Source organism: Oncorhynchus clarkii, chromosome 14 (assembly GCF_045791955.1).
Source record: "Oncorhynchus clarkii lewisi isolate Uvic-CL-2024 chromosome 14, UVic_Ocla_1.0, whole genome shotgun sequence".
NCBI lineage: Eukaryota > Metazoa > Chordata > Actinopteri > Salmoniformes > Salmonidae > Oncorhynchus > Oncorhynchus clarkii.
Window position 1 is genome coordinate 33,169,719 of NC_092160.1, and position 110,000 is coordinate 33,279,718.

Here is a 110,000-nt window from a genome sequence, read left to right on the forward strand (position 1 = left end):
GGTAATAGTTCACCAACTATTTGACCGCAAACTTGCGAAGGGACGCTGACAGTGTTCCCAATGTTTTGTGACAAGGTAATGCTGCCCCCCTGTGGTTCTGCCACAGCGTAGCATATCCAAACAGAGGATGAAGGGTTCCTCATACTCATACTGTAATACTGTGAAAGGTTAAACCAAGGCCAAATTCCCAATATAGTGCACAATATATCTACACTACCGGTCCAAAGTTTTAGAACACCTTCTCATTCAAGGGTTTTTTGTTATTTTTACTATTTTCTACATCGTAGAATAATAGTGAAGACATCAAAACTATGAAATAACATCATGTAGTAACTAAAAAACCAGCTTCACCTGGAATGATTTTCCAACAGTCTTGAAGGAGTTCCCACATATGCTGAGCACTTGTGGCTGCTTTTCCTTCACTCTGCGGTCCGACTCATCCCAAACCATCTCAATTTGGTTGAGGTTGGGGGATTGTGGAGGCCAGGTCATCTGATGCAGCACTCCATCACTCTCCTTCTTGGTCAAATAGCCCTTACACAGCCTGGAGGTGTGTTGGGTCATTGTCCTGTTGAAAAACACATGATAGTCCCACTAAGTGTAAACCAGATGGGATGGTGTATCGCTGCAGAATACTGTGGTAGCCATGCTGGTTAAGTGTGCCTTGAATTCTCAATAAATCACAGACAATGTCACCAGCAAAGCACCCCCACACCATCACACCTCCTACTCCATTCTTCACGGTGGGAACAACACATGCAGAGATCATCCGTTCACCTACTCTGCATCTCATAAAGACACTGCGGTTGGAACCAAAAATCTCAAATTTGGACTCATCAGACCAAAGGACAGATTTCCACCGGTCTAATGTCCTTTGCTCATGTTTCTTGGCCCACGCAAGTCTCTTCTTATTATTGGTGTCCATTAGTAGTGGTTTCTTTCCTGAAATTCGACCATGAAGGCCTGATTCACGCAGTCTCGTCTGAACAGTTGACATGAGTCTGTTACTTCAACTCTGTGAAGCATTTATTTGGGCTGCCAAGAGTGTGCAAAGCTGTCATCAAGGCAAAGTGTGGCTATCCAAACCCAGACATTTGGATCTATCTATAGGAAGCTATCCAAACCCAGACATTTGGATCTATCTATAGGAAGCTATCCAAACCCAGACATTTGGATCTATCTATAGGAAGCTATCCAAACCCAGACATTTGGATCTATCTATAGGAAGCTATCCAAACCCAGACATTTGGATCTATCTATAGGAAGCTATCCAAACCCAGACATTTGGATCTATCTATAGGAAGCTATCCAAACCCAGACATTTGGATCTATCTATAGGAAGCTATCCACATCCAGACACTTAGATCTATCTATAGGAAGCTATCCACATCCAGACACTTGGATCTATCTATAGGAAACTATCCACATCCAGACACTTGGATCTATCTATAGGAAACTATCCACATCCAGACACTTGGATCTATCTATAGGAAACTATCCACATCCAGACACTTGGATTTATCTATAGGAAACTATCCACATCCAGACACTTGGATCTATCTATAGGAAACTATCCACATCCAGACACTTGGATTTATCTATAGGAAACTATCCACATCCAGACACTTGGATCTATCTATAGGAAACTATCCACATCCAGACACTTGGATCTATCTATAGGAAACTATCCACATCCAGACACTTGGATTTATCTATAGGAAACTATCCACATCCAGACACTTGGATCTATCTATAGGAAACTATCCACATCCAGACACTTGGATCTATCTATAGGAAACTATCCACATCCAGACACTTGGATTTATCTATAGGAAACTATCCACATCCAGACACTTGGATCTATCTATAGGAAACTATCCACATCCAGACACTTGGATCTATATGTACAGTTCCTTCAGGAACTATTCAGATCCCTTGATTTTTTTCAAATTTTGTTACGTGCAATGGAGATGCTGAGAGTCGAGAAGCAGGTGAAACGTTTAATTAAACAACCAACATGGAATGAGACAACATAACAGTAGTGTCTACGCATAAACACAGGAACAACACTGACTGGAGAAAGACCTAAGGGAGTGCCAGATTAAGGGGAAGTAATAAGTGAGGTAATGGAGTCCAGGTGTGTCTGATGATGACGTGCAGGTGTGAGTAATGATTGATGCCAGGTGTGAGTAATGATTGATGCCAGGTGTGAGTAATGATTGATGCCAGGTGTGAGTAATGATGGATCCTAGAACCGGTGGTTAGTATATCCCGGCAACGTTGAACTCCGGAGGGGAGATGTGGGAGTAGACATGACAGTATTCCCCTCGCCCCCGACTCACGACCCCAGCCGCAGGACGATGACAACCAGAGGGATGGCCCCGATGACAAGGAGCAGGCTGGTCAGGGACACGAAGATGGACATCACAGATGATGTTGGGATCCAGAATGTCCTCCACCAGAACCCAACACCACTCCTCTGGGCCACTCCTCTGGGCCAAATCTGCAGCAATCTACACACAACAATGACAAAGTAAAAACAGTTTTTTAGACATTTTACCACACTTATTTAAAATAGAAAACAGAAATACCTTATTTACATAAGTATTCAGACCCTTTAATTTGAGACACATATTGAGCTTAGGTGCATCATGTTTCCATTGATCATCCTTGAAATGTTTCTACAACTTGATTGGAGTCCACCTGTGGTAATTTCAGTTGATTGGACATGATTTACACCTGTCTCATTTTCACCTGTCTCAGTGGACTAATGCATTGAGGACTCCGGGGTGACGCCACAGTCCAAGAATATGGGGATTGTGGCTCAGATGCACAAGGAACATATCTCTCCAGAATGCGCTCTCTCCCACCATTTCATGGGTTCACAGTTTCATAAAAGGCACACAATTGTCAATAAAAGGTCCCACAGTTGACAGTGCATGTCACAGCAAAATCCAAGCCTTGAGGTCAAAGGAATTGTCCATAGAGCTCTGAGACAGGATTGTTTCGAGGCACAGATCTGGGGAAGGGTACCCCAAGAAATCTGCAGCATTCACCCAAGAACACAGTGGCCTCCATCATTCTTAAATGGAAGAAGTTTGGAACCACCAACACTCTTCCTAGAGCTGGCCGGCGGAAAAACTTCACACTCCACCAATCAACTTCAGTTAAAATAGCTACCATCCCAACTTCATTCAAGGCTTCAATAGCCACTCCGTGCGATATGGCTGACCCGATAACACTGGAGATCCTTGTCAGAGAGCTGGCGAAATCATGTAAAAGTTTTGCAGAAGAACTCCCCGAATTTCTGAATAACTCACTGGCGGCTGCTCTGGCTCCAATTCAGGCAGCCGTGGAAACTATAAGGGGTTCTGTGGCATCGCACACTACCACACTGGTAGAAGTTGAGTCCGGGCTGTCGGGCCACAGCGACCAACTCACTACGCTGGAAAGCAGGCTTGACGATGTGGCTGCCACCAACAGGTCTCCGCAGCTACAAGTGGAAGATTTGATTTCACGTTCAAAACGCCAGAATATCCGCGTGATTGGACTGCCAGTTCATGGCAGAGCTGTTCAAGGAGGTTTTGGGCGATAAGGCTTTTCCCAATCTTCCTGAACTCAATAGAGCCCACCGCAGCCTTGCACCGAAACCTCACCCAGGCGGCCGACCGTGTCCCATCATAGTGTGGTTCCATCGATACAAAGAAAAGGAGCTCGTCCTTCGGTGGGCAAGGAAACATGGCGACATCACTTTCCAAGGATTTATGTTCTAGCCTGGCGAAGAAACTGGCCCCATTCAATGACATCAAGTCCACTCTGTACAAGAAGGGATTCCGCTTTGGTCTAATCCCAGAACACTTACTCCTTCCGGGATAGCAAAAGCTACAGTGCCTTGCGAAAGTATTCGGCCCCCTTGAACTTTGCGACCTTTTGCCACATTTCAGGCTTCAAACATAAAGATATAAAACTGTATTTTTTTGTGAAGAATCAACAACAAGTGGGACACAATCATGAAGTGGAACGGCATTTATTGGATATTTCAAACTTTTTTAACAAATCAAAAACGGAAAAATTTGGCGTGCAAAATTATTCAGCCCCTTTACTTTCAGTGCAGCAAACTCTCTCCAGAAGTTCAGTGAGGATCTCTGAATGATCCAATGTTGACCTAAATGACTAATGATGATAAATACAATCCACCTGTGTGTAATCAAGTCTCCGTATAAATGCACCTGCACTGTGATAGTCTCAGAGGTCCGTTAAAAGCGCAGAGAGCATCATGAAGAACAAGGAACACACCAGGCAGGTCCGAGATACTGTTGTGAAGAAGTTTAAAGCCGGATTTGGATACAAAAAGATTTCCCAAGCTTTAAACATCCCAAGGAGCACTGTGCAAGCGATAATATTGAAATGGAAGGAGTATCAGACCACTGCAAATCTACCAAGACCTGGCCGTCCCTCTAAACTTTCAGCTCATACAAGGAGAAGAGCAGAGATGCAGCCAAGAGGCCCATGATCACTCTGGATGAACTGCAGAGATCTACAGCTGAGGTGGGAGACTCTGTCCATAGGACAACAATCAGTCGTATATTGCACAAATCTGGCCTTTATGGAAGAGTGGCAAGAAGAAAGCCATTTCTTAAAGATATCCATAAAAAGTGTTGTTTAAAGTGGAAGAAGGTGCTCTGGTCAGATGAAACCAAAATTGAACTTTTTGGCAACAATGCAAAACGTTATGTTTGGCGTAAAAGCAACACAGCTCATCACACTGAACACACCATCCCCACTGTCAAACATGGTGGTGGCAGCATCATGGTTTGGGCCTGCTTTTCTTCAGCAGGGACAGGGAAGATGGTTAAAATTGATGGGAAGATGGATGGAGCCAAATACAGGACCATTCTGGAAGAAAACCTGATGGAGTCTGCAAAAGACCTGAGACTGGGACGGAGATTTGTCTTCCAACAAGACAATGATCCAAAACATAAAGCAAAATCTACAATGGAATGGTTCAAAAATAAACATATCCAGGTGTTAGAATGGCCAAGTCCAGACCTGAATCCAATCGAGAATCTGTGGAAAGAACTGAAAACTACTGTTCACAAATGCTCTCCATCCAACCTCACTGAGCTCGAGCTGTTTTGCAAGGAGGAATGGGAAAAAATTTCAGTCTCTCGATGTGCAAAACTGATAGAGACATACCCCAAGCGACTTACAGCTGTAATCGCAGCAAAAGGTGGCGCTACAAAGTATTAACTTAAGGGGGCTGAATAATTTTGCACGCCCAATTTTTCAGTTTTTGATTTGTTAAAAAAGTTTGAAATATCCAATAAATGTCGTTCCACTTCATGATTGTGTCCCACTTGTTGTTGATTCTTCACAAAAAAATACAGTTTTATATCTTTATGTTTGAAGCCTGAAATGTGGCAAAAGGTCGCAAAGTTCAAGGGGGCCGAATACTTTCGCAAGGCACTGTAGATGTATTCATTCAAACAAATAAAATCTCTTTGGGAGACTTTCAAAGCTGCATTACGGGGAATGAATTATATGCAGATTGGCTGAAACTTCAAACTCCATTTAATCTGCTGGTAGAGCAGAATTTCTGTTGCAACGAACAAAGGGGACGTCCTAGGAATATGGTGACAAGGCCAGATATGGTGACAAGGCCAGATATGGTGACAAGGCCAGATATGGTGACAAGGCCAGCCGCCTTTTGGCACACCAACCTAAAGACCAGTCGGCATCTCATCTCATCTCTCAGGTATATGACTCCTCACGTAATCTTACAAGTGATCCCTCTAATATTAATTCAACTTTCGTGTCATTTTATTCTAGCCTCTACAAATCCTAACCCCGTCACATAATACGGCTATGGACAACTTGTGCCCCTACTGTCCTTGTGTCCTTCAAAGTCTACTGGAAACCCCATTGTGTGACCCATTGTGTGCTTTGAAGATCTGGAGACAATTTCGTCAACATTTTAGACTTTCTGCCCCTTCTCTTCTAAGCCCAATCTGTAACAATCACCTATTTTTACACTCCAAACACTACCAGGCTTTCGTTTTGTGGCGAGAGAGAGGTTTGGTATGTTTCAAATATTTATTTTTAGATGGGAAGTTTGGCAGTTTTAATGATCTCATAGCTAAATGTAGTTTGTCTCATTCTAATCTTTTCCGTAATTTTCAAGTCCGAATTCATTTTCCCACCTTTCCACAACTACCTCCAAAGACGTTGCAGGAAGAGACCCCCCCCACACACACACCCCGTGGAGTTGGCAAGGTCTGATTTCTGGATTATATGATATTATGCTGTTCTCTGAACTTGAACTTGACCTTGCAGATGACTGGTGGGGTGAGGCTTTACAGATGACTGGTGGGATGGGGCTTTACAGATGGCTGGTGGGATGGGGCTTTACAGATGACTGGTGGGAAGAGGCTTTACAGATGACTGGTGGGATGGGGCTTTACAGATGGCTGGTGGGATGGGGCTTTACAGATGACTGGTGGGAGGAGGCCCTAGTGTTAACTCCACATCCTCATGTGCTCGGTTAAGTTTCATTCAGTTCAAGGTCTTGCACAGAATTCACTACACCAAAGAAAAACATAGTAATGTGATAGATGTTCATTCACACCGAACCACCTGACCACAGCCATATGTTTTATTCGTGTTCTAAGCTGTCTGAGTGGTGTAAGAGGTGAGTAACTGTCTGCAGGGAAGTCAGGCGCAGGAGAGCAGAACTGGGTAACAACCGGAGCAGTTTAATGAGGCAAAACCGACGGCACTCAGAACAACAAAATATGGGTTGAAATAACCTGTAGCAAACCAGTCTATAATGCACATACACTTTACAACAAACAATTCCACACACAGACATGGGGGGAACAGAGGGTTATATACATGTCACGTAATGAGGGAATGAAACCAGGTGTGGGAAAACAAGACAAAACAAATGGAAAATTAAAGGTGGATCGGCGATGGCTAGAAGACCGGTGACGTCGACCGCCGAACGCCGCCCGAACAAGGAGAGGAACCGACTTCGGCGGAAGTCGTGACAATTGGTCATCCTTTTTAATACTCTCTCTAAAATTCCAGATCTTCTTCCATCTTTGTTGCCTAGTCTCACTAAAAGTAAAGTGGAAGTTGTAGCGTTTGCCTCCCTTAGAGCCCGCCAGCAGATCTTGCTTAGCTGGAAATCCTTCAAACCTCCCAGTTTATCATCCTGGTTGAAAGATCTAATGTCTTTTCTACACTTAGAAAAAATGTAATATAGTACTTTGAGAGACTGTACTTGTAACTTTTTCTTGAGATGGCAGCCTTTAATTTCCTTTTTTGAACAGTTGCCTTCTATTGATCAAGAGTATGAATTTCGGCCAACAGGGGATACGGGAGGGCGTGGGAGGGAAGGGATAGTATGTTGTGATATTTTATATCTATTTTTGTGCATGTGTATTTGTGTGCAAAAGTTAAATACTAAAAAGTATTTAGTCAGCCACCAATTGTGCAAGTTCTCCCACTTAAAAAGATGAGAGAGGCCTGTAATTTTCATCATAGGTACACTTCAACTATGACAGACAAAATGAGAAAAAAAATTCCAGAAAATCCAGAGGATTTTTAATTAATATATTTGCAAATTATGGTGGAAAATAAGTATTTGGTCAATAACAAAAGTTTATCTCAATACTCAAGACTGGCTAGGCCACTCCAGGACCTTGAAATGCTTCTTACGAAGCCACTCCTTCGTTGCCCGGGCGGTGTGTTTGGGATCATTGTCATGCTGAAAGACCAAGCCACGTTTCATCTTCAATGCCCTTGCTGATGGAAGGAGGTTTTCACTCAAAATCTCACGATACATGGCCCCATTCATTCTTTCCTTTACACGGATCAGTCGTCCTGGTCCCTTTGCAGAAAAACAGCCCCAAAGCATGATGTTTCCACCCCCATGCTTCACAGTAGGTATGGTGTTATTTGGATGCAACGCATCATTCTTTGTCCTCCAAACACGACGAGTTGAGTTTTTACCAAAAAGTTATATTTTGGTTTCATCTGACCATATGACATTCTCCCAATCTTCTTCTGGATCATCCAAACGCTCTCTAGCAAACATCAGACGGGCCTGGACATGTACTTGCTTAAGCAGGGGGACACGTCTGGCACTGCAGGATTTGAGTCCCTGGCGACGTAGTGTGTTACTGATGGTAGGCTTTGTTACTTTGGTCCCAGCTCTCTGCAGGTCATTCACTAGGTCCCCCCGTGTGGTTCTGGGATTTTTGCTCACCGTTCTTGTGATCATTTTGACCCGATGGGGTGAGATCTTGCGTGGAGCCCCAGATCGAGGGAGATTATCAGTGGTCTTGTATGTCTTCCATTTCCTAATAATTGCTCCCACAGTTGATTTCTTCAAACCAAGCTGCTTACCTATTGCAGATTCAGTCTTCCCAGCCTGGTGCAGGTCTACACTTTTGTTTCTGGTGTCCTTTGACAGCTCTTTGGTCTTGGCCATAGTGGAGTTTGGAGTGTGACTGTTTGAGGTTGTGGACAGGTGTCCTTTATACTGATAACAAGTTCAAACAGGTGCCATTAATACAGGTAACGAGTAGAGGACAGAGGAGCCTCTTAAAGAAGAAGTTACAGGTCTGTGAGAGCCAGAAATCTTGCTTGTTTGTAGGTGACCAAATACTTATTTTCCACCTTAATTTGCAAATAATTTAATTAAAAATCCTACAATGTGATTTTCTGGAATTGTTTTTCTCATTTTGTCTGTCATAGTTGATGTGTACCTATGATGAAAAGTACAGGCCTCTCTTATCTTTATAAGTTGGAGAACTTGCACAATTGGTGGCTGACTAAATACTTTTTTTGCCCCAATGTATATAAGTTGCAAAGAAAATGCCATATCTCAGACTGGCCAATAAAAAGAAAAGATTAAGATGAGCAAAAGAACACAGACACTGGACAGATGAACTCTGCCTAGAAGACCAGAATCCCATAGTCCCCTCTTCACTGTTGACGTTGAGACTGGTGTTTTGTGCTGCTTTTGTGCTGCTTTTGATACCATCGATCACCACATTCTTTAGGAGAGATTGGAAACCCAAATTGGTCTACATGGACAACTTCTGGCCTGGTTTAGATCTTATCTGTCGGAAAGATAACCGTTTGTTTCTGTGAATGGTTTGTCCTCTGACAAATCAACTGTAAATTTCGGTGTTCCTCAAGATTCCGTTTTAGGACCACTATTGTTTTCACTATATATTTTACCTCTTGGGGATGTCATTCGAAAACATAATGTTAACTTTCACTGCTATGCGGATGACACACAGCTGTACATTTCAATGAAACATGGTGAAGCCCCAAAATTGCCCTCGCTAGAAGCCTGTGTTTCAAACATAAGGAAGTGCGTGACTTAAGTGGGTTGAGTCACTGACGTGATCTTCCTGTCTGGGTTGGCGCCTCCCCCCTTTGGGTTGTGCCGTGGCGGAGATCTTTATGGGCTATACTCGGCCTTGTCTCAGGATAGTAAGTTGGTGGTTGAAGATATCCCTCTAGTGGTGTGGGGGCTGTGCTTTGGCAAAGTGGGTGGGGTTATATCCTGCCTGTTTGGCCATGTTCTCAGGTATCATCGGATGGGGCCACAGTGTCTCCTGACCCCTCCTGTCTCAGCCTCCAGTATTTATGCTGCAGTAGTTTATGTGTCGGGGGCCTAGGGTCAGTTTGTTATATCTGGAGTACTTCTCCTGTCTTATCCGGTGTCCTGTGTGAATTTAAGTATGCTCTCTCTAATTCTCTCTTTCTCTCTCTTGGAGGACCTGAGCCCTAGGACCATGCCTCAGGACTACCTGGCATGATGACTCCTTGCTGTCCCCAGTCCACCTGGCCGTGCTGCTGCTTCAGTTTCAACTGTTCTGCCTGTGATTATTATTATTTGACCATGCTGGTCATTTATGAACATTTGAACATCCTGGCCATGTTCTGTTATAATCTCCACCCGGCACAGCCAGAAGAGGACTGGCCACCCCACATAGCCTGGTTCCTCTCTAGGTTTCTTCCTAGGTTTCTTCCTAGGTTTTTGTACATTTATTTGATTTTTGTATGTATGCGGCTTTTGTTGTTAATGGGAGGAAGGTATTTCAATAAGTATAGGGGATAAAAGGACGTATCTGTTCAATTTGTAATTTGTATTTCTTTATATATCCAATATTTTTATATATGTATATATATATTTGGGACACAAACAACAGTGTGTAGATTGATGAGGGAAAAATACATTTTAATCCACAATTTGAGGTAGACCTGCCTGCGTAACGCTAGTGGGATGTTCAAAGAGAAGAGTGGAGATAACATCTTGCTGTCTAAACCTTCGGCAGGATACTGACAAGGCAAGGGGATATTCTTCAACAGAATACGACTAAATACCACAAGATAATTTCAAATAAAATCAAATGTATTTATATAGCCCTTCTATATCAGCTGATATCTCAAAGTGCTGTACAGAAACCCAGCCTAAAACCCCAAACAACATGCAATGCAGGTGAAGAAGCACAGTGGCTAGGAAAAACTCCCTAGAAAGGCCAAAACCTAGGAAGAAACCTAGCGAGGAACCAGGCTATGAGGGGTGGCCAGTCCTCTTCTGGCTGTGCCGGGTGGAGATTAGTACAGAACATGGCCAAGATGTTCAAATGTTCATAAATGACCAGCATGGTCAAATAATAATAATCACAGTAGTTGTTGAGGGTGCAGCAAGTCAGCACCTCAGGAGTAAATGTCAGTTGGCTTTTCAAAGCCGATCATTAAGAGTATCTCTACCAATCCTGCTGTCTCTAGAGAGTTGAAAACAGCAGGTCTGGGACAGGTAGCACGTCCGGTGAACAGGTCAGGATTCTATAGCCGCGGGCAGAACAGTTGAAACTGGAGCAGCAGCACGGCCAGGTGGACTGGGGACAGCAAGGAGTCATCATGCAATTGGCTCATTCATCCCCCTCCTCTCCCCTGTAACTATTCCCCAGGTCGTTGCTGCAAATCAGAACGTGTTCTCAGTGAACTTACCTGGTAAAATAACGGATAAATAAATCAATAAAATGCCAGGTAGTCCTGAGGCATGGTCCTAGGGCTCAGGTCCTCCGAGAGAGAGAAAGAAAGAGAGAAAGAGAGAAGCATACTTAAATTCACACAGGACACCGGATAAGACAGGAGAAGTACTCCAGATTTAACAAACTGACATGAGCCCCCCGACACATAAACTACGGCAGCATAAATACTGGAGGCTGAGGAAGGAGGGGTCCCGAGACACTGAGGCACCATCCGACGATACCCCCGGACAGGGCCAAACAGGCAGGATATGACCCCACCCACTTTGGATATCAACAGACCACCAACTTACCATCCTGAGACAAGGCCGAGTATAGCCCACAAAGATCTCCGCCACGGCACAACCCACAAGGGGGGGGGGGGGCGCCAACCCAGACAGGAAGATCACGTCAGTGACTCAACCAACTCAAGTGACATACCCCTCCTAGGGACGGCATGAAAGAGCACCAGTAAGAGAATGACTCAGCCCCTGTAATAGGGTTAGAGGCAGGGAATCCCAGTGGAAAGAAGGGAACTGGCCAGGCAGAGACAGCAAGGGTGGTTTGTTACTCCAGAGCCTTTCCGTTCACCTTCACACTCCTGGGCCAGACTACACTCAATCATATGACCCACTGAAGAGATGAGTCTTCAGTAAAGACTTAAAGGTTGAGGCCGAGTCTGCGTCTCTCACATGGGTAGGCAGACCGTTCCATAAAAATGGAGCTCTATAGGAGAAAGCCCTGCCTCCAGCTGTTTGCTTATAAATTCTAGGGACAATTAGGAGGCCTGCGTCTTGTGACCATAGCGTACGTGTAGGTATGTACGGCAGGACCAAATCAGAGAGATAGGTAGGAGCAAGCCCATGTAATGCTTTGTAGGTTAGCAGTAAAACCTTGAAATCAGCCCTTGCCTTGACAGGAAGCCAGTGTAGGGAGGCTAGCACTGGAGTAATATGATTAAAAAAATTGGGTTCTAGTCAGGATTCTAGCAGCCGTATTTAGCACTAACTGAAGTTTATTTAGTGCTTTATCCGGGTAGCCGGAAAGTAGAGCATTGCAGTAGTCTAACCTAGAAGTGACAAAAGCATGGATAAATTTGTCTGCATCATTTTTAGGCAGAAAGTTTCTGATTTTTGCAATGTTAACGTAGATGGAAAAAAGCTGTCCTTGAAACAGTCTTGATATGTTCGTCAAAAGAGAGATCAGGGTCCAATCAGCTGATTTCATCATGGAATCAAAGAGTAAATAATATATAATATATATAGAGTATGTGAAGAAGGAACCTGCTGATGTCATAAAAACAATCTTCTGATGTCATAAAATCTGATAATTCAGTCAACCATTCTTTACCATTTAGAATACTTTCCTAAGGCACTGTAGGAAGCTATCCACACCCAGACAGGGGGCAGGTGTGGTTGCCAGGAAGTGCTTTGAAATGCTAGTCATGGCTCACATCAACACCATCATCCCGGAATCCCTAGACCCACTCCAATTCGCATACCGCCCCAACAGATCCAAAGATGATGTAATCTCTATTGCACTCCACACTGCCCTTTCCCACCTGCACAAAAGGAACACCTTTGTGAGAATGCTATTCAGATAACAGCTCAGTGTTCAACACCATAGTGCCCTCAAAGCTCATCACTAAGCCAAGGACCCTGGGACTAAACACCTCCCTCTGCAACTGGATCCTGGACTTCCTGACGGGCTGCCCTCAGGTGGTATATATCCATGTGCTCATATCCCCGAGCTGACAAGGTACAAATCTGTCGTTCTGCCCCTGAACAGGCAGTTAACACACTGTTCCTAGGCCGTCATTGTAAATAAGAATTTGTTCTTAACTGACTTGCCTAGATAAATAAAGGTAAAATAAATAAAATAAATAAACATATTGGTTACTGTTAAAGTGGCAATCAGCAGTTCAAGCGTCCCCCGTCCCCCAGCCCCCGTCCCCCGTACCCCACCCCCCGCCCCCCGTCCCCCGTGCCCCACCTCCCGTCCCCCGCCCATGTTTCGGTAAAAAGCTGAGGGACGGGTCTGGAGAAATGTAACCACTCTCAAATTCATAGACAGAGATATGGATGCAAAGACTGACCATCCATGGTATCAACATTATCCTTTGAACCATGTTTTTAGGCTGTAAAGTGTTTGTTTACATTTACTTTGTTTACAAACATTGGAGTAAAACAAGCTTATACTTTGGGTTCTGATGGGGTACGACAGTTGAACTAAGCTTATGAGGCTTTTATAAGGTATAATCTTCAAGAATCAATGGGCACATATCATTAATTCACAAGTCCAAAATTGTATGTAGCAATTGAAGATTGCCCTTTTAAAGCTACAGCAGGGTTGAGTCCTGACTCTAATCTTTGACAGGATGCAATAGAGATAACAATCTCATACACACTCACTCTGAAACAGCAGCATCGACAACAGAGCGGTGATAGAGAACAACATTTATTTAATTAACAGTCATCAACATGGTCTAGTTGGTGCCGTTTCGACCAATACTGAAGGATCAGTAGTCTTGATAAATCCCTAAAGCGTATTGCCTGATATTTCAGTTAGTAATGGTTGACTGAATTATCACCCTAATTCCAACAGATTTTATGACATCAGCAGGTTCCTTCTTCACACACTCATCAATTTACTCTTTGATTCCGTGATGAAATCTGCTGAAATTATCTAGTGGTATTTAGTCATATTCTGTAGAAGAATATCCCCTTGCCTTGTCAGTATCCTGCCGAAGGTTTAGACAGCAAGATGTTATCTCCGCTCTTTTCTTTGAACATCCCACTAGCGTTACGCAGGCAGGTCTACCTCAAATTGTGGACTAAAATGTATTTTTCCCTCATCAATCTACACACAATACCCCAAAATGATGAAGCAAAAACAGTTTTTTTATGTTTAGAAAAATTAACTGAAATATTACTTTACATTAACTACCGGTCAAAAGTTTTAGAACACCTACTCATTCAAGGGTTTTATATTATTTTTGGTATTTTCTACTTTGTAAAATAATAGTGAAGACATCAAAACTATGAAATAACACACATGGAATCATGTAGTAGCCAAAAAATTATTAGGCAAATTAAAATATTATTTTAGATTTGAGAATATTCAAATAGCCACCCTTTGCCTTGATGACAGCTTTGCACACTCTTGGCATTCTTTCAACCAGCTTCATGAGGTTGTCACCTCGAATGCATTTCAATTAACAGGTGTGCCTTCTTAAAAGTGAATTTGTGGAATTTCTTTCCTTAATGCGTTTGAGCCAATCAGTTGTGTTGTGACAAGGTAGGGGTGGTATACAGAAGACAGCCCTATTTGTTAAAAGTCCATGTCCATATTATGGCAAGAACAGCTCAAATAAGCAAAGAGAAATGACAGTCCATCATTACATTAAGACATGAAGGTCAGTCAATACGCAACATTTCAAGTGCAGTCTCAAAAAACATCATTCGCTATGATGAAACTGGCTCTAATGAGGACCGCCACAGGAATGGAAGACCCAGAGTTGCCTCTGCTCATTAGAGTTACCTGCCTCAGAAATTGCAGCCCAAATAAATGCTTCACAGAGTTCACATAACAGACACATCTCTACATCAACTGCTCAGAGGAGACTGTGTGAATCAGGCCTTCATGGTCGAATTGCTGCAAAGAAACCACTACTAAAGGACGCCAATAAGAAGAAGAGACTTGCTTGGCACAAGAAACACAAGCAATGGACAATAGGCTGGTGGATATTTGGTATTTGGGTGAACGGGTATTTGGGTGAACGGACAATCTCTGCATGTGTATTTCCTACCGTGAAGCATGGAGGAGGAGGTGTTATGGTGTTATGCTGTGGGAGTGCTTTGCTGGTGACACTGTCTGTGATTTATTTAGAATTCAAGGCACACTTAACCAGCATGGTTACCACAGCCTTCCATAGCGATACGCAATCCCATCTGGTTTGCGCTTAGTGGGATTATCATTTGTTTTCAACAGGACAATAATCCAACACACCTACAGGCTGTGTAAGGGCTATTTGACCAAGAAGGAGAGTGATGGAGTGATGCATCAGATGACCTGGCCTCCACAATTCCCCACCTCAACCAAATTGAGATGGTTTGAGATGAGTCAGACCGCAGAGTGAAGGAAAAGCAGCCAAAAAGTGCTCAGCATATGTGGGAACTCCTTCAAGACTGTTGGAAAAACATTCCAGGTGAAGCTGGTTGAGAGAATACCAAGAGTGTGCAAAGCTGTCATCAAGGCAGAAGGTGGCTACTTTGTGTAATCTCAAATCTAAAATACACTTGGATTTCTTTAACACTTGATGATTCCATATGTGTTGTTTCATAGTTTTGATGTCTTCATTATTATTCTACAATGTAGAACATAGTAAAAATAAAGTAACACGCTTGAATGAGTGGGTGTTCTAAACTTTTGACCGCGCCTAGGCTCTGTCGCAGCCGGCCGCGACCGGGAGAACCAGGGGGCGGCGCACAATGTGGCCCAGCATTGTCTGGATTTGGCCGCCAGGGATATCCTTGTCTCTTAGCGACTCCCGTGGCGGGCCGGGCGCAGTGCACCCTGACCAGGTCGCCAGGTGTACGGTGTTTCCTCCGACGCAGCATGGCTTCCGGGTTGGATGCGCATTGTGTCAAGAAGAAGTGTGGCTTGGTTGGGTTGTGTTTCGGAGGACGCATAGCTCTTGACCTTCGCCTCTCCCGAGTCCATACGGGAGTTGCAGCGATGAGACAAGACTGTAACTACTACCAATCAGATATCACGAAATTGGGGAGAAAAAGGGGTAAAAAAACACCAATGTGCAAATATACAGTGCCTTGCGAAAGTATTCGGCCCCCTTGAACTTTGCGACCTTTTGCCACATTTCAGGCTTCAAACATAAAGATATAAAACTGTATTTTTTTGTGAAAAATCAACAACAAGTGGTACACAATCATGAAGTGGAACGACATTTATTGGATATTTCAAACTTTTTTAACAAATCAAAAACTGAAAAAATGGGCGTGCAAAATTATTCAGCCCCTTTACTTTCAGTGCAGCAAACTCTCTCCAGAAGTTCAGTGAGGATCTCTGAATGATCCAATGTTGACCTAAATGACTAATGATGATAAATACAATCCACCTGTGTGTAATCAAGTCTCCGTATAAATGCACCTGCACTGTGATAGTCTCAGAGGTCCGTTAAAAGCGCAGAGAGCATCATGAAGAACAAGGAACATACAGGGCAGGTCCGAGATACTGTTGTGAAGAAGTTAAAAGCCGGATTTGGATACAAAAAGATTTCCCAAGCTTTAAACATCCCAAGGAGCACTGTGCAAGCGATAATATTGAAATGGAAGGAGTATCAGACCACTGCAAATCTACCAAGACCTGGCCGTCCCTCTAAACTTTCAGCTCATACAAGGAGAAGACTGATCAGAGATGCAGCCAAGATGCCCATGATCACTCTGGATGAACTGCAGAGATCTACAGCTGAGGTGGGAGACTCTGTCCATAGGACAACAATCAGTCGTATATTGCACAAATCTGGCCTTTATGGAAGAGTGGCAAGAAAGCCATTTCTTAAAGATATCCATAAAAAGTGTTGTTTAAAGTTTGCCACAAGCCACCTTGGAGACACACCAAACATGTGGAAGAAGGTGCTCTGGTCAGATGAAACCAAAACTTTTTGGCAACAATGCAAAACGTTATGTTTGGCGTAAAAGCAACACAGCTGAACACACCATCCCCACTGTCAAACATGGTGGTGGCAGCATCATGGTTTGGGCCTGCTTTTCTTCAGCAGGGACAGGGAAGATGGTTAAAATTGATGGGAAGATGGATGGAGCCAAATACAGAACCATTCTGGAAGAAAACCTGATGGAGTCTGCAAAAGACCTGAGACTGGGACGGAGATTTGTCTTCCAACAAGACAATTATCCAAAACATAAAGCAAAATCTACAATGGAATGGTTCAAAAATAAACATATCCAGGTGTTAGAATGGCCAAGTCAAAGTCCAGACCTGAATCCAATCGAGAATCTGTGGAAAGAACTGAAAACTGCTGTTCACAAATGCTCTCCATCCAACCTCACTGAGCTCGAGCTGTTTTGCAAGGTGGAATGGGAAAAAATGTCAGTCTCTCGATGTGCAAAACTAATAGAGACATACCCCAAGCGACTTACAGCTGTAATCGCAGCAAAAGGTGGCGCTACAAAGTATTAACTTAAGGGGGCTGAATAATTTTGCACGCCCAATTTGTCAGTTTTTAATTTGTTAAAAAAGTTTGAAATATCCAAAAAATGTCGTTCCACTTCATGATTGTGTCCCACTTGTTGTTGATTCTTCACAAAAAAAATACAGTTTTATATCTTTATGTTTGAAGCCTGAAATGTGGCAAAAGGTCGCAAAGTTCAAGGGGGCCGAATACTTTCGCAAGGCACTGTACTTTGTAGTATCGTCGTTGTGTGTTAGACTGGATTCGTCGTCCATCCTTTCCTAGCTCAGGTTTACAGCAGCCGCTGCTAACTCAACGGCTAGGAGGTATCACTTCTGCAGTGAATAAGAGTTCAAAGTTCATACCATTCGCAACCAACGCTCACGCTGAGGTTAGCTTCGTTCTGTAGTTATCTGAATCCTTCTGACATCGAACCGTCGCCCTAATGTACCCGGAACAGCAAGTTATTTGCCCTTTTAACGCAGAGGCTGCAGGCCTCGCGTACTCGGAACAGAAGGTTACATTTTCGTCAAGGGCTTATATAGTGGAGGGAGAGAAGGGTGTGTTTCATAGTTTATAACTCATGTCTCTTCACAGGGGCGGGCCACTGATTGAGCAGAGCTCTAACCTTATGAAAACACAATTCTCTAATTTGAAAGCAAAAATTACATTTAATCTTTTCACAAATAGTTTCAAATTCAAACATTTAAATTGCACAACAATTCCATGTGAATCTGATAACTAGAATGTGTAGACTTTCCCAGGTACAGTTTATGTCGTCCTGTCATCAGTCATAATGTCTCAGATGACAACCGAACTGACATCATATTCATTAAGTACCAACGCATATTTTCAACTGGTTCTATTACCCAAATAATAGTTCCTTTCCCCCCACTTGTTTGATGTTCACAGACTCTCTATGTTTAACAAAGGCTATTCAAGAGTCCTTCAGTAGAGTCAGAGAGAGAGCGGGGAGAAAGGTATTAATGGAGAGGGTCATAAACCTCACCCACAGGCCAATGTCATGACTGTATCATTGACTTGTTTATTGTGTTATTGGCTTGTTTATCGTTTACTCCATGTGTAACTCTGTGTTGTTGTCTGTATCTCACTGCTTTGTTTTATCTTGGCCAGGTCGCAGTTGCAAATGAGAACTTGTTCTCAACTAGCCTACCTGGTTAAATAAAGGTGAAATAAAAAAATAAAAAATGACACTGGAGAGACTTGAAAATAGCTGTGCAGCAACGCTCCACATCCAACCTGACAGAGCTTGAGAGGATCTGTAGAGAAGAATAGGAGAAACTCCCCAAATACAGAAGTACCAAGCTTGTGGAGTCATACCCAAGAAGACTCGAGGCTGTAATCACTGTCAAATATGTTTCAACAACAAAACAAGTACTGAGTAAAGGGTCTAAATACTTAGGTAAATGTAATATTTCAGTTTTTTTTATACATTTGCAAAAATATTAGAAACCTGTTTTTTCTTTGTCATTATAGGTGTTGTGTGTAGATTGATGAGGGGGAAAAACAAAGAACTGTACAAATAATACATGTGACATATATATAAATGGCTTATTTTATATTAATCAGTACAGTAATGTGAGATCTGTGTGTGAAATATTTATATTTGAGTCATTTAGCAGATAGTCATATCTAGAGCAACTTACAGCAAGTATATTAATCTTAAGATTGCTAGGTGAGACAACCACATATCAGTCAAATATACAGGATACCAACTTTCCATTACAGCTAAACAATGGATATATAGCGTTTTGTAACAAAACACATTTTAATACATCTTAAATATATGGACTAAAAAGTCTGAGAACAGTAATATTTTACAAATACGTGAAGGTACCCTTAAGCAATAATTTCTGATTTAATAAAAAAACACTGATGTGAAAGATACATAGCCTTTTGGAATGCAATTTTTCACATGTTTTCCCTCTGTCAGTCAAATTTCAGTTTGAAAAGATTTGATTGCTAATTGATTATATGCTATATGTCCATATAAGGACATCCTGGATGCTGATCATCAGAATTGTAGCTGTGACGTAGTGATCTCTATCTAGTGGGCTCTGTGAGGGTAGATCTAGTGACAATATAAGGGGCCTGTGTTTGATGATGCAAGTCAGTCACATTTGAACCTTCTTCACCCCGAGACAGTATCAAGTCACAGCCTGCTACTACTTCTACTACTGTAAAGCCATGAAGACTCTTGCTCTCCTCTTCTCCTTTGCATTTGTGCTGGTCTTCACTGCGCCCACTAAGACACCTGATGAGATTCATCTACTGCAGAGGATCATGAAAGAGGCTAACAAGACGCTCAAGGAAGGCCCGGAGGTAAGAAGATTGAAATATGAAAAGTACAATAATACATTGTATCTACAGTGTTATCAAATGTTGCACTGCTCTATCGGATTAGAAAGTCTCTTGTTAAAAATGAAAAGGGGTCATGAAAAAATGCTACTATTGTGACGTTTCGTCATCCTTTCAGGCCCTTTTGAACCATCTAGTGCCAGCGGAATTCAAGCAAGATCGCTGCAAGTCACACGGGGTAAGTTGCATCCATATTCTTGATGAAAACATGATAGACAGTGTGCAGGTTTCCACAGACACAGATTAAGCCTAGTCCTAGAGAATTAAAACTATGTTCAATGGAGATTCCCCATTGAAAGTGCTCTTTAGTCCAAGAATAGGCTTTAATCTGTGTCCGTGAAATTGTCCCCTCTTGTCCATCAGTGATAACTGTTAATTGATCGGTTAACTTACTCATGTCAACACTTGTTGACGCAATCAGACACTTGTTAATGCTGACCACAAAGTTGACAAATGTATTTTAGAATTTTCTACAGGCTATTTCAACCATTACAGCAACAGATTCATCATACAACAATCAATAATTATAATAATCTTAAATTCCAGCCTAAAGATTTCTGCATAGCGGAGACGATTCTGTCTAACATAAACAAAACGCAGTACTGGACTTCAGACAACAACATAGAGACAATCAGCAGAGTGCTGGAGCAGTACAATAAGGTAAGGACTCATTCAGACAAATCAACTTGGTTGAGGGTGTACTGTAGCTTGGGTCGCAGATCTAAAGTGGTGTGATGACACAAACAGACTGGTACCCAGGCTAGGCTAGGTGTATTCAGTGAAACATCCAAATTGTCGCAGATAGAAATGAACGAATAGAGATGTCTGTTCAACAGAACGTATTTATATCTTGTAACGTTGCTCCCACTTGAACAGAGCCCTGCTCTTGTCAATCAAACAGTAACAACTACTCTGACTGTTGGACATAAGAATTATGTGTAAAGAAATAAAAAATAAAATAAAAAGTAACTCAAAATGTATTTGGCGGTGTTCCAGACATGGATGAAGCCTAGTCCTGGACTAAAAAGCACTTTCTTTAATGGAAATCTGCGTATATGAAACTGTCTTTATCCTAGTCCAGAAAAACACCCCCATAATGCATTACTATTTGATTTATTCACAAAATAAAGTGTTTCTTAACACAGGATGTATTGAACAACATGCACCATGAGCCTTGTGGAAGTAGTTAGGGTTCTAAGGTAGTTTTCTGGGTTCTTTAGTCTATGGTTCTAAGTGGAATGTTCTGTTTTCTCCCCAGCTTCACCCTTCCAACTGCACTATGAAGAAGAATGGAGACGAGGAACAGCTCCGCGCTCTCCTGATGAACCTCTACAACTGTGCCCAAGCCATCTATTCCCGTCCCCACCCTGTCACTCATCACAAAACGACCCCAACACTTTGAGGGGACTGAGGGGACCTCTGTCGACCGTGCATAGTCCAATAACACAAATTATTATTTATTGAATTGTATTTAAATGTACTATGACATTTATTTTTGTACTATTTATGAATAAATTAACTAATTGGTAAAAACTATATATTTTTTTATAAATGTGGTTTATTGTTTAAGTGTTGATACTACTACAACAAAGATTTTCTTGATTTGACCTATTCCTGACTCTAGCCTCAAACTACATTTTATAATGTGGTATCACTCAACTGTCTGGCAGTCTCCACACTAAAGCACTGGTAAAACACAATCATTAACGTTATACTGTATCGTGTGTGGACCACTGGGCAAATCGTGGAACAAGTCAACTTCGTGGCAGTGCCATAGCGTTCTAGCATCAACCAATCATTCACATTTATTTTATAAAGCCCTTTTTACATCAGCAGTTTTAAAGCGCTCTACAGATACCCAACCTAAAACACCAAAGAACAAGCAATGCAGAAGCACAGTGACTAGGAAAAACTCCCTAGAAGACAGGAAGAAACTTAGCATGATTCCAATCTTAAAACATGCTACACACGGCAACCAGACAAATCACACGGCAACCAGACAAATCAAAACAAGAGACTGAAATAAACAAAAAGAGGGATGTTGAAAAAGGAACAAGAAAGAGCAAGATTAAACATGTCCAATAATTTAATAAATTATTAAGAGATACGGGGGGGCTCAGTAGATGTAAACATTTGACATACAGTATAATACAAAATAAAGACACTTTGCTTCCACTATAATGCACCATAAACGATGACATGAGAAGGAAGAAATAAAAGCATAATAAGTGAGTTAGTGTTTAATGGGTGAATGGTACTACTATATAGACGGGTTAGCTGACAACGTCATGAAAATGACACGCACGTAGATAAGGCAGAAGTTCGTGTGGCGTTATGATTCTGAACGGTCAGACAGCTAGCAACAATGACAAGAAGCTGCCATGTGGGGAATCGTATGAGGCTGGTTTCAGCTTGTTGCATCTTCTTATTAATAACATGAGGTGTTTCAACTGATGCCACGTCTTTGCTAAAATGGCTGACATTCGCTATTTAACCAACAACAAGCGCTCATTGTGCAAATCTATTTATGTTTTCAAAGAACATTTGGAGACTAAATATATTTTGCCCTATAGTTGCTGACACGTCGGTATTGTTGCTAAACAACCAGCCCGTCTATAGAAGCGGTATGTCATGCACGTCCTACCATTCAGACATAAAGGAGGAAACTAAGTTTAAAGTACATTTTAGACTTCCATAAGTTTGATCCTTGAAATAAGGGGAATTATGACCTGCGGTATAGATATGAATTATTTCTAGAACAGTTTTTGATTTTGACTATGTTGAAGGGTATCAGATGTATGCTAATGATGTCCTGCCATTAGAAGTGGTGGCATCTTCATCTCATATAACAGAAGACTGTTGTTGTCATCGTTGTCTTGGCAGATGATGACGTGGTCACAAACCACGGCTTGTGCTCATCATCGACTCACCTCTTTATGTCCCGAATGGCACCCTATTCCCTTTTAAGTGCACTACTTTTGACCAGAGCCCCAGAGCCGTAGTCAAAAGTAGTGCCCTAAAAAAATGGAAATAGGGTGCCAGTTGGGATGAAATCAAGTGTGTTGCCACCTGAACTGTGCTCGATGGCTACATTAAGACTCAACGTTAAGCTGATTATCCCTCAACACGTCTCCGTTTATTACAACACAAGGTACCTTCGACTTGGCCATTAACCCCCAGTTTAAAGGGAAAGGCCCAAATCCTACAGTACAGTGGCGGCTCCCTCCTTCCCTCACCGAGACCAATGAACCAACGTCTGATCTCCATTCACATGTAGAACCTTACTATACAGTGTATTAAGATAACATATTTTGAAATGACAACATTCAACAATAAAGATCTTCAGGCTGGACTCTTGACTGACTGCTGTTGTTGTTGACTCTAAGGTATAGTAGTGTAGATGAATTGCAGTACATGGGGCTCCAGCCCTGATTGGCTCTCTCCCTGTCTCGCTCACTGCAGCAGGGATTCCATCACAGCCTCGGGCTTCGATGATCTTTTCCTGTCAGGAGATAAGAGGGCAGCATTAACAAATTGCACCCTTTTCCCTATATAGTGCACTACTTTTGACCTGGGCCCATAGAGAATAGGGTGACACTGGGGACACAGATGAGATGATCATGGGGATAATATTCACTGAGTATACAAAACATTAAGAACACCTGCTCTTTACATGACAGGCTGACCAGGTGAATTCAGCTGAAAGCTATGATCCTTATTGATGTCACTTGTTAAATCCACTTCAATCAGTGTAGATGAAGGGGAGGAGAGGTTAAAGAAACTCAAAATGAGGAACGTGTGTCTAAATGCTGTTTTATACGCTCAGTGTATATATTTCTATAGTTCTAGGGAAGTGACATTAAGGTTGACCAGAAAGCAGCAAATATCTGATAATAACAACGTGTAGTATTTCTCAGAAGTGCAGAACGCTGTGATAACAGCTTTTAAAGTAACATTTTACCATGGGACATAACACCTGACAAAGTGATACATTATAGTAAACCATTACTTCAGATAGACTTTATAGTATTCTCTATAATCTGACATTTATTCAGAAATGAAATATTACTATTGTTGTTATTTTAATTTTGTATTATTCTGGATAATCATGTACCGACAGCAGCTGGGAGACAGGCGGTGGTTTACCTTCGTCCAGTCTTGGACCTACTACTCTTGGAGGTCCTGGGCCTCTCCAGCTTCATCAGTGACTGTCTCATACTCTCCTCTGTGTAGGCCAAGTACACATGAGACAGGTCCACCTCAAACGGCTGGGGGGGAGAGGGAGAGGTGGAGGAGAGGGATAGAGGAAGGAGAGGGACAGAGGAAGGAGAGGGACAGGTGGAGGAGAGGGACAGGTGGAGGAGAGGGATAGAGGAAGGAGAGGGATAGAGGAGGGGGAGAGAGGAAGGAGAGGGAGAGAGGAAGGAGAGGGACAGGTGGAGGAGAGGGACAGAGGAAGGAGAGGGATAGGTGGAGGAGAGGGACAGAGGAAGGAGAGGGCAGGTGGAGGAGAGGGACAGAGGAAGGAGTGGGCAGGTGGAGGAGAGGGACAGAGGAAGGAGAGGGATAGGTGGAGGAGAGGGATAGAGGAAGGAGAGGGACAGGTGGAGGAGAGGGATAGAGGAAGGAGAGGGACAGGTGGAGGAGAGGGATAGAGGAGGGGGAGAGAGGAAGGAGAGGGATAGAGGAAGGAGAGGGATAGGTGGTGGAGAGGGATAGAGGAAGGAGAGGGACAGGTGGAGGAGAGGGATAGAGGAAGGAGAGGGATAGGTGGTGGAGAGGGATAGAGGAAGGAGAGGGACAGGTGGTGGAGAGGGATAGAGGAAGGAGAGGGACAGGTGGAGGAGAGGGATAGAGGAAGGAGAGGGACAGGTGGAGGAGAGGGATAGAGGAAGGAGAGGGCAGGTGGAGGAGAGGGATAGAGGAAGGAGAGGGACAGGTGGAGGAGAGGGATAGAGGAAGGAGAGGGATAGAAGAAGGAGAGGGACAGAGGAAGGAGAGGGACAGGTGGAGGAGAGGGATAGAGGAAGGAGAGGGACAGGTGGAGGAGAGGGATAGAGGAAGGAGAGGGATAGAGGAGGGGGAGAGAGGAAGGAGAGGGAGAGAGGAAGGAGAGGGACAGGTGGAGGAGAGGGACAGAGGAAGGAGAGGGATAGGTGGAGGAGAGGGACAGAGGAAGGAGAGGGCAGGTGGAGGAGAGGGACAGAGGAAGGAGTGGGCAGGTGGAGGAGAGGGACAGAGGAAGGAGAGGGATAGGTGGAGGAGAGGGATAGAGGAAGGAGAGGGACAGGTGGAGGAGAGGGATAGAGGAGGGGGAGAGAGGAAGGAGAGGGAGAGAGGAAGGAGAGGGATAGAGGAAGGAGAGGGATAGGTGGTGGAGAGGGATAGAGGAAGGAGAGGGACAGGTGGAGGAGAGGGATAGAGGAAGGAGAGGGACAGGTGGTGGAGAGGGATAGAGGAAGGAGAGGGACAGGTGGTGGAGAGGGATAGAGGAAGGAGAGGGACAGGTGGTGGAGAGGGATAGAGGAAGGAGAGGGACAGGTGGAGGAGAGGGATAGAGGAAGGAGAGGGACAGGTGGAGGAGAGGGATAGAGGAAGGAGAGGGCAGGTGGAGGAGAGGGATAGAGGAAGGAGAGGGACAGGTGGAGGAGAGGGATAGAGGAAGGAGAGGGATAGAGGAAGGAGAGGGATAGGGGAAGGAGAGGGATAGGTGGAGGAGAGGGATAGAGGAAGGAGAGGGATAGGGGAAGGAGAGGGATAGAGGAAGGAGAGGGATAGGTGGAGGAGAAAGAGAATGTGAGGGTAGAATAATATTATCATGATCCACCATGCTGTGTTTGTCTTCTTATGTCGGTGTGAACTAAGAACTCACATCTTTGTCTTTCTTGTCCGGCACGGGGGTCTGTTTTCTCATGTTGTTACCAGTGTAGGCTACACATTTCTGAGGACCAACAAGTAACCATGGAAACAATGTCATAAGCATGAAGCAATCACACCAACGTTGCTCTGTACTGGCTATGTTAATGAAGAAACTCCCTCTCCTTAGCCTAACTATTCTCAGGTTAAATATTTCACTGTGGCTGATTGCAGAACTCACCAGCTGCCATTCCCCAATGTCCTCATTCCAGTGTACGTAATTCTCAATCATCTCCTGCACCAGACAGGAAGAAGCAGGAACCATATTAGCATCAGTGCTAACTAAATACTCGCTCACACAAGTATAAATGGACGGATGGACACGCGCGTTCTCAAACACACACCTACACACACACACACCCACCTGGTATTCCTGTGGGATGAAGTTGTCTATGATGAGCATCTGCAGTCGTAGCTCTCTGCTGAGGTGACGGATATTCTCCAGCAGGCCCTCGATCTCCCGGTGATGCTCCTGCTGTAGGTCGGCCATCTGACAACAAATCAACAACCTCTCAACAACCAACACAACAACCACTGAACCAATGTTATGTTAACGTTCTGCTGCAGGTCGGCCATCTGACAACACAACAACAATATCTGAATGAACACAGAACCAATGCTGTGTGTTGACGTGTGTTAATGAAGTCATGAATCAATGATGTGTGTTGATGTGTGTTAATGAAGTCATGAACCAATGATGTGTGTTGATGTGTGTTAATGAAGTCATGAACCAATGATGTGTGTTGATGTGTGTTAATGAAGTCATGAATCAATGCTGTGTGTTAATGAAGTCATGAACCAATGCTGTGTGTTAATGAAGTCATGAACCAATGCTGTGTGTTAATGAAGTCATGAACCAATGCTGTGTGTTAATGAAGTCATGAACCAATGCTGTGTGTTAATGAAGTCATGAACCAATGCTGTGTGTTAATGAAGTCATGAACCAATGATGTGTGTTAATGAAGTCATGAACCAATGCTGTGTGTTAATGAAGTCATGAACCAATGCTGTGTGTTAATGAAGTCATGAACCAATGCTGTGTGTTAATGAAGTCATGAACCAATGCTGTGTGTTAATGAAGTCATGAACCAATGCTGTGTGTTAATGAAGTCATGAACCAATGCTGTGTGTTAATGAAGTCATGAATCAATGCTGTGTGTTAATGAAGTCATGAATCAATGCTGGGTGTTAATGAAGTCATGAACCAATGCTGTGTGTTAATGAAGTCATGAACCAATGCTGTGTGTTAATGAAGTCATGAACCAATGCTGTGTGTTAATGAACACAGAATCAATGATGTGTGTTAATGAACACAGAACCAATGCTGTGTTAATGAAGTCATGAACCAATGATGTGTGTTAATGTTCTGCTCTTGCTGCAGGTCATCAACAACACAACAAGGACCCAGTCCTGTGTTTGAACCCACTTGGGATGCATCCTTTTCACTATATAGTGCACTAGTTTTCACCAGAGCCCTTGTGGGACTTCTATTCTTACCTCTGACTTGGCAGCCATCAGCATGGTCCAGACTTTCTTCAGCTTCTTGGTCTTCCCCTGAGCCTCTTCCTGCAGACTGGTGTACTTCTCTTCGATGTCCAGACGCTCCGCCTGCAAAAAAGACCGGGAGTTTGGCATTTCATTTATTTCATCATTAACACAAAATCTTAACACTTTTGAACCTCATTAATTATATCCATGTAGATCCTGGAATGGTGCTGGAGATAATGAATCTGACGTTAAAAAGAGCGGTCCACTACTGTGTTAAAGTGCCCCTTTAACACAGTAGTGGACCGCTCCAGACGGGGTCAACAGTAGTGGACCGCTCCAGACGGGGTCAACAGTAGTGGACCGCTCCAGACGGGGTCAACAGTAGTGGACCGCTCCAGACGGGGTCAACAGTAGTGGACCGCTCCAGACGGGGTCAACAGTAGTGGACCGCTCCAGACGGGGTCAACAGTAGTGGACCGCTCCAGACGGGGTCAACAGTAGTGGACCGCTCCAGACGGGGTCAACAGTAGTGGACCGCTCCAGACGGGGTCAACAGTAGTGGACCGCTCCAGACGGGGTCAACAGTAGTGGACCGCTCCAGACGGGGTCAACAGTAGTGGACCGCTCCAGACGGGGTCAACAGTAGTGGACCGCTCCAGACGGGGTCAACAGTAGTGGACCGCTCCAGACGGGGTCAACAGTAGTGGACCGCTCCAGACGGGGTCAACAGTAGTGGACCGCTCCAGACGGGGTCAACAGTAGTGGACCGCTCCAGACGGGGTCAACAGTAGTGGACCGCTCCAGACGGGGTCAACAGTAGTAGACCGCTCCAGACGGGGTCAACAGTAGTAGACCGCTCCAGACGGGGTCAACAGTAGTAGACCGCTCCAGACGGGGTCAACAGTAGTAGACCGCTCCAGACGGGGTCAACAGTAGTAGACCGCTCCAGACGGGGTCAACAGTAGTAGACCGCTCCAGACGGGGTCAACAGTAGTAGACCGCTCCAGACGGGGTCAACAGTAGTAGACCGCTCCAGACGGGGTCAACAGTAGTAGACCGCTCCAGACGGGGTCAACAGTAGTAGACCGCTCCAGACGGGGTCAACAGTAGTAGACCGCTCCAGACGGGGTCAACAGTAGACCGCTCCAGACGGGGTCAACAGTAGTAGACCGCTCCAGACGGGGTCAACAGTAGTAGACCGCTCCAGACGGGGTCAACAGTAGTAGACCGCTCCAGACGGGGTCAACAGTAGTAGACCGCTCCAGACGGGGTCAACAGTAGTAGACCGCTCCAGACGGGGTCAACAGTAGTAGACCGCTCCAGACGGGGTCAACAGTAGTAGACCGCTCCAGACGGGGTCAACAGTAGTAGACCGCTCCAGACGGGGTCAACAGTAGTAGACCGCTCCAGACGGGGTCAACAGTAGACCGCTCCAGACGGGGTCAACAGTAGACCGCTCCAGACGGGGTCAACAGTAGACCGCTCCAGACGGGGACAACAGTAGTAGACCGCTCCAGACGGGGTCAACAGTAGTAGACCGCTCCAGACGGGGTCAACAGTAGTAGACCGCTCCAGACGGGGTCAACAGTAGTAGACCGCTCCAGACGGGGTCAACAGTAGTGGACCGCTCCAGACGGGGTCAACAGTAGTGGACCGCTCCAGACGGGGTCAACAGTAGACCGCTCCAGACGGGGACAACAGTAGTAGACCGCTCCAGACGGGGTCAACAGTAGTGGACCGCTCCAGACGGGGTCAACAACAGTAGACCGCCCCAGACGGGGACAACAGTAGACCGCTCCAGACGGGGTCAACAGTAGTGGACCGCTCCAGACGGGGTCAACAGTAGTGGACCGCTCCAGACGGGGTCAACAGTAGTGGACCGCTCCAGACGGGGTCAACAGTAGTGGACCGCTCCAGACGGGGTCAACAGTAGTGGACCGCTCCAGACGGGGTCAACAGTAGTGGACCGCTCCAGACGGGGTCAACAGTAGTGGACCGCTCCAGACGGGGTCAACAGTAGTGGACCGCTCCAGACGGGGTCAACAGTAGTGGACCGCTCCAGACGGGGTCAACAGTAGTGGACCGCTCCAGACGGGGTCAACAGTAGTGGACCGCTCCAGACGGGGTCAACAGTAGTGGACCGCTCCAGACGGGGTCAACAGTAGTGGACCGCTCCAGACGGGGTCAACAGTAGTGGACCGCTCCAGACGGGGTCAACAGTAGTGGACCGCTCCAGACGGGGTCAACAGTAGTGGACCGCTCCAGACGGGGTCAACAGTAGTGGACCGCTCCAGACGGGGTCAACAGTAGTGGACCGCTCCAGACGGGGTCAACAGTAGTGGACCGCTCCAGACGGGGTCAACAGTAGTGGACCGCTCCAGACGGGGTCAACAGTAGTGGACCGCTCCAGACGGGGTCAACAGTAGTGGACCGCTCCAGACGGGGTCAACAGTAGTGGACCGCTCCAGACGGGGTCAACAGTAGTGGACCGCTCCAGACGGGGTCAACAGTAGTGGACCGCTCCAGACGGGGTCAACAGTAGTGGACCGCTCCAGACGGGGTCAACAGTAGTGGACCGCTCCAGACGGGGTCAACAGTAGTGGACCGCTCCAGACGGGGTCAACAGTAGTGGACCGCTCCAGACGGGGTCAACAGTAGTGGACCGCTCCAGACGGGGTCAACAGTAGTGGACCGCTCCAGACGGGGTCAACAGTAGTGGACCGCTCCAGACGGGGTCAACAGTAGTGGACCGCTCCAGACGGGGTCAACAGTAGTGGACCGCTCCAGACGGGGTCAACAGTAGTAGACCGCTCCAGACGGGGTCAACAGTAGTGGACCGCTCCAGACGGGGTCAACAGTAGTGGACCGCTCCAGACGGGGTCAACAGTAGTAGACCGCTCCAGACGGGGTCAACAGTAGTAGACCGCTCCAGACGGGGTCAACAGTAGTAGACCGCTCCAGACGGGGTCAACAGTAGTAGACCGCTCCAGACGGGGTCAACAGTAGTAGACCGCTCCAGACGGGGTCAACAGTAGTAGACCGCTCCAGACGGGGTCAACAGTAGTCGACCGCTCCAGACGGGGTCAACAGTAGTAGACCGCTCCAGACGGGGTCAACAGTAGTAGACCGCTCCAAACGGGGTCAACAGTAGTAGACCGCTCCAAACGGGGTCAACAGTAGACCGCTCCAAACGGGGTCAACAGTAGACCGCTCCAAACGGGGTCAACAGTAGACCGCTCCAGATGGGGACAACAGTAGTAGACCGCTCCAGACGGGGTCAACAGTAGTAGACCGCTCCAGACGGGGTCAACAGTAGTAGACCGCTCCAAACGGGGTCAACAGTAGACCGCTCCAAACGGGGTCAACAGTAGACCGCTCCAGACGGGGTCAACAGTAGTAGACCGCTCCAGACGGGGTCAACAGTAGTGGACCGCTCCAGACGGGGTCAACAACAGTAGACTGCCCCAGACGGGGACAACAGTAGACCGCTCCAGACGGGGTCAACAGTAGTGGACCGCTCCAGACGGGGTCAACAGTAGTGGACCGCTCCAGACGGGGTCAACAGTAGGGACCGCTCCAGACGGGGTCAACAACAGTAGACTGCCCCAGACGGGGACAATAGTAGACTGCTCCAGATGGGGACAACAGTAGTAGACCGCTCCAAACGGGGTCAACAGTAGTAGACCGCTCCAGACGGGGTCTACAGTAGTGGACCGCTCCAGACGGGGTCAACAGTAGGGACCGCTCCAAACGGGGTCAACAGTAGACCGCTCCAGATGGGGACAACAGTAGTAGACCGCTCCAGACGGGGTCAACAGTAGTAGACCGCTCCAGACGGGGTCAACAGTAGTAGACCGCTCCAGACGGGGTCAACAGTAGTAGACCGCTCCAGACGGGGTCAACAGTAGTAGACCGCTCCAGACGGGGTCAACAGTAGTAGACCGCTCCAAACGGGGTCAACAGTAGACCGCTCCAGACGGGGTCAACAGTAGTAGACCGCTCCAGACGGGGTCAACAGTAGTGGACCGCTCCAGACGGGGTCAACAACAGTAGACTGCCCCAGACGGGGACAACAGTAGACCGCTCCAGACGGGGTCAACAGTAGTGGACCGCTCCAGACGGGGTCAACAGTAGTGGACCGCTCCAGACGGGGTCAACAGTAGGGACCGCTCCAGACGGGGTCAACAGTAGGGACCGCTCCAGACGGGGTCAACAACAGTAGACTGCTCCAGATGGGGACAACAGTAGTAGACCGCTCCAAACGGGGTCAACAGTAGTAGACCGCTCCAGACGGGGTCAACAGTAGTGGACCGCTCCAGACGGGGTCAACAGTAGTGGACCGCTCCAGACGGGGTCAACAGTAGGGACCGCTCCAGACGGGGTCAACAACAGTAGACTGCCCCAGACGGGGACAATAGTAGACTGCTCCAGATGGGGACAACAGTACATGCAGGAAAACAATAATGCCTGAAGGCTTTCCCGCCCATTGGGGTTTTCTCTGGCAACAAGATTGAGTCAACAATGGCTGTCTCAAATGATACCCTATATAGGGCAATACTTCTGACAACTCACTCATTTCAGCAGAACATTCAACAGATTTCCTCATGGAATCAAAAGAGTAAATTGGCGAGTGTTCGTGAAGAAGGAAACTGATGATGTCATAAAATAAACGTCTGATGTCATAAACTCTATATCAGGGAATACGCTTTAGGGATCAAATCAAGACTACTGATCCTTCAGTATTGGTCTGTTATTGTCAGTTTGCAGCATGCATTATGTTGACAGATTACATTGTCATTTTGAGACTGAGAAAAGCAAAGCAGGCAGCTCATCTGAACTAGCAAGGTGCTGACTGGTGTGACTTTAAAGCAGAGGTATTCAAACTTCTTCAACATGGGCCCCATTTTTTTCCCACCAGAAATTCTGGTGACCCCCACCTCACCCAAAAATCTGAGGACAACGTTCAAATAGGTAAATGGTTTTCACATCAACAAATAATGTTAAAATCATTCAATTGAGATAACCAATGTATACATTTACAATATTTCTAATTATCTTGCACAAAAACATTTGTATATTGTCCCATAGAAGAATCTGTACTGTAAATGTTTGGCCCTCAGTCCAGCCTCTCTCAGCCTATTGTGGACAGTCTGAGCACTGATGGAGGGAATGTGCATTCCTGGTGTAACTCGGGTAGTTGTTGTTACCATCCGGTACTTGTACCGCAGGTGTGATGCTCGGATGTACCGATCCTGTGCAGGTGTTGTTATACATGGTCTGCCACTGCGAGGACAATCAGCTGTCCGTCCTGTCTCCCTGTAGCGCTGTCGTAAGCGTCTCACAGTAAGGACATTGCAATTTATTGCCCTGCAGTCCTCATGCCTCCTTGCAGCATGTAAAGGCACATTCACGAAGATGAGCAGAGACCCTGGGCATCTTTCTTTTGGTGTTTTTTAGAGTCAGTAGAAAGGCCTCTTTTAGTGTCCTAAGTTTTCATAACTGTGACCTTAATTGAATACCGTCTGTAAGCTGTTAGTGTCTTAACGACCGTTCCACAGGTGCATGTTCATTAATCTTTTTTCTCTCTGAGTTTACGTTAAATGACTCATTTCGGTACCCAATATGCTGGGAATGACGATGATGCCATATCCTGTCAGTGCCCTCATACCAAAATATAACATCTCCACTTATCACTGATCAACATCCCCTCTCCACTCAGACAGAGGAAGTTTGGTGGTAAGCATTTTGATGCAGAAATGACTGGCATGCTGTCAGAGTTAACCACTGAGGCATATATGCATTACAGCTCTTCAGTTGGCTGAACTAAGACTCAGCCTGGTTACCCCCCCTCCCCCCTTTCAATGTAGATGCTCTATTTCACTGTGTGCTATAACTCCTCTTCCTCCAGTTCTCTGCAGCGCTACTTTGAGTTGATAGTCCTACATCCATATTGAGATGTACAGTGTTTTCAGAAAGTATTCACACCCCTTGACTTGTTGTTGTTGTTGTTGTTGTTGTTGTGTTACAGTCTGAATTTAAAAAAACATCATTCAACTTTGACATTATTGGGTATTGTGTGTAGACCAGTGTCATCCATTTGTAAATTCAGGCGGTAACACAACAACATGTGGAATAAGCCAAGCGGCTGGGAACACTTTCTGAAAGTAATATATTGTGATACAGTGTGTAAGATGGTATACCTCCTTCTCCTCTAGCTCTCTGCGGAGCTGCTCAGCCCTCCTGCGTCTCTCCTCTAACTCATTGTTAGACTCCTGCAGTAGTTTCTCCTGCTCCTCAGCCTTGGCCAGGAGGTCCACTCCTCCTACGATCACCTTCTTCTCCAGGGCTGACAGCTTCTCCAGCAGCAGGTGATGCTCCTGCCTGGGGGAAGGAGGTTAGAGGTCAGTAGATCAGAAAATACCTTCAGTAGGCTAGGTGGAGTTTCTGGCATATTTCTTCAACCCTTCTAGGATGTCTCAAATCTACAAGAGGGCATCCGAAAGTATCTAGGAGTATGAGGACAAGCCTATTTTAAAGCAGTAGATTATTCTTCAACCATGATTTCTGGAAAACTTGGGAATTTAGGGAATGTTTGTAACCCCAGACTCACTGCGCTTTGAGGAGATCCTTCTCTCTCTTCTCCAGTTCTGCCCTGACCTTGTTCCTCTCCTCCTCCTCCATGTCCAGCTTGGCTTCTAGCTCCTTCCTCTCCTCCTCGATCTTCGCCTGCATCTCCACCATCTTGTCAGGAGAAACCTTCTTCTTCTTCCCTTTAATAATAATAATAATAATAATAATAATAATAATGATCATTTATTTGACTTATAGAGCCATTCCTGAAGTCCACAGTCATCATGGACGTTTCTGAATGACATGTTATTGTTCAGATCCTCCCTACCACCTCAACCCACCCACTAAGGGGAGGGGGAAGTTTCCCCTAGGTACAGAATGCAGACGTAGAATCAGCTTCCCATCGACCAATCCCTAACCTTCACCGTTAGAACATGCAAAACTGATCTAAGATCTGCATCTAGGGGAACATCACCCTATACCCAACCCAGTCTGATTCGTAGGTTTGCTTAAACAGCACCAGTCTGGTCCCAGATCTGTTTGTGTCGTCTTGCCAACTCCTATGGTCATTGTCACACCGTGCACAAACAGATCTGGGACCAGGCTAAGACAGCACATCATATTACAATGGTCAATTAGTCAAATATTAGATGTAACACACTTATAGTCTCTCTCTCTCCCTCCAAGGTGTTAGATAGTAGCTACTGTCTTCTACAGAGCAGTAAAAACTACATCGGCTGTATGATTCAGCTCCTTGATGTACAGACTGCTGTCTCTTCTTTCTGCAGATACTATCCATTAGATTACCAGCAGGAAGTTAAAAGGGGCTTTTAAAGATATCCGTGTGTGTCTCAAATGGGACCCTAAATCCCTAAATAGTGCACTATGCCCTATGGGCCAGGGTAAAAAAGTAGTGCTCTACATAGGGAATAAGGTGCCATTTGAGAACAACTTCTAGACAGAGTGCAGGCCTCAGGCCTATTCACAAGGCACTCTCTCTCAGAGATATAGACATGGAGACAGTAAGTGATTGGAGAAGACCATGACAAAGTGGCAGTACAGTAATATAGAGAGAGAACCTTCAATCATACTGACTGACTGAACCAGATTTAATTCTGTTGCCGTTTTTTTGTTAGCGTTAAAGCTAGTTAGTCAAGTCAATTAAATTCTATCAGTTCGATAATTAAATTAAATTCTATAGTTCACTGAAATAAATTACAAATATAACCTGGTCCCAGATCTGTCTGACAACCAGGGTAAAGAAGTTGCCTGTGCACATACAGATCTAGAACCAGACTAGAGACATTGGATGTGTCCTAAATGGCACCCTATTACCTATTTTGTGTCCTACTTTTGACCAGAGTCCTCTATGTAGGGAATAAGGTGCAGTGTGGAACAGTCTTCTAGACTCCTCAGAGAGGAGGCACAGACAAACCAAGAGAGAAATAGGAAACAGAGAAACAGAAAGACAGACAGACCAAGAGAGAAATAGGACACAGAGAAAGACAGATAAAAAGAGAGTATGAGAGACAGTTGAAGTCGGAAGTTTACATACACTTAGGATGGAGTCATTAAAACTAGTTTTTCAACCACTCCACACATTTCTTGTTAACCTGTTAGAGCTCTAGGGGCGCTATTTCATTTTTGGATAAAAAACGTTCCCGTTTTAAGCGCGATATTTTGTCACGAAAAGATGCTCGACTATGCATATTCTTGACAGTTTTGGAAAGAAAACACTCTGAAGTTTCAGAATCTGCAAAGATTTTGTCTGTAAGTGCCCCAGAACTCATTCTACAGGCGAAACCAAGATGATGCATCACCCAGGAATTAGCAGAATTTCTGAAGCTCTGTTTTCCATTCTCTCCTTATATGGCTGTGATTGCGCAACGAATGAGCCTACACTTTCTGTCGTTCGCCCAAGGTCTTGGCAGCATTGTGACGTATTTGTAGGCATATCATTGGAAGATTGACCATAAGAGACTACATTTTCCAAGTGTCCGCCTGGTGTCCTGCGTCGAATTCGGTGCGCAATTGCCAGCTGCTTCTACTTTACCATTTGATTCAGGGGAGAAAGCATGTGTCCAAGAACGATGTATCAATGAAGAGATATGTGAAAAACACCTTGATGATTGATTCTAAACAACGTTTGCCATGTTTTCAGTCGATATTATGGAGTTAATTTGGAAAAAAGTTCGCGTTTTGAGGACTGAATTTTCGGATTTTTTTTGGTAGCCAAATGTGATGTATAAAACAGAGCTATTTCTAATACACAAGGAATCTTTTTGGAAAAACTGAGCATCTGCTATCTAACTGAGAGTATCCTCATTGAAAACATCAGAAGTTGTTCAAAGGTAAATGATTTTATTTGAAGGCTTTTATGTTTTTGTTAATGTTGCGTGCTGGATGCTAACGCTAATGCTAACGCTAAATGCTAACGCGAAATGCTAACGCTAGCTAGCTACTTTTACACAAATGATTGTTTTCCTATGGTTGAGAAGCATATTTTGAAAATCTGAGATGACAGTGTTGTTTACAAAAGGCTAAGCTTGAGAGATGGCATATTTATTTCATTTCATTTGCGATTTTCATAAATAGTTAACGTTGTGTTATGCTAATGAGCTTGCTGATAGATTTACACAATCCTGGATACAGGGTTTTTTTCATAGCTAAACGTGATGCAGAAAACGGAGCGATTTGTCCTAAACAAATAATCTTTCAGGAAAAACTGAACATTTGCTATCTGAGAGTCTCCTCATTGAAAACATCTGAAGTTCTTCAAAGGTAAATGATTTTATTTGAATGCTTTTCTGTTTTTTTGTGTAAATGTTGCCAGCTGAATGCTAATGCTAAATGCTACGTTAGCCATCAATACTGTTACACAAATGCTTGTTTTGCAATGGTTGAGAAGCATATTTTGAAAATCTGAGATGACAGTGTTGTTAACAAAAGGCTAAGCTTGAGAGCTAGCATATTTATTTCATTTCATTTGCGATTTTCATGAATAGTTAACGTTGCGTTATGGTAATGAGCTTAGGTCTATAAATAGAATCCCGGATCCGGGTTTGGTCGTCGCAACAGGTTAACAAACTAAAGTTTTGGCAAGTCGGTTAGGGCATCTACTTTGTGCATGACACAAGTCATTTTTCCAACAATTGTTTGTTTACAGACTTATAATTCACTGTATCACAATTCCAGTGGGTCAGAAGTTACCATAGACTAAGTTGACTGTGCCTTTAAATAGCATGGAAAATTCCAGAAAATGATGGTCATGGCTTCAGAAGCTTCTGATAGGCTAATTGACATCATTTGAGTCAATTGGAGGTGTACCTGTGGATATATTTCAAAGCCTACATTTAAACTCAGTGCCTCTTTGCTTGACATCATGGGGAAATCTAAAGAAATTAGCCTTAGACCTCAGAATTTTTTTTTTTAGACCTACACAAAGTTCATCCTTGGGAGCAATATCCAAACGCCTGAAGGTACCACGTCTATCTGTACGAACAATAGTGGGCAAGTATAAACCCCATGGGACCACACAGCCGTCATACAGCTCAGGAAGTGTTCTGTCTCCTAGAGATGAACGTACTTCGGTGTGAAAAGTGCAAATCAATCCCAGAACAACAGCGAAGGACCTTGTGAAGATGCTGGAGGAAACAGATACAAAAGTATCTATATCCACTTGTAAAAACAAGTCCTATATCGACATTACCTGAAAGGCCACTTAGCAAGGAAGAAGCCACTGCTCCAAAACTGCCATATAAAAGCCAGATTAAGGTTTGCAACTGCACATGGGGACAAAGATCATACTTTTTGGAGAAATGTCCTCTGGTCTGATGAAACAAAAATAGAACTGTTTGGCCATAATGACCATTTTTATGTTTGGAGGAAAAAGGGGGAGGCTTGCAAGCCGAAGAATACCATCCCAACCGTGAAGCACGGTGGTGGCAGCATCATGTCGTGGGGGTGCTTTGCTGCAGGAGGGACTGGTGCACTTCACAAATCATGAGGCAGGAAAATGATGTGGATATATTGAAGCAACATCTGAAGACTTGGTCGCAGATGGGTCTTCCAAATGGACAATGACCCCAAGCATACTTCCAAATTTGTGTAAAAATGGCTTAAGGACAACAAAGTCAAGGTATTGGAGTGGCCATCACAAAGCCCTGACCTCAATCCAATAGAACATTTGCGGGCAGAACTGAAAAAGCGTGTGCGAGCAAGGAGGCCTACAAACCTGACTCAGTTACTCCAGCTCTGTCAGGAGGAATGGGCCAAAATTCACCCAACTGATTGTGGGAAGCTTGTGGAAGGCTACCCGAAACGTTTGACCCAAGTTAAACTATTTAAAGGCAATGCTACCAAATACTAATTGAGTGTATGTAAACTTCTGAACCACTGGTAATGTGATGAAAGAAATAAAAGCTGAACTAAATCATTCTCGCAACTATTATTCTGACATTTCACAATCTTAAAATAAAGTGGTGATCCTAACTGACCTAAGACGGTGGATTTTTTACTAGGATTAAATGTCAGGAATTGTGAAAAATGTATTTGGCTATGGTGTATGTAAACTTCCGACTTCAACTGTTTATATAAGACCGGTAGGGCAGGCAGGGCAGGCAGGCAGGTAGGGGAGGTTAACATTAGGAGGGTCCTGAGAGAACTCCAGTCAATACTTTGAGGAGTTAGCCACAGCACCTACAGATCAAGGACAGTTTGTAGGTCTGGGTCTATCAGGCTCCTCAGAGTTGGGAGTGCTGATCTAGGATCAGGCCCCCTTGTCCATCAAATCATTATGATATAGGCCTAAAAGGCAAAACAGATCCTAGATCAGCACTCTCAACTCAGAGATGCTTTGTGAATACAGTCCCTGGACCATATTAACTAGCAGTTGGTGGTAGGGTTGGTAGTGCAGACAGCAAGCTGCTCCCACTCACTAGTCTGAGCCTTGGGTTTCTCCTCAGTGGTCTGTGCCTCTATAGAGGAGTCTGAGCTACTGATGCTGCTGCCACTGCCTGCAACACAGAGTAGAGTAGACACTCAACAGGGACACGTCAAACACAGAGAGAGATGGAGAGGGGGGGGGGGTGATGGAAGGATGGGGAGAGGGAGGGAGAGAGAAGATAAGGAGAGAGAAAGAGAGGCTCCAAGGACACGCCGACCACGGAGAGTGAGAGATGGAGGAGAGCGAGATGGGGGCAAATGGGGACATTGAGAAAGCACAATAAACCTGGAGAGCAACCAGCCTACAAGCCAATCCTATACAGTTGATATAACCAGCTACATTAAGCAGTGCATGGACAACGGGCACACTAGGGCTGGGCAATATATCAAATGAATTTAAAGGTATGTTTTAGTGCGATGTTCCAAATGCCTGTATTGCAAGAATCGAGGTAAACTGTTTGATAAAATCCATTATAGTCAAATGTAGGAACTGGGTTCTACAGTTTGAACCCTTGCTGTCTCTGGCTCCACAACTACCCTGCTATCTAGATGTGTGAAGGTTAGTGTATAAGCATGATCCATCATGTATGACATTCCTGGGAGTGTCAAATTAAATGTTGTATTACCATATCATTTTTGTATGTATTCAAAGCTGATGGAACCAACAAAAATATATAGAAAAAGTATGTTTTTTTGTTTGTATTATCTTTTACCAGATCTAATACGTTATATTCTCCTACATTAATTTAACATTTCCACAAACTTTAAAGTGTTTCCTTTCAAATGGTATCAAGAATATGCATATTCTTGCTTCAGGTCCTGAGCTACAGGCAGTTAGATTTGGGTATGTCATTTTAGGCAAATTTTTAGGCAAATACACTCAGGAAACTGTTGAATGTGAAAAACACAGCAGTGTTGCAGTTCTCAAACCGGTGCGCCTGGCACCTAATAACATACCCCATTGTCTTGCCTATTCACCCTCTGAATGACACATATACACCATCCATGTCTCAATTGTCTGAAGGCATAAAAACATTTCTTTAACCCGTCTCCTCCCCTTCATCTACTCTGATTGAAGTGGATTTAACAAGTGACATCAATAAGGGATCATAGCTTTCACCTGGATTCACCTGGTCTGTCTGTCATGGAAAGAACAGGTGTCCTCAGTGTATCTCGTGAAAAAAATATATGATTTTTTGGCCATATCGCCCAGCCCTAACACACACACACACACACACACACACACACACACACACACACTAATGTAATGTACAGTGCAGCACCATAGTCTCCAAAGTCTAATTTAAAGCGAACAGCACAAAGGTTATACACAGAGCCCAGAGTGTTTCCTGATCAGGTCACATGACCAAGAAAAACTGTCGAGACACTAGTTGTACTATGACAGCAGTGTATTAAAAGACTATCAGGAGGTCCCAATAAATATACAAATAATTTGAGAATGGCGTGTGAATGATCATTCTGACTTGAACAGTGCCTTCAGAAAGTATTCAAACCCCTCAACTTCTTCACATTTTGTTGTTGTTACAGCCTGAATTTGTAAGTGGTCTAAATTGAGATAATATTTTGTGTCACTGACGAACATACAATGCCCCATAATGTCAAAGTGGAATTATAATTAAAGTGAAAAGGAAATGCTGAAATGTCTTGTGTCATAGTATTCAACCCATTTGTTATGACAAGCCTAAATAAGTTCAGTAGTAAATATTTGCTTAACAAGTCACATAATAAGTTATATGGACTCACTCTGTAATAATACCGTTTAACATGATGTTTTAATGACGACCTCATCTCTGTACCCCACACATACAATTATCTGGAAGGTTCCTCAGTCCAGCAGTGAATTTCAAACACAGATTCAACAACAAAGACCAGGGAGGTTTTCCAATGCCGCGCAAAGAAAGAAGGGCACCTATTGGTAGATGGGTAAAAATAAAGAAGCAGACATTGACTATCCCTTTGAGGATGGTGAAGTTATTAATTACACTTTGGATGGTGTATCAATACTCCCCGTAACTACAAAGATTCAGGCGTCCTTCCTAACTCAGTTGCCTGAGAGGAAGGAAACCGCTCAGGGATTTCACCATGAGGCCAATGGTGACTTTAAAACAGTTACAGAGTTGAATGGCTGTGATAGGAGAAAACTGAGCATTGATCAACAACATTGTAGATACTCCACAATATGAACCTATTTGACAGAGTGAAAAGGTAGCATGTACAGAATAAAAATATTCCAAAACATGCATCCTGTTTCCAACAAGAGAGTAAAATAATACTGCAAAACATTTGGTAAAGCAATTCACTTTTTGTCCTGAATACAAAGTGTTTTGTTTGGGGCAAATCCAATACAACACATTACTGAGTACCACTCTCCATATTTTCAGGCATAGTGGTGGCTGCATCATGTTATGGGTATGCTTGTAATCATTAAGAACTGGGGAGTTTTTCAGGTTAATAAATAAACGGAATGGAGTTAAGCACGGGCAAAATCATAGAGGAAAACCTGGTTGTCTGCTTTCCACCAGACACTGGGAGATGAATTCACCTTCCAGCAGGACAATAACCTAAAACACAAGGCCAAATCTACACTGGAGTTGCTTCCCAAGAAGACAGTGGCCGAGTAACAGTTTTGACTTAAATCTGCTTGAAAATCTATGGCAAGACTTGAAAATGGTTGTCTAGCAATGATCGACTTCAAAATTGACAGGTGTGGAAAGCTCTTAAGAGGCTTACCCAGAAAGACTCACAGCTGTAATCACTGTCAAAAAGGTCTAATATATGTACTGACTCAGGGGTGTGAATATGTACGTAAATTAGATATTTCTGTATTTAATTTTCTATAAATTGGCAAGAAATTCTGAAAACATGTTTTCACTGTCATTATGGGGTATAGCGTGTAGATGGGTGAGAGAAAAACATACATTTTAAATTCAGGCTGTAACACAACAAAATGTGGAATAAGTCAAGGGGTATGAATGTTTTCTGAAGCCACCATAGATGTGTACAGTTTCACATTTTCTTATCTTTTCCACCTTTTGCCTAACCTAAAAAGCCTTGGGGAACTTCCTAGCTCAGACTACCGAAACCAGTTTAGTGTTTATTAAGCCAGAGTACACACAGAGGCCATGGCTCTCTCTCTACATGGCTTCTGGGTACTTTCAGAGCGATTTCCTTCACATGGAGGATGCTGACTCATTTTAGTCATCAGGAAATAAGCCCACACTTATAATCATGTCTAACATCTGACTGACAACTTTCACATGAAGGCGGACAAACCTTTGATGATAGCGTCAACAATAAATGGCTAAGATGATTGTGTGTGCAAGAGTTCATGCATCAGTTTTTCCCCCGTTGTATTAGAGTGCATTAAAGTGCATCTTCCTAATGCAGGGCTGGGAGCAGAGTTGCCATAAATAAACCCAACTCTTCTATGAAAACATATTTTCTTCGTATATTAAGTTTTAAAAAGCATCAGGGGACATGGGGACTGGGGAGCAGTCAACTGCTGCATCCCAAATCACATCCTATTCCCTCCATATATTAGTGGACAACAGTTTAGCATACTTCACAGAAACCCAGTGACCTTCACAGAAACCCAGTGACCTTCACAGAAACCCAGTGACCTTCACAGAAACACAGTGACCTTCACAGAAACACAGTGACCTTCACAGAAACACAGTGACCTTCATAAGGAGCCAACACAGTCCTGTTGGGAGAGAGGAAGAACGGGCCCCTTTACCTCTCCGTTTCCTTCGTCCCTCTCCTCCTTCTCTTCCCTCGTCATCTCCTTCATCCATCTCTTCTGATCCACTGCCCTCCGACCCGGAGATCTCTTCCCCTGGAACAGCAGAACAGAAAACAATTTAGTTACAAACTCTCCTTAAACCCTTAGCGCAGGTTAACTCTCCTTAAACCCTTAGCGCAGGTTAACTCTCCTTAAACCCTTAGCGCAGGTTAACTGTCCTTAAACCCTTAGCGCAGGTTAACTGTCCTTAAACCCTTAGCGCAGGTTAACTGTCCTTAAACCCTTAGCGCAGGTTAACTAGAAATAGATTAAGACTAGTCTTGGACTAAAACGATTCTCCATGAAGCATACTTTTCAGTCTAAGACTAGGAAATGGGAAATCAGCCCATAAAAAGTTTTTGGATCCAATCCTAACTTGAACACAGAAGTGTGTTAGTCATTTTACAACTCCTGTCCCAAATGAAGACAGCATCAACAGAGAGGACCACTAACTGACCTTCTTGGAGTTTCTTCTTAAGGTCTTCGATCTCCTTCTGGAACTGCCGTAGCAGGGCATCCTTGGGGTCTTCATTGATCCGAGCTTTGTTCTTGATGTTCTTGGCCCGGTTGGCGTAACGCAGCGTGCTGATGGTCTCGTCATAGTTGTAGTCCGCTGGGCCGATGTTCGCACACTGACCGTTGAAAAAGTTTGAGAATACGATATATATTATGAGAGATTAAAATCGGACCTTTTATGAAAGAACAGCAAGGAACGAGAGCTTGGTAGACTTCATCATAATAAATGAAGTATTTGTATATATGTATTTATTAATAGTTTTCAAAATTGGATGCTAGTTGGCATTTGTGTCACTTAATCTGATCTACCCCCAAGTAATAAGACGGATAAATAACTAACAAAATACACAAAACGCAACAATTTCAACAAGTTAAAGTTCATAAGGAAATCAGTCAATTTAAATAAATAAATGAGGCCTTGATCTATGGATTTCACATGACTGGGCAGGGGCTCAGCCTTGGGTGAGCCTGGGAGGACATAGGGCCAACCACTTGGTAGCCAGGCCCATCCACTGGGGAGCCAGGCCAATCAGAATGAGTGTTTCCCTCATAAAAGGGCTTTATTACAGACAGAAATACAGTTTCATCAGCTGTCCGGGTGGCTGGTCTCAGACGATCCCGCAGGTGAAGAAGCCAGATGGCGTGGATACAAGTGGTCTGCTGTCGTCAGGCCGGTTGGACGTACTGACAACATTTTCTAAAACTACATTGGAGGTGACTTATGGTAGATAAATTAACATTAAATTCTCTGGCAACAGCTCTGGTGGACATTCCTGCAGTCAGCATGCCAATTGCACGCTCCCTCAAAACTTGAAAAATCTGTGGCGTTGTGTGACAAAATTGCACATTTTAGATTTGCCTTTTATTAACCCGAGCACAAGATGCACCTGTGTAATGATCATGCTGTTTAATCAGCTTCTTGATATGCCACACCTGTCAGGTGGATGGATTATCTTGGTGAAGGAGAAATGCTCACTAACAGGGATGTAAACAAATGTGTGCACAAAATCTGAGAGAAATAAGCTTTTTTGTGCATATGGAACATTTCTGGGATCTATATTTCATCTCATGAAACCAACACTTTACATGTTGCGTTTGTATGTTTGTACCCCTGCATATGTAAATATAGTATTGGAACTGACCCTGTATATAACATGCTTACTTATTTACTGTTTATTCTACTGTTACATTGTTAGTGATTACTGAAAATGTTGGGTTTTGAGTTTACAAGAAAAGGCATTTCACTGCACTTGTGCATGTGACATTAAAACGAATGAGTCATTGGCACCAATTAGTGTCAATGGTAGCAACACAGAACTAGAATGAGTAGAACGGGCCGCCACAACCAAGTCAATGATGTAGAAGGGGAGTACTGGGGTGCGTCACCTGAGTGGGTTGATTCACTGATGTGGTCATCCTGTCTGGGTTGGCGCCCCCCCTTGGGTTGTGCCATGGCGGAGATCTTTGTGTGCTATACTCAGCCTTGTCTCAGGATGGTAAGTTGGTGGTTGAAGATATCCCTCTAGTGATGTGGGGGCTGTGCTTTGGCAAAGTGGGTGGGGTTATATCCTTCCTGTTTGGCCCTGTCCGGGGGTGTCCTCGGATGGGGCCACAGTGTCTCCTGACCCCTCCTGTCTCAGCCTCCAGTATTTATGCTGCATTAGTTTATGTGTCGGGGGGCTAGGGTCAGTTTGTTATATCTGGAGTACTTCTCCTGTCCTAGTCGGTGTCCTGTGTGAATTTAAGTGTGCTTTCTCTAATTCTCTCTTTTCTCTCTCTCGGAGGACCTGAGCCCTAGGACCATGCCCCAGGACTACCAGACATGATGACTCCTTGCTGTCCCCAGTCCACCTGGCCGTGCTGCTGTTCCAGTTTCAACTGTTCTGCCTTATTATTATTCGACCATGCTGGTCATTTATGAACATTTGAACATCTTGGCCATGTTCTGTTATAATCTCCACCCGGCACAGCCAGAAGAGGACTGGCCACCCCACATAGCCTGGTTCCTCTCTAGGTTTCTTCCTAGGTTTTGGCCTTTCTAGGGAGTTTGTCCTAGCCACCGTGCTTCTACACCTGCATTGCTTGCTGTTTGGGGTTTTAGGCTGGGTTTCTATACAGCACTTTGAGATATCAGCTGATGTACGAAGGGCTATATAAATACATTTGATTTGATTTGATGCTGGCAGCCATTTTGTGTGTACCCATAGCATTAAAGCAGCAGGAAGTAAAAGCAGGAAGTGTTGTTAGTTACCATCATGGTTTTGGAGTTTCCCCCCAGTGAGTCCTGCAGCAGGCGGGTGAGTTTGGAGTTCCTGTAGGGGACGTGGGTGCTCTTCCCGTCCACCAAGGCTGAGATGACGTTACCCAGCGTGGAAAGAGATAGGTTGATCTTAGTGGCCTCTTTCAGTCGCTGGCCAGTCGCTCCTGTCTTCCCCTGGCGCTCAGAACCCTGGGGGGGAGAGAGAAAGAGAGAGAACAGTGTGGGGGGGGTTAAACTGATGATTATGTTTTCTGTCTGTTTGCCATGTGTGGGCCACATGCCTTAAAGCCACAGATACATTTCCATTCCACAATAACATGTTGAATCTGATAAGAACTCGCTCAACAGGGCTTACTGACTTCACCTAGCGGCCTCTAAAAATGTTCATAAAAATCCTATATTGGAATTCAAATTATAATTCCCATTGCAGAGACTAAGAAAACCATAGGCAGAGAAATGTATGACGATAATCTATACAGATTTGGTTCTTAAATCTCAAAAAACAGAAACCAAGTTACCAAAATGTGCTTACTCCTTCAAAGCATCAAGTTCACTCTCTGGGAGATTCCATCGGTTTGATATCTGTTGAGGTAAATTATATCTTTATTCTATTTCACAGTAAACGTTCATGTGACTTCCTTACCGCCAGATCCACTAAGTGGAGTTTTCCCATGCGTACGTGCTGGTCCCCATCCACACCCTTCTCGCTGCACTCGATGGTGATGGTGAAGATGGCATGAGAGCGAGAGCTGTGTTCATTCATGTTGGTGGAGCCAACCGAGCCTGGGTAGGATAAAGCAGAACACATTCAGAAACATAAAACTCAGACTGTATTTTCTTGGTTCACTTCATAATAACTTGGTTACACGTCATAGTAACTTCCTTGAGTGTGATTGTAACCTTTATTTAACCAGGACAATTTGCCTTTATTTATTTATTTCACCTTTATTTAACCAGGTAGGTTAGTTGAGAACAAGTTCTCATTTGGAACTGTGACCTGGCCAAGATAAAGCATAGCAGTTCGACACATACAACAACACAGAGTTATACATGGAATAAACAAAACATACAGTCAATAATACAGTAGAAAAAAAGAAAACAAAGTCTATATACAGTGAGTGAAAATGAGATAAGATAAGGGAGTTAAGGCAATAAATAGGCCACGGTGGTGAAGTAATTACAATATAGCAATTAAACACTGGAATGGTAGATGTGCAGAAGATGAATGTGCAAGTAGAGATACTGGAGTGCAAAGGAGCAAGATAAATAAATACTGTATGGGGATGAGGTAGGTAGATAGCCCATCTGTAAACAGCCCATCTATGTAGAGGTGCAGTAATCTGTGAGCTGCTCTGACAGCTGGTGCTTAAAGCTAGTGAGGGAGATATGAGTCTCCAGCTTCAGTGATTTTTGCAGTTTGTTCCAGTCATTGGCAGCAGAGAAATGGAAGGAAAGGCGGCCGAAGGAGGAATTGGCTTTGGGGGTGACCAGTGAGATATACCTGCTGGAGCGCGTGCTACGAGTGTGTGCTGCTATGGTGACCAGTGAGCTGAGATGAGGCGGGGCTTTACCTAGCAGAGACTTGCAGATACCCTGTAGCCAGTGGGTTTTGCGACGAGTATGAAGCGAGGGCCAACCAACGAGAGCGTACAGGTCGCAGTGGTGGGTAATGTATGGGGCTTTGGTGACAAAACGGATGGCACTGTGATAGACTGCATCCAATTTGTTGAGTAGAGTGTTGGAGGCTATTTTATAGATGACATCGCCGAAGTCGAGGATCGGTAGGATGGTCAGTTTTTAAGCCTTGGCCAGGTCGGTGAATACGGCTGCACAGTAATGTCTCTTATCGATGGCGGTTATGATATCGTTTAGGACCTTGAGCGTGGCTGAGGTGCACCCATGACCAGCTCTGAAACCAGATTGCATAGCAGAGAAAGTACGGTGGGATTCGAAATGGTCGGTGATCTGTTTGTTAACTTGGCTTTCGAAGACCTTAGAAAGACAGGGTAGGATAGATCTGTAGCAGTTTGGGTATAGAGTGTCACCCCCTTTGAAGAGGGGGACGACTGCGGCAGCTTTCCAATCTTTGAGAATCTCAGACGATACGAAAGAGAGGTTGAACAGGCTAGTAATAGGGGTTGCAACAATTTTGGCAGATCATTTTAGAAAGAGAGGGTCCAGATTGCTGTGCCGGGGTAGGGGTAGCCAGGTGGAAAGCATGGCCAGCCGTAGAGAAATGCTTATTGAAATTCTCAATTATAGTGGATATATCGGTGTTAAGTGTTTCCTAGCCTCAGAGCAGTGGGCAGCTGGGAGGAAGTGCTCTTATTCTGCATGGACTTTACAGTTAGCCTTAGCTTTCCTAACTGCCTGTGTATATTTGTTCCTAACTTCCCTGAAAAGTTGCATATCACGGGGGCTATTCGATGCTAATGCAGAATGCCACAGGATGTTTTTGTGCTGGTCAAGGGCAGTCAGGTCTGGAGTGAACCAAGGACTATATCTATTCCTGGTTCTACATTTTTTGAATGGAGCACGCTTGTTTAAGATGGTGAAGAAGGCACTTTTAAAGAATAACCAGGCATCCTCTACTGACGGGATGAGGTCAATGTCATTCCAGAATACCCCGGCCAGGTCGATTAGAAAGGCCTGCTCGCAGAAGTGTTTCAGGGAGCGTTTGACAGTGATGAGGGGTGGTCGTTTGATCGCAGAGCCATTACGGATGCAGGCAATGATCGCAGAGATCTTGATTGAAAACAGCAGAAGTGTATTTGGAGGGCGATTTAGTTAGGATGATATCTATGAGGGTGCCGTGTTTACTGATTTGGGGTTGTACCTGGTAGGTTCATTGATAATTTGTGTGAGATTGAGGGCGTCAAGTTTAGATTGTAGGATGGCCGGGGTGTTAAGCATGTCCCAGTTTAGGTCACCTAGTAGCACGAGCTCAGAAGAAAGATGGGGGGCAATCAATGCACTTTCTTTTTTTTACCTTTATTCAACTAGGCAAGTCAGTTAAGAACAAATTCTTATTTTCAATGACGGCCTAGGAACAGTGGGTTAAGTGCCTTGTTCAGAGGCAGAACGACATATATATTTTTTTACCTTTTTAGCTCGGGGATTCGATCTTGCAACCTTTCGGTTACTAGTCAACATGCTCTAACCGTTAGGCTACCTGCCGCCCCGACATATGGTGTCGAGGGCACAGCTGGGGGCAGAGGGTGGTCTATAGCAAGCGGCAACGGTGAGAGACTTGTTTCTGGAAAGGTTCATTTTTAGAAGTAGAAGCTCGAATTGTTTGGGTACAGACCTGGATAGTAAGACAGAACCCTTGAGGTTAGAAACCTATTTTGTGAGGGAGGGTCTGGCAAATGGTATATACTGTACGATCATAAATTCTAATGCTTAGAACTCTTATAAATGCTTTGTGTGAATAGTTACGGTTCTTGTGCCCCATTGTCATAATCCTGTCCATGTCATCAGCGTTGTTCACCACATAACCAGACAGGTCCTTGATGTAAACACCCACATCTGGCCTCTCCTTCACCTGATGGTCACACAAACACAAATCAATGACATGAGTTAGGATGCGGCAATACTCTCGAATTCCTCTTATACGTTCATATCTTAAATTCCCTCCTGGGAACCAACAACGTTATCATGCTCATCTGTATTAGAAACTAAGAAGTGAATTATGAGAGGTTTAAATCATCTATAGTTCCCTTAACAGAGAACATCCCACAGTCGTGTGCTATGTCCTGTTGTCTCCTTTCAGGAACCAATGATATTGATGTGTTATTGAGAAACCAATGGAGATTAGTTATGATAAGGAAATCATCTTCAATTCCCTTTCTGGGCCCCTAATATTGTGTAATGTCCCATTCTGTGCTTCTAGGCACCAACAACGTTATCATACTCATCTTTATCATTTGGTCACTGTGGTCTTATCTACAAATCTACAAAGCCACCGTGCTTCTACACCTGCATTGCTTGCTGTTTGGGGTTTTAGGCTGGGTTTCTGTACAGCACTTTGAGATATCAGCTGATGTAAAAAAAGGATTTATAAATTTGATTTGAAATCAAACCAATAAGCTACTACCTATGAAGCTAGCACCAGTGTTTAAAAAAAATATATATATTATTGTATGGTTAATCTAATTAATGGGATAATGTTCTTCATATCTACAGCTGCTTCTTGCTAAATTAATGGGATGGTTTTTCTGAGAAGCATATCATCATATCATATGAAACATCTATAACCTCTAGCCTCTGCATCTGGTCCTTCCCCAGCAGGTCCCTCACTTCTTCATTGTAAATCTCCAGATAAGACACGCGAACTAAGAACCTGCGGATGAGAGGTAAGATACTTATTTCAAATCAACCTCAAACTGAGAGACTGTCAGCAGCAAGCATGTCAAAAACAGCGCCTGTCTTTTTTTCTTGTAGGCCTAAGCATCTTCTGACTCCAACCAGTGTTGTGTGACTGAGGCCTTTTGCGCTCCTAGGGGCTGAAAATAATAAGTCAAGTCATAGCATGTTGCATCAAACAATTGCCTGGTAATGAACCAGTTCCGATTGTTTTGCCTGTTTGTGTTAATGTCCTTACCGGGTGTCGCCCTCTGCTTTGGCAATGTGGCCGAACACATGAGCAAAGGAGTTGGGGATTATTCCTCGGAGCTCTGGCACTGCCCTCACTCCCTCCATGGTGAACGTCTTTCCTGTCCCTGTCTGTCCGTACGCGAAGATGGTCCCTGGAGAAAACACAGGCTCAGTACTAAAACATTAAGAGGTGATTTTACCAGGTAGATGGAGCCTTGTCCTGTACTAAAAAAACATGTTAAATGGAGAATTTCTACTATGCTTAATCTGTGTCCGCAAACCGCCCTTGATAGAGTCTCATCCATGCTTTTATTACAAGCAGGCTTGACTACTGTAATGCTCTCCTGTCTGGTCTACCCAAGAAAGCCATTGGTCAACTGCAAAACCTACAGAATGCTGCAGCACGGCCACTGACCTAGACCAGATGTAGAGCACACATTACACCGGTTTTAAGGTCTCTGCACTAGTTGCGTGTGAGTTTAAGAATACATTTTAAGATTATCCTATTGGTTTTTAAAATCAATCCACAATTGTGCACCCCAATACATGTCAGACATGCTTTTAAGTTACGTACTGTTAGGCTCTATTACTAGAGTCAGAACTCTACGGACACTGTGAAAGCTCAAACCGAGTTTATTCTTCCCAGATGGTCAATACAGCCGCATTAGACAAAGACATGTTCCACCCGTGGTAGTATACATACCCCACTTTGGGTGGAGTCTCCTCATCGCTAAACATTGCATCATTATTGCTAGTCAGGGAGCTGAGTGATATAGGCCTTAAGCAGTTCCTCCCCTTATCAATACTGCCACAGGTAACCATTTTCCCTGCACTCAGCCCCTCCCAAACTTCATTATGGCACCCCTCGTGGTCTCTTTTATAACTAATGATTAATTATAGTTAAAGCTCAGAAATCCAAACCTTTCAGTACCCACTAGGTTCCTCAGGTCCTCTGGCCTTTTAATTATCTCAAAGCCTAGGATCAAGAGACATGGAGAGGCAGCCTTTAGTTATTATGCCACCAGCCTCTGGAATAGCCTGCCAGAGAACCTGGGGGGGGACCAAGAGGCATGGAGAGGCAGCCTTTAGTTACTATGCCCCCAGCCTCTGGAATAGCCTGCCAGAGAACCTGAGGGGGGGCCGTAACTGTGGACATATTTAAAAGAGATCTTAAAAGACATATTTTTACCTTTGCTTTTCCTGTTTCAGTTTGTGTCAAACTTGTGTTTGTTTTGTAGTAAATATTTCATATTTTATTTCCATTGTTTAACCCCCTGTAAAGCACATTGCACTGCATGTCTGAAATGTGCTGTTGGAATAACGCTTGATTTGATTTGAACAAATGCAATTGTGTAGTTCTGAATGGTGTGTCAGCAACAGTGATCATTTCAAATCCTCTCTCCACTTACCATTGTAACCCTCCAATACTGAGTCTATGATGGGGCGGGCTGTCAGATTGTAAACGTCCAGCTGTTTGCTGTCTGGTCCGAACACCGTGTCAAATGTGAAGGTCTTGGGTGGTTCGTGGGTGGTCTCTAATTTGTTGACGGTTATGGTCCCTCGGTTCTCATCCACACTGACGGCCTGCTTGTGGCCCATACTCCTCTCCTTCTGGTTCAGCGGGCGACATCGCACAACCACTTTGACGTTGTCCATGACCTCCGGCTTGTCAGATTTGTCTATCTTGTTGCTCTGCACGGGAGGGAAATAACTATTCGTGATGCCAGCCACCTAGTAGCTACATACCTTCCGAGCCGATGCCTCATGTAAATGCAATATGAAAATATCGCTAATAGCTAACGTTAATAATCTCGCCACAGCAAAGAGAGACAAACTGGCTGGCTTGCTATAATGAATCCAGTTAGCAAACGAACATTACTGTACAGCTAACGCTAGTTAAGATAGTTGAAAGAGCTATCTTGACAATTAATTAGCTAACTGCTAGTTCAATGTATGGCCAAGACTTGAGGGCACGTAGCTAATCTGCAATGTATTGCAAACTCTTGCTGTTGCCAAGCATACTAGCTGATGTTAGAATGTTTACTAACCAGCTGCTGCATTGTTATGCACAACGAATAAAACTTAGTTAACACAGTAACTTGGCTAACATCATGTCCTTGCTGTATCCTGGTTGTAATGTATATGGCTGCATATCTATCAAATATAATGACACCGTCTAAAATAGGTTGAAAATAGCATTAGCTAGCTAGCTAAACTAACGCTAGCGTCATATCATTCGGGTGAAGGGAGGAACACCTCTGAAAAACAGCGGAATACAAAGGGCCCACTTACCGGCATTTTAAGACTTTAGTTTTGATGTTTAAAATTACATGAGACAATAGCAAACGCTTTTGGATGCTTTGATGGTAGTGTTTATCTTACAAAAATGATTTAGATGCCAACGCAGTGCCTATTTCATCAGTGGCCCATTTCCTCCGATGCTGATAAAATTGTCAAGCCTGATCGAATTGAGTCTGCGGCGGCGCAGTAGACTGGTGGGGAGGGGTAGTGTACAGTACATTAGAGGTGGCATCGCCATAGGTAGAGGTGAAAGGACTATCTCACTATGTTTGCTTTAATGAACAACAATAATGTTTGTTGAAAAACGGGATGATATAGAGTAAAATGGAAAACAGAATAAGGGATCATGATCCATGCAACAGCCAATAAAATGAGTATTTTAGCTACAACGTGTCATACATGATTTATTTTCAGCACTCACAAAGTCAAGAGCAGAGAAGTAGAATTTGTTAGAGGACACCTGTGCATGTTTTCTGAAGTCTTCAAAGTGCAGGACAGGACACATAGGTGTGCAGTTATTTAGCAAAATCAGGTTGAGAATGTAACAAACGCATGCTATAGTTGACAGAAGCATTGTTTACCACTATATGATCATCACTTTTGCATACATTTTGCCTCTGGTAAGAGGGCTGTTATTGTTTTCAAATCTATACATTGTGGGCTTTGCAAAGGCACTGACTTGTGTGTTGTAATAGCTCTTGAATAAAGAGAACACTAATTATTTAAGCAAAACATTGGTCTGAGGTGGGTTTGTGCAACTGGGATTGGTAATAATAAATGTATACAGTAGGTCTATGCAACTCTCATGCTTCTGCACATCAACATATATTTGTGTATATCTCTGAACCTCATAGTTATCTAGTCTAAAATGGTCCAAAGAACCGCAAAAAGAAAAAATACACTACATGACCAAGAGTATGTGGACACATCACTCCAAAATGATGGGCATTAATATGGAGTTGGTCCCCCCCTTTGCTGCTATAACAGCCTCCACTCTTACAGGAAGGCATTAGTATTGAGTTGGTCCCCCCCTTTGCTGCTATAACAGCCTCCACTCTTACAGGAAGGCATTAATATGGAGTTGGTCCCCCCCCTTTGCTGCTATAACAGCCTCCACTCTTACAGAAAGACTTGCCACTAGATGTTGGAACATTGCTGCGGGGACTTGATTCCATTCAGTAACAAGAGCATTAGTGAGGTCGGACACTGGATGTTGGGCGATCAAGCCTGGCGCGCAGTCGGCGTTCCAATTCATCCCAAACCCATTTCATGAAGCTCTCGACGAACAGTTGTTGTGCTGATGTTGCTTTGTAACTTGGTAGTGAGTGTTGTAACCGAGGACAGACGCGCATCAGCACTCTGCAATCCCGTTCTGTGAGCTTCTGTGGCCTACCACTTCGCAGCTGAGCCGTTGTTGCTCCTAGACATTTCCACTTCACAATAACAGCACTTGACAGGGGAAGCTCTAGCAGGGCAGAAATTTGACGAACTGACTTGTTGGAAAGGTGGCATCCTATGACAGTACCAAATATAAATTCACTGAGCTCTTCAGTAAGGCCATTCTACTGCCAATTTGTGTCTATGGAGATTAAAATTGATAACACAGCCATTCAAACACCTGTCACCAACAGGTGTGGCTGAAACAGCCAAATCCACAACATTTGAAGGGGTGTCCACATACTTCATATATAGTCATTATATGGCAGTATAATATATTATTTTCAACACACAGATAAAACACACACACTTCCACAGTTTGGGCATCTCATTTGGCAGTGTCAACGTATGGAAATCCATAGAAATAGAATAGCTAGAATGGACATTGGTTTTCAAGTCAACATTACATGATGGGGTGGCCAAATTGATTGTACCGGGTTGGGCCAGCAGCCATATTGAGTGTACTATCAAATTGTCGTGGTCTAGGGAGCTTTTCCATGCTAGTCATTCTATTTCTATGTGAAAAACACACATATAATAATAACAACAACTAAACACTACAGGCAGTCAACTGAATCGGTCTAAGAACTGTAGAACACTGCTATGGAAGAGGCCTGTGTGGCCACTGCTCTCCTGGGTGAGCAGAACCCGGCCGTCGGGCCGATGTCTGTGGAGCAGGACAGGCTCACCCTGCATCAGGCTCATCTCTGACTCCGTCTGGGCCTGGTACGACGCCGCTACTCTGTGTCTGAGGGAGGAGAGATAAAGGTTAATGAGTGGAATTGAGAAAGAGATTTTCCATCTAACACATAACATAATAGATGCCATTTAGCAGACGCTTTTATTCAAAGAGACTTGCAGTCATGTATGTATACATTTTACGTATGGGGGGGCCCCAGCGGGAATCAAACTCAAATCAAATTAAATGTTATTTGTCACCGAATGCAACAGAGACCTTACAGTGAAATGTGTACTTACAAGCCATTAACCAACATTTATTTTTCTAAAAACTGCAGTGTTAAGAAAGTATTTACAAAAATAAACTTAAGTTAAAACATATTTTTTTTTAAATGAAATAAATAATTAAAGAGTAACAATAAAATAACAGTAACAGAGGGTACCGGTACAGAGGCAATGTGCGGGGGAACATGTTAGTCGAGGTAATTGAGGTAATAATGTACATGTAGGTTGAAGTAAAGTGACTATGCATGGATAATAAACAGAGTAGCAGCAGTGTAAAATGGGGTTGGGGGGGTCAATGCAAATAGTCTGGGTAGCCATTTGATTAGTTGTTCAGGAGTCTTATGGCTTGTGGGTAGAAGCTATTAAGAAGCCTTTAGGACCTAGATTTGCCATGCGGTAGCAGACAGAACAGTCTATGACTAGGATGACTAGAGTCTTTGGCAATATTTAGTGCCTTCCTCTGACACCGCCTGGTATAAAGGCCCTGGATGGCAGGAAGCTTGTCCCCAGTGATGTACTGGGCCAAACGCACTACCCTCTGTAGTGCCTTGCGGTCGGTAGGCCGAGCAGTTGCCATACCAGGCAGTGATGCAACAAGTCAGGATGCTCTCGATGGTGCAGCTGTATAACTTTTTGAGGACCCATGCCAAATCTTTTCAGTCTCCTGAGGGTGAAAAGGCTTTGTCGTGCCCTCTTCATGACGGTCTTGGTGTGTTTGGACCATGATAGTTTGTTGGTGATGTGGACATCAAGGAACTTGAAGCTCTCGACCCGCTCCACTACAGCCCAGTCGATGAGAACGGGGGTGTGCTCGGCCCTCCTTTTCCTGTAGTCCACGATCATCTCCTTTGTCGTGATCACGTTCAGGGAAAGGTTGTTGTACTGGCACCACACTTCCAGTTCTCTGACCTCCTCCCTATAGGCTGTCTCATCATTGTCGGTGATCAGGCCAACCACTGTTGTGTCGTCAGCAAACTTAATGATGGTGTTGGAGTCGTGTTTGACCTTGCAGTTATGGGTGAACAGGGAGTACAGGAGGAAATAACGACCCATGGCGATGCAAGCGAGCAACAGAGGACCACCATCACATTCAGAATACAGAAATCCTACTTCCTGAAGCAAGACACTAAGCAGGTCAGTTTGTGAAAGAGGTCGTGCTTGTTACCCTCATCACAGATCACAGCTGCACCCATAACCATTACAATGTCAACATTGGTATATCTCCCTTTCCTGTAGAATTGATGTGTACTGTAATTTGAGTGAAACTCACTGTACCTGCTAGGGCTGCTGGACACTGATGATGTAGGTTTCTGATTGGATGTCAGAACATCTGAGGGGTTTGTCTCCAGACCTTTCCTAAGAACAGGAGCCTTGCCTTCTTTCAGTATAATCCCAGGCCCATCTCGCCCCAGTGTGAGTGATGGAGCCCAGACCTCCAGGGGAGGGGGACCAGGCCGGGTACTGGAGGGAGGCTGGCTACCCGAGGGCAGGGAGGTGGTTCTGGGCCGTGGTGGAGGGGAATCAGGCTGGGTCAGGAACCGCACTGACTTAGTGGGCTGAGGGATACAACACACAAACAATGTTGGCATTATGATACAGTAGTGGAATAGGAATAAAGATGATTGATGCTGGATATAAAAGACAGTGGCAGTCAGCATTTGCTAAGTGAAAGAGTTCATGTTAAGAGAAAATTTCACAATAAAGACAATCTGAAATAGAAGTCAAAGTAGACATGAAGTCAGTCAACTATCCCTCCAAGCTACTTTTACATTTACTTTGTATATTTTTTTATTTAACCTTTATTTAACTAGGCAAGCAAGTTAAGAACAATTCTCATTTACAATGATGGCCTACCCCGGTCAAACCCAGACGATGCTGCGCCAACTGTGCGCCGCCCAATCATGGCCGGTTATGATACAGCCTGTAATCGAACCAGGGTGTCCATAGTGACGCCTCAAGTACTGAGATGCAGTGCCTTAGACCGCTGTGCCACTACTTAATAATACCTAGACGGCAGGTGTGTTACCTTCTCTGTGTTGTTCTTGAGGGCGTCTGGTCTCACTAGGATGGAGTTGATGGACTGCTGACCATTCGATGCTGCTTGCCTTGTCTCCAACACCTTCCTATCAAACGTCTCTCTGGCAGCCGTGTCCCTGTCCTTCATAAAACCACCACTAGAGGGTGCTGGACATTCAGACATCCAGGCCAGAGATCTGTTGTGATTGGGCAGGATGCTCATGTGTTGTTTCTTCCTGAGCAGAGCAGGGGAGTAGCCAGGGGCCTGAATATGGCTAAAGTTCTGGCTGTGAGAATGGGATTGAGAATGGGGCTGAAGGCCTGAGGTGGCGCTGGTAGTGTGAGGGTAGTGGTTACAGCGCTGGGATGAGCTCTGACTGTGGGTCTGGGATTGAAGGGCTGAGCTGGAAGAGATGGTGGTGTGGGGGTAGTGGTTTCCCCGCTGAGATGAGCCTGAGGGGACATTAAAAAGACTTTGAAATCACTCAAAATGGATCCTTGTCAAATCAATCTAATTTCCACTGCACTGTTCTGGGTTCCATATTGTGATTATCAGACATATACAAACTAGAACAGAGAAGTCTTCACAGGTTTACTATCTGACTTAAATACTGCATAATGTTAGGATAATAACCAACCATTGAAAATGGAACTTTGTTGAGTTATGAACTTCCGCCACTCTCACCTCTGTGTGAACTATGGAAGACCCTCCTCACTGTGTCCCATCCCTCCGAGCCCACCCCGTGCCGGGACTTCCTGGTGGCGCCGCCTGATGACGTCACAGGCTGCGTGGCCATGGAGGCGGACTGCAGCGGAACCCGTTGTCCCGTAGAATAGGTGGTTTCATCGGAGTTGACCCTGTGGAGAGCTAGAACCACCGCTGGGGTCTTGGAGGACGAGGAGGTTCTTCTTCCAGGGACTGTACCGGGGCCTGCCGTCACTGCCTTGGACTCCAAGAGCCTGGCAGAGGTTCTGTGGCAGACAGGAAATAGATAGATATTGCTGTCAAAATCAATAAATGAGGTGTCCATGACACAAATGAAAGTCAAAGAGATGGAACCACTGTAGGAGAGTAGTCAATAATGACACACACATTGTCTAACAGAAAGGCTGATCCTCTCAATGATTGTATAAAACCACAACATTACAATCCCAATAACAATTGCCACTTGTTTCTCACGGTCCGCCTAATGAAACCGGTAGAAATGGCTCTCCCACTTACCTGAGGACAGGTGTGACGTAGTTGCCGGGCAGAATGCCCACTTACCTGAGGACTGGGGTGACGTAGTTGCCGGGCAGAATGCCCACTTACCTGAGGACAGGTGTGACGTAGTTGCCGGGCAGAATGCCTACTTTGCCCGTCCGTAGAGAGAGGCCTCGGAGCCAGCCCTCCTTAAACTTCCCATACACCCCCACCATCTCCCCCTTCCTCAGCTCCAGTTCCTCAGAACGACAGGGCTTGTAGGAGTACAGAGCAGCACACCTGAAGAACAGATTACATGTTACCACAATCTCACATAGATGACAAATTCTCTATCATCACTTGTGCTTCTACACCTGCACTGGTTGCTGTTTGGGGTTTTAGGCTGGGTTTCTGTACAGCACTTTGAGACATCAGCTGATGTTACTCAGTGTTACTCCAGTGTTATTCACAACGCTGATGGAGTCCCTAGGTGGCGGACTGCTTGGTGTCAGCGGAGGCTGTTACTCATATGTTACTACAAAGCTATTACTATGTTACTAACATGTTACTCACACACTGATGGAGAGCTGCTGAGTGGAGGACTGTTTGGTGTCCGAGGAGACGGAGGAGGACTGGGGGTTGATCAGAGCCATGGTGATGGTGGGAGGAGCTTCACCACTACTCATCTTCCTCACACCCTATAGACAGAGAGGAGGAAGAAGACCAGGATGTAAATATGTATACTGCCATAGAGTGTTCTTCCTCTCAACCCTATATAGAGAGGAAGACCAAGATATCAAACAGTAAAGTCGGAGATGATATCATGTAAACTGACCTGTTAAAGACCGAATAAGAATAAGATATTCTCATGTTAAATGTGAAAGGACATTTACGTGGTATCAATGAGAAATAAAGCAGACAAAGAAGGAATGCTAGAAAGAGATAAAATGAGAGAGAAAGAAACAGGAAGATATATGGCCTTAAACCTGTTTGATTTAAAATAAGGATATGAATGAAGCTAATATGGGAAATCCCTTTGAATTCAATCACTCCGACAGCATCCTTAGAGTGCTGGGCCAGTAACCAAAAGGTTGCTGGATCGAATCCCGAGCTGACAAGGTAAAAATCTGTTGTTCGGCCCCTGAGCAAGGCAGTTAACCCACTGTTCCTCGGGCGCCGAAGACATGGATGTGATGAGAGGGTTGGTTTAAATACAGAAGACACATTTGAGTTGAAGGCATTCAGTTGTACAACTGCCTAGGTACCCCCTTTCCCTTCCTATTTAAACACAATATCCATCTGTTTGCCCTTGGATGAAGTGGTTAGAAAGTTACTTTTTCAAAAGATTCGAAAATATATTAAAAAAATACAGTCTGCTTTGGCTACTTCTTCTTTGCAAGCATGTCATGCAGGAGACTGTGGCTGATTTTGTAGCTACTGTATAGCAGGGTCCCAAATGACTTCCTGTTTCCTACATAGGGCAGAACTTTTGATCAGAACCGTGTGTGTGTGTGTGTTACACAGGCTGTTTTCACAATAACTAGAGAGAGAGTTGTTACCCCTCAAACACCCGGAGGGTAACACTACCGCTTCAATAATGTTGTCTAGCACCATGTATTAAACTGTTCCATGTCTGATTGCTGTACGGTAATCACAATCTCAATTATTAAAATGAATGTCCTGCCTCCTATCACCTTGATGACGGCCATGTTACCACTGCCTCCTCCAATAGATTCCTGGTCTAAACTGGACTCTGCCATAAAGAAGTTCATTTGTAGGAGAACGAAACCACAGATGAAATATGCAACACTACAGAGAACAAAAGCATAAGGTGAACTTGCAGTTAGTTCCAAACCTGACATTTTAACACCCATCATTCAAATGAATTTCCTGAAGCCCTGGTTGAACCCCAGATGGCTTCTGTTCCTTGGCGTCCTATAGGAGAGTCAATAGTTTCTCCAATAAGATTTCAATATTTATTATCATTTGAATTGACTCTTTAAAAAAAAAGTGCATTATTGTTTGGATCCATTATAGCACACTCGGTAAACGTGTGGAAAGCTACAGAGAAGCAGATGAGTTCTAGATCTTAATTCATACTCTCCAATATGGCGTATGTGAGCGGACCAAGTAATTGGGTGTCACTCTAAAGCGGAAGGTGGAATAAACGAGTCAGGAGTAGGTTTTCTTGATTGAACACAGTTCTCTACTGAGGGCATTTGGTCAACACAAACACTCTAACATAATCAATGAAAATCTTCCAAGGAAAAACATACATCTTCTTCTCCAGATGAAACAGGAACACAATAGGATTATCTTTAAACTACAACAAAAGTCACGGGATTGTCACCGTCTTAGTGGTTCTTCCTGGATAGCTCCTCTCTCTCGGTGGCCATCTTCCAGAGATAGTTTCCCCCTCTCTGCTGGTTCCATTCTCTCTCTTATAGGGGAAGGAGAGTATGTCATTGTTACGTTCCCCAGTTTATGTGTTGTAGTTTGTGTATTTGCATGTGTTTTATTTCAGGTAATGGCTTCCTGAAATCCCTCAAGCAGCTGATTGGTCGACTCCAGGGCTAATTGGAGTGCTGACCCCGCCCCCTCGTCAAGACACAGCTGTCTCCAATTACCCATTCCTTCTGAAGCTATATAAAAGCCAGTGTTCTGTTCAGGAGAGAGAGATTTGGAGGTAGGGATTGCTGAGAGAGATTTTGCTAGAGAGATTTTGCTAGGATTTTGCTGAGGTCATTGCAGAACGATTGTTTGTGATAGAGATTTGCTAGAGATTTTGCTAGAGGTTGATTTTGCTGGGAGTTAATTGCTGAGAGCTGGTATGTTCTGTGAGTTTGTTGCTCAGGTAGAGTTTATTTGATGTCCTTTGTTTCTTAGTTTGTTTGTGAAATTGTTTAATATTCTGTTTCATTTGTTCTCAGGGGGGAAGGCACCTTGGGAGTGTTTAGGCAAGAGGCCCGCGGGCATACATATACCCGTAGTATATTCACTGTCTAGGCACACTAGGTAAGACCTGGGCGGACCACCCCCTGTATTTTGGTTAGGGCACCAGGTGGTGCTAAATTAGGTAAAAGTGGTTAGGCAGGTAAGATAGGAGAGGGGGGGGGCTTTGAGATTTACTTTCTTTGCTTTGGTTCCGTCCAGCCCCTTTTCCCCATATTACAGTGTAAAGGAATAAAGTCCTTGTAAACGGTACCACATTCTGTCTGTTGTCATTCTTACTCGCACCTACAGTCCATACCTTTTTCACTTCACGGAGAGTTTAGTTGTAGTAGGGTGTTGCGTTCCCTCTTCATAGAGGCGTGCGTAACAGTCATTAGTATCGTCAGCTGTGCTTAATTGCCTCTGGTTACCTTGTCTCCCATGCCTTGTTGGGCTACTATCCATGAGCCCAGCCTGCCCTCTGGTGGTCCTTCCACACATAATAAAGAATTCTTAGCACGTAAGAAACTATTTATATCAGATCCTTGGTCTAAGGGTATTTATACTTTCAAAGACATATTCATATTATGTGAATAGACTCCTCAGTTTCCAGGAAATCTGCCAGTGTTGTAATGTCCCATGTTCATCATTTAGTCTTCAACTTCAACTCTGTCTGTCCACGCCAGCCTGTGATATCCCCTGGGGGGCAGAGCTAGCAGTACACCCATTAGTCAAACTTCTAACGGACAGACGCCACTCAAAAGGAGTTGTTTCTGACATCTACAGTCAGTTAATTCTAGCAGCACAAAAACCATGAACTCTATTGGAAAAAGATTTTACACTTGCTGACAGACTAATTGGGAGGCAGTACAGGGGAAAAAATGTTGGATCATCTAGAAATCCCAATCACCAATTAATGAATTTTAAAATATAAAAAAATCACTTAAAAAGACATCAGATGGTATTAATCCATCACCATTATGTGATTTCTGGGGCCCTTGGCATTTTTCAGCCTGTCCTGTGGAAATGCCCAGGTGGGGTTGAATTCTGGGGGAAAGTCAACGATGTAACGTCTGTACTTATAGATAAATGAATGCCATTATATCCAACCTGTTTTTAAGCTTTTAAATTATATCCATCTATCTTTCCCAGTGCTGACGACATGGCCATCTCATAGTGCCGTACACAAAACGGGTCAACTTTCAGCACCTTCACCCCTGGAATGTTTTGGCATTCAGGTCAACAACAAAAAGTAACTTTTCAGCACTTCTACAAATATGTATGGAAGGTTTGGTTCAAATCAAAAAAGGGGATTTACCCCATACTGTAGATACCAGGGGAGGAAGTAGCAACCTTCAGGCCCAAATGGTACCCTATTCCCTATATAATGCACTACTTGTCAAAAGTAGTGCACTATATAGGTAGCCATTTGGGCCTCACATCAGTGTTTGGTAAAAATTGTTATTTCATGATGGGAACAGCAAAAAAATGCTGATGCTGATGCTCTTAGCCAGCAGAGCTCATTTCTGCCCTTGTCTAGTCTCTTCACTATGAATATAGATTCATTTCCTATGAAATGCAGTAATGAGGAACTCTGAACAAGACACAGTGTGCCTAGTCTGCCTAGCGTGCTACAGAACGGACCTTTCAACTAGAAATCTCCACTTCAATAGAACTACAGAGAGCTGAACAGGTCCGTGAGTCAGTACTGATGCAGGTTTAGTGTGGCTCTAGTCTGAGGTGTGTCAGAGTCAGTACTGATGCAGGTTTAGTGTGTCTGAGTCAGTACTGATTCAGGTTTAGTGTGGAGCTACTCTGAGGTGTGTCTGTGAGTCAGTACTGATGCAGGTTTAGTGTGGCTCTACTGAGGTGTGTATGTGAGTCAGTACTGATGCAGGTTTAGTGTGGAGCTACTCTGAGGTGTGTCTGTGAGTCAGTACTGATGCAGGTTTAGTGTGTCTCTAGTCTGAGGTGTGCCTGAGTCAGTACTGATTCAGGTTTAGTGTGGAGCTACTCTGAGGTGTGTCTGTGAGTCAGTACTGACAACCTGAAGTGAGTCTCCCAACAGGTCAGACCACAGCCTTCAGGATAATGACCCTTCATTACATAACCAAGCCACTCAAAATAGACGGTGACTCATTTGCAGAGGCGTTGTATCTATGTGTGCCTCACGCACGTTATGCTATTAACAACATTAAATGTTCTCATTGCGTTGCCTAGGAGTCTACGGTAATCTCAGAGTGTGTGTGTTGGCATTACGGTGATTACCGTACAACAATCAGACATGGAACAGTTTAATACATGGTGCTAGACAACATTATTGAAGCGGTAGTGTTACCCTCCGGGTGTTTGAGGGGTAACAACTCTCTCTCTAGTTATTGTGAAAACAGCCTGTGTAACACACACACACACACACACACACACACACACACACACACACACACACACACACACACACGGTTCTGGTCAAAAGTTGTGCCCTATGTAGGAAACAGGAAGTCATTTGGGACCCTGCTATACATTAGCTACAAAATCAGCCACAGTCTCCTGCATGACATGCACTTTGCAATGTAAAAAGCAATGCTATGAGGCAGAAGTAACGTGACACCAGGTGAGCATCCCATGGCCTGTCCTGGAGATATGCTGCTGTTGTTTAAGAGGATTCTGGAAGGGTGAATGGTGACAGTTCATTACCGGGCGTTCCACCGTCCAGGGAATAGGGTAGACAGCAGATAGAGCTATCTATTTGGGCTCTTCTTTAGAAACACTTGAAACGTTGACAATTAGTCAATGGATGCAATCAAATGGTACCCTATATAGTGCACTACTTTAGACCAGAGCCCCCCTACATAGTGCACTACGTTTGGAACCGGCTGTTCTGACCAGAATGTCAACATCACTTCAGACTCTACAAACTGTCTGTTCTAACCAGAATGCCAACATCACTTCAGACTCTACAAACTGGCTGTTCTAACCAGAATGTCAACATCACTTCAGACTCTACAAACTAGCTGTTCTAACCAGAATGTCAACATCACTTCAGACTCTACAAACTGGCTGTTCTAACCAGAATGTCAACATCACTTCAGACTCTACAAACTGGCTGTTCTAACCAGAATGTCAACATCACTTCAGACTCTACAAACTGGCTGTTCTGACCAGAATGCCAACAACATCACTTCAGACTCTACAAACTGGCTGTTCTAACCAGAATGCCAACATCACTTCAGACTCTACAAACTGGCTGTTCTGACCAGAATGTCAACATCACTTCAGACTCTACAAACTGGCTGTTCTAACCAGAATGTCAACATCACTTCAGACTCTACAAACTAGCTGTTCTAACCAGAATGTCAACATCACTTCAGACTCTACAAACTGGCTGTTCTAACCAGAATGTCAACATCACTTCAGACTCTACAAACTGGCTGTTCTAACCAGAATGTCAACATCACTTCAGACTCTACAAACTGGCTGTTCTAACCAGAATGTCAACATCACTTCAGACTCTACAAACTGGCTGTTCTGACCAGAATGTCAACATCACTTCAGACTCTACAAACTGGTTGTTCTGACCAGAATGTCAACATCACTTCAGACTCTACAAACTGTCTGTTCTAACCAGAATGTCAACATCACTTCAGACTCTACAAACTGGCTGTTCTGACCAGAATGCCAACAACATCACTTCAGACTCTACAAACTGGCTGTTCTGACCAGAATGCCAACAACATCACTTCAGACTCTACAAACTGGCTGTTCTGACCAGAATGCCAACAACATCACTTCAGACTCTACAAACTGGCTGTTCTGACCAGAATGTCAACATCACTTCAGACTCTACAAACTGGCTGTTCTAACCAGAATGCCAACATCACTTCAGACTCTACAAACTGGCTGTTCTAACCAGAATGTCAACATCACTTCAGACTCTACAAACTGTCTGTTCTAACCAGAATGTCAACATCACTTCAGACTCTACAAACTGTCTGTTCTAACCAGAATGTCAACATCACTTCAGACTCTACAAACTGGCTGTTCTGACCAGAATGTCAACATCACTTCAGACTCTACAAACTGGCTGTTCTAACCAGAATGTCAACATCACTTCAGACTCTACAAACTGGCTGTTCTGACCAGAATGCCAACAACATCACTTCAGACTCTACAAACTGGCTGTTCTGACCAGAATGTCAACATCACTTCAGACTCTACAAACTGGTTGTTCTGACCAGAATGTCAACATCACTTCAGACTCTACAAACTGGCTGTTCTAACCAGAATGTCAACATCACTTCAGACTCTACAAACTGGCTGTTCTGACCAGAATGTCAACATCACTTCAGACTCTACAAACTGGCTGTTCTAACCAGAATGTCAACATCACTTCAGACTCTACAAACTGGCTGTTCTGACCAGAATGTCAACATCACTTCAGACTCAAAGCCTGTTGTTTCAAGTGCTATGTTGTGCAGCATTCTATATTCCATTCTATAATGGGAGAGGGACAGCGATAGATAGACCGAGAAAGACAGAAATAGAGATAGAAAGATCCAAGAAACAATGACCTGAGAGCAAAAATAATGTATTATCAATTGAGAAGTTCTCTGATAACCACTGCATTTGAAATATCTTATGATGTTTAGCTTTTTGGTTTGTTTTTCTTCAGTCCAAAGACAAAACTAGCAGTGAATCTCAGTACCATATATTCTCATTCCTGCTCTCCTCCCCTCCTGTTGATGTGGTTATTTCTTAAGCATCTCACTCCTACCTTCAACCTCACACTACCCTCCTCCTCCTCCTCCCTCTAATCCATTTCCTCCTCCTCCTCCTCCTCCTCTCCTGTTGTAATGGTTGGTGGTTCACTTTATAGTCACTCTGTAAACACTACATTGTGGTGTTCCAGACCCAGGCTATTAGCATCACACCTCTAGAAACAGAGCCTGGCAGGGTGTTCCAGACCCAGGCTATTAGCATCACACCTCTAGAAACAGAGCCTGGCAGGGTGTTCCAGACTCAGGCTATTAGCATCACACCTCTAGAAACACCGCCTGGCAGGGTGTTCCAGACTCAGGCTATTAGCATCACACCTCTAGAAACAGAGCCTGGCAGGGTGTTCCAGACCCAGGCTATTAGCATCACACCTCTAGAAACACAGCCTGGCAGGGTGTTCCAGACCCAGGCTATTAGCATCACACCTCTAGAAACAGAGCCTGGCAGGGTGTTCCAGACCCAGGCTATTAGCATCACACCTCTAGAAACAGAGCCTGGCAGGGTGTTCCAGACCCAGGCTATTAGCATCACACCTCTAGAAACACAGCCTGGCAGGGTGTTCCAGACCCAGGCTATTAGCATCACACCTCTAGAAACACAGCCTGGCAGGGTGTTCCAGACCCAGGCTATTAGCATCACACCTCTAGAAACAGAGCCTGGCAGGGTGTTCCAGACCCAGGTTATTAGCATCACACCTCTAGAAACAGAGCCTGGCAGGGTGTTCCAGACCCAGGCTATTAGCATCACACCTCTAGAAACACAGCCTGGCAGGGTGTTCCAGACCCAGGCTATTAGCATCACACCTCTAGAAACACAGCCTGGCAGGGTGTTCCAGACCCAGGCTATTAGCATCACACCTCTAGAAACAGAGCCTGGCAGGGTGTTCCAGACCCAGGCTATTAGCATCACACCTCTAGAAACACAGCCTAGCAGGGTGTTCCAGACCCAGGCTATTAGCATCACACCTCTAGAAACAGAGCCTGGCAGGGTGTTCCAGACCCAGGCTATTAGCATCACACCTCTAGAAACACAGCCTAGCAGGGTGTTCCTACTGTCTCACCACTTGGTATATACTCATACCATCTCCAGCAACATAACAAGTCAACTGTTAGCAGCAGGTAACTTCTGAGCAACTGTTAAACTGTTAGTGACCGTTAGCACAGATCTGTTTGTTTGTACTTCATTAGCCAACTCATCCCAAACATCACAATTCAGATCTGGCAAAGAAACAGGAGAAATAGACTGTTCTCCACAGACAGCCTCATAGCATTGCATATCCATGTTGACATGTTGATAATATTGACAGAACGTGGCTCTCTGATTATAAAGCCCGTACTGTATAACGTTAAATTAAAACTCTACAAACGAACAGCAATGTTAAAGATTGGTTTACCTCCTCTACATCCTTACCTCCTACAATCCCACCATCCACATCATGACATCACAAAGTGCTGAGATGGGAAGAAAACACACAACATTAACAACCTCCCTCTGTATAGCGGGGAGGGAGGGAGGGAGGGGAGTGAGGGAGGGAGGCAGGGAGGGAGGGAGGGGAGCGAGGGAGGCAGAGAGGGAGGGAGGGAATGCAGGACCAGGCTTGTCTGCTATTATAGGCACAGCGATGTGAAGGACTGTTACCTGCTCAGTGAAGAGGAAGGAGCTCTCAGGCAGATAAAAGAGAGGGAGATGGGAGAGAAAGAGAGAGAGGGAAAGACAAAGACAGAAAGAGAGGGGGGGGAATCAGGAACGAGAGAGAAAGAGAGGAGAGAAGAGAGAACAGAAAGAGAGGGGGGGGGGAAATCAGGAACGAGAGAGAAAAAGGAGAACAGAAAGAGAGGGGGGGGGTGGGAAATCAGGAACGAAAGAGAAAGAGAGGCGAGAACAGAAAGAGAGGGGGGGGAAATCAGGAACGAGAGAGAAAGAGAGGAGAGAACAGAAAGAGAGGGGGGGGAATCAGGAACGAGAGAGAAAGAGGCGAGAACAGAAAGAGAGGGGGGGGGGATCAGGAACGAGAGAGAAAGAGAGGAGAGAACAGAAAGAGAGGGGGGGAATCAGGAACGAGAGAGAAAGAGAGGAGATAACAGAAAGAGAGGGGGGGGGGAATCAGGAACGAGAGAGAAAGAGAACAGAAAGAGAGACAAGGGGTGCTGTTATATAACTGACTCTACAGAGTGACTCACCATCATCATCATAAGCATGTGAGGGATCAACAGAGAGACAGAGGGGCGCACTGGACCCTCCTCCTCCTCCTCCTCCTCTTTATCCCTGCCTGAGAGCATGAGTCTACATCTGCACTTTCAACATGATTCTGTCCCTCCCTGACATGACATGGATAATTGCAGGGTAGAACAATGACATTTCTATTTAATCAACCTAATTATCTTAAAGGGGTAGGTCACCTGGCAACAGTCAGTGAGAAGTAGGTTACAAGGCTCTGCGGTGTGACCATTTTACTCACGTATAAATATTTTGCTGTGAGACCTGGAATTGTTATTAAGGAGTACCAGTGTACACAGAAGAATGGAGGATTCTAGCTTTAATACCAACTAAACATATGTTTTCATTGTGCTCCTAAATCCCTTTGTGTGTAGCTACGTGTTTTAACTTAGAAGAAAAAAGGTCCATGTAGAGCCCTGAGGTTTGAAATGAAATCAGAGGTGTTTTTGTGTTGGTAAGACTGACATAGCACTAGCGTCAGAATAACCTGCTTTGAAATAACTACACAGCATAGTGTAGTTGTACAGTATCACTCAGGGTTAAAAGGTAGAGGATTCATTTCTTTATCTGGGACCAGGTACAACATAACACACGGTAGGTACTGCACCTGAGTCAGCGTAGGTGCATAGCTAACGCTGCATCAGCAGTCCAGATGATTTTTATGGTACATTAAGTAAGTTCAAGGTTGTTGTCCCCTTCATCTCGTCTCAGATACACCTTATTGAGCACCCTTCCTGTCTGTGGCTCCATACCAAATTGCAACCTACATAGTGCACTGCTTTTGACCAGAGCCCTGGTCTATATATGGAATTAGGTCCCATTTTGGATGCAGGTGTATTCTATCTCCTAGGCCAGGCTAGACCACAGCAGGCCAGGCTAGACCACAGCAGGCCAGGCTAGACCACAGCAGGAGCATGCTATGTCCTTTCAGACGGCTACTCATCAGCTTCAGGGAAGCCTGGTCTTACTGTTTCCTATAGACTCCACCTCATCTTTCACTACCTCCACCCACCCACCTCCCCTTCACTACCTCCACCCACCCACCTCCCCTTCACTACCTCCACCCACCCACCCCCCCTTCACTACCTCCACCCACCCACCTCCCCTTCACTACCTCTACCCACCCACCTCCCCTTCACTACCTCCACCCACCTCCCCTTCACTACCTCTACCCACCTCCCCTTCACTACCTCTACCCACCTCTCCTTCACTACCTCTACCCACCTCTCCTTCACAACCTCTACCCACCTCTCCTTCACAACCTCTATCCTTCACTACCTCCACCCACCTCTCCTTCACTACCTCCACCCACCTCTCCTTCACAACCTCTATCCTTCACTACCTCCACCCACCTCTCCTTCACTACCTCCACCCACCCACCTCCCCTTCACTACCTCCACCCACCCACCTCCCCTTCACTACCTCCACCCACCCACCTCTCCTTCACTACCTCCACCCACCTCTCCTTCACAACCTCTATCCTTCACTACCTCCACCCACCTCTCCTTCACTACCTCCACCCACCCACCTCCCCTTCACTACCTCCACCCACCCACCTCCCCTTCACTACCTCCACCCACCCACCTCCCCTTCACTACCTCCACCCACCCACCTCCCCTTCACTACCTCCACCCACCTCTCCTTCACTACCTCCACCCACCTCTCCTTCACAACCTCTATCCTTCACTACCTCCACCCACCTCTCCTTCACTACCTCCACCCACCCACCTCCCCTTCACTACCTCCACCCACCTCCCCTTCACTACCTCCACCCACCCACCTCTCCTTCACAACCTCTATCCTTCACTACCTCCACCCACCTCCCCTTCACTACCTCCACCCACCCACCTCTCCTTCACTACCTCCACCCACCTCCCCTTCATAACCTCCACCCACCTCCCCTTCACAACCTCCACCCACCTCCCCTTCACTACCTCCACCCACCCACCTCTCCTTCACTACCTCCACCCACCTCTCCTTCACAACCTCTATCCTTCACTCCTTCACTACCTCCACCCACCTCTCCTTCACTCCCTCCACCCACCTCCCCTTAACTCCCTCCACCCACCCACCCACCTCCCCTTCACTACCTCCACCCACCTCTCCTTCACTACCTCCACCCACCTCTCCTTCACTACCTCCACCCACCTCCCCTTCACTACCTCCACCCACCTCTCCTTCACTACCTCCACCCACCTCTCCATCACAACCTCTATCCTTCACTACCTCCACCCACCTCTCCTTCACAACCTCTATCCTTCACTACCTCCACCCACCTCTCCTTCACAACCTCTATCCTTCACTACCTCCACCCACCTCTATCCTTCACTACCTCTATCCTTCACTACCTGCACCTGTAATGATGCTTCCCCTCCCTCTGGTTCATTCCTAAAGCACATAGTCATAATGGTTCCATCCCCTAAGGTGTAGGGTGCACATAGTCATAATGGTTCCATCCCCTAAGGTGTAGGGTGCACATAGTCATAATGGTTCCATCCCCTAAGGTGTAGGGTGCACATAGTCATAATGGTTCCATCCCCTAAGGTGTAGGGTGCACATAGGCATAATGGTTCCATCCCCTAATGTGTAGGGTGCACATAGTCATAATGGTTCCATCCCCTAAGGTGTAGGGTGCACATAGGCATAATGGTTCCATCCCCTAATGTGTAGGGTGCACATAGTCATAAAGGTTCCATCCCCTAAGGTGTAGGGTGCACATAGTCATAATGGTTCCATCCCCTAAGGTGTAGGGTGCACATAGTCATAATGGTTCCATCCCCTAAGGTGTAGGGTGCACATAGTCATAATGGTTCCATCCTCTAAGGTGTAGGGTGCACATAGTCATAATGGTTCCATCCCCTAAGGTGTAGGGTGCACATAGTCATAATGGTTCCATCCCCTAAGGTGTAGGGTGCACATAGTCATAATGGTTCCATCCCCTAAGGTGTAGGGTGCACATAGTCATAATGGTTCCATCCTCTAAGGTGTAGGGTGCACATAGTCATAATGGTTCCATCCCCTAAGGTGTAGGGTGCACATAGTCATAATGGTTCCATCCCCTAAGGTGTAGGGTGCACATAGTCATAATGGTTCCATCCCCTAATGTGTAGGGTGCACATAGTCATAATGGTTCCATCCCCTAAGGTGTAGGGTGCACATAGTCATAATGGTTCCATCCCCTAAGGTGTAGGGTGCACATAGTCATAATGGTTCCATCCCCTAAGGTGTAGGGTGCACATAGTCATAATGGTTCCATCCCCTAAGGTGTAGGGTGCACATAGTCATAATGGTTACATCCCCTAAGGTGTAGGGTGCACATAGTCATAATGGTTCCATCCCCTAAGGTGTAGGGTGCACATAGTCATAATGGTTCCATCCCCTAAGGTGTAGGGTGCACATAGTCATAATGGTTCCATCCCCTAAGGTGTAGGGTGCCATTTGGGATGCAGACCTTGGCTCTCCTCTGACTCAATTATCCTTTTAAAACAGCCTGTGTTAAATTAACTAGTTATGGTGAAAACAGCCTGTATTAAAGGACTAGTTATCGTGAAAACAGCCTGTGTTAAAGGACTAGCTATTGTGAAAACAGCCTGTATTAAAGGACTAGTTATGGTGAAAACAGCCTGTATTAAAGGACTAGTTATTGTGAAAACAGCCTGTATTAAAGGACTAGTTATTGTGAAAACAGCCTGTGTTAAAGGACTAGTTATGGTGAAAACAGCCTGTGTTAAAGGACTAGTTATTGTGAAAACAGCCTGTATTAAAGGACTAGTTATGGTGAAAACAGCCTGTATTAAAGGACTAGTTATGGTGAAAACAGCCTGTGTTAAAGGACTAGTTATTGTGAAAACAGCCTGTGTTAAAGGACTAGTTATTGTGAAAACAGCCTGTGTTAAAGGACACAGGCTGTTTTCACCATAACTAGTCCTTTAATACAGGCTGTTTTCACCATAACTAGAGATGTCCCCGGCGCCGACAGAGATGGCCGCCTCGCTTCGCGTTCCTAGGAAACTATGCAGTTTTTTGTTTTTTTACGTGTTATTTCTTACATTAGTACCCCAGGTCATCTTAGGTTTCATTACATACAGTCGAGAAGAACTACTGAATATAAGATCAGCGTCAACTCACCATCAGTACGACCAAGAATATGTTTTTCGCGACGCGGACCCTGTGTTCTGCCTTACAAACAGGACAACGGAGTGGATCCTATGCAGCGACCCAAAAAAACGACTCCGAAAGAGAGGGAAACGAGGCGGTCTTCTGGTCAGACTCCGGAGACGGGCACACCGTGCACCACTCCCTAGCATTCTTCTTGCCAATGTCCAGTCTCTTGACAACAAGGTTGATGAAATCCGAGCAAGGGTAGCATTCCAGAGGGACATCAGAGACTGTAACGTCCTTTGCTTCACTGAAACATGGCTCACTGGAGAGACTCTATCCGAAGCGGTGCAGCCAACGGGTTTCTCCACGCATCGCGCTGACAGAAACAAACATCTTTCTGGTAAGAAGAGGGGCGGAGGCGTATGCCTCATGGCCAACGTGACATGGTGTGATGAAAGAAACATACAGGAACTCAAATCCTTCTGTTCACCTGATTTAGAATTCCTCACAATCAAATGTAGACCGCATTATCTACCAAGAGAATTCTCTTCGATTATAATCACAGCCGTATATATCCCCCCCCAAGCAGACACATCGATGGCTCTGAACGAACTTTATTTAACTCTCTGCAAACTGGAAACGATTTATCCGGAGGCTGCATTCATTGTAGCTGGGGATTTTAACAAGGCTAATCTGAAAACAAGACTCCCTAAATTTTATCAGCATATTGATTGCGCAACCAGGGGTGGAAAGACCTTGGATCATTGTTACTCTAACTTCCGCAACGCATATAAGGCCCTGCCCCGCCCCCCTTTCGGAAAAGCTGACCACGACTCCATTTTGTTGATCCCTGCCTACAGACAGAAACTAAAACAAGAGGCTCCCACGCTGAGGTCTGTCCGACCAAGCTGACTCCACACTCCAAGACTGCTTCCATCACGTGGACTGGGAGATGTTTCGTATTGCGTCAGATAACAACATTGACGAATACACTGATTCGGTGTGCAAGTTCATTAGAACGTGCGTTGAAGATGTCGTTCCCATAGCAACGATTAAAACATTCCCTAACCAGAAACCGTGGATTGATGGCAGCATTCGTGTGAAACTGAAAGCGCGAACCACTGCTTTTAATCAGGGCAAGGTGTCTGGTAACATGACCGAATACAAACAGTGCAGCTATTCCCTCCGCAAGGCTATCAAACAAGCTAAGCGCCAGTACAGAGACAAAGTAGAATCTCAATTCAACGGCTCAGACACAAGAGGCATGTGGCAGGGTCTACAGTCAATCACGGACTACAGGAAGAAATCCAGCCCAGTCACGGACCAGGATGTCTTGCTCCCAGGCAGACTAAATAACTTTTTTGCCCGCTTTGAGGACAATACAGTGCCACTGACACGGTTTGCAACGAAAACATGCGGTCTCTCCTTCACTGCAGCCGAGGTGAGTAAGACATTTAAACGTGTTAACCCTCGCAAGGCTGCAGGCCCAGACGGCATCCCCAGCCGCGCCCTCAGAGCATGCGCAGACCAGCTGGCCGGTGTGTTTACGGACATATTCAATCAATCCCTATACCAGTTTGCTGTTCCCACATGCTTCAAGAGGGCCACCATTGTTCCTGTTCCCAAGAAAGCTAAGGTAACTGAGCTAAACGACTACCGCCCCGTAGCACTCACATCCGTCATCATGAAGTGCTTTGAGAGACTAGTCAAGGACCATATCACCTCCACCCTACCTGACACCCTAGACCCACTCCAATTTGCTTACCGCCCAAATAGGTCCACAGACGATGCAATCTCAACCACACTGCACACTGCCCTAACCCATCTGGACAAGAGGAATACCTATGTGAGAATGCTGTTCATCGACTACAGCTCGGCATTCAACACCATAGTACCCTCCAAGCTCGTCATGAAGCTCGAGACCCTGGGTCTCGACCCCGCCCTGTGCAACTGGGTACTGGACTTCCTGACGGGCCGCCCCCAGGTGGTGAGGGTAGGCAACAACATCTCCTCCCCGCTGATCCTCAACACTGGGGCCCCACAAGGGTGCGTTCTGAGCCCTCTCCTGTACTCCCTGTTCACCCACGACTGCGTGGCCACGCACGCCTCCAACTCAATCATCAAGTTTGCGGACGACACAACAGTGGTAGGCTTGATTACCAACAACGACGAGACGGCCTACAGGGAGGAGGTGAGGGCCCTCGGAGTGTGGTGTCAGGAAAATAACCTCACGCTCAACGTCAACAAAACTAAGGAGATGATTGTGGACTTCAGGAAACAGCAGAGGGAACACCCCCCTATCCACATCGATGGAACAGTAGTGGAGAGGGTAGCAAGTTTTAAGTTCCTCGGCATTCACATCACAGACAAACTGAATTGGTCCACTCACACAGACTCAGGAGGCTGAAGAAATTCGGCTTGTCACCAAAAGCACTCACAAACTTCTACAGATGCACAATCGAGAGCATCCTGGCGGGCTGTATCGCCGCCTGGTATGGCAACTGCACCGCCCTCAGCCGTAAGGCTCTCCAGAGGGTAGTGAGGTCTGCACAACGCATCACCGGGGGCAAACTACCTGCCCTCCAGGACACCTACACCACCCGATGTCACAGGAAGGCCATAAAGATCATCAAGGACATCAACCACCCGAGCCACTGCCTGTTCACCCCGCTATCATCCAGAAGGCGAGGTCAGTACAGGTGCATCAAAGCTGGGACCGAGAGACTGAAAAACAGCTTCTATCTCAAGGCCATCAGACTGTTAAACAGCCACCACTAAGACTGAGTGGCTGCTGCCAACACACTGACACTGACTCAACTCCAGCCACTTTAATAATGGGAATTGATGGGAAATGATGTAAATATATCACTAGCCACTTTAAACAATGCTACCTTATATAATGTTACTTACCCTACATTATTCATCTCATATGCATACGTATATACTGTACTCTATTTCATCGACTGTATCCTTATGTAATACATGTATCACTAGCCACATACTCATCTCATTTGTACATACTGTACTCGATACCATCTACTGTATCTTGCCTATGCTGCTCTGTACCATCACTCATTCATATATCCTTATGTACATATTCTTTATCCCCTTACACTGTGTACAAGACAGTAGTTTTGGAATTGTTAGTTAGATTACTTGTTATTACTGCATTGTCGGAACTAGAAGCACAAGCATTTCGCTACACTCGCATTAACATCTGCTAACCATGTGTATGTGACAAATAAAATTTGATTTGATTTGATTTGATTTGACTAGTTATTGTGAAAACAGCCTGTGTTAAAGGACTAGTTATTGTGAAAACAGCCTGTGTTAAAGGACTAGTTATGGTGAAAACAGACTGTGTTAAAGGACTAGTTATGGTGAAAACAGCCTGTGTTAAAGGACTAGTTATTGTGAAAACAGCCTGTGTTAAAGGACTAGTTATGGTGAAAACAGCCTGTGTTAAAGGACTAGTTATGGTGAAAACAGCCTGTGTTAAAGGACTAGTTATTGTGAAAACAGCCTGTGTTAAAGGACTAGTTATTGTGAAAACAGCCTGTGTTAAAGGACTAGTTATTGTGAAAACAGCCTGTGTTAAAGGACTAGTTATTGTGAAAACAGCCTGTGTTAAAGGACTAGTTATGGTGAAAACATCCTGTGTTAAAGGACTAGTTATGGTGAAAACATCCTGTGTTAAAGGACTAGTTATGGTGAAAACAGCCTGTATTAAAGGACTAGTTATGGTGAAAACAGCCTGTGTTAAAGGACTAGTTCTCTCTCTAACCCTGGCATTCCACAGAGATCTTGAGACAACAGCAATAGAGAGACAGTTGATGGGGGAATTCCAAGGAGGAAGAACACAACAAAAATAACCAGATGTATGAAGCACAAAGTCAACACCAAGACACTGAGCCACAGAGTAAATGGCTTGAAGCTTTATCCAAATCCTCTACGCTGCCCTGAACACAAACACACCTGAGGACTCACCTGTTGTGACAGGTGTCTGCCAGTTCTCACTGAGTTTCTCTTCACGCGCTGTGAGGTCACACCTGAACGGTGAGAGGAGCTGTGGTTGGGAGGGGGGGCGGAGGGTTGGGACAGCTGGCTCTGTTGAACCTGATGGTTCAGGCTGTTTAGGGCACTGACGCTGGGTGGCTGCCCCCGCCCCTGGGTCGGCTGGTACCCACTGTTGATATTAGCAGGTTGTTGTGCCTGGGTTGACTGGTACAGACCATTGATATTCGAAGGTTGTGTCTGGTTGGACTGGTACAGGGTGCTGCTGTTAGCTTGTTGCTGTTTCCCCTGGGTGGTTGTGGGGGGGTTGAGAGCAGAAATATTGGAGGTCTTCGTGGGGCTCTGGGTCGCCCCGAAGCAGGTTGCCCGGTCGGGGTTTGTTGAGTCACCAGTCCCGCTGTTGCTAAATCCACTCTCACTCCCGATCCCTGGGCGAGATTCAGCCGAGGAGTCACTCCCCTCCCAGGTCTTTCCCTCCAGAAGCTTGGCTGCTGCCTCTGTGAATGGCTGGGAGAGAAGAAACACATCAGATCTCAAATGATCAGAGTTAGAGAACAGAGGAGAGAGACAGAGAGAGAGAGAGAGAGAGAGAGAGAGAGAGAGAGAGAGAGAGAGAGAGAGACAGAGAGACAGAGAGACAGAGAGACAGAGAGAGAGACCAAGCATAAATAGAGAACCCACTCACTCCTAATCTCCCAGTGAAAATAAAAGTGTTGATCACAAACAGAGAGGAAAATGTTCTCCTCCCTCCTCCTTCTCCCTCTCTCAGCCTCTTTATCTGACATCCCATGGATTCTCACTGTGGTCTTCTCTGATCTGTGACGCAGCTGTTTTAAAGAGGCCTGTACTCTCATTCCACTGTGGTCTTCTCTGATCTGTGACGCAGCTGTTTTAAAGAGCCCTGTACTCTCTCACTCCCCAGCTCTCATCCTGCACTTGTTGGCTAGGCTCTAGGCTCTAAGCAGTCAGGCAGGCAGGCAGAAAAGCACCAGTTGAGATAGGCAGTCAGTCGTGACTGGTGTTAAGAGGAGCAGGAGGCAGAGTGGAGCAGAGCGAGGCTGCTAAACAGGCAAAGCAGACTGGCAGGAAGGAAGGAAGGAAGGTAGACAGACAGACAGACAGAGAGGGAGGCAGGAAGGAAGGAAGGAAGGAAGGAAGGAAGGAAGTAAGGAAGGAAGGAAGGAAGGAAGGAAGGAAGGAAGGAAGGTAGACAGACAGACAGACAGACAGACAGAGAGGCAGGCAGGGAGGAAGGAAGGAAGGTAGACAGACAGAGAGGCAGGCAGGGAGGAAGGAAGGAAGGAAGGAAGGAAGGAAGGAAGGAAGGGAGGGAGGCAGAGAGGGAGGAAGGAAGGAAGGTAGACAGACAGACAGGCAGACAGTGCTAATGCTCTCACTCCCTACAGTGATGTGCTGTTATGCCATCCAAGCACAGAAAGCATTACTGTGTCCTTACGCTTCACTGCCTGACACGGGGTGTAGAGGAGAGGACGCAGGCTCAGAGAGACAGAGAGGAGAGAACTTAACACGAAAACAGAGGGATAAATATGAAAAGCTAAAAGTGAAAAGAAGAGTGGAAGTTCGGAGAGGAGAGGACAGAAGAGTGGAAGGTCAGAGAGGAGAAGACATAAGAGTGGAAGGTCGGAGAGGAGAAGAGGAAAGAGTGGAAGGTCAGAGAGGAGAAGAGGAAAGAGTGGAAGGTCAGAGAGGAGAAGACAGAAGAATGGAAGGTCGGAGAGGAGAAGAGGAAAGAGTGGAAGATCAGAGAGGAGAAGAGGAAAGAGTGGAAGGTCAGAGGAGAAGACAGAAGAGTGGAAGTTCGGAGAGGAGAGGACAGAAGAGTGTAAGGTCAGAGAGGAGAAGAGGAAAGAGTGGAAGGTCAGAGAGGAGAAGACAGAAGAATGGAAGGTCAGAGAGGAGAAGAGGAAAGATTGGAAGGTCAGAGAGGAGAAGACAGAAGAGTGGAAGGTCAGAGAGGAGACGACAGAAGAGTGGAAGGTCAGAGAGGAGAAGAGGAAAGAGTGGAAGGTCAGAGGAGAAGAGGAAAGAGTGGAAGGTCAGAGGAGAAGAGGAAAGAGTGGAAGGTCAGAGAGGAGAAGAGGAAAGAGTGGAAGGTCAGAGAGGAGATGACAGAAGAGTGGAAGTTCGGAGAGGAGAAGAGGAAAGAGTGGAAGGTCAGAGGAGAAGAGGAAAGAGTGGAAGGTCAGAGAGGAGAAGAGGAAAGAGTGGAAGGTCAGAGAGGAGAAGACAGAAGAGTGGAAGTTCGGAGAGGAGAAGAGGAGAGAGTGGAAGGTCAGAGAGGAGAAGACAGAAGAGTGGAAGGTCGGAGAGGAGAAGAGGAAAGAGTGGAAGGTCAGAGAGGAAAAGAGGAAAGAGTGGAAGGTCAGAGAGGAGAAGACAGAAGAATGGAAGGTCGGAGAGGAGAAGAGGAAAGAGTGGAAGGTCAGAGAGGAGAAGAGGAAAGAGTGGAAGGTCAGAGGAGAAGACAGAAGAGTGGAAGTTCGGAGAGGAGAGGACAGAAGAGTGTAAGGTCAGAGAGGAGAAGAGGAAAGAGTGGAAGGTCAGAGAGGAGAAGACAGAAGAATGGAAGGTCGGAGAGGAGAAGAGGAAAGATTGGAAGGTCAGAGAGGAGAAGACAGAAGAGTGGAAGGTCAGAGAGGAGAAGACAGAAGAGTGGAAGGTCAGAGAGGAGAAGACAGAAGAGTGGAAGGTCAGAGAGGAGAAGAGGAAAGAGTGGAAGGTCAGAGGAGAAGAGGAAAGAGTGGAAGGTCAGAGAGGAGAAGAGGAAAGAGTGGAAGGTCAGAGAGGAGAAGACAGAAGAGTGGAAGTTCGGAGAGGAGAAGAGGAGAGAGTGGAAGGTCAGAGAGGAGAAGACAGAAGAGTGGAAGGTCGGAGAGGAGAAGAGGAAAGAGTGGAAGGTCAGAGAGGAGAAGAGGAAAGAGTGGAAGGTCAGAGAGGAGAAGACAGAAGAATGGAAGGTCGGAGAGGAGAAGAGGAAAAATTGGAAGGTCAGAGAGGAGAAGACAGAAGAGTGGAAGGTCAGAGAGGAGAAGACAGAAGAGTGGAAGGTCAGAGAGGAGAAGAGGAAAGAGTGGAAGGTCAGAGAGGAGAAGACAGAAGAATGGAAGGTCGGAGAGGAGAAGAGGAAAGAGTGGAAGGTCAGAGAGGAGAAGAGGAAAGAGTGGAAGGTCAGAGAGGAGAAGACAGAAGAGTGGAAGTTCGGAGAGGAGAGGACAGAAGAGTGGAAGGTCAGAGAGGAGAAGAGGAAAGAGTGGAAGGTCAGAGAGGAGAAGAGAAGAATGGAAGGTCGGGGGAGAAGAGGAGGAAGGAGTGGTAGGTCAGAGAGGAGAAGACAGAAGAGTGGAAGGTCAGAGAGGAGAAGACAGAAGAGTGGAAGGTCAGAGAGGAGAAGACAGAAGAGTGGAAGGTCAGAGAGGAGAAGACAGAAGAGTGGAAGGTCAGAGAGGAGAAGACAGAAGAGTGGAAGGTCAGAGAGGAGAAGAAAGAAGAGTGGAAGGGTAAAAATAGAAAAGAAGAGAGTGGCAGATAGGAAATGAGGAAAATAGAAAAGGGCCCTGGGCAAAAGTAGTGCACTTTATAGGGATTTGGGCCAGACTCAGCAGAGAGAGTAGGATTAGAGCTATTCTCCTCAGTACACTGCAGTTCCGAAGGCAGGAGGTCTGACATTTAGGTATGAATCAAAGTACTGCCTCAGCAGAGAGAATGAGAAAGAGAGAGAGAGAGAGAGAGAGAGAGAGAGAGAGAGAGAGAGAAGGAGAGAGAGAGGAGAGAGAGAGAGAGAGAGGAGAGAGAGAGAGAGGAGAGAGAGAGAGAGAGAAGATTGATTCCCAATCAGAGACAACGATAGACAGCTGTCCCTGATTGAGAACCATACCCGGCCAAAACATAGAAACAGAAAACATAGAAATAACTAAACTAGAACGCCCACCCTAGTCACACCCTGGCCTACCCAAAATAGAGAATAAAAGCCTCTCTATGGCCAGGGCGTGACAGTAATGATGTGCAAAAAGTACAAAAGGGAAAATAAACAGAAATATAGGTTGTATTTACAATGGTGTTTGTTCTTCACTGGTTGCCATTTCCTCTTGGCAACAGGTCACAAATCATGCTGCTGCGATTGCACACTGTGGAATTTCACCCAGTAGATATGGGAGTTGATCAAAATTGGATTTGTTTTCAAATTCTTTGCAACCATCTGCTTTCCAAAGAAGCATTGCTAGAATGTGTTCCTTAATGCAGAGTGTGAATAAGAGAGTACTAAGACCCTTATATAAGTCTTTCCTCTCTAATCCTCCCTCCTTCACGGTAAGAAACACTGCATCAGAGGTCTCTGGGAGAAAGAAAGAAAGAAAGAAAGAAAGAAAGAAAGAAAGAAAGAAAGAAAGAAAGAAAGAGAGAGAGAGGGAAAAAAGGTAGAGAGACAAAGAGCTAGTGGGTTTATAAGTTTCTATTGTTTCTCTCAGAGACTTTAAAAGAAGTGCAGAAAGAAAATTTGAGATCTGAAATAAGTCATTTTGAAGTAGAAGTGTTGATGAATATTATTTTATGAATCTACTAACTACAGGCTTGATGGGTACAGAGCACCAAGGTACGGTGGGTTTATACACAATGATCTGTTAACTAATAATCAACTGATCAAACCCTAACCCTAACCCTAACCCTAACTACAGGCTTGATGGGTACAGAGCACCAAGGTACGGTGGGTTTATACACAATGATCTGTTAACTAATAATCAACTGATCAAACCCTAACCCTAACCCTAACCCTAACTACAGGCTTGATGGGTACAGAGCACCAAGGTACGGTGGGTTTATACACAATGATCTGTTAACTAATAATCAACTGATCAAACCCTAACCCTAACCCTAACCCTAACTACAGGCTTGATGGGTACAGAGCACCAAGGTACGGTGGGTTTATACACAATGATCTGTTAACTAATAATCAACTGATCAAACCCTAACCCTAACCCTAACCCTAACTACAGGCTTGATGGGTACAGAGCACCAAGGTACAGTGGGTTTATACACAATGATCTGTTAACTAATAATCAACTGATCAAACCCTAACCCTAACCCTAACCCTAACTACAGGCTTGATGGGTACAGAGCACCAAGGTACGGTGGGTTTATACACAATGATCTGTTAACTAATAATCAACTGATCAAACCCTAACCCTAACCCTAACTACAGGCTTGATGGGTACAGAGCACCAAGGTACGGTGGGTTTATACACAATGATCTGTTAACTAATAATCAACTGATCAAACCCTAACCCTAACCCTACACCTAATTTGAATAAGAACGACACAATCTCTGAGAAAGAAAGTCATGTATTCACATGCTAGAAACTACTCTGTCAGGACAGGCCTCTCAATGTGGCGACCCACAGGGTGTGCATGGCCAGTACGAACACATCTGACTAAATGAATCACGGTCTGGATGATTAGTTCCATTTAACAAGAAGGTGTAGTCCTATATTTCTTTTAGCTTTATTTAACCAGGGGTAACCCCTGGAGACCAGGGTCTCATTTACAAGGGTAACCTGGGACACTATAAATGTACAATTACACATTACAACAAATTACATTCAAAATCGACAGACAAAATTACATATCAATCACAACAGGTGTAGTTCTCCTTTACAACATTTCTCCTCAAAATCCGCAACTGTCCCTTCCAGACAAATAGTTATACCTCAAACTGTCCCTTCCAGACCAGAGAGTTACACCTCAAACTGACCCTTCCAGACCAGAGAGTTACACCTCAAACTGACCCTTCCAGACCAGAGTTACACCTCAAACTGACCCTTCCAGACCAGAGTTACACCTCAAACTGACCCTTCCAGACCAGAGAGTTACACCTCAAACTGACCCTTCCAGACCAGAGAGTTACACCTCAAACTGACCCTTCCAGACCAGAGAGTTACACCTCAAACTGACCCTTCCAGACCAGAGAGTTACACCTCAAACTGACCCTTCCAGACCAGAGAGTTATACCTCAAACTGACCCTTCCAGACCAGAGTTACACCTCAAACTGACCCTTCCAGACCAGAGAGTTACGCCTCAAACTGTCCCTTCCAGACCAGAGTTACACCTCAAACTGACCCTTCCAGACCAGAGAGTTACGCCTCAAACTGACCCTTCCAGACCAGAGAGTTATACCTCAAACTGACCCTTCCAGACCAGAGAGTTACACCTCAAACTGTCCCTTCCAGACCAGAGAGTTATACATCAAACTGACCCTTCCAGACCAGAGAGTTACACCTAAAACTGTCCCTTCCAGACCAGAGAGTTACACCTCAAACTGACCCTTCCAGACCAGAGAGTTACACCTCAAAACTGACCCTTCCAGACCAGAGAGTTACACCTCAAACTGTCCCTTCCAGACCAGAGAGTTACACCTCAAACTGTCCCTTCCAGACCAGAGAGTTATACCTCAAACTGACCCTTCCAGACCAGAGAGTTACACCTCAAACTGACCCTTCCAGACCAGAGAGTTACACCTCAAACTGACCCTTCCAGACCAGAGTTACACCTCAAACTGACCCTTCCAGACCAGAGAGTTATACCTCAAACTGACCCTTCCAGACCAGAGAGTTACACCTCAAACTGTCCCTTCCAGACCAGAGAGTTACACCTCAAACTGTCCGTTCCAGACCAGAGAGTTATACCTCAAACTGACCCTTCCAGACCAGAGAGTTACGCCTCAAACTGTCCCTTCCAGACCAGAGAGTTACACCTCAAACTGACCCTTCCAGACCAGAGAGTTACACCTCAAACTGACCCTTCCAGACCAGAGAGTTATACCTCAAACTGTCCCTTCCAGACCAGAGTTACACCTCAAATTGACCCTTCCAGACCAGAGTTACACCTCAAACTGACCCTTCCAGACCAGAGTTACACCTCAAACTGACCCTTCCAGACCAGAGAGTTACACCTCAAACTGACCCTTCCAGACCAGAGAGTTACACCTCAAACTGACCCTTCCAGACCAGAGTTACACCTCAAACTGACCCTTCCAGACCAGAGAGTTACACCTCAAACTGACCCTTCCAGACCAGAGAGTTACACCTCAAACTGTCCCTTCCAGACCAGAGAGTTACACCTCAAACTGACCCTTCCAGACCAGAGAGTTATACCTCAAACTGACCCTTCCAGACCAGAGTTACACCTCAAACTGACCCTTCCAGACCAGAGAGTTATACCTCAAACTGACAGCCAATGTTGGGCCCTTCTGGTAGTCAGAGACTCCCAGCCAACAGAACTATATAAAAGGCAATGATGTGTACAAAAATAGTCTCTAGTGATAAAACACAAGGTTGAGTGATAGGACTGAATCTAAATGTTTTAAACCAGAGGCTATAGCATCCATGTAGATTAAATCACTATAGTCAAGTACTGGGAGGAGCGATGCTTGAACAATCTTCCTCCTGTTTTCAAAAGTAAGGCAGAATTTATTTCTATACAGGAACCCAAACTTAATTCGTTAGTTTTTCAACGTGTGTTTTAAAAAGGCAGTTTTATCATCAATCCAAATGCTTACAATTTTATTTTACCTTTAATTAACTAGGCAAGTCCGTTGGTTAGCAGATGTTATTGCGAGGGTAGTGAAATACTTGTGCTCCTAGTTCCGACAGTGCAGTAATATCTATCAAGTAATCTAACAATTCCACAACAACTACCTATTACACACCAATCTAAGTAAAGGGATGAAATAAGAATATCTACAGTTGAAGTCGGAAGGTTACATACACCATAGCCAAATACATTTAAACTCAGTTTTTCACAATTCCTGACATTTAATCCTAGTAAAGATTCCCTGTTTTAGGTCAGTTAGGATCACCACTTTATTTTAAGAATGTGAAATGTCAGAATAATAGTCGCGAGAATGATTTATTTCAACTTTTATTTCTTTCATCACATTCCCAGTGGGTCAGAAGTTTACATACACTCAATTAGTATTTGGTAGCATTGCGTTTAAAGTGTTTAACTTGGGTCAAACGTTTCGGGTAGCCTTCCACAAGCTTCCCACAATAAGTAGGGTGAATTTTGGCCCATTCCTCCTGACATAGCTGGTGTAACCGAGTCAGGTTTGTATAGGCCTCCTTGCTCACACATGCTTTTTCAGTTCCACCCACACATCTTCTATGGGATTGAGGTCAGGGCTTTGTGATGACCACTCCAATACCTTGACTTTGTTGTCATGTGCCATTTTGCCACAACTTTGGAAGTATGCTTGGGGTCATTGTCCATTTGGAAGACCCATTTGTGACCAAGCTTTAACTTCCTGACTGATGTCTTGAGATGTTGCTTCAATATATCCACATACATTTTCCTGCCTCATGGTGCCATGCATTTTGTGAAGTGCACCAGTCCCTAATGCTGCAAAGCACTCCTACAACATGATGCTGCCACCCCCGTGCTTCACGGTTGGGATTAGAGGTCGACCGATTAATCGGAATGGCCGATTAATTAGGGCCGAATTCAAGTTTTCATAACAATCGGAAATCTGTATTTTTGGGCGCCGATTTTTGCAGATTTAAAAAAAGATATGGTTTATTTAACTAGGCAAGTCAGTTAAGAACACATTCTTATTTTCAATGACGGCCTAGGAACAGTGGGTTAACTACCTTGTTCAGGGGCAGAACGACAGATTTTTACCTTGTCAGCTCAGGGATTCAATCTTGCAACCTTACGGTTAACTAGTCCAACGCTCTAACCACCTGATTACATTGCACTCCATGAGGAGCCTGCCTGTTACGCGAAAGCAGTAAGAAGCCAAGGTAAGTTGCTAACTAGCATTAAACTTATCTTATAAAAAACAATCAATAAATCATAATCACTAGTTAACTACATATGGTTGATGATGTTACTAGTTTATCTAGCGTATCCTGCGTTGCATATAATCGATGCGGTGCGCAGTCGCGAAAAAGGACTGTCGTTGCTCCAACGTGTACCTATCCATAAACATCAATGCGTTTCTTAAAATCAATACACAAGTATATATTTTTAAACCTGCATATTTAGTTAATATTGCCTGCTAACATGAATTTTTTTTAACTAGGAAAAATGGTGTCACTTCTCTTGCAACAGAGTCAGGGTATACGCAGCAGTTTGGGCTGCCTGGCTCATTGCGAACGGTGTGAAGACTATTTCTTACTAACAAAGACAGCCAACTTCACCAAACGGGGGATGATTTAACAAAAGCGCATTTGCGAAAAAAGCACAATCGTTGCAAGACTGTACCTAACCATAAATATCTATGCCTTTCTTTAAATCAATACACAGAAGTATATATTTTTAAACCTGCATATTTAGCTAAAAGAAATCCAGGTTAGCAGGCAATATTAAACTAGGGAAATTGTGTCACTTCTCTTGTGTTCATTGCACGCAGAGTCAGGGTATATGCAACAGTTTGGGCCGCCTGGCTCATTGAACTAATTTGCCAGAATTTTACGCAATTATGACATAACATTGAAGGTTGTGCAATGTAACAGGAATATTTAGACTGATGGATGCCACCCGTTAGATAAAATACGGAACGGTTCTGAAAGAATAAACGTTTTGTTTTCGAGGCGATAGTTTCCGGAATCGACCATATTAATGACCTAAGGCTCGTATTTCTGTGTGTTATTATGTTATAATTAAGTGTATGATTTGATAGAGCAGTCTGACTGAGCGATGGTAGGCACCAGCAGGCTCGTAAGCATTCATTCAAACAGCACTTTTGTGTGTTTTGCCAGCAAAATCGGCGTCCGAAAATACCAATTTCCGATTGTTATGAAAACTTGAAATCAACCCTAATTAAATCGGCCATTCTGATTAATCGGTCGACCTCGAACTGTTTTACAGTGAATTATAAGTGAAATAATTTGTCTGTAAACAATTACCTGTGTCATGCACAAATTAGATGTCCTAACCGACTTATCAAAACTATAGTTTGTTAACAAGAAATTTGTGGAGTGGTTGAAAAACGAGTTTTAATGACTCCAACCTAAGTGTATGTAAACTTCTGACTTCAACTGTACATATAAATCTATGGATGAGCAATGACCGAGTGGCATAGGCAAGATGCAATAGATGGTATAAAATACAGTATATTTTTTATTTGAGGAGACCTGGAGAACAACATCAACTTGGCTGGAGTAACAGCCTGTGGGTCTCCAGGAGTAACAGCCTGTGGGTCTCCAATACATCAAAGTAATTCAAGCCTGGCCCTGTAGTAGTATATACAGTTAAAGAGAGACAGGCAGACGCACCTTGTGGAAGGTGAGACAGTCCTTGCAGTCATCCAGATTCACGTCCATCTCTTTGGAGTCAAAATCGTACAGGGCTTTGCAGAGGGCTAAAGGCTGAGACTGGAATTGTGGCTGGGTCTGGGATTGGGACTGTTTTTGGGATTGACACTGTGGTGGAGTCTTATGCTGCTGGTCAATAATCTGTATCATGTTAGCAGCAACCAGACCACTACTGCTGTTCGTGTCTCCATAATACCAGTTCTCATCCACCTTCTGTCTCAGAATGTGGATGAGAACTGGTATTATGGAGACACGAACAGCAGTAGTGGGCTGGTCGCTGCTAACATGGTCGCTGCCATGTCAATCACTCCTGGGACGTTCTGTCTGTGGTCGTACAGGGTTCTGGCAATGAACTGGACACAGGATGGGAAAATAGAGTTTGTTACTGTACATTTGCCAGGAGGTATATGCAGAACAGGTCTATTTTGTTCTTAACTGGAGGACAGCTGAATGTATTTTTTCTATAAGGGTATGAATCTGGGACAATGAGGTGTTTGAAATCGCTGGTTAATCGATGACATTCATTGAGATTCATTGATCTATTAATTACAGAGGAATAAAGAAAACCAGCAGTGCTGTGCGTGACCATCGAGGACAGTAATGTAACTGGATAGCAGTGTAATGTAACTGGATAGCCCTGTAATGTAACTGGATAGCAGTGTAATGTAACTGGATAGCCCTGTAATGTAACTGGATAGCAGTGTAATGTAACTGGATAGCCCTGTAATGTAACTGGATGGAGCTGTAATGTAACTGGATAGCCCTGTAATGTAACTGGATAGCAGTGTAATGTAACTGGATAGCCCTGTAATGTAACTGGATAGCAGTGTAATGTAACTGGATAGCCCTGTAATGTAACTGGATAGCAGTGTAATGTAACTGGATAGCACTGTAATGTACTGGATAGCCCTGTAATGTAACTGGATAGCAGTGTAATGTAACTGGATAGCAGTGTAATGTAACTGGATAGCAGTGTAATGTAACTGGATAGCCCTGTAATGTAACTGGATAGCCCTGTAATGTAACTGGATAGCAGTGTAATGTAACTGGATAGCCCTGTAATGTAACTGGATAGCACTGTAATGTAACTGGATAGCACTGTAATGTACTGGATAGCCCTGTAATGTAACTGGATGGCCCTGTAATGTAACTGGATAGCACTGTAATGTAACTGGATAGCACTGTAATGTACTGGATAGCCCTGTAATGTAACTGGATAGCAGTGTAATGTAACTGGATAGCAGTGTAATGTAACTGGATAGCAGTGTAATGTAACTGGATAGCCCTGTAATGTAACTGGATAGCCCTGTAATGTAACTGGATAGCCCTGTAATGTAACTGGATAGCAGTGTAATGTAACTGGATAGCCCTGTAATGTAACTGGATAGCACTGTAATGTAACTGGATAGCACTGTAATGTACTGGATAGCCCTGTAATGTAACTGGATAGCCCTGTAAAGTAATTGGATGGCCCTGTAATGTAACTGGATGGCCCTGTAATGTAACTGGATGGCCCTGTAATGTAACTGGATGGCCCTGTAATGTAACTGGATGGCCCTGTAATGTAACTGGATGGCCCTGTAATGTAACTGGATGGCCCTGTAATGTAACTGGATGGCCCTGTAATGTAACTGGATAGCAGTGTAATGTAACTGGATAGCAGTGTAATGTAACTGGATAGCCCTGTAATGTAACTGGATAGCAGTGTAATGTAACTGGATAGCCCTGTAATGTAACTGGATAGCAGTGTAATGTAACTGGATGGCCCTGTAATGTAACTGGATGGCCCTGTAATGTAACTGGATGGCCCTGTAATGTAACTGGATGGCCCTGTAATGTAACTGGATGGCCCTGTAATGTAACTGGATGGCCCTGTAATGTAACTGGATGGCCCTGTAATGTAACTGGATAGCAGTGTAATGTAACTGGATAGCCCTGTAATGTAACTGGATGGAGCTGTAATGTAACTGGATAGCAGTGTAATGTAACTGGATAGCAGTGTAATGTAACTGGATAGCCCTGTAATGTAACTGGATAGCCCTGTAATGTAACTGGATAGCCCTGTAATGTAACTGGATAGCAGTGTAATGTAACTGGATAGCCCTGTAATGTAACTGGATAGCCCTGTAATGTAACTGGATAGCCCTGTAGTGTAACTGGATAGCCCTGTAATGTAACTGGATAGCAGTGTAATGTAACTGGATAGCCCTGTAATGTAACTGGATGGAGCTGTAATGTAACTGGATAGCAGTGTAATGTAACTGGATAGCAGTGCAATGTAACTGGATAGCACTGTAATGTAGCTGGATAGCCCTGTAATGTAACTGGATGGAGCTGTAATGTAACTGGATAGCAGTGTAATGTAACTGGATAGCAGTGCAATGTAACTGGATAGCAGTGCAATGTAACTGGATAGCACTGTAATGTAACTGGATAGCACTGTAATGTAACTGGATAGCACTGTAATGTACTGGATAGCCCTGTAATGTAACTGGATAGCCCTGTAAAGTAATTGGATAGCACTGTAATGTAACTGGATGTCCCTGTAATGTAACTGGATGGCCCTGTAATGTAACTGGATGGCCCTGTAATGTAACTGGATGGCCCTGTAATGTAACTGGATGGCCCTGTAATGTAACTGGATAGCAGTGTAATGTAACTGGATAGCCCTGTAATGTAACTGGATGGAGCTGTAATGTAACTGGATAGCAGTGTAATGTAACTGGATAGCAGTGTAATGTAACTGGATAGCCCTGTAATGTAACTGGATAGCCCTGTAATGTAACTGGATAGCCCTGTAATGTAACTGGATAGCAGTGTAATGTAACTGGATAGCCCTGTAATGTAACTGGATAGCCCTGTAATGTAACTGGATAGCCCTGTAATGTAACTGGATAGCCCTGTAATGTAACTGGATAGCAGTGTAATGTAACTGGATAGCCCTGTAATGTAACTGGATAGCCCTGTAATGTAACTGGATAGCCCTGTAATGTAACTGGATAGCAGTGTAATGTAACTGGATAGCCCTGTAATGTAACTGGAACTGTAATGTAACTGGATAGCCCTGTAATGTAACTGGAACTGTAATGTAACTGGATAATCCTGTAATGTAACTGGATAGCCCTGACGTTCTGTAGAGTCTTGTTGGACATTTCTAGTGAAGGAAATTATTCATAAAAGTAGTCAAATAAAAACAAATTGTGTGTTTGAACAGTTTGGGGCGAGAAGCCCCTAACTTTGTTTCCATGCCGTGTTTCTTCTACTTTCCCATGATGTCAGATGTAAACGGCGTCTCGTTGCCAAGACAATCACCTGCTTTTCCTTCTGGTGTAACACAGGACTCTGAGTCTCTGACCTCGATCTACTCTGCCTCCCAAATGGCACCCTATTCCCTATATAGTGCACTACTAACGCAAAGGGCTCTGGTCTACAGTAGGTAAGGAGCCTTGGCTTGTGCCAGCCAGAAAGGCTCCTGCTCCTATGAGCCTATCTCCTGTTTTCGTAGCATGAGGCAGCTTGATGTACACCCCCCTGGACAGGAAGCTAGACTTGCACAGGGGACAAAGGCAGTGTACAACACAGGGAGCCATTTGGGCCTCAACCTAGTCTGACAAACTGGGACAGGGAGTGAGGAACTGTATTCACAGAAAGTCTCAGAACAGTCGTTCTGATCTCCTTCAGCGAAGCCAGCGGTGTACACAACAAGGTGGTGTTTCAACAGTCATGAAACCTGTCAGTAAACTTAGCTTGACTGTTATATCTATTGAACTGCTCAGATAAGAGCCTCTTACTACAATCACTGTAGGAGCACGATACCAGCATGGATCAAATCCCTGTAGGAGCACTACTGTATATCAGCATGGATCAAATCCCTGTAGGAGCACTACTGTATACCAGCATGGATCAAATCCCTGTAGGAGCACTACTGTATACCAGCATGGATCAAATCACTGTAGGAGCACTACTGTATACCAGCATGGATCAAATCACTGATGAGCACTACTGTATACCAGCATGGATCAAATCTCTGATGAGCACTACTGTATACCAGCATGGATCAAATCCCTGTAGGAGCACTAGTGTATACCAGCATGGATCAAATCACAGATGAGCACTACTGTATACCAGCATGGATCAAATCCCTGATGAGCACTACTGTATACCAGCATGGATCAAATCCCTGATGAGCACTACTGTATACCAGCATGGATCAAATCACTGATGAGCACTACTGTATACCAGCATGGATCAAATCACTGGAGGAGCACTACTGTATACCAACATGGATCAAGTCACTGTAGGAGCACTACTGTATACCAGCATGGATCAAATCACTGGAGGAGCACTACTGTATACCAACATGGATCAAGTCACTGTAGGAGCACTACTGTATACCAGCATGGATCAAATCACTGTAGGAGCACTACTGTACACCAGCATGGATCAAATCACTGTAGGAGCACTACTGTATACCAACATGGATCAAGTCACTGTAGGAGCACTACTGTATACCAGCATGGATCAAATCACTGGAGGAGCACTACTGTATACCAACATGGATCAAGTCACTGTAGGAGCACTACTGTATACCAGCATGGATCAAATCACTGTAGGAGCACTATACCAGCATGGATCAAATCACTGTATGAGCACTATACCAGCATGGTAAAGCTTGGTCACAAATGCGTCTTCCGAATGGACAATGACCCCAAGCATACTTCCAAAGTTGTGGCAAAATGGCTTAAGGACAACAAAGTCAAGGTATTGGAGTGGTAATCACAAAGCCCTGACCTCAATCCTATAGAAAATGTGTGGGCGGAACTGAAAAAGCATGTGCTAGCAAGGAGGCCTACAAACCTGACTCAGTTACTCCAGCTCTGTCAGGAGGAATGGGCCAAAATTCACCCAACTTACTGTGGGAAGCTTGTGGAAGGCCTCCCGAAACGTTTGACCCAAGTTAAACAATTTAAAGGCAATTAGCCACCTAGCTAACGTTAGCCACAACGAATTGGAATATATGATATATATATGATACGTTTTGCAAAGTTGTAACAGATTGTACGAATTGAAGAAAAAAATTGCACTGAGTCTCTTGCACTGGCTCTATGCACACTCACTGGACTTTACCCACACACTCACATACTACACTGACACTCCAATACACACAAAACACACACGAGCATATTGACGCCCCACACACACATTTTCACACACTTTAACACTCTTCACATCCGCTGCTGCTACTCTGTTTATTACCTATCCTGACTGCCTAGTCACTTTTAACCCCTACCTACATGTACATATTACCTCAATTATACCTTAACTACCTCGTACCCGTGCACATTGACTCGGTACTGGTACTCCTTGTATATAGCCATGTTATTACCTCGTACCCGTGCACATTGACTCGGTACTGGTACTCCTTGTATATAGCCATGTTATTACCTCGTACCCGTGCACATTGACTCGGTACTGGTACTCCCTGTATATAGCCATGTTATTACCTCGTACCCCTGCACATTGACTCGGTACTGGTACTCCCTGTATATAGCCATGTTATTACCTCGTACCCCTGCACATTGACTCGGTACTGGTACTCCCTGTATATAGCCATGTTATTACCTCGTACCCCTGCACATTGACTCGGTACTGGTACTCCCTGTATATAGCCATGTTATTACCTCGTACCCGTGCACATTGACTCGGTACTGGTACTCCCTGTATATAGCCATGTTATTACCTCGTACCCCTGCACATTGACTCGGTACTGGTACTCCCTGTATATAGCCATGTTATTACCTCGTACCCCTGCACATTGACTCGGTACTGGTACTCCCTGTATATAGCCATGTTATTACCTCGTACCCCTGCACATTGACTCGGTACTGGTACTCCTTGTATATAGCCATGTTATTACCTCGTACCCCTGCACATTGACTCGGTACTGGTACTCCTTGTATATAGCCATGTTATTACCTCGTACCCCTGCACATTGACTCGGTACTGGTACTCCTTGTATATAGCCATGTTATTACCTCGTACCCCTGCACATTGACTCGGTACTGGTACTCCTTGTATATAGCCATGTTATTTTCTTACTATTTCCTTTTTTTTTATTAAGCAAATTGTTCTCACTTTTTAACTCTGTATTGTTGGGAAAGAGCTCGTAAGGAAGCATTTCACAGAAAGGTCTACACCCGTTGTATTTGGCACGTAAAATGTTTATTTGATTGTAATTCCTAACATATCATACTAAATGGATGATGGACAACCAGAAATGAATACATACCATAGGAAACGTAACATACCATACTAATTGGGGTGTACAGGATTGACATTTACTATGTTGGACGAGAAGAACTGCACTGTTCAACCCAGTAAATGTGGAGGAGGAGTTAAGATGGGGTGTGGCCCATAGAGATGGAAAGAGGCCTCATTGTATCCGTGCAATTATGGCGTCTGTGACAGCCTCAAAAGCGCTATCTCCATTTTGAAGTAGTACATTTTCTTCTTCACGATTAGTTGATCTCTCCTGATGACCCGGTTGGACATGACTCCAACAGTGTCAACCAACAGTGTCAACCAACAGGGATCAGACAATGAAGTCGGAAGTCCCACCCAGTTGACTACGTTAAAATGGTGCAGTATTTCCTGGTCATGGCGCTGCCCATGGTAATACGGCATTTTGGCCACTAGAGGCCTCTATCGTCTATGTAGCCTTGTTAATGTCCAAAAGCGGAAGTGGCGTCACAGGGTCTTTCCATTTCTCCTGCAAACCGGAACATCCGGTTGTTGCTAGTAGGCTACTTTCATGATGAGATTATTATGGATAAATGCTAGATCATTTTTATTTGTCAAAAGGCAGCCAAGCATCAGGTCTTATTCTGGTGACGTGATGATTGATGCTTGGCTGCCTTTTGACAAATAACAATGATTTATTGGAAAGCAGTATCAGGCTCATCACCATCCAATTTCACCACCCTGTGAAGTTCATCACAATTTATTTCATTTCTTGTCTAATAAACTGCATGCTTTCCCGAGTCGTAGTGGGAGGACCACACCACATATCATCGCTGGACTCCAGTACTTCCATATGATGGTTATTATATCAATATTTGTGCATGTGGCGTTTCCACTGCCATTTCTCACATAATTACAGCGTATTTTGGTTTGTAGACATTAGTAGTTTGCCGACAGATTGGCTGTATCCATCTGGCCTTTCGTGACATTTCTTTTATCTGACTTGAACTTTACTCGTATGAAAAGGTTGGATGGAAACCTGGTTAACATGGGTAAATCATTTATCCATTGGATGTAAGAAGGCGAACTTGGAGTTTGGAGGTAAGTGTGTGGATGAAATTCTAGCCATGAATGGGATCAAATCCCTGTAGGAGCACTACACCAGCATGGATCAAATCCCTGTAGGAGCACTACACCAGCATGGATCAAATCCCTGTAGGAACACTACACCAGCATGGAACAAATCCCTGTAGGAGCACTACTGTATACCAGCATGGATCAAATCCCTGTAGGAGCACTACACCAGCATGGATCAAATCCCTGTAGGAGCACTACACCAGCATGGATCAAATCCCTGTAGGAGCACTACACCAGCATGGATCAAATCCCTGTAGGAGCACTACTGTATACCAGCATGGATCAAATCCCTGTAGGAGCACTACACCAGCATGGATCAAATCACTGTAGGAGCACTACACCAGCATGGATCAAATCACTGTAGGAGCACTACTGTATACCAGCATGGATCAAATCACTGTAGGAGCACTACTGTACACCAGCATGGATCAAATCACTGTATGAGCACTACTGTACACCAGCATGGATCAAATCACTGTAGGAGCACTATACCAGCATGGATCAAATCACTGTAGGAGCACTACACCAGCATGGATCAAATCACTGTAGGAGCACTACTGTATACCAGCATGGATCAAATCACTGTAGGAGCACTACTGTATACCAGCATGGATCAAATCACTGTATGAGCACTACTGTACACCAGCATGGATCAAATCACTGTAGGAGCACTATACCAGCATGGATCAAATCACTGTAGGAGCACTACACCAGCATGGATCAAATCACTGTAGGAGCACTACACCAGCATGGATCAAATCACTGTAGGAGCACTATATCAGCAGTATTTTCCACTTTAAAATGTGTGTCAAACAAAAACCAGTGATTAAAGTTAAACAAACCAAACAACTCTTTGCACACTTAACACATTTTACCAAAACACATTTAGTTGAAGATCAGTCCAAATGTAAAGTTTAGTAACAGAATACCAGTTGGTGCTGTCATTTTGCACTAGTCATTGAGTGAGTTTCACATCATAACTTCAAAGGAGAGTGGATCCATGATAACACCCAGCTACTCACCTCATTATTTCCATGCTGCCTCTCTCTGTGCTGCTGATCAGACTGTGGGTTCTGTTGTTGTTGTTTCTGATGCTGCTGCTGGGCCTCCCTGCCCCTGGCAGAGGTTTCCATATATCGGACAGACGGTTTGTTCCTGTCCCGACCTGGCTCCATGGACCCCTGGTTGAGCCCCTTCAAGAGGCGAACCAGGAGGTTAGGGGGCAGCTCCTCCACCGACCTGGCCTGGACCAGGGTATGACACTCTGGGCAGTGGAGCGCAATCTTGGCCCCGGGCCTGGAGTTCTCTTGTTGATGCAGGCTGGGCTTCCAGGGGGTATCCTGGCAAGGCAGGACCTTGGCTGAAACATCCAGCCGCTCTAAACACAGCGGGCACGTCAATACGTCCAACACAGCCAGCTCCTCCATCTTAGAATGGGTGCAGGGTTCTGCTTCGGTGTGGCTGTGTGTTCTCATTCATCAGACTGATTACAGCATTCTGGAAAGGAGGATAAAGAAATCATAAGTTATATAAAGATTTTCCTTTTAAAAAAAAATCTCCCATCTCCCTTCTAATAAAAAATCTCCCATGTATACAATTCTATACTACGTAATGTATTGTTATTACATTAAATACAGGCTAGTGATAATACTTTCCATTTGTAAACATCGCATCGAATACGGTTTCTTCTTCTCTTGAGCTGTGCAGATCGCGCACAAGTGTCATGTCACCTGCGGTTAGGCCGACTGTTCAGGTAACCGGAAGTACAATACCAAGCGACATACCTGTCTACTCAATCGAAAAACACCAACATACTCGCTGTAATGAATAACGTACCGTGCTTGTTAAAATTACAGACAGTATACGGTATATTTTAATAAAACGTATGAAAATAAATGGCAAAAAAATTGGTTACGCGCTGGAACTGTCTCTAGCGCCTCGGCTAACGCAGTGGAAAGCCACACAATTGACAAATCTCCTTGTCGATTTACAGACACGCGTTTCAATGCAATGTTTTAAATTCAAACCACATATTTGTCCACAATATCAATACATAGCCTACCTCTTTTGTCGGAAACACTCTTCTAAAGGCAAGTATGCTAACAAACATTCCCACGTCTAAACTGAACACGTTTTGCAACTGCACTTGCCAGACACTCGTATCGGTTTACACGTCTCATTCCTTAACCCTTGACTGGTAGGTGGCGGAGATTTCACCACTAAATCATTATATGTGGTTGTAAACAATCAAAACTGGAAAGGTACGTAGTCAGCCCGTAACCAAACCATCACCACACAGCGGGCTATATCGTCAATCGCCAAACTGTAAAATACATACAAGTCACCTACATTATCTTTCTTAGTTTATCAAAACGGTAATAGTTATTTTTCTTATGGAATATTTTGAAGTAGGCCTGACCATATACGGCCTGTGACAATGTGATTGGTGAGTATTTAACTGAATATAAAATGTGTACTACTGTGAAGCTATAATGAAGATTGTATCTGTACAATAGAAATTGATGCTGGCAGAAATAAGTAGGCCTATCAGCAGGCTAATGATTTGAAGTGTCATGAAATTCCCTCTGTTGTCCGAGCCGGCTGTCTCTCTCTATCATGTATCATGTCCTCCCTCTAGTGGTAGAAGGCACATTTCACACATTTGATCGGAAAATAGAGAAATCTGCTATTACCATCTTTTAACTACGTATTATAACAGGGCAATAAAGAAATACTGCAATATTTCAGGCTCAAACCTCTGACATTTAATGCATTTTCTTGGAAACTCTTTGAACTTATTTATGTCAGTTAAATGACAATGATGAGGCGAGTAAGAAGAGGAGGACTGTGGTGGTGGTGATGATGATGTGGGTGATGAAATGCCATTCATGGCTAGCATTTCATCCACACACTCAACTCCAAACTCCAAGTTCCCTTTCTTACATCCAATGGATAAATGATTTACCCATGTTAACCAGGTTTCCATCCAACCTTTTCATACGAGTAAAGTTCAAGTCAGATAAAATAAATGTCACGAAAGGCCAGATGGAGACAGCCAATCTGTCGGCAAACTACTAATGTCTACAAACCAAAATACGCTGTAATTATGTGAGAAATGGCAGTGGAAACGCCACATGCACAAATATTGATATAATAACCATCATATGGAAGTACTGGAGTCCAGCGATGATATGTGGTGTGGTCCTCCCACTACGACTCGGGAAAGCATGCAGTTTATTAGACAAGAAATGAAATAAATTGTGATGAACTTCACAGGGTGGTGAAATTGGATGGTGATGAGCCTGATACTGCTTTCCAATAAATCATTGTTATTTGTCAAAAGGCAGCCAAGCATCAATCATCACGTCACCAGAATAAGACCTGATGCTTGGCTGCCTTTTGACAAATAAAAATGATCTAGCATTTATCCATAATAATCTCATCATGAAGGTAGCCTACTAGCAACAACCGGATGTTCCGATTTTCATGAGAAATGGAAAGACCCTGTGAACCCACTTCCGCTTTTGGACATTAACAAGGCTACATAGACGATAGAGGCCTCTAGTGGCCAAAATGCCGTATTACCATGGGCAGCGCCATCACCAGGTAATACTGCACCATTTTAACGTAGTCAACTGGGTGGGACTTCCGACTTCACTGTCTGATCCCTGTTGGTTGACACTGTTAGAGTCATGTCCAACCGGGTCATCAGGAGAGATAAACTAATCGTGAAGAAGAAAATGTACTACTTCAAAATGGAGATAGCGCCTTTGAGGCTATCACAGGCGCCATAATTGCACGGATACAATGAGGCCTCTTTCCATCTCTATGGGCCACACCCCATCTTAACTCCTCCTCCACATTTACTGGATCGGTTGAACAGTGCAGTTCTTAGTAAGATAATAACATGGCTATATACAAGGAGTACCAGTACTGAGTCAATGTGCAGGGGTACGAGGTAGTTGAGGTGTAATTGAGGTAATATGTACATGTAGGTTGGGGTTAAAAGTGACTAGACAGTCAGGATAGGTAATAAACAGAGTAGCAGCAGCAGATGTGAAGAGTGTTAAAGTGTGTGAAAATGTGTGTGTGTGGCGTCAATATGCTCGTTTGTGTTTTGTATGTATTGGAGTGTCAGTGTAGTATGTGAGTGTGTGGGTAAAGTCCAGTGAGTGTGCATAGAGCCAGTGCAAGAGACTCAGTGCAATTTTTTTCTTCGATTCGTACAATCTGTTACAACTTTGCAAAACGTATCATATGGTACGAATTCCAATTCGTTGTGGCTAACGTTAGCTAAGTGGCTAATGCTAACATTAGCTAGGTGGCTAACGTTAGCTGGGTTAGGGTTAGGGTTTGGAGTTAGGTAAAAGGGATAGGGGAATGGTTAGCTAACATGCTAAGTAGTTGCAAAGTAGCTAAAAAGCTAAAGTTGTCCGTGATGAGATTCAAACACTCAACCTTTGGGTTGCTAGATGTTTGTGTCATATTCGTTTTTGCCTTAAGTAACCTTCTGTCTTATGTAAACATACAAAACTTAACATATCATACTAATTTGGGTCTCACAGATTTACGTTAACTATGTTACGTCTAGTCTATGAGAGCAGGCTGTCTCGTCAAGACCAGTATCTAGTTTCAGGCAGGTTAGATTAGTAGACTACCCACACTGTGTCTGTGAGCTGTTGGCTCGAGCCCACGTGCCAAGACCAGAGTTTATTTTTTTTATTTAAATGTTTTATTTCACCTTTATTTAACCAGGTAGGCCAGTTGAGAACAAGTTCTCATTTACAACTGCGACATGGCCAAGATAAAGCAAAGCAGTGTGACACAAACAACAACACAGAGTTACACTTGGGATAAATACACAGTCAATGGGCACATTCGCAGAGTGGGCACATTCACTATATAATGCAAAATGTTTTGTGACAAAACCATCAGTATGGAGTTGTAAATACAAACCATCAGAGTTGTAAATACAATGGAAATCAAGTTATCTTGTATTTTGAATTCGGTACATGGGAATTTAACTGCAAAAGTAATTTTTATGGGCACTACTTCATCTTAGTATATTCACATGCAAATATGTTGCCAATTGGATAAAAACCTAGCTATTGGCTGTGTACTGAAAGTTCAGGACATTCACTTAAATCTTTTAAACAAGCATACATTTTTTATCTCTTTTGCATGTCAACAGAACACCAGAGCACGGGGGAATTTTTAAATATAGCTTTTAAAAAGAGGGATGGAGAATGATAGAAAGAGAGAGGAGATACTTGTCATTACTTATTCACATGTTGACGCAGGAGACACAGTCCAAGCATTACAGCAGCCAATGGCTGTTGAGTGGAAAGGTATAGTTAGGCTATCTGATAAACACAGAATCGTGTTTTATTATATGTTTATAATTTAACGAGGCAAGTCAGTTAAGAACAAACTCTTATTTACAATGACGGCCTACTCCGACCAAACCCGGACGACACTGGGCCAATTGTGCGCCTGCCCTATGGAACTCGCAATCACGGCCGGTTGTGATACAGCCTGGAATCGAACCAGGGTGTCTGTAGTGACGCCTCAAGCACTGAGATGCAGTGCCTTAGACTGCTGCCCCACTCGGGAGCCCAAATATTTCATTGGAACAGAGCATTTTCACTGTACATTATTTATTCTGGATAATAAAATCTCTACACGGACAGGACTGATGGTATAACTCGGGCCCTGAGTTTCTCCTGGTTATGTGATCTCACCAGGAAATACTGTAGTATTTAACTAGGGCACTGAGTTCATCCTGGTCATGTGATCTCACCAGGAAATACTGTAGTATTTAACTAGGGCACTGAGTTTGTCCTGGTCATGTGATCTCACCAGGAAATACTGTAGTCTATAACTCGGGCACTGAGTTTCTCCTGGTCATGTGATCTCACCAGGAAATACTGTAGTATTTAACTAGGGCACTGCGTTTCTCCTGGTCATGTGATCTCACCAGGAAATACTGTAGTATTTAACTAGGGCACTGAGTTTGTCCTGGTCATGTGATCTCACCAGAAAATACTGTAGTATTTAACTAGGGCACTGAGTTTCTCCTGGTCATGTGATCTCACCAGGAAATACTGTAGTCTATAACTCGGGCACTGAGTTTCTCCTGGTCATGTGATCTCACCAGGAAATACTGTAGTATTTAACTAGGGCACTGCGTTTCTCCTGGTCATGTGATCTCACCAGGAAATACTGTAGTCTATAACTCGGGCCCTGAGTTTCTCCTGGTCATGTGATCTCACCAGGAAATACTGTAGTCTATAACTCGGGCCCTGAGTTTCTCCTGGTCATGTGATCTCACTAGGAAATACTGTAGTCTATAACTCGGGCCCTGAGTTTCTCCTGGTCATGTGATCTCACCAGGAAATACTGTAGTCTATAACTAAGGCCCTGAGTTTCTCCTGGTCATGTGATCTTACCAGGAAATACTATAGTCTATAACTCGGGCCCTGAGTTTCTCCTGGTCATGTGATCTCACCAGGAAATACTGTAGTCCTCCAGTGGGATGAGGTCTTAGCATGTTTGTTTATTATGGGGTGCATTCCAAATGGCACCTTATTCCCAATATAGTGCACTACTCTTGACCTGAGCCCAATGGGGTGTGGAATCTCTAGGGGTTAGCTGGGAGTGGTATCTCTAGGGGTTAGCTGGGAGTGGTACCTCTAGGGGTTAGCTGGGAGCTGGGAGTGGTATCTCTAGGGGTTAGCTGGGAGTGGTATCTCTAGGGGTTAGCTGGGAGTGGTACCTCTAGGGATTGGCTGGGAGTGGTATCTCTAGGGGTTAGCTGGGAGTGGTATCTCTAGGGGTTAGCTGGGAGTGGTATCTCTAGGGGTTAGCTGGGAGCTGGGAGTGGTATCTCTAGGGGTTAGCTGGGAGTGGTATCTCTAGGGGTTAGCTGGGAGTGGTATCTCTAGGGGTTAGCTGGGAGTGGTATCTCTAAGGGTTAGCTGGGAGTGGTATCTCTAGGGGTTAGCTGGGAGTGGTATCTCTAGGGGTTAGCTGGGAGTGGTATCTATAGGGGTTAGCTGGGAGTGGTATCTATAGGGGTTAGCTGGGAGTGGTATCTATAGGGGTTAGCTGGGAGTGGTACCTCTAGGGGTTAGCTGGGAGTGGTATCTCTAGGGGTTAGCTGGGAGTGGTATCTATAGGGGTTAGCTGGGAGTGGTATCTATAGGGGTTAGCTGGGAGTGGTATCTATAGGGGTTAGCTGGGAGTGGTACCTCTAGGGGTTAGCTGGGAGCTGGGAGTGGTATATCTAGGGGTTAGCTGGGAGTGGTATCTCTAGAGGGGAGCTGGGAGTGCTGTCTCAGGGAATATCAGGCCCTGTCACACACTGCAGCATGAGGAGAGGAGAGTCTCTCTCTCTCAATCTTTCCCTCCCTCTCTGTCTCTGGCCTGCATGGCTTTCATGTTTTATTTAAAGTCCTGTCTAACTCACCGAGTGCTGCTAACTCATTGAATGTGATTTGTTTGAGCAATGCCTCTCGCCGTGTGTGTTCCAGTGTGTGTGTTCCAGTGTGTGTGTTCCAGTGTGTGTGTTCCAGTGCGTGTGGATGAGTGTGTCAAAGAAAATTGGACTCAAAAACTATATTTTGGTATTTGTTTCATTAGTACACTGTTGATACAATCCTAAAATGTTTTGCATGTCAGCAATCAAGTTTTTAACTTATAGAACTTTCAAAATACAGAACGTGTCATGCATCATCCTACAAAACCTATCATACTACATCATACTGCATCACACTGCATCACACTGCATCATACTGCATCACACTGCATCATAATACATCATACTGCAAAATGTATCATACTACTGCATCATACTGTATCATACTGCATGATACTGCAGAATGTATCATACTACTGCATCATACTGTATCATACTGCATGATACTGCAAAATGTATCATACTACTGCATCATACTGTATCATACTGCATGATACTGCAGAATGTATCATACTGCATCATACTGTATCATACTGCATCATACTTCATCATCTTGAAAAATGCATCATACTGCATCATTCTGCAAAATGCGTCATACTGTATCATACTGAACCATACTGCATCATACTGTAGTATATTGTATCATACTTCATTATACTGCAAAACGCATCATACTGCATTACTGCAGCATCCTGCAAAATACATCACACTGCATCATACCACATCATACTGTAAATGGTCAATACTGCATCAAATCAAAGTGTATTTGTCACGTGCGCCGAATACATCAGGTGTAGTAGACCTTACATTGAAATGCTGAATACAACAGGTGTAGTAGACCTTACAGTGAAATGCTGAATACAACAGGTGTAGTAGACCTTACAGTGAAATGCTGAATACAACAGGTGTAGTAGACCTTACAGTGAAATGCTGAATACAACAGGTGTAGTAGACCTTACAGTGAAATGCTGAATACAACAGGTGTAGTAGACCTTACAGTGAAATGCTGAATACAACAGGTGTAGTAGACCTTACAGTGAAATGCTGAATACAACAGGTGTAGGTAGACCTTACAGTGAAATGCTGAATACAACAGGTGTATGTAGACCTTACAGTGAAATGCTGAATACAACAGGTGTAGTAGACCTTACAGTGAAATGCTGAATACAACAGGTGTAGTAGACCTTACAGTGAAATGCTGAATACAACAGGTTAGACCTTACAGTGAAATGCTGAATACAACCGCTGTAGACCTTACAGTGAAATGCTGAATACAACAGGTGTAGTAGACCTTACAGTGAAATGCTGAATACAACAGGTGTAGTAGACCTTACAGTGAAATGCTGAATACAACAGGTGTAGTAGACCTTACAGTGAAATGCTGAATACAACAGGTGTAGTAGACCTTACAGTGAAATGCTGAATACAACCGCTGTAGACCTTACAGTGAAATGCTGAATACAACAGGTGTAGTAGACCTTACAGTGAAATGCTGAATACAACTGGTGTAGTAGACCTTACAGTGAAATGCTGAATACAACAGGTGTAGGTAGACCTTACAGTGAAATGCTGAATACAACAGATGTAGTAGACCTTACAGTGAAATGCTGAATACAACAGGTGTAGTAGACCTGACAGTGAAATGCTGAATACAACAGGTGTAGGTAGACCTGACAGTGAAATGCTGAATACAACAGGTGTAGTAGACCTTACAGTGAAATGCTGAATACAACAGGTGTAGGTAGACCTTACAGTGAAATGCTGAATACAACCGCTGTAGACCTTACAGTGAAATGCTGAATACAACAGGTGGAGTAGACCTTACAGTTAAATGCTGAATACAACCGCTGTAGACCTTACAGTGAAATGCTGAACACAACAGGTGTAGTAGACCTTACAGTGAAATGCTGAATACAACAGGTGTAGTAGACCTTACAGTGAAATGCTGAATACAACAGGTGTAGTAGACCTTACAGTGAAATGCTGAATACAACAGGTGTAGTAGACCTTACAGTTAAATGCTGAATACAACAGGTGTAGTAGACCTTACAGTTAAATGCTTACTTAGAGGCTCTAACCAATAGTGCAAAAAAGGTATTAGGTGAACAATAGGTAGGTAAAGAAATAAAACAACAGTGAAAAGACAGGCTACATACAGTAGAGAGGCTATATACAGTAGAGAGGCTATATACAGTAGCCAGGCTATATACAGTAGAGAGGCTATATACAGTAGAGGCGCTATATACAGTAGCCAGGCTATATACAGTAGCCAGGCTATATACAGTAGAGAGGCTATATACAGTAGAGAGGCTATATACAGTAGAGGGGCTATATACAGTAGAGAGGCTATATACAGTAGAGATACTATATGCAGTAGAGAGGCTATATACAGTAGCCAGGCTATATACAGTAGCCAGGCTATATACAGACACCGGTTAGTCGGGCTGATTGAGGTAGTATCTAGATATGGTTAAAGTGACTATGCATAGATGATGAACAGAGAGTAGCAGCAGCGTAAAAGAGGGGTTGAGGTCATGATCATACTACATCATACTACATCATAGTACATAATACTACATCATAGTACCTAATACTGCATCATAATACATAATACTACATCATAGTACATAATACTGCATCATACTACATCATAGTACATAATACTACATCATACTGCATCATAGTACATAATACTACATCATAGTACCTAATACTGCATCATAATACATAATACTACATCATAGTACATAATACTGCATCATACTGCATCATACTGCATAATACTACATCACACTGCATCATAGTACATAATACTACATCATACTGCATCATAGTACATAATACTACATCATAGTACATAATACTACATCATACTGCATCATAGTACATAATACAACATCATACTGCATCATAGTACATAATACTACATCATACTGCATCATAGTACATAATACTACATCATACTGCATCATAGTACATAATACTACATCATACTGCATCATAGTATATCATACTATATCATACTGCATCATAGTACATAATACTACATCATACTGCATCATAGTATATAATACTACATCATACTGCATCATAGTACATAATACTACATCATACTGCATCATAGTACATAATACTACATCATACTGCATCATAGTACATCATACTATATCATACTGCATCATAGTACATAATACTACATCATACTGCATCATAGTATATAATACTACATCATAGTACATAATACTACATCATACTGCCTCATACTGCATCGTAGAACATATTACTACATCATACTGCATCATACTGCATCATAGTACATAATACTACATCATACTACATCATACTGCATCATAGTACATAATACTGCATCATACTGCATCATACTGCAAAACCTGATTGTTGACATGCAAAACATTGTTGGGATTGTATCAACGGTGGACTAATGAAACAAATACCAAAATATATTTTTTGAATGGTATTTCCTTTATGTGTGCATCTGCATCTGCATGAATATAATTCAGGTGTGTCTGTGCACACAGTCGCACCAGTCTTGCAAGGTGTTAGTCATGCAGCATAGCTAATCCTGCAGCAGCGGTATTTTGAAGGGGATTAACAGTAAATCTAACAGCTCTTTTGTTTATGTCACCAAGGCCATGCGATACACTTTTCCTGTTCTGACCAGATAGTCCCTCAGTCCCAAAGTGGCATTCCTTCTGACAGTATAGTTCTGAGGTTCTGGATTAAATGTGTTATTCATGGCTTTTACCTACCAAGGTCCTAGGACATATCATCTAGATTAGGGGTCTCAAACCTTTTCCTTCATAAGAGCTACTTCATGTTAATAACATGTTAAAGTCTACTGTAGAGATGGGTTCCTTCATATTAATAACATATTAAAAGGTCTACTGTAGAGATGGGTTCCTTCATGTTAATAACATGTTAAAGTATACTGTAGAGATGGGTTCCTTCATATTAATAACATATTAAAAGGTCTACTGTAGAGATGGTCTACTTCATGTTAATAACATATTAAAAGGTCTACTGTAGAGATGGGTTCCTTCATGTTAATAACATGTTAAAAGGTCTACTGTGCTACTCTCTCTCACCCAGACTGTTGTAGTCTAGGCCTAGTTAGGAACACTAAAAGGAAACAGGTCTAACCGGACCAACCTGAACATCTGCATTGTACCGTGGCTATGTGTATGTGGTGGGGGTGGGAGGGAGGGCAGTTGTGTTTTGTGTGTGTGTGTGTGTGTGATTTCTTGCACTATCCCAGATGGGTTCTCTCTGGGCCCTCCCCTGCAGATGTAGTCAGTCTTTTCTCTCTCTCTCTCTCTCTCTCTCTCTCTCTCTCTCTCTCTCTCTCTCTCTCTCTCTCTCTCTCTCTCTCTGCCAGGCAGGAGAGGAAACAACAGAGCATTGTGCTAATGGTTTACAGTAAGTTGACTTTTCAATCCTGGGATAGTTAATCAGGCCTGTCTGAAAGCATGCAATCTAATTTAGAATGGACAGATGTGGCGGGCAGCAGGCTGAGTGGAAGAGTAGGTGTGAGGGGAGGGTGGTGTGTGTGAGTACGCAGGTGGTCCGTAAGCCAGCTCCTTCCTAACATCTATCTGCAGCAGAGAGCTACTTCACAGTTGCACAGTAGTTTCTCTCTCCGCCCACAGTTAGGGCGGGCGGGCGGGCAGGAGGCTAATAAATATTGATGGTGATGTGAAATGGGATAAAATAACCCGTCTTAAAAAGTAAAGTGTAAAAACAGACAGTTTTTATACTTCCATCCAATGAACTAAGTTACATACTTGGATCTGTAATGACAATGTTTTTTGCATCCCAAATTGCATCCTATTTCCTATGTAGTGCCCTAAAGTGGACTGCACTCCATCCTATTCCCTATGTAGTGCCCTAAAGTGGACTGCACTCCATCCTATTCCCTATGTAGTGCCCTAAAGTGGACTGCACTCCATCCTATTTCCTATGTAGTGCCCTAAAGTGGACTGCACTCCATCCTATTCCCTATGTAGTGCCCTAAAGTGGACTGCACTCCATCCTATTTCCTATGTAGTGCCCTAAAGTGGACTGCACTCCATCCTATTTCCTATGTAGTGCCCTAAAGTGGACTGCACTCCATCCCTAACAAACGCAGCTGATTAATCAAACTGCATTCTAAACGGAAGATCGTGATTAGGTGATAATTGGAGTCAGGTGTGTTAGCTGGGGCTGGGACAAAACTGTGACCAATCAGGCCCTCGAGGACTGGAATTACCGAACCCTGTAAAAATAAAAATACTATTGCTTGCCTTGAACATATAATAAAAATATATATATATATTAAAAAAAACATTTTTCCTAACGAAAAATACATCCATTTACTATAATCAGTCCACCGCCCCGCCCTCTTTGAGCTTTACTCTTGAGTACAGTACCGATATATTTTTTTATGATTTCGCTATGTAGCCTATACCGTTGTGTCTTACTTAAATCATATGTGACATTTGAATGGTCCATTTTGTATATTTTTCTACTACAGATTTCTGTGCTAATATACCTCGACTCCCCATTCGCTGGTATCTAATTAATTAGATGGCTGCAACAGCTTGTTACTCACAGCAGGTGTGTGTACTTAAGTCCGTGCCTCTTCTCTTGTCTTCCTTTCTACTATCCTAATGAAGGCCCCCCCCCCCCCACACAGAAAAAAAATTGTATGCTTTCAAATATGGGTTGAACTAAGAATATGTATATATTTGCATTTCAGCTTCCTTGGGTTATTCCTTTTCATGGTTTGAGTGCGAGTACCTTTTGAACATGTTACTTGAACTGGTCCCCAGTGGATCTCCAGTCTAACATGCTGAGCTGGTCCACAGTGGACCTCCAGTCTAACATGCTGAACTGGTCCCCAGTGGATCTCCAGTCTAACATGCTGAGCTGGTCCCCAGTGGACCTCCAGTCTAACATGCTGAGCTGGTCCCCAGTGGACCTCCAGTCTAACATGCTGAGCTGGTCCCCAGTGGACCTCCAGTCTAACATGCTGAGCTGGTCCCCAGTGGACTTCCAGTCTAACATGCTGAGCTGATCCCCAGTGGACCTCCAGTCTAACATGCTGAGCTGGTCCCCAGTGGACCTCCAGTCTAACAGGCTGAGCTGGTCCCCAGTGGACCTCCAGTCTAACATGCTGAGCTGGTCCCCAGTGGACCTCCAGTCTAACATGCTGAGCTGGTCCCCAGTGGACCTCCAGTCCAACATGCTGAGCTGGTCCCCAGTGGACCTCCAGTCTAACATGCTGAGCTGGTCCCCAGTGGATCTCCAGTCTAACATGCTGAGCTGGTCCACAGTGGACCTCCAGTCTAACATGCTGAACTGGTCCCCAGTGGATCTCCAGTCTAACATGCTGAGCTGGTCCACAGTGGACCTCCAGTCTAACATGCTGAGCTGGTCCCCAGTGGACCTCCAGTCTAACATGCTGAACTGGTCCCCAGTGGACCTCCAGTCTAACATGCTGAGCTGGTCCCCAGTGGACCTCCAGTCTAACATGCTGAGCTGGTCCCCAGTGGACCTCCAGTCTAACATGCTGAGCTGGTCCCCAGTGGACTTCCAGTCTAACATGCTGAGCTGATCCCCAGTGGACCTCCAGTCTAACATGCTGAGCTGGTCCCCAGTGGACCTCCAGTCTAACAGGCTGAGCTGGTCCCCAGTGGACCTCCAGTCTAACATGCTGAGCTGGTCCCCAGTGGACCTCCAGTCTAACATGCTGAGCTGGTCCCCAGTGGACCTCCAGTCCAACATGCTGAGCTGGTCCCCAGTGGACCTCCAGTCTAACATGATGAGCTGGTCCCCAGTGGACCTCCAGTCTAACAGGCTGAGCTGGTCCCCAGTGGACCTCCAGTCTAACATGCTGAGCTGGTTCCCAGTGGACCTCCAGTCTAACATGCTGAGTTGGTCCCCAGTGGACCTCCAGTCTAACATGCTGAGCTGGTCCTCAGTGGACCTCCAGTCTAACATGCTGAGCTGGTCCCCAGTGGACCTCCAGTCTAACATGCTGAGCTGGTCCCCAGTGGACCTCCAGTCTAACATGCTGAGCTGGTCCCCAGTGGACCTCCAGTCTAACATGCTGAGTTGGTCCCCAGTGGACCTCCAGTCTAACATGCTGAGTTGGTCCCCAGTGGACCCCAGTCTAACAGGCTGAGCTGGTCCCCAGTGGACCTCCAGTCTAACATGCTGTACCCAGTGGACCTCCAGTCTAACATGCTGTACCCAGTGGACCTCCAGTCTAACATGCTGTACCCAGTGGACCTCCAGTCTAACATGCTGAGCTGGTCCCCAGTGGACCTCCAGTCTAACATGCTGTACCCAGTGGACCTCCTGTCTAACATGCTGTACCCAGTGGACCTCCATTCTAACATGCTGTACCCAGTGGACCTCCAGTCTAACATGCTGAGCTGGTCCCCAGTGGACCTCCAGTCTAACATGCTGAGCTGGTCCCCAGTGGACCTCCAGTCTAACATGCTGAGCTGGTCCCCAGTGGACCTCCAGTCTAACATGCTGTACCCAGTGGACCTCCAGTCTAACATGCTGAGCTGGTCCCCAGTGGATCTCCTGTCTAACATGCTGAGCTGGTCCCCAGTGGATCTCCTGTCTAACATGCTGAGCTGGTCCCCAGTGGATCTCCTGTCTAACATGCTGAGCTGGTCCCCAGTGGACCTCCAGTCTAACATGCTGAGCTGGTCCCCAGTGGACCTCCAGTCTAACATGCTGAGCTGGTCCCCAGTGGACCTCCAGTCTAACATGCTGAGCTGGTCCCCAGTGGACCTCCAGTCTAACATGCTGAGCTGGTCCCCAGTGGACCTCCAGTCTAACATGCTGAGCTGGTCCCCAGTGGACCTCCAGTCTAACATGCTGAACTTGTCCCCAGTGGACCTCCAGTCTAACATGCTGAGCTGGTCCCCAGTGGACCTACAGTCTAACATGCTGTACCCAGTGGACCTCCAGTCTAACATGCTGAGCTGGTCCCCAGTGGACCTCCAGTCTAACATGCTGAACTTGTCCCCAGTGGACCTCCAGTCTAACATGCTGAGTTGGTCCCCAGTGGACCTCCAGTCTAACATGCTGAGCTGGTCCCCAGTGGACCTCCAGTCTAACATGCTGAGCTGGTCCCCAGTGGACCTCCAGTCTAACATGCTGAGCTGGTCCCCAGGGGACCTCCAGTCTAACATGCTGAGCTGGTCCCCAGCTCACACACACTCTCTCTCTCTCTCACTCACACACACACACACACACACACACACACACACACACACACACACTCTCTCCACCCCATCAAAATTGAAACAGTTCTTCTGTACCTACCCAGCTCTGAACTCCCTTTGAACACGGGAGATGCCTTTGCTTCGTGTTGACTGTGGGGCTGCTGAAGCGCTGCCGTGGCAGTCTCTTAGTAATTTAGTGTTTGAACGCTCAAACAGCTGTCTGAGTAGGAGACAGACATGAGGGAAACTAAAAATAGTCCACACACACCTTGGAGCCAGCTGCCTGCCTCCCTCTCCCTGCCTCTGGGACTTCCTGAGCTCCTCTGCCCTCTCTCTCGGGCTGGTGTCAGAGGCAGTGAGGGCTGGGGGTCAGAGGCAGTGAGGGCTGGGGGTCAGAGGCAGTACGGGTAGGGGGTCAGAAGCAGTACGGGTAGGGGGTCAGAGGCAGTACGGGTAGGGGGTCAGAGGCAGTACGGGTAGGGGGTCAGAGGCAGTACGGGTAGGGAGTCAGAGAGAGTACGGGTAGTGAGTCAGAGGCAGTGAGGGCTGGGGGTCAGAGGCAGTACGGGTAGGGGGTCAGAGGCAGTGAGGGCTGGGGGTCAGAGGCAGTGAGGGCTGGTGTCAGAGGCAGTGAGGGCTGGGGGTCAGAGGCAGTGAGGAATAGGTTTAGAGACTGTAAGGAATAGGTTTAGAGACTAAGGAATAGGTTTAGAGACTGTAATGAGTAGGTTTAGAGACTGTAAGGAATAGGTTTAGAGAATGTAGGGAATAGGTTTAGAGACTGTATGGAATAGGGTCAGAGATGGTAAGGAATAGGTTTAGAGACTAAGGAATAGGTTTAGAGACTAAGGAATAGGTTTAGAGACTGTAAGGAGTAGGTTTAGAGACGGTAAGGAATAGGTTTAGAGACT

At 44.7% G+C, this 110,000-nt stretch overlaps 2 protein-coding genes across 3 annotated transcripts; both read right to left on the reverse strand.

The window, feature by feature from the left end:
* Positions 1 to 20,738: 20,738 nt before the first annotated feature.
* LOC139366529 (kinesin-like protein KIF3A) lies at positions 20,739 to 52,219 on the reverse strand. Of its 2 annotated transcripts, XM_071104132.1 has the most exons (18): positions 52,026 to 52,219; positions 51,143 to 51,425; positions 49,741 to 49,885; positions 49,395 to 49,479; positions 48,576 to 48,681; positions 45,781 to 45,920; positions 45,129 to 45,326; positions 42,819 to 42,993; positions 42,317 to 42,415; positions 38,553 to 38,630; positions 33,656 to 33,815; positions 33,246 to 33,426; positions 27,055 to 27,165; positions 25,922 to 26,047; positions 25,739 to 25,792; positions 25,514 to 25,582; positions 23,788 to 23,909; positions 20,739 to 23,143 (listed from the first exon to the last, which is right to left on the reverse strand). In XM_071104132.1, the coding sequence occupies exons 1-18, from the start codon at positions 52,029 to 52,031 to the stop codon at positions 23,095 to 23,097; spliced, it is 2,187 nt and encodes a 728-aa protein (XP_070960233.1). In that variant the 5' UTR covers positions 52,032 to 52,219; the 3' UTR covers positions 20,739 to 23,094. The 2 variants fall into 2 exon arrangements, with proteins under 2 accessions (XP_070960233.1, XP_070960234.1); XM_071104133.1 differs by lacking the exon at positions 38,553 to 38,630.
* Positions 52,220 to 52,432: 213 nt separating this feature from the next.
* On the reverse strand, positions 52,433 to 95,520 carry LOC139366528 (E3 ubiquitin-protein ligase SH3RF2-like). The gene is made up of 9 exons (XM_071104131.1): positions 95,432 to 95,520; positions 94,392 to 94,866; positions 75,643 to 76,176; positions 58,207 to 58,331; positions 57,763 to 57,933; positions 57,136 to 57,422; positions 56,461 to 56,903; positions 55,710 to 55,990; positions 52,433 to 54,219 (listed from the first exon to the last, which is right to left on the reverse strand). Exons 2-9 carry the CDS (start codon positions 94,842 to 94,844, stop codon positions 54,039 to 54,041), a joined length of 2,475 nt encoding a protein of 824 aa, XP_070960232.1. The 5' UTR covers positions 94,845 to 94,866; positions 95,432 to 95,520; the 3' UTR covers positions 52,433 to 54,038.
* Between the last annotated feature and the right edge of the window lie 14,480 nt (positions 95,521 to 110,000).

What these genes read in the sequence shown, in the direction of transcription:
- LOC139366528 (XM_071104131.1), bottom strand. Translation starts at nt 94,844, where the DNA reads ATGAGAACACACAGCCACACCGAAGCAGAACCCTGCACCCATTCTAAG. An exon ending in GGCAGCATGGAAATAATGAG is followed by an intron (nt 76,177 to 94,391) that starts GTGAGTAGCTGG and finishes CTTCTCTCCCAG; the next exon opens with CCATTCACAGAGGCAGCAGC. An exon ending in CTTCCATAGTTCACACAGAG is followed by an intron (nt 56,904 to 57,135) that starts GTGAGAGTGGCG and finishes ATGTCCCCTCAG; the next exon opens with GCTCATCTCAGCGGGGAAAC.
- LOC139366529 (XM_071104132.1), bottom strand. An exon ending in AAGGATCTCCTCAAAGCGCA is followed by an intron (nt 33,427 to 33,655) that starts GTGAGTCTGGGG and finishes TCCTTCCCCCAG; the next exon opens with GCAGGAGCATCACCTGCTGC. An exon ending in TCATCCCACAGGAATACCAG is followed by an intron (nt 25,793 to 25,921) that starts GTGGGTGTGTGT and finishes TGTCTGGTGCAG; the next exon opens with GAGATGATTGAGAATTACGT.